Below are 144,179 nucleotides of genomic sequence, written 5' to 3' on the forward strand. Positions count from 1 at the left end.
GTGAACGTGGTTTGAGCTAAATGCGAGAGGCGAGTTAGCAATTTTACACTTGCGGGTGAAAAAGCTAGTTTGGGGTAGTTAGCCTTCCGGCGAGTTACCCGCGATAGCTAAGCCTTACGGCAAGAGCTAATCTTTGTACCATTGCTGTGTAGTACTAGTATGATTAGCTTGCCTTGTGGTGAATGCCAGTCCTTTTTGTTAGTGTTGTTAGCTAGCCTTGCAGCTGGTTGGCTAAAGCCTTGCGGCACCGATGACTAAACAAATACCAATAGCTAGCTAAACGGAGACTGACGAGTAGGGAAATTAATTCTACTCGAAGCAAAACCTTTCAAGTTGAAGTCCTAGGTTTGGCAGTGCTAACCTCACGGTTCTCCTGAGAAAGGTTCAGTAAGAAAAAAGGAAATCCAGTCGAGTTGAAAAGTGCTTTAGTGTATGCAGTCAACTTCCGCAAGGAAGACAGGCGAGAATGACCAGTTGGGCGGGCGAGTGACTCCCTTTATGGAGGAGAGGGCCTCACCTCATTCACCACTCGACCTGTCTGTCTCCATCAGATGCTGTGTGATTGTTTACGTTGAGCTGGAGAGCAAAGCCCAGGTAAAAATGTAGAGGAAAACCATACTCAGTCTTCTGAAAACATAATCCTGGGAGAGATTTTCTGCAGGACAATTACACACCAGAATGTATTTCCAAGAGGTGTTAAGTGTTCCTGAACGGTCCAGTCTCAGTCCTGACTTTAAGCTGCTTAAACAAATCTGAGAAATTTTTTAATATTGCTCTCCAATGATTCCCAACCAAAGTTACTGAACTACGGCAATTGACAAAAACAATGGAAATAAAGGTAATTGCAAAATAAAAGGCAACACTTCAAGTAAATTAGGGATAAAAAGTATATTGAAAGCAGGTGCTTCAACACAGGTGTGGTTCTGGAGTTAAGTACTCACTTAAAATCTCATGCTTAGGGCCTGAGAAAGCATTTTGTGGAAGTATGGCGTCGCATCCCAACAAGAGTTCCAGAGGTGCATTGAAGCTGTTCTGGCAGTTCATGGTGGCCCAACACCCGACTAACATAATTTATGTTGTTATTTTCTTTATTTTGGCAATTACCTGTATGTTGCCCTAAGAGTTGAGCAAGGTTTGTGGAATCTTATTCAAAACGATTCACAGCTGTTCCATTTAAACATTTTCCTTCACTTTGAGAATGTAACATAGAACGGTAAGAAAAATATAAAATATCCTTTTTAGATTTAATTTTAAGGTCGCAAAATGTGAACTGTGCAATGGGTGTGTAGACAGTCACTACGCACTGTAAATATGAAATATACAGTATAGAATTGGGCAAAACGCATTTAAAACATGTTAGTTACTATTGTATTAAATGTGCTTATATTGTGACTCAAAGTTTAATACAATTCTCCAATATTTTTTTTTCTCAAATGGGCTATAATTGTTTTGCTTTAAACTACCACATTTGGAAGGACATTACCAATACATTAATGACAAATGTTTTTTTTTTTTAAAGGAAATCAAAGCTATTTAATCTGAAGGTATAATAATAGGATATCTATTTAACCTGATAACTTTTCACCTCTGTGAAAGCCTTTGATGGAAGTTCACCAGTGACTCAATTACAGAACTATGGGATGGTAGGTTTCGGTGCAACGCTCCATCTCTTGACCACAGTATTTTTCCATGATTCAAATCTTCCAAAAGTATAAATGACATGTTTACTGCTTAGCTACTGATTTTGCAGTGTAAACCCAGTACTACAACCTACACTTTGTCAGAGAGGTTATTGTATTCGGTCTGTCACTATGGAATTGTGTGTGTGGACACTTACATGTAGCATCCCACACGGAGTCATTCAGTAGAACATGTAGTCAAAGCAGACGACATATACACATGTAGGGCAAAATCTCCACTTCATATCAGCATAATTTTGTTTTTTTAATTAATAAAGATCCTAAAATAATATCAACCCATTCCTTACCAATTTGTTATATGTACAATAATAAGACCTATTCATTGAAACAGGTGTCCTCATTTTAAGGCTACAGAGAGAACAATGTTAGCCTGGATGCAAGTCAGAGACTTGCTTCACTTTCTCAGCCTGGTAATTCTGTCAAAGAAATTCTGGGCATTGTATTGTAAATGAGGGCTGTTTCTGTGGTCATATTTTAATGACTTGGTCATTTTGTCATAAGCAACCATGGTCACAGAAGGCCCACTGTCAGGTATTGTTAACCCCACCCACAGACCCAGAGGATGATGCATGGCCAGGTCATATTTGCACCCCATTATTTTTATTTCTACTTTGCACATTCTTCCATTGCAAATCTACCATTAGTGTTTTACTTGCTATAATGTATTTACTTTGCCACCATGGCCTTTTTTTGCCTTTACCTCCCTTCTCACCTCATTTGCTCACATCATATATAGACTTGTTTATACTGTATTATTGACTGTATGTTTGTTTTACTCCGTGTGTAACTCTGTGTCGTTGTGTGTCGAACGGCTTTGCTTTATCTTGGCCAGGTCGCAATTGTAAATGAGAACTTGTTCTCAACTTGCCTACCTGGTTAAATAAAGGTGAAATAAAAAAATAAAAAATATATTCTAACTGTGTAGTGTATTCTTACTGAACAGGCATCATGTAACATGAATAACACCAATTTAGCCAAATCCTGGAGTAGACTTTATTTCATGAATGATAAACATTTTGTTGTGGGGCTTTTTTGCACATCTATACATACTCGTTGATGAAAGATTGAAGATGTACTATTTCTTCCTCCCAGGCTTCTGAACTTTGTTGTCTAGTCCCTGGATGTACTTGCAGGGAATTTGATACTTATCTGCAAAATAAAGTGTAAAAAAGCCTTAGAAATTATGCACATAAACACCTGTTAAATCAAGAGCCGGAATCAAGACATTACAAGACGGAGGTTTCCATATTTGCCAACCTAGTAGCAGTTTGCAGACTTGTTGGACCTGGTTTCCCTGTATTTGGACTAGGACTCGGTCCTTGGAGCCGGGAACCGGGTTCAGGGCTGAGCTGGCCTGGACTCTGTGCTGCAGGGCGACTGACACAGCCATGGGGTCCAGACCATACACCTCCAGGTTCTTTATCATTGTCACCTAAAGAGAAGGGAGAAAGGGAGGGACGGAAGGATATTTTTATTAAAAAACACAAAGATTGAGGAGTGTTGCTTTAAAACATGCGTTTCGTAAACATGCCGTCATGGGTGTACCTTCTTGTTGGAGCCCCTGGAGGCCACAGAGATGTCTATGGGCTCAATGTGGCCCTTCTTTACTATGGGTGGCTGGCCAGGGAACACCAGCTGGTGACAGTGCTGCATTTTGTATAGCGTCCTGTGGACACAAGATGGTGGTGTTAAGTCATAATCCAAGGTCAGTGATGCAGCATGACTTCAGGCCAATGTTTCACTACTCATAGCTGTTTACCTGCTGAAGAGGTCATCCCACTTGAGTGCCTCCACCTCCTGGTACTCTGACTTCTCCAGTAGGCAGTCACATAGGATCGGGTTAATGATGACATAACTGGTGGAGAGTTCACACAGACTGTTAATATAGGATTGTTGATAGCTACCACCTTGAACAGATACTCTCTCGGGCACATTTGCGCTGGCAGTGCATCTCGCAAACACCTGAATATAGAACATCTTAAATCATAAAATCATGTCTCAAATAATGAAAGTGTGAGCTTTGAAACCACGCAATCATCTCACTTTTTATTATTCTCATCCACCAGCTCGTTCCTCTTCACATAATCTGTGATGATTGCCCTCACTTCCGCTGGTTGGAGTACTGTTCCTTTCCTTTGAGAGAGCACACACACAAGTCAGTATAACACAAAATTAAAACAGAAAAAAAAGACTACAAACACACTAACGCTTGTAAGCATGTACCCAGACTCACCTCTTCTTGGCATCTTGAAACAGAGGCTCCAGACGAGAGGACACACTGTAGAGGGTAGTGATCTCAGGGGGATGGTAGGGCTTCTCCCCCTCTGCTCTTCCCACCTCCACTGAGGCCTCCTCTATCCCAGGATCCTTTGGGGTGCGGAAGGAGCGCAGTCTAGATGCAGCAGAAAAGACAGTAGTAAAACACTTCACTATTGCTAATCTCAAGTCCCTTCATAAATGTCGTAGGTGGAAGAGGCTATACTCACTCTGGGTTCTTCCAGTCAACCTCTACAATGCTCTCCACCCCTTTACTCAGCTCCATCACCCTCACCAGGCTGTGCTGCTGCTGCATGCACTGAAGGAACTTGGATAACTGGGGACAAAACATTAGATTTAGGATTTAAAAGGATAATTCAGTGATAATTGATGGAAAGTCAAATTAAAAATGTCTGGGTTTTGCCATCCATTCTCCAAAATTCAAGTTTATTAGAAAAATCATAGCATTATGAAATGTTGAGGACCACTTATTCTAAGAAGGAGGTTACCTTTTTATAGCTTGATTTCTTGATGTCAAGTTGCTTTCCACTTGGACTGTAAAACAACAATTCATACGAGTGTTCAATTCAAAGCTACTTCTTTTAAGCAGAATCCTAACTTGACAGGCCAGATGCACAGAACTCTTTTGTATTTATGCACGGAAGTCAGTGGGAAACTCAATGTCCCCGAGTCGTGTTTACCAGCAGGAGAACATGTGGATGCGCAGGAAGCTACTGGTCAGCAGGGGGAGCTCTGACTTCTTCACTTTGCTCTTGAGCGCCTGGAGGAAACACTGCAGCAGCAGGGCATCCATCTGCTCTGTAAGGACAGGACTATGTTTGTGAGATATCCTGGAACTGTCTCTTTTTTTGGTTTGTCAATTCATGACTCATATGCAATAAGATGCCTGCTTTCAATGAAAGACACTTAATATCAAATATGTTTGCCATCAATCTCTTTGTTTTAAGGATTTTGATTTATTAAGGACAACGTAATTAGGTTGGAATTACATATTGACAGAACTCTTCTCAATTCCCCTAGACCCAAACACATGGACACATATAATAAACTGCCAAACTCTCCTCTCCCTGGATCTCCAGTTGAGCAGTAATAGCTACCTTGTGGGCTTCTCAGGTCCTCTGGGTCTTCTCCTTCCCCTTCCTCCCCGTCAGCCAGGCTGAGCTCCTGGATACCAGAGCAGGGGGCATCTGGGACACGGTTGGGACAGGGTTCCTCTTCACCCCCCTCTGTTGCCTCATCATCCTCCTCCTCTTCTTCTTCTTCTTCATAGGTTGCCTCGACACCCTCAGTGTCCACATCAGGAATGGAGGGAGGACCAGACTTGTCTCCAAATGCCCTAAAAATTAAAAATAAAGTAAAAAGTGTAACACTAACCAGGTTTCCATCCACAGTTATGCGTGTAAAGTCATACCGTATAAAAATCACGACAACTGAAGGAAACAGGAAGTTGCGTTACAATTTTATAAATGTCGACAGATAATCTGTTCGTTCGACATGGTGGGATCTTTTTGTGTCTGTAAAATTAATTATGCAATAAATGGTGGTGGAAATAACTTTATGCACAAATATTGATATACAGTGAGGGAAAAAAGTTTGATCCCCTGCTGATTTTGTACGTTTGGCCACTGACAAAGAAATGATCAGTCTAGAATTTCAAATGGTAGGTTTATTTGAACAGTGAGAGACAAAAAGAACAAAAAAATCCAGAAAAACGCTGGTCAAAAGTGTTATAAATTGATTTGCATTTTAATGTGGGAAATAAGTATTTGACCCCTCTGCAAAACATGACTTAGTACTTGGTGGCAAAGCCCTTGTTGACAATCAGAGGTCAGACGTTTCTTGTAGTTTGCACACATCTCAGGAGGGATTTTGTCACACTCCTCTTTGCAGATCTTCTCCAAGTCATTAAGGTTTCGAGGATGACGTTTGGCAACTCGAACCTTCAGCTCCCTCCAGATTTTCTATGGGATTAAGGTCTGGAGACTGGCTAGGCCACTCCAGAACCTTAATGTGCTTCTTCTTGAGCCACTCCTTTGTTGCCTTGGCCGTGTGTTTTGGGTCATTGTCATGCTGGAATACCCATCCACGACCCATTTTCAATGCCCTGGCTGAGGGGTGGAGGTTCTCACCCAAGATTTGACAGTACATGGCCCCGTCTATCGTCCCTTTGATGCGGTGAAGTTGTCCTGTCCCTTTAGCAGAAAAACACCCCCAAAGCATAATGTTTCCACCTCCATGTTTGACGGTGGGGATGGTGTCCTTTGGGTCATAGGCACTATTCCTCCTCCTCCAAACATGGCGAGTTGAGTTGAGGCCAAAGAGCTCCATTTGTCTCATCTGACCACAACACTTTCCCCCAGTTGTCCTCTGAATCATTCTGATGTTCATTGGCAAACTTCAGATGGGCATGTATGTGCTTTCTTGAGCAGGGGGACCTTGCGGGAGCTGCAGGATTTCAGTCCTTCATGGCGTAGTGTGTTACCAATTGTTTTCTTGGTGACTATGGTCCCAGCTGCCTTGAGATCATTGACAAGATCCTCCTGTGTAGTTCTGGGCTGATTCCTCACCGTTCTCATGATCACTGCAACCCCACGAGGTGAGATCTTGCATGGAGCCCCAGGCCGAGGGGTCACCTTCTCGCCAAGCTGCTTCGCGATGGTCTTGTAGCCCATTCCAGCCTTGTGTAGGTCTACAATCTTGTCCCTGACATCCTTGGAGAGCTCTTTGGTCTTGGCCATGGTGGAGAGTTTGGAATCTGATTGATTGATTCTGTGGACAGGTGTCTTTTATACAGGTAAAAAACTGAGATTAGGAGCACTCCCTTTAAGATTCAGACTGTCCCAAACTGGGTGAAAAACTAGCTATTGACAAAGAAAATGTGTCAGGGTTATAGTAATTGACAGTCTGACCATGCCTCAGTGTGTGTGTTGAGGTTAACCAGGCACTCACCACAGGCTGTCCATGTAGGTGTGGAGGACTGACACCCCTCTGCCCTTCATGCCCAAGCTCCTCATCTCAGCACTGGACATGGTGGCAGTGCCCACTGCCATGGGAGCCCTGGAAACAACCAGGACATTGTGAGAATGACAGGCTTCATATTCTGTGTGTTCATTATAGAAAGCGGTAACAGCCACAAACGGCTTCAGTCGATCAACCTCCTTCTGATGTATGGCTTAGCCCTACCTGTTGCTCACAACTTTAACAGCACAGCAGTCCCCCTTCTTCACCTCTGGGATCCCACTTAGAGGCACCACCACTCCAGGCAGCATGAGATCTGTGGAGGAGCAGTGAGGATAGAGTTTCACAATACATGTTAATGACTGATACATTGATTAATATTAGTCCAGGTTTTACATAAGACAAATAACCGTACCTGCCCCTCCAGCCAGCTTCTGTAGCACTGGAGGCCATGTTGTGAATGTTGGCAAGACATGGGGATAACGCCAAAGCGTATACACTGAAAAACAACAAGACATACTGTACCGTCAAGATTTCACTTTTTTTCCCTGAATTATATGGTCAGTGCATCTGCCACTTGACGGTAACCCTACCTGTGGGATAGAGACATTTATCCAGCTCAAACAACACTGGGTTCTTATGAAGCACGTAGAGGGTCACTGCATCTCCCTTGTGGGCATAAATCTTCACAACATTCAGCTCCTCCTTGTTTGGGACCAACTCGGACAGGTCCTCCACAGACAGAGAGGGAAAGGCTGTGGATATGTCCGCTTTCAGCTTCCTCCTAAGGTGGGTGGAGAGGTGATATGAAATGTTATGCTTTCATTTCCACACGCCTATAATAACTGAATCACAACCACCAGCATCTTAGTTGTGTGAGTAGGAAATGGAACAGGTCAGATATTCAAAACCTAGATTTATCTAATCTCCAGTAGTCCAAAGGCCGGCAGATGGCCATATTTAGTCGCCATCTGCCGGCACAGTAAGTCGTAATTTGATTTAACTTCTGGCTTCCCACCGACAGTTTTTGTGCACCCCAATACAAGAGCGAGCAACCGCTGCAGTGTAAATATGACAGCGTTGCTAATAATAGCAGATAGCTACCCATCTACACTAATCATAGACGCTAACTATCTTTAGCGTCTATTGATGAAGGGGGCTCAATACGCATTTCATGGGAGACTTTTGTTAAGAGCCCCGAGGCGTTCTCTAAATGTGAACAGGCATCCCTTCCAGTATTGTTTTGGAAACATAAGGAACAATCTTTATCAGTGAGAAATCATTTTCAAAAACCAAAATGTTTAATTACTACACACCTTCATAGGGTTACCAGACAGCCATATTTCCATGTTATAGCACTTGTTCACGGAAAAGAGATGGAAGACAGGCATAGCAGCGCTAATTAGATTTCTGCATCTCCAAACCCCTGTGTGTAAACGGAAGACTGACGACACAAACGTGTGGTGTGGTCACTGAAAAATACTTTTGGCTGCAATTGTGTTAAAACCAGTTAAAAAGTGTCCAGTAAGTGTATATTTTGATATTATATGAAAGTAGAGGTCTTTAGGTTTCAAGAACCGTACGTACCGCAATTGAGAAGCAATTTGATTCCCATTAAGACAGTATTCGGCTGTTTTGGCTTCCAGAGCCAATTCATCCCTAAACAGAACATTTAAGGTCCTTTGACTATACAGTGCATCCATGAAGTCTCCAGACCCCTTGACTTTTTCCACATTTAATTAAATTACAGCCTTATTCTAAAATGGATGAAACAAGTGTCCTCAATCTACACACAATACCCCATAATGCCATTAAACATTTCTGCAATTTCTGATGCTGCCACCACCATGCTAGGCATTGAGGCCAAAGAGTTCAATCATAGTTGTCGGACCAGAGAACCTTGTTTCTTATGGTCAGAGTCCTTTGGGTACCTTTTGGTAAACTCCAAGTGGGATGTCGTGTTCCTTTTACTGAAGAGTGGCTTCCATCTGGCCATTCTACCATAAAAGGCCTGATTGGTGGAGTGCTGCAGAGATGGGAGAACTTTCACGAAGGACAACCATCTCCACAGAGGAACTCTGGAGCTCTGTCAGTCACCATCGGGTTCTTGGTCACCTCCCTGACCCAAGACACTTCCCCACCGATTGTTCAGTTTAGCTCGGTAGCCAGCTCTAGGAAGAGTCTTGGTGGTTCCAAACATCTTCCATTTAAGAATGGAGGTCACTGTGTTCTTGGGGAACTTCAATGAAGCAGAAATGTTTTGGTACCCTCCCCAGATCTGTGCCTCGACACAATCCTGTCTCGGAGCTCTACAGGCAATTCCTTTGACCTCATGTCGTGGTTTTTGCTCTGACATGCACAGTCAACTGTAGGACCATATATGACATCCACAAGCCAGTGTGAAATCCTCTGCTTGGACAACGCAAGGCCTTTTGACTTCCCACCGAAGCACAGAAATAGCCGGTCTGACTTCCTGTAGTGCTACGATGTTTCAAAATAGCGTTTGTAGAAACTTATTGGACACAGGAGATTTGCTTGCTCCTCTTCCGCAATCTGGAAGTCACCAGCTCGATGACTTGATTGATATGAAGAGGTGATAAAACCTTATGGCCCAATCAAGCCTTTTTGCCTGAGGTCACGCCTAGATCTTTGCCTTCAATTGTAGGCAGACTGGGCTCATATAAAGCGAGTGGAGCTCACTCACGTTTTGCTGATGAAAAAGCTAAGAGGAAAGCCGTTTTCAGACGGCTTCTACGAATGCTCGAAAGGAGGTTTCGTCAAAGCCTCCAATACTAATGTCGTATCCCAGGATGCCGCACAGATGGTCTTGGGGATGCAGCCGTTGGACACCTTGTAAGAATTAGCAGATGAGGTTGTGGGCCCCTGACGATTTTCCATTGATGCGTAAATGGTTAACTGATATGGCAGAGGCATACAATAAAAAGGTATGCCTCTTAAGGTAGAGCAACCAGAGTCCAATAGTTTTTGAAGGAATCTCAGTAAAAGAGGTACACACAGCAGGACACTGGGTCCTCCGCCCTGGTAGAGCACCATTCAGTAAACCCCTTCCATGGGGCTCTGGCGCTCTGTAACGTCTCGATAATAGCAGGATCGCAACAGATCAGTAGAGGGTTGGGTACTTTAGAGGCCACACCCATAGCTGTAGTTGGTCTGGGATGCCATATTATGTTGTCCAACTGTGTGAGCAGGTCCTGTCTGAGGGAGCTGCAATGGCTCTCTGAGGGAAAACATACAGTAGGCCCTCTGGCCAAGGGGGCTCCTGGACTTTACTAGGGGGAACAGTGGGATGTTTGCTCTGAGGCGAACAGGTCCACATGTGCTGTTCTGAACCGCTGCCAAATCATCTTCACTACTTGTGGGTGAAGTCCCATTCTCCCAGGGGATGGTTTCTGTGGCGACAACAAATATGCCACCCTACTCACCTTTTTCTTTTTAGGAGGTGGATCAGCTTTAATATTGCAGACAGATTGATGGACGCAACAATGTAATTGTCTGCATCCTTTCCAATCCCAAATACATTTGAAGTCGGAAGTTTACATACAGGTTGGAGTCAATAAAACTTGTTTTTCAACCACTCCACAAATTTCTTGTTAACAAACTATAGTTTTGTCAAGTCGGTTAGGACATCTACTTTGAGCCTGACAAGCAAGTTTTCCAAAAATTGTCTACAGACAGATTATTTCACTGTCCCCCGAATTCATATTCGTTATATAAAATATGCCCTTTTAAATTGTCTGGTTTGCCATTCCAAATAAATGTTTATTCATACTATTTAAAATGGCAGGTCAACCATAAACAAATAGTTAAATCAGGGTGAATTTCCACAAATTCTTAGATCTTATCTATTTTTGCTAACTTTCTATAAAAATGAGTGAGATCATTTCTTTCTTTCGGGATATGTATACCGAGTATGTCCACATCCCCGTCAGACTATTTTATTGGTAAACTACACAGTAATGAAAATGTAGCATTTTTTAGTGACCAAATACATAACAGTACACTTAATCCATAAAGGTTAGCAAAAGTATCTAGATCCTCTGTGAGGCTGTGGAGGGATTGTAATTGTGGTTTATAAAGAAAACATGATTCATCAGCAGACAATGACACCTTTGTTTTTACGCTACGGATATCTAAACCCTTAATATTATTGTTGGATCCAATTAACTTTTAACATTGATGGCAATAATAAATAGATACGCCGGAAGTGGACAACCTTGTTTTCCTCCTTTTGACAGTTTAAAAAATGTTCTGATATGTAGCCATTATTTTCTATTTAACACCTAGGGTTACTATAGATAACTTCAACCCATTTTATAAGAGATTCTCCAAAAATTGAAATATTCCAGGCATGTATATATAAACTCCAGTCATACTTTATCAAAAGCCTTTTCAAAGTCAGCTATGAAAACCAGGCCTGGTTTCCAATATGTCATAGTATTCCATTGTTTCCAGTACTTGTCTTATCTGCTCTCCAATGTATCGTCCATGTAAAAAACCTGTCTGATTAGGATGAATAATATCTGACAATACCTTTTTAATTCAGAGCTCCAAGCATTTATCTAGAATTTTTGCATCACAACACTGAAGAGGCCTCCAATTTTAAAAATGGACTGGATCATATTTATTTATAATATATATATATATATTGCTCAAAAAAATAAAAGGGAACACTAAAATAACACATCCTAGATCTCAATGAATGAAATATTCTTATTAAATACTTTTTTCTTCACATAGTTGAATGTGCTGACAACAAAATCACAAAAATTATCAATGGAAATCAAATTTATCAACCCATGGAGGTCTGGATTTGGAGTGGAAAACCAGACTACAGGCTGATCCAACTTTGATGTAATGTCCTTAAAACAAGTAAAAAAAAAAAAATGGGGCTCAGTAGTGTGTGTGGCCTCCACGTGCCTGTATGACCTCCCTACAACGCCTGGGCATGCTCCTGATGAGGTGGCGGATGGTCTCCTGAGTGATCTCCTCCCAGACCTGGACTAAAGCATCCGCCAACTCCTGGACAGTCTGTGGTGTAACGTGGCGTTGGTGGATGAAGCGAGACATGATGTCCCAGATGTGCTCAATTGGATTCAGGTCTGGGGAACGGGCGGGCCAGTCCATAGCATCAATGTCTTCCTCTTGCAGGAACTGCTGACACACTCCAGCCACATGAGGTCTAGCATTGTCTTGCATTAAGAGGAACCCAGGGCCAACCGCACCAGCATATGGTCTCACAAGGGGTCTGAGGATCTCATCTCGGTACCTAATGGCAGTCAGGCTACCTCTGGCGAGCACATGGAGGGTTGTGCGGCCCCCCCAAAGAAATGCCACCCCACACCATGACTGACCCACTGCCAAACCGGTCATGCTGGAGGATGTTGCAGGCAGCAGAACGTTCTCCACGGCATCTCCAGACTGTCACGTCTGTCACATGTGCTCAGTGTGAACCTGCTTTCATCTGTGAAGAGCACAGGGCGCCAGTGGCGAATTTGCCAATCTTGGTGTTCTCTGGCAAATGTCAAACGTCCTGCACGGTGTTGGGCTGTAAGCACAACCCCCACCTCTGGACGTCGGGCCCTCATACCACCCTCATGGAGTCTGTTTCTCACCATTTGAACAGACACATGCACATTTGTGGCCTGCTGGAGGTCATTTTGCAGGGCTCTGGCAGTGCTCCTCCTGCTCCTCCTTGCACAAAGGCCTGCTGCTGGGTTATTTCCCTCCTACTTCCTCCTCCACGTCTCCGGATGTACTGGCCTGTCTCCTGGTAGCGTCTCCATTCTCTGGACACTACGCTGACAGACACAGCAAACCTTTTTGCCACAGCTCGCATTGATGTTCCATCCTGGATGAGCTGCACTACCTGAGCCACTTGTGTGGGTTGTAGACTCTGTCTCATATTAACACTAGAGTGAAAGCACCGACAGCATTCAAAAGTGACCAAAACATCAGCCAGGAAGCATAGGAACTGAGAAGCGGTCTGTGGTTATCACCTGCAGAACCACTCCTTTATTGGGGGTGTCTTGCTAATTGCCTATCATTTCCACCTGTTGTCTATTCCATTTGCACAACAGCATGTGGAATTTATTGTCAATCAGTGTTGCTTCCTAAGTGGACAATTTGATTTCACAGAAGTGTAATTGACTTAGAGTTACATTGTGTTGTTTAAGTGTTCCCTTTATTTTTTTGAGCAGTGTATATCACACACACACACACACAACTTGGATCCTGTTTCAGTAATAATGAAATCAGACCTTGTTGAGTGTCTGATAATCTACTGTTTATATAGGAGTGGTTTAAACATGCTAATAATGGTCCTCTGAGTATATCAAAAAAGTTTGGTATACTTCCACTGGTATGCATTCCAGCCCTCGAGTTAATTGCATCAAGAAGTTCCTCCTCTGTAATTTGGCCTTCACGTGAGTCTTTCTGTACAGATGTTAATTTTACATTATTAATAGAGGGGAAAAAATCCATACAATTAGCATCGGTTGGTGGAGATGGAGACAAACAAAAACATTGAAGTACTTTACTTCCCCTTTCAAAATATTGTTCGGTGAATCATGTGACTCCATCATTTGTAACAAGCTTCAATACAATTTTTTTGTAGCATTTCTATGTTGAGGATTGCACAGTTCTTTTTAATTTTTCCACATATTCCATCCAGTTCACTTTATTTTTTATAATATATTACACTGGATCTTTATTGAATAAGTTCTTCAAATTCTTTGTTTTTCCTGTAACTTATTCTGAGGCTCTATTGTACAGTTTTTATTCCTATATAACTACTGTTAGTCCTTCAATTCCCTTTTTTAATATGGACTCTTGATCTTTGTTTTATCGTTGAGTACTGAATTGCATGGCCTCCAAAAGGCACATTTAAGTGTCCCATACAATAAGGGGATCTGCTGTACCTATGTTATGTCGGAAAAAGTCCATTATAAATTATTCTGTCCTAGTTATAAACAAGTTATCATCCACTAGGCTTTGATTAAATTATCATCCACCTTGCCTGGGAGATGAATGGCTCGTAAGGCCAGATGGGGTAGGGCCCAAATCAAGAGTTGTTAGGCCACCTGTATGGACCATACAGACCTCGTTCCCCCTTGATGGTTGATGTGGAACACTCAATATATTGTCTGATCATATCAGGATATGTTTGTGAAACAGCAGAAAGTGATTCAGGGCTTGGTAACCTGTATGAAGTTCTAGCACAGTGATGTGCTCTTTCCTCCAGCAGGGGGAGCCACTCTCCCCGTACAGGCCCGTGTTTCCACACTGCTCCCCAGCCTGTTAGTGAAGCATCGGTTGTCACTACTTCCCGCCTTGCCGGAATTGATCCGAGGGGGACACCTGTAGTCAGGTAGACTCTTTTCACCCACAACCGTAGAGAAGAGTAGCACACCCTTGTCACCTGTATTTGTTATAGTTTTTACTTAACTCTGCTTGAAAATCTATGGCAAGACATGAAAATTGCAGTCTAGCCATGATCCCCAAAATCTTGAGAGCTTGAAGAATTTTGAAAAGAATAAAGATGGGCAAATATCATACAACCTAGGTGTGCAAAGCTCTTAGACTTACCCAAGAAGACACCTGTGAATCGAAGGCAAAGGTGCGTCTTCTACATGTTGTCCTCTAACTGGTGATGTACATATTATGTGTGGTGTTGGAGGCGTGTTAGTTTTAAAACAGGATGTGCAACCTCATCTCCCCCCTCTCACGCTATTTAATTTAAAGTGATAATCAATGAATAATTGACATGTTGAGTTCCTCTTTATGTTTTGGTGACCCCGTACTTTACAAAACATAGCGATTCTGCGGGTTGTTTTCTAACCAGTGCTGTAAAAATACCTCCAGTTTCAATGTGTTTTTTAGTTGTTGAATTTTTACCCCCTTTTTGTGGTATCTTGTTACTACAATAATATACAACTCCAGTACGGGCTCGGAAGGTCGAAAGCCATGCATCCTCCGAAACACAACCCAACCAAGCCGCACTGCTTCTTAACACATTGCGCATCCAGCCAGCCGCACCAATGTGTCAGAGGAAACACCGTGCACCTGGTGACATGGTTAGCGTGCACTGTGCCCAGCCGGCCACAGGAGTTGCTGGTTGAGACAAGGATATCCCTACCGGCCAAACCCTCCCTGCAGAAAAGGGTCGCAATGTGTTAACCCGGACGGCGTCACCCCATGGACCTCCTGGTTGCGGCCAGCTGCGACAGAGCCTGGGCGCGAACCCAGAGTCTCTGGTGGCACACTGCAATGTAGTGCCCTAGACCACTGCGCCACCCGGGAGGCCCCAATGTGGTTTTTGAGTTGTGGTAGTTTCAACAGCACAGACAAGCCGACAAGTGTATGTCAGAGCAAAAACCAAGCCCTGAGGTTCAAAGGAATTGTCTGTAGAGCTCCGAGACAGGATTGTGTTGCACCACAGATCTGAGGAAGGGTACAGAAAAAAAATTCTGCAGCATTCAAGAACACATTGACCTCCATCATTCTTAAATGGAAGAAATGTGGAACGACCAACCAATCGGGGGAGAAGGGCTTTGGTCAGAGAGGTGACCAAGAACCTGATGATCACTGACAGAGCACCAGAGTTTCTCTGTGGAGATGGGAGAACCCTTTCTGCAGCACTCCACCAATCAGGCCTTTATGGTAGAGTGGCCAGACGGAAGCCACTCCTTAGTAAAAGGCACATGACAGTCCATTTGAGGTTTACCAAAAGGCATCTAAAGGATTGTCAGACCATGAGAAACAAGATTCTCTGGTCTGACGAAACCAAGAATGAACTCTTTGGCCTGAATCCCAAGCATCACACCTGGAGGAAACCTGGCACCATCTCTACAGTTAAACATGGTGGTGGCAGCATCATGCTGTAGGGATGTTTTTCAGCGGCAGGGACTGGGAGACTAGTCAGGATCGAGGCAAAGATGAACAGAGCAAAGTAGAGAGAGATCCTTGATGAAAACCTATTTCAGAGTGGTCAGGACCTTAGACTGGGGAGAAGGTTCACCTTCCAACAAGACAACAACACTAAGCACACAGCTAAAACAACGCAGGAGTGGCTTCTGGACAAGTCAATGTCCTTACATGACCCAGCCGGAGTACTGACTTGAACCCGATCCAACATCTCTGGAGAGACCTAAAAATAGCTGTGCAGCAACACCACCCCTCTCTCTTCCCCCTCCAACCTGACAGAGCTTGAGAGGATCTGCAGAGAATGTGAGAAACTCTCCAAATACAGGTGTGCCAAGCTTGTAGCATCATAGCCAAGAAGAGTAAAGGCTGTAATCACTGCCAAAGGTTCTTCAACAAAGTACTGAGTAAAGGGTCTGAATGCTTATGTAAATGTGATATTTCATTTTTGACATTTGCAAACATTTCTAAAAATGTATTAGTGCTTTGTGATTATGGGGTATTGTGTGTAGATTGATGAGGGAAAAAAATGCTATTTAATCTATTTTAGAATAAGGCTGTAACATAAATGTGGAAAAAGTCAAGGGGTCTGAAAACTATAGAATGCACTTTAAAAGTGATTTTAATGGGGGTGGGGGTAAACATGAATAGCTATTTATATTTCATTGTTATTTGTCTATATTGCATTTGTTTTAGGCATGACAGCAATGAAAAGTACTGATGTTTACGTATAGTTGCAGGTTGCAAGCTTCGGTCACAGGAAAACACAATATTTCTCATGTGGGTCCCAGGCTGAAAAAGTTTAACAACCCCTGGTCTAGATGGTTCCACATTTCTTCCATTTAAAAATGGAGGCCACTGTGTTCTTGTGGACCTTCAATGCTGCAGAATTGTTTTGGTACCCTTTCTCAGAGCTGTGCCTCAACACAACCCTGTCTCAGAGCTCTAAGGACAATTCCTTCGACCTAATGGCTTGGTTTTTGCTCTGACATGCACTGTCAACTGTGGGACCTTATATAGACAGGTGTGCCTTTCCAAGTCATGGCTAAGCAATGGAATTTGCCACAGGTGGACTCCAATCAAGTTGTAGAAACATCTCAAGAATTATCAATGTTAACAGGATGCACCTGAGCTCAATTTCAAGTCTCATCACAAAGGGTCTGAATACTTATGTAAATAAGGTATGTTTATTTTTAATACATTTGCTGGTCTAAACTGGTTTTCACTGTCATTCTGGGGGTATTGTGTATAGATTGAAGAAAATATGTAATTTAATCCATTTTGAAATAAGGCTGTATTGTAACAAAATGTGGAAAAAGTCAAGGGGTCTGAATCATCTCTGAATGCACTGTATATACCGGTGAATTCTCGCCTCTGAGAATGGTATTGACGTATACACTGAATGGGTGACTGGGTTCATCGGGAAGTGAATAGATGATGTTGTTCCAATTAACAACTGGAACGTATTAAAACTAAACCCCGTACAGTTTTGGTGCAGTTAATAAATACAAGTAATACGGTTACTATTTATCCCCATGTATGTGTAGATGGTACATTTTAAGACTTCAATATCACGAACTGTTTCTAAATTATTGGCTACTGATTTGGACACGTAACTGTGCCATTTATCTAAATGTTGTCTCAACTGGAAGCAGTAAAACCATTTAACTTCAGTTTTAGGAATCTGTCAACATTAATTTCCAATGGTATTGTACTTAAATCAGGTAGAAACCGCCGACCGAGTCCAAAAACCTGCTGTGATATACAGAAATAAACCTAAAACGGTTTTGCCCTGCCAGCCTATAACTGGCAAATGGAACAAGGGACTCTCCTCACCTGTCGGATCCTTTGATCACTGTGTTGGACTTGACACGGAACGATTTCGAAAACATCGTAAATGGTACCGTCGTTAATTCAAGCTCTTACTCCTGAGATGTGTTAAAATATTTACTCAGTTTAAATCCGCATTTCGCAAGCTCATTCGTTAAAAAAAATACAGTACTAGAAATGGAAAGCAGCGTGTCCATTTTGGTGCATCATAAAATACGTCCGACAAGACTCTGCCATTGCTGCTAGTTTGTTCCTAGGATATATCCTAAAATCGCTACCTTCTTCGATGGGGTTTATCGGCGGTTGGCATCCAATGCATTACCGCCACCAGCTGGACGGAGTTTTTAATAAGAAACTTAAAAAACGGCATCATACAAAATTAAACACTAAAATTAACAAAACCCATTCCACTTCAATCAGTCAACTTAACAAATAAGTCACGGGGGGGTGTGGTATATGGCCAATATACAACGGTTAACGTTTTTTCTTTTGTACGACGCAACGCAGAGTGCCTGGATACAAGCATTGGCCATATAACACATACATGCTTTATCATACCCATGGTATACGGCTGTCAGCCAATCAGCATCCAGGGCTTGAACCACCCAGTTAATTATCCAAAATAAATCCCTACACAGCCTCAGGGTCCTGTGAAGGGGTAACATCCACGACAGGATTTCTTGCACAGCCTCGGCTGTGAAATGTGTTGGTACCTTTCCCAGATCTGTGCCTCGGCACAATCCTGTCTCGGGGCTCTATGGACAAATCCTTCGACCTCATGGCTTGGTTTTTGCTCTGACATGCACTGTCAACTGTAGAACCTTATATAGACAGGTGTGTGCCTTTTCAAATCATATCCAATCTATTGAATTTACCACAGGTGGACTCCAATCAAGTTGTAGAAACATCTCAAGAATGATGAATGGAAACAGGATGCACCTGAGCTCTATTTCGAGTCTCATGGCAAAGAGTCTGAATACTTATGTAAATAAGGTGTTTGTTTTTGATTTTTTATAAATTTGCTAAAGAAATTAGAAACCTGTTTTCACTTTGTCATTGTGGGGTATTGTGTGTAGATTGATGAGGAAATAATTTAAATTAACCAATTTTAGAATAAGGCTGTAACGTAACAAAAGTGGTTAAAGGGAAGGGGTCTGAATACTTTCCGAATGCACTGTATATAAAAATAAAATAAAAATCTTGATGGTAGCCTCTGTGCAGGAATACAAACACAGCCAGCACAGGCCCATATTTATGGATTAAGGAATTAAAATAATTTTCTTAATGTGATAGATAAATCAAATAATCAAAAAACCCTTTGTTTCTCATATAGTTTTAAACTAAAATTAAATGTTTTATGTAAATACATCTGAAGAATGTGTTCTGGGCAAACAGAGTAAAATCCCTGTATTGTCGATTGAAATTGGTCACAACCAATACCAGTTTATGGTTCCTGACAAAATGAGAAAAGTATTTATGTTGATTAAAACTAAGAAAATTATATATTATATTCACAATTCCTGACATTTAATCCTAGGAAACATTTCCCTGTTTTAGGTCAGATAGGATCACCACTTTATTTTAAGAACATAAAATGTCAGAATAATAGTAGATAGAATGATTCTTTCATCACATTCCCAGTGGGTCAGAAGTTTACATACACTCAATTAGTATTTGGTAGCATTGCCTTTAAATTGTTGACCCATTTGCGACCAAGCTTTAACTTCCTGACTGATGTCTTGAGATTTTGCGTCAATATATCCACATAATTTTCCTCCCACATGATGCCATCTATTTTGTGAAGTGCACCTGTCCCTCCTGCAGCAAAGCACCCCCATGATGCTGCCACCCCCGTGCTTCATAGTTGGGATGGTGTTCTTCGGATTGCAAGTCTCCTCCTTTTCCCTCCAAATATAACAATGGTCATTATGGCCAAACAGTTCTGTTTTGTTTCATCAGACCAGAGGACATTTCTCCAAAAAGTACGATCTTTGTCCCCATGTGCACCGTTGTCTGATTTTTTTTATGGTGATTTAGGAGCAGTGGCTTCTTCCTTCCTGAGCGGCCTTTCAGGTTATTTCAATATAGGACTCGTTTTGCTGTGGATATAGATACTTTTTTTACCTGTTTCTCCAGCGTCTTCACAAGGTCCTTTGCTGTTGTTCTGGGATTGATTTGCACTTTTCGCACCAAAGTACGTTCATCTCTAGGAGACAGAACATGTCTCCTTTCTGAGCGGTATGATGGCTGCGTGGTCCCATGGTGTTTATACTTGTGTATTATTGTTTAGCCTATCAGAAGCTTCTAAAGCCATGACTGTTACGTTCCCCAGTTTCTGTGTTGTGGTTTGTGTATTTGCATGTACAGCTGTATGTGTGTTCTGTTCAGAAGAGAGATCATTGCTGGGAAGTCATTGCTGGGAGGTCATTGCTGGGAGGTCAATGCTGAGAGAAAGCTCATTGCTGAGAGAGGAGGCTGATGGCTATGGGTTATATACTGTGTTGGTTATTCTCAGTGGGACGTCATTGCTGGGAGGTCATTGCTGAAAGATGATTGCTGAAAGATGATTGCTGAGAGAGGAGGTTGATGGCTGAGGGTTATATCATGTTGGTTGTTGCTAACATAGTTAGTATGTACTATGTTAGTTGTTGTTGGGAGCAGCTTTGGTATGTTCTGTGTTTGTTGCTTTGTCAGAGCTTCTTTAATGTCCCGAGTTAGATTTGTCTCAGGTTTTGTTGTGAAGTTTATTATTGTGTTTCATTTGTTCCCAGGGGGGAAGGGGAAGGCACCTAGGGAGTGCTTAGGCAAGAGGCCCACGGGCATACATATACCCATAGTATATTCACTGTCTAGGCACACTAGGTAAGACCTGGGCGGACCACCCTCTGTATTTTGGTTCGGGCACCAGGTGGTGCTAAATTAGGTAAGTAATTGGTAGGCAGGTAAGGTAGGAGAGGGGGCTTTGAGATTTACTTTCTTTGCTTTGGTTCCGTCCAGCCCCTTTTCCCCATATTACCGTGTGACAGAATAAATTCCTTGTACCACTCTCTCTGCCTTTGTCATCCTTACTCATACCTACAGTACCATACCTCTTTCACTTCATGGGGAGTTGAGTTGTAGCAGGGTGTTGCGTTCCCTCTTCACAGAGGCGTGCGTAACAATTACATCATTTTCTGGAATTTTCAAAGCTGTTGAAAGACACAGTCAACTTAGTGTATGTAATCTTCTGACGCACTGGAATTCTGATACAGTGAAATATTCTGTCTGTAAACAATTGTTGGAAAAATTACTTGTGTCATGCACAAAGTAGATGTCCTCACCGACTTGCCAAAACTATAGTTTGTTAACAAGATACTTGTGGAGTGGTTGATAAATCAGTTTTAATGTCTCCAACCTAAGTGTGTGTGTGTGTGTGTGTGTGTGTGTGTGTGTGTGTGTGTGTGTGTGTGTGTGTGTGTGTGTGTGTGTGTGTGTGTGTGTGTGTGTGTGTGTGTGTACATACACATATATGTATGTATGCTTAAAGTGCCCGTAGTTTGGTGATGTGGACACCAAGGAACTTGAAGCTCTCAATATCACCCTTGTATAAAAATTGGCACCAACCGTAATTATCCAAGTGTGTTTGAGGGAAAACTTTGACATGGTTAGGGAATTGTATTGTGATATTTAAATCAGGAAACCTGTCTCCATTGGGGTGTTAGCTGACCAAAGTGGATGATAAGGACTTTATTGACTTGCATTAGGGCAATTCCACAATAATGGAATTACATGGAGACTCCGTTTCTTTTCACTTTAAAATGTATTGATTTCAAAATGTTAAATTTTAACAAAAACACATTTACTGGAAGAACTGTGCAGATGCAAAGTTTGGTCATAGAATTACAGAAAAATCTCCCTAAATTTGTTATGTGACAAATCTCGGCTCCGAATTTAATTTAAAATATATCTGCAGAAAGACTGGGTGTCAGCTATGACATGACACCTTGCGTTTGAAAAAAATCTATTGGTTATTCAACTACAGTAAGTGAAGTGGATTTACACCTGGTAACATAATTATGGTAATGGGTTTACATCATGGGTCCCTGATCTGAATTAAAAAGAAATGCATCATTAGGGATATGAATGTCTTTCTCTTCATGGTAATGTATCCTAAATAGGTATGCCAAGCAGTGATGTAGTGGTAAAAATAATATGTGGGTAAACTGTGTTCTAGTGTACTGTACTATACTTTACGTTACTGTACAGTAGTGAACTGTGCTGTATGTACTGAACTATACTGTACTATTATTTACGTTACTGTACAGTAGTGAATTGTGCTGTCCGGACCAGAACCAAATCTGAACCAATCATGGATGTCTATGTTTGGGCCAAAATAAAGGAGCTCAGTGAGTGAGGATGCTGATTACAGTAAATGGAGAGGGTGGGGCTCATGGGTAGGTGTCAGTAAGAGCTGGGAGAGGGGGCAGAGAGAGGAAATTAGACAATGAGGAGGAGTCAGTGAATGTGTACAAATCTGGAACAGTAATGGTACAGGGAAACCCCAAACAGTTTCAGCTGGACTTTCACATTATCACAGATATAGCTCAGTACGATAAGCTCTCTCTTGAGAAAGATACTCCCACCCCGAGTGTGTCAGACCAGACCTCTTCACTAAACAACCCCACAGACGAGCAAGCCCAAACACCAATCTGCAAAAATATCCTCAGTGTACAATGTAAAACACCAAATAATGCATGCAGAGAAGAATTAGACGGATACGTGCTAATTATCAAAATCCAGAAAAGAGAGGTTAAATTCTACAACCACCTAAAAGGAAACTATTCCCAAACCTTTCATAACAAAGCCATCACCTACAGAAACATGAACCTGGAGAAGAGTCCCCTAAGCAAGCTGGTCCTGGGGCTCTGTTCACAAATACAAACAGACGCCCACAGAGCCCTAGGAAAGCAACACTAGAATGCTACTTGCCCCTAAACAGAGAGTACACAGTGGCAGAATACCTGACCACTGTGACTGACCCAAACTGAAGGAAAGCTTTGACTATGTACAGACTCAGTGAGCATAGCCTTGCTATTGAGAAAAGCCACCGTACGCAGTCCTGGCTCTCAAGAAAAGACAGGCTATGTGCACACTGCCCACAAAATGAGGTGGAAACTGAGCCGCACTTCCTAACCTCCTGCCAAATATATGACAATATTAGAGACACATATTTCCCACAGATTACACAGATCCACAAAGAAAAAAAACAAGTTTGATAAACTCCCATATCTACTGTGACCTGTTGCCACAAGAAAAGGGAAACCAGTGAAGAACAAACACCATTGTAAATACTAAATATGTTTATTTATTTTCCCTTTTGTACTTTCACTGTTTGCACATCATTACAACACTGTACATATACATAAATATGACATTTGAAATGTCTTTTTTCTTTTGGAACTTCTGTGAGTGTAATTTTATTGCAAATTTGTATTGTTTATTATCTACTCACTTGCTTTGGCAATGTTAACATATGTTTCCCGTGGCAATAAAGCCCTTGAATTTAATCGAGAGAGAGAGAAGAGGGCATTGTAACGTAGCTCATACAGTGAGGATTGCTACAATAGAATAAGAAAAGTTAAAGTTTTCATTTTTGGGCTTGAGGTGAAGTGTTGAAGCAATAAAGAAAAGCCCTCTGAGGGACATACTGGACATTGATTGCACTGTACAATCAAGTCAGGTCAAAATGTAATGTCAAACTTTATTCTTCCACTGGGAAATTTACTGTGCAGACATGAACAGGATTAAACCTATATTATTATTTTAAAACAATAAAGATACACTCAACTGTGTGGGTCAGTGGTGATAATACCTCATTTATTGATCATGCACCATTGATCACTACCATTAGATCTGTTGTCTGGCCTTTGATCAGCAATGATCAATCTTCCCATGTTTAAAATATTGGAAGAATTATTACTTTTATCTCTACCAACATGTGCTTTTGTTATTGGGGAAATTAGCTAATTTGCCCACCATGTCCAGAGACCGCTCTCTGATGCCTGCCATTCCATGATTCGAGCCTCACAAGTGTGAGCTCATAGGAAGCGAGAGTCGGGGGGAAATCAACAGACAACCTGGGAAGTCGTGACGTCTGGCCCATTCGATACTGAAGTCAGGGGATTTTTTTAGCAGGGGGAGCTACCCTGTAAAGACAGAGAAGCGACGAAGACATGATAACATCTTGTCAATGACAGGAAAGCGTCTGCAAAGATGTTTTTATAGCTAAAACAAGAGACCACAGCCTGTCGTTTCCAACTGGAACAGATGAGTCATAGTGGGCAGAACAAACAAGGAAGTGGGCAGAGCCAAGCACCAGCTAGCGAGATCCTTTGGCCTATGCACTACTAGTGTGACATAACTCAATTCGCCTTTACACTCCTAGACATCGTGATTTTGTCAAACTTTGTCAAAGGGGAAAGTCTACAAAACTTAGTCCACTCTGTTCATAACATATTCTAGTTTTGGGAAAATAATATTGGATTGAGATCAAATGTTTAATTAATCGATGAGAAGACTTGCATAATCTAGGCCAAACTCCATCTCCTTTCAACTTCTCCCACTGCCGGCCGCTGGGCTTCCTCTCACTACCATATGTGGTAGTGAGAGGAAACACCAAGCGGATGCTTCATATTTATACATCCAGTGAAATGTCTGTCTCATTGTTCTATCTGTGGCGTCCGCTTCACGAAGAATAACCCCTCCTCCTTTCTCTGGTGGTGACTTTATTAATGCAGGTGGCAGTGAGTGAGTCGGAACGAGTCAACGTAGCCAGCTAGCTTCGCCGCCAGATAAGTTGATATGAATATCACTCGACGGTTCATAAGCAAGTAGATTAGCTATCTTGCTCATTGGCTACCTATCTAAAGTAATTATACGGGTACTGTAGCACTGTGAGATATTGCTAGATCGTTAGCATGCTAGTGCAACCACACATCAGCAGGTAGGTAGCTAGCATTAGCGAACTATTAAGGAAGCCACTGTTTCCATCTTAACTGAGGATTTCACGGCGGAAAAAATAGAATTGTTATCAGTGAATCCGCGCTCTCAAACCAAATCAGAAATGTGGTCGAATCCTCAGAACCAGAACCAACCGGCGTTTCCGAACCAGCAACAACAGCAAGTGCCAAATCTGAACTCTGCTCCCTTTCCTCCGTTTTTCGCCAAACCCCACAACCCTCTTCAAATAAAAAAGAATGCCATAACTGACGACTACAAAGTTACAAATCAAGTCCTTGGCATGGGCATCAATGGGAAAGTATTGGAAATATTCCAAAAAGGAAGTGGAGATAAATACGCTCTGAAGGTAAATACATGTGTTTTGTGTATCACTCGACTTGAAACAATGTTGTGTTATTCTTTTTATTTGAGACTACCAAGTGAAACTGTCTAAAGTGGTCAAGAAAGTGGAACCATTTTACATTTTGAGGAAGGGTGCTTCTATAGCCCTGCATACTTGTAAACACAATTGAGTATGAGTATATTTACCATCCCACTGATGAATGATCAATTATGGTAGTGCACTTCCATGTGCAATGGCAGAAATATTATTTTGACAGCAAAAACGCGAATTAATTCCTTTAAGACATACCCACACTTTTCAAAGCACATTCCATTTCCAGACTGGAAGTTGAATAAGTTAATAAATCTCACTTGCAACTTTGTTACCATATAATGTTTTCAATGTGATTTGTACTTGTATTTATTATGGATCCGCATTAGCTGCCGTTTTGCTTCAGTCCCTGCTGTTCCATAAGGTTTTTTAAAATATTTTTTAAATCTGATTTTACTGCTTGCATCAGTTACTTGATGTGGAATCGAGTTCCATATAGCCATGGCTCTATTTAGTACTGTGTGATATGGATGATTTGAAGCACAATAGGTTTCTTTTTTAAATTTGAAATTGGGGTGAAAAATCTGTTTACTCATAAAAGAGTAGACGAGAGTCCCACCAATACCCAGTTAGTCTCTTGTGGGTGCTACTTTCTCTTGGAGGCCCTGACTATACACTATAAATCATATGATTCATATCTAACCATCAGGGTTGTTGATAGAGCAAATCATTGCTTTTCTGATTGCATTACGGTCAGCCTCTCATCTCATTTTAAAGTGGGTGAACTTTCTGATCTTGTTTGAATATGTCTGCATTTAGGCCTCCTCTGTATCTATGCTGACATTGTTTTTTAAATACTCAGAAAAATGAAAGCAATGAGTTTAATACATAATCATATCTATAGGCCTATTTATGTAACAGTTATATTCAAGGCTACAATTAAACTGTTTGTCTCCAAAGATTTTTATAACAGAGGTTTCCAGGAAACATTTTTAGAAAATGTTTTTTTTTTTTTAATCAGAAATTAAGTAACTGATATGCCACTCATTTGTTTGCGTCACTCACTGCGTTGTTGTAAGCGTCCACTAGAACTCCTTTGTTCATAGTCAACCCTAAGATCTTCTAGATCCCTCAAATTCAATCGTGGACCTCGAAGTCAGTTCCACTGCGTTTTTTTTCTCAATTTTTTTTGCCTTCTAATTAGGGGCTGATTTAGACCTGGGACACCAGGTGGGTGCAATAATTATCAGGTAGAACAGAAAACCAGCAGGCTTCAGACCTTGTCGGGGAAGAGTTGAATACCCCTGTTCTAGATCATTGACAGACTTGAAATAGACAATGTCCCATGCTGTTTTCTAGATCTCTCAGATAAGCCTTAACCAATAACAGCATCCCACCCCCTCCTGTCTCCATTCACCTCACACACTCTTCCTCTGATGTCACAGATACACACTCTTCCTCCTTTCATTACTCCTCAGGGCAGTGTTTCTGCCTGCAAGCCCCAGTGTTAGTAGGCAGGCAGAGATCATTGACAATGGATCACTTCCTGATAGTTCCTCAGTCTGCTCCTCTGGGATCTATTAGTCAGCCCTAATGCATGTGTCCTCCTCCTGGACACCTGCTCTATTTGGGGGACCAGGGTTGCAGCTTTGGAATGCTGAGCACAGATTGAATTTGAAGTGGAGATGAGTGTGAGGATGATGTGTATATGCATTTATACCACAGTAGGGCTGGGCAATATGGCCAAAATATTATATCACTGTATTTATTTTTATTTTTTTAAATGGACTGTATGACGGTATAGGTTAGTTTTTGAATGATAAAAGTTCTTCATTTGCTTTGAGTAGTGAGTGATCCTAGGGTGGCAACACATACATTCTAAGTGATTTCAATGACTCTTTCTCCATTCTGATTGGTTTATACTGTTCAATTCAACTTCAACCAAAACAATTTCAGCACTTTCATAATTTGTGTTTCCTGCACTCAATTGCAGTGGTGGAAAAAGTACCCAATTGTCATACTTGAGTAAAAGTAAAGATACGTTAATTGAAAATTACTCAAGTAAAAGTCAGTCACCCAGTAAAATATTACTTCAGTATAGAAATATTTAGCTTTAAATATACTTAAGTGTCAAACATAAAAGTAGAAACCATTTCACCAACACTCAGACATAATTTACAAACAAACCATTTGTGTTTAGTGAGTCCTCCAGATCAGAGGCAGTAGATGACCAGGGATTCACAAGTGCGTAAATTGGACCATTATCCTGTCCTGCTAAGCATTCAACATGTAACGAGTACTTTTAGGTGTCAGAGAAAATGTATGGAGTAAAAAGTACAGTATTGTCTTTAGGAATGTAGTGAAGTAATTAATTTTTTTATTTCACCTTTATTTAACCAGGTAGGCTAGTTGAGAACAAGTTCTCATTTGCAACTGAGACATGGCCAAGATAAAGCATAGAAGTGTGAACAGACAACACAGAGTTACACATGGAGTAAACAATTAACAAGTCAATAATACACTAGAAAAAAGGAGAGTCTATATACATTGTGTGCAAAAGGGATGAGGAGGTAGGCAAAAGATCAGATGGTCATGTACAGGTAGAGATATTGGTGTGCAAAAGAGCAGAAAATAAAATAAATAAAAACAGTATGGGGATGAGGTAGGTAAAAATGGGTGGGCTATTTACCGATAGACTATGTACAGCGGCAGCGATTGGTTAGCTGCTCAGATAGCAGATGTTTGAAGTTGGTGAGGGAGATAATAGTCTCCAACCTCAGCGATTTTTGCAATTTGTTACAGTCACAGGCAGCAGAGAACTGGAACGAAAGGCGGCCAAATGAGGTGTTGGCTTTAGGGATGATCAGTGAGATGCACCTGCTGGAGCGCGTGTTACAGGTGTTGCCATCGTGACCAGTGAACTAAGGCGGATCTTTACCTAGCATGGACTTGTAGATGACCTGGAGCCAGTGGGTCTGGCGACGAATATGTAGTGAGGGCCAGCCGACTAGAGCATACAGGTCGCAGTGGTGGGTGGAATAAGGTGCTTTAGTGACAAAACGGATGGCACTGTGATAAACTGCATCCAGTTTGCTGAGTAGAGTGTTGGAAGCAATTTTGTAGATGACATCGCCGAAGTCGAGGATCGGTAGGATAGTCAGTTTTACTAGGGTAAGTTTGGCGGCGTGAGTGAAGGAGGTTTTGTTGCGGAATAGAAAGCCGACTCTTTATTTAATTTTCGATTGGAGATGTTTGATATGAGTCTGGAAGGAGAGTTTACAGTCTAGCCAGACACCTGGGTACTTATAGATGTCCACATATTCAAGGTCGGAACCATCCAGGGTGGTGATGCTGGTCAGGCGTGCGGGTGCAGGCTGAAAAGCACGGTTGGAAAGCATGCATTTGGTTTTACTAGCGTTTAAGAGCAGTTGGAGGCCACGGAAGGAGTGTTGTATGGCATTGAAGCTCGTTTGGAGGTTAGATAGCAGTGTCCAAGGACGGGCCGGAAGTATATAGAATGGTGTCGTCTGCGTAGAGGTGGATCAGGGAATCGCCCGCAGCAAGAGCAACATCATTGATATATACAGAGAAAAGAGTCGTCCCGAGAATTGAACCCTGTGGCACCCCAATAGACTGCCAGAGGACCGGACAGCATGCCCTCCGATTTGACACACTGAACTCTGTCTGCAAAGTAATTGGTGAACCAGGCAAGGCAGTCATTATCCGAAAAAACCGAGGCTACTGAGTCTGCCGATAAGAATATGGTGATTGACAGAGTCGAAAGCCTTGGCAAAGTCGATGAAGACTGCTGCACAGTACTGTCTTTTATCGACGGCGGTTATGATATAGTTTAGTACCTTGAGCGTGGCTGAGGTGCAGCAGTGACCGGCTCGGAAACCAGATTGCACAGCGGAGAATGTACGGTGGGATTTGAGATGGTCAGTGACCTGTTTGTTGACTTGGCTTTCGAAGACCTTAGATAGGCAGGGCAGGATGGATATAGGTCTGTAACAGTTTGGGTCCAGGGTGTCTCCCCCTTTGAAGAGGGGGATGACTGCGGCAGCTTTCCAATCCTTGGGGATCTCAGACGATAGGAAAGAGAGGTTGAACAGGCTGGTAATAGGGGTTGTGACAATGGCGGCGGATAGTTTCAGAAATAGAGGGTCCAGATTGTCAAGCCCAGCTGATTTGTACGGGTCCAGGTTTTGCAGCTCTTTCAGAACATCTGCTATCTGGATTTGGGTAAAGGAGAACCTGGAGAGGCTTGGGCGAGTAGCTGCGGGGGGGCGGAGCTGTTGGCCGAGGTTGGAGTAGCCAGGCGGAAGGCATGGCCAGCCGTTGAGAAATGCTTGTTGAAGTTTTCGATAATCATGGGTTTATCGGTGGTGACCGTGTTACCTAGCCTCAGTGCAGTGGGCAGCTGGGAGGAGGTGCTCTTGTTCTCCATGGACTTCAGTGTCCCAGAACTTTTTGGAGTTGGAGCTACAGGATGCAAACTTCTGCCTGAAGAAGCTGGCCTTAGCTTTCCTGACTGACTGCGTGTATTGGTCCCTGACTTCCCTGAACAGTTGCATATCGCGGGGACTATTCGATGCTATTGCAGTCCGCCACAGGATGTTTTTGTGCTGGTCGAGGGCAGTCAGGTCTGGAGTGAACCAAGGGCTATATCTGTTCTTAGTTCTGCATTTTTTGAACGGAGCATGCTTATCTAAAATGGTGAGGAAGTTACTTTTAAAGAATGGCCAGGTCGATTAGAAAGGCCTGCTCACAGAAATGTTTTAGGGAGCGTTTGACAGTGATGAGGGGTGGTCGTTTGACTGCGGCTCCGTAGCGGATACAGGCAATGAGGCAGTGATCGCTGAGATCCTGGTTGAAGACAGCGGAGGTGTATTTGGAGGGCCAGTTGGTCAGGATGACATCTATGAGGGTGCGCTTGTTTACAGATTTAGGGTTGTACCTGGTGGGTTCCTTGATGATTTGTGTGAGATTGAGGGCATCTAGCTTAGATTGTAGGACTGCCGGGGTGTTAAGCATATCCAGTTTAGGTCACCTAACAGAACAAACTCTGAAGCTAGATGGGGGGGCGATCAATTCACAAATGGTGTCCAGGGCACAGCTGGGAGCTGAGGGGGGTCGGTAGCAAGCGGCAACAGTGAGAGACTTATTTCTGGAGAGAGTAATTTTTAAAATTAGTAGTTCGAACTGTTTGGGTATGGACCTGGAAAGTATGACATTACTTTGCAGGCTATCTCTGCAGTAGACTGCAACTCCTCCCCCTTTGGCAGTTCTATCTTGACTGAAAATGTTATAGTTGGGTATGGAAATCTCAGAATTTTTGGTGGCCTTCCTGAGCCAGGATTCAGACACGGCAAGGACATCAGGGTTAGCAGAGTGTGCTAAAGCAGTGAGTAAAACAAACTTAGGGAGGAGGCTTCTGATGTTGACATGCATGAAACCAAGGCTTTTTCGATTACAGAAGTCAACAAATGAGGGTGCCTGGGGACATGCAGGGCCTGGGTTTACCTCCACATCACCCGCGGAACAGAGGAGGAGGAGTAGTATGAGGGTGCGGCTAAAAGCTATCAAAAATGGTCGCCTAGAGCGTTGGGGACAGAGAGTAAAAGGAGCAGATTTCAGGTCATGGTAGAATATATTCACGGCATAATGCGCAGACAGGGGTATGGTGGGGTGCGGGTACAGCGGCGATAAGCCCAGGCACTGGGTGATGATGAGAGATTTTATCTCTGGACATGCTGGTTTTAATGGGTGATGTCACCGCATGTGTGGGATGTGGGACAAAGGAGGTATCAGGGGTATGAAGAGTGGAACTAGGGGCTCCATTGTTAACTAAGACAATGATAACTAACCCGAACAACAGTATACAAGGCATATTGACATTTGAGAGAGACATACAGCGAGGCATACAGTAATCACAGGTGTTGAATTGGGAGAGCTAGCTAAACAGTAGGTGAGACAACAACAGCTAATCCTCTAGCACAACAACAGCAGGTAAAATGGCGTTGACTAGGCAGGGAGGGTCGGATTAACTACACACAGAGCCTGAGTGCGGCTGGGGCCGACAGATAAAACATAAACAAGCAGAATGGAGTACCGTGATTAATGGACAGTCCAGCATGCATCAGCTATGTAGCCAAGTGATCAGTGTCCAGGGGGCAGCGGTGGATGGGACTGGCGAGGTATTATCCAGGTAAAAAAAGCTGGCTGGCTGTACAGAAGGTAAAGTCGCTAGCAGTGGCTCACAATGACTAAATAGCTTGTAGCTAGTTAGCTGGTTAGCTTCTGGAGGTTCTTGAATGTGTTCTAAAAATTAAAAATAATAGCGATTTCGTATCACATTGGGTGAGGCAGGTTACCGGAAGGTATAATCGAATTAAAAATCAAAAAGAGATTGAAAGTAAATATGGGTCCAGTGAGTGGTTGGGCTGGCTGGGGATGCGGCGATTCAGACAGTTAGCAGGCCTGTGCTAACAAGCTAACAATTAGTAGGCCGGGGCTGAGCAAGGTAGCAGTTAGCGGACCGGGGCTAAACAAGCTAGCAGTTAGCAGGCTGAATTAGCAAGCAAGCAGATAGCAAGGGCTAGAAAGTTAGCCTTTGGGGGACGTCGCGATGGGGTGAGTCTGTTTATGCCTCTTCATGCGGTGACATCGATAGACCGGTCGTGGGTCCGGATATTGTAGCCCAGGAGTATGCTTCGGTGGTAGCACAGGAGCTCTGGCTGGGCTAGCTTCAAGCTAAGTGGATGGAAACGCTAGCCAGGAGTAATCATCCGGGGTTGCGGTTAGCTAGTTAGCTAGTTGTGAAGATCCAGCTGAAAATGTTCCGTTTGCGGTGGGAATCCGGGGATAAAAAAATAATAATAATAATAATAGGTTATAGGTTAATACGTTATGCTCTGGTTAGAGTTGCGTTGTTCGAACTGGCGAGAGCTTTCTGAGCTAAAGGTTAGCTGATGACCAGTTAGCTGATGACCGCTAGCAATGGTTTGCTGGTAGTTAGCTGGCTAGCTTCAGTTGAGGGGTTCCGGATCCGAAGTAAATAATAAGTACTTTAGAAAAAAAAGCAGATCCGCGTTACATTGGGTGAGACGGGTTGCAGGAGAGTATTTCGTATTTAGCAAATTTTTTAAAAATATATGCGAAGAAAAATATGTAAAAAAAAAAACTATATATACAAGGGACACGACAAGACGTCCGTCTGCTACGCCATCTTGGATTTGTAAAAGTTGTCAATAAAAGTAAAGTACAGATACAAATAACATGTAGCTTACATATTCTTTCTTTGCATATTCCTCTTTGATTTAGAAGATACTGTTGCACAAACAACATGCTGATTTAGGGCTACACCATCACTGGTATTATCAGGCTGTATTAGCTAGCTACGTTTGCTCTTACTCCGTACATTTATTAGCATTAGCAGCTAACAATTAGCATTTCACAAGATTTAGGGCAACTTTCTAAAAAAGAAACTACCTGGTTGCTGATGTAAGAATATTCATTATAGGTCTTGGCTGATATTTCATTATAGATTGCCAGTGGATTTATATTTAGGCATATCAAATACGCTCCTTGAGTGACAGGGGGCGTGGCTAGGTCTGTGTGGAAAGTGGCGCGGAGAGAGATGACTCAAGTAGCAAAGTAAACTATAAAAATGGACATTACACATGGCGTATCATATTTAACAAACCAAACATTCAAATACCGGTATAGAGTATAAAGTAAAAACCCAAACCAGTCCCTGCATCAATAAATCAAAATCAAATCAAATTTATTTATATAGCCCTTCGTACATCAGCTGATATCTCAAAGTGCTGGACAGAAACCCAGCCTAAAACCCCAAACAGCAAGCAATGCAGGTGTAGAAGCACGGTGGCTAGGAAAAACTCCCTAGAAAGGCCAAAACCTAGGAAGAAATCTAGAGAGGAACCAGGCTATGTGGGGTGGCCAGTCCTCTTCTGGCTGTGCCGGGTGGAGATTATAACAGAACATGGCCAAGATGTTCAAATGTTCATAAATGACCAGCATGGTCGAATAATAACAAGGCAGAACAGTTGAAACTGGAGCAGCAGCACAGTCAAGTGGACTGGGGACAGCAAGGAGTCATCATGTCAGGTAGTCCTGGGGCACGGTCCTAGGGCTCAGGTCATCCGAGAGAGAGAAAGAGAGAGAGAATTAGAGAGAGCATATGTGGGGTGGCCCGTCCTCTTCTGGCTGTGCCGGGTGGAGATTATAACAGAACATGGCCAAGATGTTCAAATGTTCATAAATGACCAGCATGGTCGAATAATAGTAAGGCAGAACAGTTGAAACTGGAGCAGCAGCATGGCCAGGTGGACTGGGGACAGGAAGGAGTCATCATGTCAGGTAGTCCTGGGGCATGGTCCTAGGGCTCAGGTCCTCCGAGAGAGAGAGAGAGAGAGAAAGAAAGGAGAGAATTAGAGAACGCACACTTAGATTCATACAGGACACCGAATAGGACAGGAGAAGTACTCCAGATATAACAAACTGACCCTAGCCCCCCGAATTTGTTCTTAACTGACTTGCCTAGTTAAATAAAGGTAAAGTAAATAAATAAATTGTGATGCGCGTGTTGACTCATAATCCACAGTCCCTGTGGTTTATATAAGCAGGGTGGACTGGTTTAGGGTCATTAAATATCATGTGGATAAAGTGAGGGTGGGTTGGATAGAGAACAATACCTTAAATCCATAAATATATTGTTGTGCAATTGTACAGTGCAGTCAGAAAGTATTCAGACAATTAGACATTATCCTTTGATCAATGGAAACAGGATGCTCAGGTGCATCCTGTTTCCATTGATCCTCCTTGATGTTTCTACAACTTGTTTGGAGTCCACCTGTGGTAAATTCAATCGATTGGACATTATTTGGAAAGGGACACACACCTGTCTATATAAAGGTCCTGCAGTGCATATCAGAGAAAAACCAAGCCATGAGGTCGAAGGATTTGTCAGTAGAGCTCAGAGACAGGATTGTGTCGGTGCGTAGATCTGAGGAAGGGTACAAAAACATTGAAGAACCCCAAGAACACAGTGGCCTCCATCATTCTTAAATGGAATAAGTTTGGAACCACTAAGACTCTTCCTAGAGCAGGCTGACCACCCGGCCAAATTGAGAAACTGGAGAGAAGGGTCTTGGTCAGGGAGATGACCAAGATCCCGATGGTCACTGAGACAGAGCTCCTCTGTGGAGATGGTTGTCCTTCTGGAAGGTTCACCCATCTCTGCATTACTCCACCAATCAGGCCTTTATGGTAGAGTGGCCAGATGGAAGCCACTCTTCAGTAAAGGGCACATGACCGCCCTTTAGGAGTTGGTCAAAAGGCACCTAAAGACTCTCTGACCATGAGAAACAAAATTGTCTGGTTTGAAGAAACCAAGACTAAACTCTTTGGACTGAATGCCTAGTGTCACGTCTGGAGGAAACCTGGCACCATCCCTATGGTGAAGCATGGTGATGGCAGCATCATGGATAGAGGGGAAAGATGAACAGGGAAAAGTACAAAGAGATCCTTGAGCTCCAGAGTGCTCAGGACGTCAGACTGGGGCGAAGGTTCACCTTCCATCAGGACAACGACCCTAAGCACACAGCCAGGACAACGCAGGAGTGGCTTCGGGACAAGTCTCAATGTCCTTGAGCTGCCCAGCCAGAGCTCGGACTTGAACCCGATCAAACATCTCTGCAGAGACCTGAAAATAGCTGTGCAGGGATGTTCCCCATCCAACCTGACAGAGGATCTGCAGAGAAGAATGGGAGAAACTCCAAAAATAAAGGTGTGCCAAGCTTGTAGGGAAAGGGAAGAAACTTGAGGATGTAATTTCTGCCAAAGGTTTTTCAACAAAGTACTGAGTAAAGGGTTTGAATACTACATACAGTTGAAGTCGGAAGTTTACATACACTTAGGTTGGAGTCATTAAAACTCATTTTTCAACCACTCCACAAATTTCTTGTTAACAAACTATAGTTTTTAATTTTCCCACAATTGTTTACAGACATATTATTTCACTCATAACTCACTGTATCACAATTCCAGTGGGTCAGAAGTTTACATACACTAAGTTGACTTCCTTTAAACAGCTTGGGAAAATTCCAGAAAATGAAGTCATGGCTTTAGAAGCTTCTGATAGGCTAATAGACATAATTTGAGTCAATTGGAGGTGTACCTGTGGATGTATTTCAAGACCTACCATCAAACTCAGTGCCTCTATGGTTGACATCATGGGAAAATCAAAAGAAATCAGCCAAGACCTCAGAATTTTTTTGTAGACCTCCACAATTATGGTTCATCCTTGGGAGCAATTTCCAAATGTCTGAAGGTACCTTGTTCATCTGTACAAACAATAGTACACAAGTATAAACACCATGGGACCATGCAGCCGTCATACCGCTCAGGAAGGAGATACGTTCTGTCTCCTAGAAATGAACGAACTTTGGTGTGAAAAGTGCAAATCAGTCCCAGAACCAAGCAAAGGACTTTGTGAAGATGCTGGGGGAAACCGGCACAAAAGTATCAATATCCACAGTAAAACGAGTCCTATATCGACATAACCTGAAAGGCCGCTCAGCAAGGGCGAAGCGACTGCTCCAAAACCGCCATTAAAAAAAGCCAGACTACGGTTCGCAACTGCACATGGGGACAAAGACCTTACTTTTTGGAGAAATGCCCTCTGGTCTGATGAAACAAAAATAGAACGGTTTTGCCATAGTGACCATCGTTGTGTTTGGAGGAAAAGGGGGGTAGCTTGCAAGCCGAAGAACACCATCCCAACCGTTAAATACGGGAGTGTCGGCATCATGTTGTGAGGGTGCTTTGCTGCAGGAGGCACTGGTGCACTTTACAAAATAGATGGCACCATAAGGGAGGAAAATTACGTGGATATATTGAAGCAACATATTGAGACGTCAGTCAGGAAGTTAAAGCTTGGTCCTTCCAAATGGACAACGACCCCAAGCATACTTCCAAAGTTGTGGCAAAATGGCTTAAGGACCACAAAGTCAAGGTATTGGAGTGGCCCTCACAAAGCCCTGTCTTCAATCATATAGAAAATGTGTGGGCATAACTGAAAAAGCTCTGTCAGGAGGAATGGGCCAAAATTCCCCCAACTTATTGTGGGAAGCTTGTGGAAGGCTACCCAAAATGTTGAACCCAAGTTAAACAATTTAAAGGCAATGCTACCAAATACTAATTGAGTGTATGTAAACTTCTGACCCACTGGGAATGTGATGAAATAATTAAAAGCTGAAATAAATAATTATCTCTATTCTGATAATTTCACATTCTTAAAATAGTGGTGATCCTAACTGACCTAAGACAGGTAATTTTTACTGGGATAAAATGGCAGGAATTGTGAAAAACTGAGTTTAGATGTATTTGTCTGAGGTGTATGCAATCTTCCTACTTCAACTGTATTTAAATTTGAATTTTCAGTTTTTTATTTTTTTAAATTAATTTCTTAATACATTTGCAAAAATGTCAAAACCTCTTTGCTCTTTCATTATGGGGTGTTTGGAAAAAGTCAAGTGGTCTGAATACTGTACTTTTTTGAATACATTTTTCAATCATTCCCCATCCCAAAAAGTATGAATAAGCAGTCTTTGCTTTCTGGACTAAATCAGGAGTTCTTCAGAGGTATAAAAAAAAAAATGACAAAACACAATGTTGAGGTGAAGACCCCTGCAAACTAATATCAACTTTTTTTTTAACAAATATTTTGTTTTGGATAAATTATTTACCTTCTATAAGTTCAAGAAACATTGCCTTGTGTCTTGTATTTCCTCTACCAAAAATAGTTTTCTCTCCATGAGGAGGGAGGATAATGAAAGTTATCAAATGTGACAAGTAAAGGTAGACCTGCCAATATAAAGGAGGAGGGGGTACCCCAGAGGAGCAGACGGAGGAAATATCAGGGCTGGTTTTCAATGATCTTTGCCTGCCGGCTAACACTTCCTAAAAGAAGGAATAGTCTATTTTGTTTTGTTTTTATGAATTATTAAGTGATTTAAACTCATTCTGTTACCAAATTGGAATTGACTACAATGGGAAAATCATAGTAGTCACAATCCACAGTTGGGGCACCTTCTACTGTCCTCCCTTCCACTGGCATACTGTTATGTTCAGCTAATAACTGTTTTCTTTCTGTCATCTGTTGGTCAAAGCAAGACTGAAAACAGTCTGGACAACCCCTTACTCTCCTCTCTCTGCCGCTCTGTCTCCTCTCTCTCTCTCCAGTTAATGTCACCTCTCCCAGCTCTTACTGACTCCTACCATGATACCTACAACCGACCCTCTTTCAATTTACTGTAACAAGTTAAAAAAGTAACAAGTTAAAAAAAAGTGTTTAGATGAGAAGTTGGGGAATTGCTCATAAATATTCATTTTGGGGGTGGGTGATCACAATACTTTCTCTAAAGTATTTTTACCAGAATTCCAATGGCACTCTGATAATTAAATTATGTGCACCGCAAGCAAATATGGCTCTGGGCCCGGTTTCCCAATAGCACTGAAATGTAGGCTTACAAGTGTTTTTTTATCTTTCTTACCACGGCCAAAGATACTTTTGCTAAGTGTGTCGTTGAGGCATGTGTCGATACTGATTGGTTCAAAAGAATGGCAGCGGTGCTCTCTGGTCAGCTTTCTCCTTTCAAATATTACCTTAACATTTATAATTATTCTGAAATACTGACGACAGATCAGCTCCTGGAGAGAGATTATCACCTATGGCTGTAAATATTGAGCGGCTTATCAAATGCTTACCCTATAATGCACTAAATTAATATTTGGCACATCATTGCGCACATGTTAGGTGTATGACATTCCTTTTGTAAATTGATGTGGCACTGAGTAGCTTCGTTCATCATGAAATAGATTAAGGCCAAAAATTTGACCGTAGCTAAATACAACTCAACTGAATGAACATGACATTTTCCCCCGCTGACGAAATGTAGTCAGTTATCGGTGGTCATGGAGAGACAGATATCACTGTTATTCTTCTATGTTTAGCGGAGATCTTCTCTTTTATAAAGTGATGCGGGTGGGCAAAAAGCTTCTAGCAACATGGCTGTTCTATGAGTGGTCTGAGGCTGGTGTTAGAATATGAGAGTTTAAGTGCAGCATTAATAACATTGGTTTTATTAAGCCGCTCTGATATTTTAACGATGCTCCTATGAAGATTCTAACGATATTTTTATTTTTTATTTAACTAGGCAAGTCAGTTAAGAACACATTTTTTATTTACAATGACGGCCTAACAATGAACTTAGCGTTAAAATGCTTTTGGGAAACTGGGCCCAGGACAGTTGGCTCACAGGGGTAATCTATTTCTACTTGCGGTTTAAGTTTGAATACCCCCAATTGCACACAAAACATTTTTTTGAAATGTGGACCAATGGTGTAAAAATATTTCAAGTACTACTGAAGTAGTTTTTTGGGGTATCTGTACTTTACTATTTTGATTTTGTAACTTTTTTAAAAAACTTTTTACTTTGCTAAAGACAATGTACTTTTTACTTCATACATTTCCCCTGACACCCAAATGTACTTCACACACTTATCAAGAGAACATCCCTGGTCATCCCTATTGCCTCTGATCTGGCAGACTAACTAAACACAAATGCTTAATTCGTGCCCCTGGCTATCCACCTAATAAAAAAAAATGAAAAAACACGGAAGTACAGAAATGTGCCTTACTGGCTTTGGAAAATTGTGTAACGTCAGTAGTCTAGTCAAGGAAACATCATGTAAAATATATTGGCACACTCCATTTACCAGGACTATTGCCAAATAAGGCACGCTGTCACTTGCTTTTATAGTAAGCCTTGAGGTGGCACCACCCAGCACATCTAGAAGGGAGTGTATTTCATACAGTACCCCTCCCTTGAGATTACTTTTAAGGCATTTCCTTTAGATAAATGAATGTAATACTTCTAAGGACCCGTGGACACCCTGACAGTAGTAGAGAAGAGTTCAACACAGTACCTTATACTGTACTCTACAGTACTTTCTGCATACTTTATATCTGGTTTTAGTCATTTAAGTTTACATTGAAAATGTTTTACAATACCGAAATTGTTTTCCCACCCCACAATACAGTAAAGAATGTAGAGTACAGAACAGTACTGTATAATGTATTGTACTGTACTGAACTCTACTCAACTACTGTCAGAGTGTCTGCGGGTCCTTTAAAGTATTACATTAATTTTTATAAATGTTCTTATTCAGTTTTCAAAGGTCTTAAAAAATGTGACCAAGAGCCTCCCAAGTTGTGCAGCGGTCTAAGGCACTACATTGCAGTGCTTAAGGTATCATTACAGATCCGGGCTCGATCCCGGGCTGTGTTGCAGCCAGCCGCAGATATTTAAGAGTTTTTGGAAAATGTGGTCGCATAAAAACTGAAGGAGATTTTACTGTAATTCTGTTACCAAACTTTCCATTTGGACAGTTCATCCAGTAAATGTGTTTTTGTGAACTTGTCTGTCTAAATTGTACAAAGAAGTAATTGTGCATAGTTTGTGTGGTTTGTTCAACTTTTTGAAATCAGTGTTTTCTTGTTTGGCATACATTTTTTTGAAAGTGAAAAATCTGAATCAAATTGTACTTCCGTCCCACTGGAATCACTTTATCATTAAAACTGACTGGGCTAGTAGCGTTATACCTGATAAAAGTTGTGACGATCACATCCTGCTGTCGTGACGATGCTTAGGTGGTCCATAGACGTGTGCCTGTATGTGTGTGTCATGCTGAGGCAATGGTAGTGGCAGCTGTACGGCACCCCTTCCTCCTCTGAATACTGAATGACATCAGGGAGTGACTCATGTTTGCTGATGGGGAAGTGGGTAGGCTACACTCAGTAAGCAGGGTCAGGAGGACATAACATCGCTGACACCTTGCGCCTTAAACCTCTGACATGGATTAAGTGCTATTTATTCATATTAGTGCTTGTTCCCCTGTTCAAATTCAGATGGCCTACTTTTTAGTTGCTCTGGATTTCTGCATGTTTGGTTTAGTGCATTTATTTACATTGAGATGATATCAGGAGTCAACTGTACTGGGTATTTCCAAATGTATACAATACTTTAATGAGGAGAATATCTTATCCGCCTCTGTGTGTTGGGAATTTCCATGTAAATGTACCTATGTACCTATGAGCACCAACGTGAAGTTCATAGGAGCATGTCAAATGAAAGCGAAGAGTCTATATATTTTTTGTTGTTGAAATGAAAGTATATATATATATATATATATATTACATTTTATTACCATTTGCCATCCTAACAATTAGGAATAAGCAAAGAGTTTGATTTCTGGTCAAACAGATGGAAAAGGGATTTTGGACATCTACCAGAAATAGTCTTTTAAAAGCTATACAGTGCCGTGCGAAAGTATTCGGCTCCCTTGAACTTTGCGACCTTTTGCCACATTTCAGGCTTCAAACATAAAGATATAAAACTGTATTTTTTTGTGAAGAATCAACAAATGGGATGACATTTATTGGATATTTCAAACTTTTTTTAACAAATCAAAAATGGAAAAATTGGGCGTGCAAAATGATTCAGCCCCCTTAAGTTAATACTTTGTAGCGCCACCTTTTGCTGCGATTACAGCTGTAAGTTGCATGGGGTATGTCTCTATCAGTTTTGCACATCGAGAGACTGAATTTTTTCCCCCATTCCTCCTTGCAAAACAGCTCGAGCTCAGTGAGGTTGGATGGAGAGCATTTGTGAACAGCAGTTTTCAGTTCTTTCCACAGATTCTCGATTGGATTCAGGTCTGGACTTTGACTTGGCCATTCTAACACCTGGATATGTTTATTTCTGAACCATTCCATTGTAGATTTTGCTTTATGTTTTGGATCATTGTCTTGTTGGAAGACATCTCTGTCCCAGTCTCAGGTCTTTTGCAGACTCCATCAGGTTTTCTTCCAGAATGGTCCTGTATTTGGCTCCATCCATCTTCCCATCAATTTTAACCATCTTCCCTGTCCCTGCTGAAGAAAAGCAGGCCCAAACCATGATGCTGCCACCACCATGTTTGACAGTGGGGATGGAGTCTTCAGGGTGATGAGCTGTGTTGCTTTTACGCCAAACATAACATTTTGCATTGTTGCCAAAAAGTTAAATTTTGGTTTCATCTGAACAGAGCACCTTCTTCCACATGTTTGGTGTGTCTCCCAGGTGGCTTGTGGCAAACTTTAAACAACACTTTTTATGGATATCTTTAAGAAATGGCTTTCTTCTTGCCACTCTTCCATAAAGGCCAGATTTGTGCAATATACGACTGATTGTTGTCCTATGGACAGAGTCTCCACCATCCAGAGTGATCATGGGCCTCTTGGCTGCATCTCTGATCAGTCTTCTCCTTGTATGAGCTGAAAGTTTAGAGGGACGGCCAGGTCTTGGTAGATTTGCAGTGGTCTGATACTCCTTCCATTTCAATATTATCGTTTGCACAGTGCTCCTTTGGATGTTTAAAGCTTGGGAAATCTTTTTGTATCCAAATCCGGCTTTAAACTTCTTCACAACAGTATCTCGGACCTGCCTGGCGTGTTCCTTGTTCTTCATGATGCTCTCTGCGCTTTTAACGGACCTCTGAGACTATCACAGTGCAGGTGCATTTATATGGAGACTTGATTACACACAGGTGGATTGTATTTATCATCATTAGTCATTTAGGTCAACATTGGATCATTCAGAGATCCTCACTGAACTTCTGGAGAGAGTTTGCTGCACTGAAAGTAAAGGGGCTGAATAATTTTGCAAGCCCAATTTTTCAGTTTTTGATTTGTTAAAAAAGTTTGAAATATCCAATAAATGTCGTTCCACTTCATGATTGTGTCCCACTTGTTGTTGATTCTTCACAAAAAAATACAGTTTTATATCTTTATGTTTGAAGCCTGAAATGTGGCAAAAGGTCACAAAGTTCAAGGGGGCAGAATACTTTCGCAAGGCACTGTATATGTAAAAACACAATATTGAAGTAAAGACCCGAATCTCAGCACTTTTATATTTAGGTTGGTAGAAATGATTTACCTTCTCTAAGTTTAAGAAACGTTGCCTTGTGCCTTGTAATTCCGTTACCAAAAACCCACACACAGCACGTTCGTAAAGTATTCAAACCCCTTGACTTTTTTCAAATGTTACGTTACAGCCTTATTCCAAATGTATTAAATCTTCACAATACCCCATAATGACAAGGCAAAAGCAGGTTTTTAGAAATATCACATTTACATAAGTAGTCAGACCCTTAACTCAGTACTTTGTTGAAGCACCTTTGGCAGCAATTATATCCTTGAGTTTTCTTGGGTTTGACTCTATATGCTTGCCACTCCTGTATTTGGGGAGTTTCTCCCATTCTTCTCTGCAGATTCTCTCAAGCTCTGTCAGGTTGGATTGGGAGTGTCACTGCACAGCTATTTTCAGGTTATAGAGGTCCTGAGCACTCTGGAGTAGGTTTTCATCAAGGATCTTTCTGTACTTTGCTTCATTCTTCCAGACGTGACTCTTGGCATTCAGGTCTGATGGTCTGATAGTCCTTTAGTTGCCATTTGGCAAACTCCAAGCGGCTGTCATGTGTATTTTACTGAGGAGTGGCTTCAGTCTGACACTCTACCATAAAGCCCTGATTGGTGGAGTGCTGCAGAGATTGTTGTCCTTCTGGAAGGTCCTCCCATCTCCACAGAGGACAATCGGGTTCTTGGTCACCTCCCTGCCCAAGACTCTTCTCCTCCGATTGCTCAGTTTGACCAAGAGGACAGCTCAAATACATTTTTTTTTATAAATTAGCAAACATTTCTAGAAACCTGTTAGCTTTGTCATTATGGAGTATTGTGTGTAGATTGAGGACTTTTTATTCTATTTTAATCCATTTTTAGAATAAGGCTTTTAATGTGGAAACGGGTAAGTGGTCTGAATACTTTCCGAATGCACTGTATCTTTAAGATGTTGAGGGACAATAATGGAAATTCACAGAAGTAACAAGTAAAAGTAAACGTACCAATTAGTTGTCGTGTTTGTACTGATATTAAATTTGTTTATGAATTATTAAGTTAATAAATCTCGGAATGCTGTTACCAGAATTGCTACAATTGAATTGACTCCAATGGGAAATCATAGTAGTCACAAACCACTTTTGGGTCACCTGCTACTGTCGTTTCATGATCAACAACTCATGGTGTGGTTGTAGGAATGTACAAACCCTTAAGAATTTCTGTTCCCTTGACCTGGAATACTTCGCAATCAAATGCTGACCCCATTATCTCCTAAGACAATTCACAGCTGTTTGTGTCACGTCTGTGTACATTGTCCCACAATCCAACACCACGCTGGCACTCAAGGACTTACACACGGGACTTGGAACAAATTGAAAACAGCATATCCCAAGGCTGCATTCGTTGTACTTTAACAAAGGACGTTTTAGGAAAATTCTCACTAAATTCCACCAACACATCTCTTGCTTCACCCGTTGAACCATTGTTATTCTCCTTACCGAGACAGGTACAAACCCCTCCTTTGCTTTATGAGTAGTGCGTGACCCTACGGAGGCAACACATACATTCTAAGTGATTTCAATGGGTCTTTCTCCATTCTGTTTCATACTGTTCAATTAAAATTCAACCCAAAATAATTTTCTGCATTTCCTGATTTCATTTGAGATAATTGACACACTGCCATGTAGGGCTGCAGGGCTGCAAATAATCAAGGCCTTATTTTTATCCAAATGTTGCAATTGTGGTTTGACTTGCGATTTAGATCAAAACACTTGGGTGAACTGTTGGAATCATGGAAATATAATATTTAGAGTATAAATAATAGCTGATACTTAAATGCCAGGGAGAAGTTATTGTGACAGGGTAGGAACCAAAGTGTTGGTCAGTGTTTCTTAGGGGACCCTGTAATCTTTGGCTACAATAAATGTTTCTTCATTTAGCCAACATATTCATGCTTCGCCTATTCCTCTTTCAGAAGATACTGTTGCATAAACATGCAGATTTAGGGCTACACCATCGTACCCACAGCAACTATTAAAACATTCCCAAACCAGAAACCGTGAATTGATGGCAGCATTCGCATGAAACTGAAAGCGCGAACCACTGCTTTTAACCTGGGCAGGGTGACCGGAAACATGACCGAATACAAACGGTGTAGCTATTCCCTCCGCAAGGAAATCAAACAAGCTAAGCGTCAGTATAGAGACGAAGTAAAGTCGCAATTCAACAGCTCAGACACGAGGTATGTGGCAGGGTCTCCAGTCAATCACGGATTACAAAAAGAAAACCAGCCCAGTCGCAGACCAGGATGTCTTGCTCACATACAGACTAAGCAACTTCTTTGCTCGCTTTGAGGACTACAGCGCCACTGACACGGCCCGCTACCAAAACCTGCAGACTCTCCTTCACTGCAGCCGACGTGAGTAAAACATTTAAACGGGTTAACCCTCACAAAGGCTGCATCCCCAGCCGCGTCCTCAGACCATGCGCAGACCAGCTGGCTGGTGTGTTTACGGACACATTCAATCAATCCTTATCCCAGTCTGCTGTTCCCACATGCTTCAAGAGGGCCACCATTGTTCCTGTTCCCAAGAAAGCTAAGGTAACTGAGCTAAATGACTACCGCCGCGTAGCACTCCCTTCTGTCATCATGAAGTGCTTTGAGAGACTAGTCAAGGACCATATCACCTCCACCCTAGACCCACTCCAATTTGCTTACCGCCTCAATAGGTCCACAGACGACGCAATCGCAACCACACTGCACACTGCCCTAACCCATCTGGACAAGAGGAATACCAATGTGAGAATGCGTTTCATCGACTACAGCTCAGCATTTAACACCATAGTACTCTCCCAACTCGTCATCAAGCTCGAGACCCTGGGTCTCGACCCCCGCCCTGTGCAACTGGGTACTGGACTTCCTGACGGGCCGCCTCCAGGTGGTGAGGGTAGGTAACAACATCTCCACCCCGCTGATCCTCAACATTGGGGCCCCACAAGGGTGCGTTCTGAGCCCTCTCCTGTACTCCCTTTTCACCCACGACTGTGTGGCCACGCACGCCTCCAACTCAATCATCAAGTTTGCAGACGACACTACAGTGGTAGGCTTGATTACCAACAACAACGAGATGGCCTACAGGGAGGAGGTAAGGGCCCTTGGAGTGTGGTGTCAGTAAAATAACCTCACTCAACGTCAACAAAACAAAGGAGATGATCATGGACTTCAGGAAACAGCAGAGGGAGCACCCCCCTATCCACATCGATGGAACAGTAGTGGAGAGGGTAGTACGTTTTTTTTAAGTTCCTCGGCGTACACATCACGGACAAACTGAATTGGTCCACCCACACAGACAGCGTGGTGAAGGCGCAGCGGCGCCTCTTCAAACTCAGGAGTCTGAAGAAATTCGTCACCAAAAGCACTCACAAAGTTTTACAGATGCACAATCGAGAGCATCCTGTTGGGCTGTATCACCGCCTGGTACGGCGACTGCTCCGCCCACAACCATAAGGCTATCATCCAGAAGGCGAGGTCAGTACATGTGCATCAAAGCAGGGACCGAGAGACTGAAAATCAGCTTCTATCTCAAGGCCATCAGACTGTTAAACAGCCACCACTAATATTGAGTGGCTGCTGCCATACATGTAACTAATGTTTCACTATCTACTTTAAACAATGCCACCCTACGTTACTCATCTCATATGTATATACTGTACTCGATACCATCTACTGCATCTTGCCTATGCCGTACTGCATCTTGCCTATGCCGTTCTGTACCATCACTCATTCATAGATCTTTATTCACATATTCTTCATCCCTTTACACTTGTGTGTATAAGGTAGCTGTTGAGAAATTGTTAGGTTAGATTACTCATTGGTTATTACTGCATTGTCGGAACTAGAAGCACAAGCATTTCGCTACACTCGCATTAACATCTGCTAACCATGTGTATGTGACAAATACAATTTGATTTGGTATTGGGCTGTATAGCTAGCTAAGTTTGCTCTAACTCAGTATATTTATTAGCTAGCTAGCCAGCTAACTATCAATTTGCATTAGCTGCGAACAAGATTTAGCTGAACCTTGCTAAGAAAAAACAAACTAGATTTTTGCAGATGTAATAGAAACAAACTAGTAGTGTAATTTTAGAACACATTTGGAGTTATATTAAAAAGCAAAGTGGAAACAACATCATGGTCATCAACATTGTTTCATGTGACCCGATTGACCATGCAGACTGAACGCAAGTGTCGCGAGGTCAAGTAACAAAAAATGCTCTCCTTGATTGACGGGTCGGGGCTAGGTCTGTGTGGAAAGTGGCATGGTGAGAGTGGAGAGGGATGACTCAAGTAGCGGTGTAAACTACACAAATGTACTTTACACACGGCCTGTAACATTTAACAAACCAAACATTTAAATACTGTTATAGAAGGTAAAGTAAAAACCCAAACTGGTTCATGCATCAATACTGGTGTATATAGTAAAATAAGGTATACCGCCCAGCCCTAGACAACACCTTCATTCTCCATCTCCCAGCCTATAGGCAGAAATTCAAACTGGAAGTACCCGTGGTAAGGTCTGTTCAACGCTGGAAACTGGAAACACTGCTGAGTACAAACAGACCACCTATGACCTCCGCAAGACAATTAGAGACACAAAGACCTTACAAGTGGAATCGCAATTCAACGGCTCAGACACGACCCATGTGGACTTCAGACAATCATGGATTACAAAGGGAAAACCAACCTATATGAGAGTAATACGGTGCCTACAGACCCCTTGACTTATTTCACATGTATTTCACATGTTGTTATGTTACAGCCTTATTCTAAAATTGATTAATCTTTTTTCCAAACATCAATCTACACATAATACCCCAAAATGAAAAAAACAAAAACAGGTTTTTAGGAACAAAAATTCACTTACATAAAAAATAACCATACCTTATTTACTTAAGTATTCAGACCCTTTGCTATGAGACTCAAAATTGAGCTCCGGTGCATCCTGTTTCCATTGATCACCCTTGATGTTTCTATAACTTGATTGGAGTTCACCTGTGGTAAATTCAATTGATTAGACATGATTTGGAAAGACACACAGTTGGTCTATATAAAGGTCCCACTGTTGACAGTGCATATCAGAGCAAAAACATAGCCATGAGGTCGAAGGAATTGTCCATAGAGCTCCGAGACAGGATTGTGTCGAGGCACAGATCTGGGGAAGGGTACCAGAAATATTCTACAGCATTGAAGGTCCCCAAGAACACAATGGCCTCCATAATTCTTAAATGGAAGGACTCTTCCTAGAGCTGGCGGTCTGGCCAAACTGAGCAATCGGAGAAGGGCATTGGTCATGGAAGTGACCAAGAACCTGATGGTCACTCTGACAGAGCTCCAAAGTTCCTCTGTCCAGAAGGACAACCATCTCTGCAGCACTCCACCAATCAGGCATTTATGATAGTGACCAGACGGAAGCCACTCCTCAGTAAAAGGCACATGACAGCCTGCTTGGAGTTTGACAAAAGGCACGTAAAGGACTCTCAGACCATGAGAAACAAGATTATCTTATCTGATGAAAGAAATATTGAATTTTTTGGCCTGAATGCCAAGCGTCACATCTGGAGGAAACCTGGCACCATCCCTATGGTGAAGGATGGTGGTGGCAGCATCATGCTGTGGGGATGTTTTTCATTGGCAGGGACTGAGACTAGTCAGGATCGAGGGAAACAGGAATGGATTCAAGTACAGAGATCCTTGAAGAAAACCTGCTCATGAACGCTCAGGACCTCGGACTGATGTGAAGGTTCACCTTCCATCAGAACAACGACTCTAAGCACACAGCCAAGACAACACAGGAGTGGCTTCGGGACAAGTCTCAATGTTCTAGAGTGGCCTAGCCAGATCCCGTAATTGAATCCTGTCATATCTCTGGAGGGACCTGAAAATAGCGGAGCAGCTACGCTCCCCATCCAACCTGACAGCTTGAGAGGATCTGCAGAGAATATCCCCAAGGCTTGTAGCGTCATATCCAAGAAGACACTAGGCTATAACTGGCAACTTCATTAAATAGTACCCCCCCCCCCCAAAAAAAAGTCTCGATGGTGAAGAGGTGACTCTGGGATGCTGGCTTTCTAGGCAGAGTTTCAATAAAAAAGCCATATCTCAGACTGGCCAATAAAAAGAAAAAATGTAGATGGGCAAAAGAACAGACACTGGACAGATGAACTCTGCCTAGAAGGCCAGCATCCCAGAGTCACCTCTTCACCTTTTGATGTTGAGACTGTTGACATTTATTTAAGGAAGCTGCCAGTTGAGGACTTGTGAGGCGTCTGTTTCTCAAACTAGTCACTCTAATATACTTGTCCTCTTGCTCAGTTGTGCACCGGGGCCTCCCACTCCTCTTTCTATTCTGGTTAGAGCCAGTCTGCGCTGTTCTGTGAAGGGAGTAGTACACAGCGTTGTATGAGAATTTCAGTTTCTTGGCAATTTCTCGCATGGAATAGCATTAATTTCTCAGAAGAAGAATCGACTGACGAGTTTCAGAAGAAAAGTCTTTGTTTCTGGCCATTTTGAGCCTATAATCAAACCCACAAATGCTGATGCTCCAGATACCCAACAAGTCTAAAGAAGGCCAGTTGTATTGCTTATTTAATCAGGACAACAGTTTTCAGCTGTGCTAACATAATTGCGAAATGGTTTTCTAATTAGCCTTTTAAAATTATAAACTTGGATTTGCAAACCCAATGCGCCATTAGAACACGAGTGATGGTTTCTGATAATGGGCCTATGTAGATATTCCATAAAAAAATCTGTCATTTCCAACTACAATAGTCATTTACAACAATAGCAATGTCTGCTGGAATTCTGATCAATTTTATGTTATTTTAATGGACAATAAAAATGCTGAAGGCCACCATTGGTGGATTGATTGTCAATGTGTGTTTGCTTACTAGCCACACGTCAGGCAGGCCAAGGGTTAAGCCTTTACCTTTTCAACCAGCTTGGTCTTTTGTGTGGTATTGTTCTTGAACTACCAAATTGATGGGTATTGTCATTAGGTTCCATTAGGCTTGTTCCATCTGGGAAGGAGGGAAATTGTATTATGATGTGTCTGAGACTGCCGTAATCAGATCTGTTGGTCAAAATCTGGGAAGTGACTACCTCTGGATGGCTTTTGCTCCGTCGTGGTTGGAGGCCTCTGAACTTGGAGTGAACTGAGGATGGAAAATCTTCTGCATTGTTTTTCTATTTCAGAAACAATGACAAGTTAGACACTGCATGTTTGAGACCTCTGGCCTGATGTACTATCAACAGCAGAGAAAGTAGGCTGCACTAGACACGTTGGGGAAACCTGTTATCTTTGATATCAGTGGTAATCTTCTTGAACTGCACTTTTGGTTAAGGGCTTGTAAGTAAGCATTTCACGGTAGTCTTAACTTGTTGTATTCTGTGTATGTGACAAAGTTTGATTTGATTTTAATGGTGGTAAGGAGAGGAGGAAAGGAAGCCATGAAGATCTGATTTAGCCTCTGATTCCCTCCTTACTCTTCTCTCTTCTCATCTACTCCGCCCCCTCTCTCCAGATGCTGCAGGATTGTGCGAAGGCTCGTCGGGAGGTAGAGCTCCACTGGAGGGCGTCGCCCTGCTCTCACATCGTACGCATCATGGACGTCTACGAAAACCTCTACCAAAGCAGGAAGTGCTTGCTCATCGTCATGGAGTGGTGGGTGACTGACACACACACACACACACACACACGCACATTTAGCCTATGTTATTCAGTGTTTTCTCTCTCCATTTTAGTATGGATGGAGGTGAGCTATTCAGCCATATTCAAGACCGGGGGAACCAGGCATTCACAGAAAGAGGTAATGAGTAGGGCTGTTAACGGGGACCGTATTACCGTCACACCGGCGGTAACGAGTCATGACAGTCAAATTCCATGTGACCGTTTAGTCACGGTAGTTGGGCTTCTCCAAGCTCTGATGCTGCTGATGGTCATTAGTAGCCTACCAAACTTGCTAACTGCCTGGTCCTCAGCACTCTATTGTCCCTATAATCACTCTGACATCAATGCAAATGTGATCTCAAATCTAATCAAACACTTCATGAGAGCTCATGTTGTGCAACATTTCTAGGCATAGTTGACACCAGGGTTGGGAAGTAACGGATTACATGTAACCTGTTACATGTAAGGGATTACGAAAAACCGGTAACTAATCCTTTACCAGCTAAAATATTGTCATCAGAATACAGATACTTTTGAAAAACTAGAGAATTACATCGAGGATTACTTTTAAATTCAGAAAGGATGTTTGCGTAAGAAAATATTTGACACTTCTCTAATAATCATTGAAGAAAGTTGCAAGTTGTTAAGTTTGTTCCACCGGAGTGAGTCTAATATGATGACATGCCAAATGTGTAGGCTACAGTACAAGCTATGTCTGTCAATGGTGCGACTGCTGTCGCCAGCCAAAGATTACCCAACTTTAATAATAGCTTGTAGGCAAGGATGACAGCAGTGGTGTAGTCTACGGCGATACGGATATCACTTATTAGTGATATCTACGTAGCGCATTGATGTGAATCCCACTGCTGTGCTCTCGTTTAGCTATTTGTGCCCTACGGATTGTGGTTGTTGTGTGGATGGCTGTTCACAAATTTCAATGTGTATTTGAACTCTAATGGTTGAATTCAAGAGGTTTAAGCTGCCTATCAACCATTGTTTTTGAAACCAGTGGAACATGTGCTCTTGCAACAGCAGATCCCAGCCTATGGAATAAAAGTGGGGCTTTTATTGCTCAATCTAATTCATGCAAATAAGGAAAATATTTATCAATAGGCCTAATTTGCAGACTTTTGATATACTTAAAGGGACAATCTGTAGTTGCTACATCCATTTTTGGACTCAATTCAATTATATTTACAAATAATAACATAAATTATATATATTAATGTAGCAGAAAGAGATGGGTTAGAAGAAGCCTACAAAACCAACCCATAAAGTAAAATGTAACATCCATATATGGCCAGCTATGTAAACTTTAACATTGATTTATTTACATTTACATTTAAGTCATTTAGCAGATCCTGCAATAGATGTCGTTCAATTGGTAACATACATTTTTGTCTTCTAATGACTCTTAAGGGGAAAGTAATCTAAAAGTAACTGAATGTAATCAGATTACTGAGTTTGGGTAATCCAAAAGTGACATTAATGATTACAATTTTGGACAGGTATCTCGTAACTGTAACTGATTACCCAATCCTACCCAATCCTGGATGACATATTTTTTTCCGCTGCCCCTGTTTCGAGACAGGTGCATGATAATGGTCCATTCTAAATCAAAACACATTTCACATGTGTATTATTTAGGATATGGAAAGGCAAACTTAAATCAAAAATAGAGTGATGGGTGACAATATTAGCCTATCACTTGTGAATGATGCCTAGATGTTGCGCATGCTTTTTTGACTTTTTCCAAATCATAGTCGCACACCTAATGTAGCCTAGCCCATAGGCCTATATGTTCTGGTAAGGTTTGTATAACAACTAAGGTGGGCAAATAACTTCTTTAAATGAAACGCATTAATCTGCTTTACATCGGGTGTAGAGCCTAACTGCCATGCATACACAGTGCGTGAATTTCAAATTTGGAGAAGATCATTTTCACCATAAACATGCACCTTTTTATAATAAAAGCATTACATGCACTTTTGAGAATGGTGTTTTCCTGCTAATGGAACATTCGCTCGTATAGCCTAATAGTTGATCAACATTTTAAGCTAAACATTCTCATCTGTTGAGTTTGGTTCATTGCTTAAAACAGGTTTTTTGATGCTAGTGGTTGTATTAATTTGGGATCTATTGTAACTCACAGCTGTCCCAGACTATGTTTTGGAATATTTATTTCTCGCAAAGAATGGGGTAGGTCAACCTTCGAACTGTGGGGTATAGTAGATTGACATAGGCTATTGCTTTTGCTTTTTGTTAGGCCTACTCATCTTGTTGGCAGACAAAGTAAATATGGACAGTTCTTACAATATCTTTAATATGCACCTCGGCATTGGATAAGGATGAGCACAGTTGCGTCCCCAATGTTGGTCTTCACTTGTAGCCTGTGAGACAGACTTGATCACATGACGTAGAGCCATGTGAGTGAGCGGTGCTTCGGCACTCAGCCTGGAGAAGGGCATTATAATTATTATATTCAGCACAAGGGCCACTGGCCACAAAATGCATGGATTCTTTTAGGGGGCATCTGTAGCTGGGAAATTCGAGGCATTATCAAGTGCTTGTCATATTGTGAATGAGAGACCGATGCGATGACGTGTGTACAGCCTTCGTAAAAAAACAGCCGAGCACATGCCTTTCATGCAGCCTTAGAATTTATTGAAAATGAAAACATGCAGTTGAAGTCGGAAGTTTAACCTTTTGCGACGAGCAAACCCGTAGCCTCAAACGCATTAGCATAACGCAACGGACATAAATACCCCTATAAACTTTTCCTATTCATGAAAATCGCAAATGAATTGAAATAAATATATTCAAACACAAGCTTAGCCTTTTGTTAACACCACACATCTCAGATTTTCAAAATATGCGTTACAGCCAACGCTAGACAAGCATTTGTGTAAGTTTATCATGGCATAATGCTATGCTAGGGTCTGCTGGCAGCAGGCAACATTTTCACGAAAATAAGAAAAGCAACCAAATTAAATAATTTACCTTTGAAGAACTTCAGATGCTTTCACTTAGGAGACTCCCAGTTAGATAGCAAAAATATTATTTTTGTAGGCGAAATAGCTCCCGTTTGTTCATCATGCTTGGCTGAGAAATCGACCCTAAAATGCTACCACTATTAACGCCAAACTTTTTTCAAAATTTGCTCCATAATATCGACAAACACGGCAAACGTTGTTTAGGATCCATCCTTAAGGTGTTTTTAACAAATATATTCAATAATATATATGTCAAGGCAGTTGGTTTCTCATAAGAAGCGATTGGGAAAAATGGCTACCTCAGTATTTTACGCAAGGTTTTCTGAAAATACGCAAGGTTTTCTGCGGGATGTGACCACATGCTATATATGGTCCCTTAAAGCCATTCTTCAAGGGAAATGTCTAAAAAGACGTCATAATGCTGTAGACACCTTGGGGAAAACGTAAGCTCATTCGTAGCTCATTCACAGCCATATAAGGAGTTATTGGCATGAGGTGGTTTCAAAAAATGTGGCACTTCCTGGTTGGATTTTTATCTGGGTTTCGCCTGTAACATCAGTTCTGTGGCACTCACAGACAATATCTTTGCAGTTTTGGAAACGTCAGTGTCTTCTTTCCAAAGCTGTCAATTATATGCATAGTCGAGCATCTTTTCGTGACAAAATATCTTGTTTAAAACGGGAACGTTTTTCATCCAAAAATAAAATAGCGCCCCCTAAATCCAACTGGTTAACAAATTTCTTGTTAAATTATAGTTTTGGCAAGTCGGTTAGGACATCTACTTTGTGCATAACACAAGTCATTTTTCCAACAATTGTTTACAGACAGATTATTTCACTTATAATTCACCGTATCACAATTCCAGAAGTTTACATACACTAAGTTGACTGTGCGTTTAATCAGTGTGGAAAATTACAGAAAATGATTTCATGGCTTTAGAAGATTCTGATAGGCTAATTGACTTCATTTGAGTTGATTGGAGGTGTACATGTGGATGTATTTCAAGCACTACCTTCAAACTCAGTGCCTCTTTGCTTGACATAATGGGAAAATCAAAAGAAATCAGCCAAGACCTCAGAAAACAAATTGGAGACCTCCACAAGTCTGGTTCATCCTTGGGAGCAATTTCCAAATGCCGTAAGGTACCACGTTCATCTGTACAAACAATAGTACACAAGCATAAACACCATGGGACCACGCAGCCGTCATACCGCTCAGGAAGGAGACGCGTTCTGTCTCCTAGAGATGAACGAACTTTGGTGTGAAAAATGCAAATCAATCCCAGAGTAAAACAAGTCCTATATCAACATAACCTGAAAGGTCACTCAGCAAGGAAGAAGCCACTGCTCCAAAACCTCCATGAAAAAGCCAGACTATGGTTTGCAACCGCACATGGGAACAAAGACCGTACTTTTTGGAGAAATGTCCTCTGGTCTGATGAAACAAAAACAGAACTGTTTGGCCATAATGACCGTCATTATGTTTGGAGGAAAAAGGAGGAGGCTTGCAAGCCGAAGAACACCATCCCAACTGTGAAGCATGTGGGTGGCAGCATCATGTTGTGGGGTGTTTTGCTGCAGGAGGGACTGGTGCACTTCACAAAATAGATGGCATCATGAGGTAGGAAAATTATGTGTATATATTGAAGCAACATCTAAAGACATCAGTCAGGAAGTTGAAGCTTGGTCGCAAATGGGTCTTCCAAATGGACAATGACCCCAAACATACTTCCAAAGTTGTGGCAAAATAGCTTAAGGAAAACAAAGTCAAGGTATTGGAGTGGCCATCACAAAGCCCTAACCTCAATAATATAGAACATTTGTGGGCAGAACTGGAAAAGTCTGTGTGAGCAAGGAGGCCTACAAACCTGACTCAGTTACACCAGCTCTGTCAGGAGGAATGGGCCAAAATTCAAACAATTTATTGTCGGAACCTTGTGGAAGGCTACCCGAAAGTTAAACAATTGACCCAAGTTAAACAATTTAAATGCAATGCTACCAAATACTAATTGAGTGTATGTATACTTCTGACCCACTGGGAATGTGATGAAAGAAATAAAAGCTGAAAAAAATCATTCTCTCTAGTATTATTCTGACATTTCATATTCTTAAAATAAAGTGGTGATCCTAATTTACCTAAAACAGGGAATTTTTACTGGGATTCAATGTCAGGAATAGTGAAAAACTGAGTTTAAACGTATTTGGCTAAGATGTATGTAAACTTCCGACTTCAACTGTAGCCCAACTAAAATTACGTAAATAACTCTACATTAAGAATATAGGAGTACCTATTTCTTTGTTAACCACTCAACACAGAATAGCTGCATGAGTGCACTCCCTCATTGTATTCATCTATGTTCAATTGTGTTCTAGGCAAATGTCTGCTAAATGAACTACTGTTGCCCACAGCCATATGGCATAGGCAGGTCAGGGCCTAACATAAGGACAACTCAAGAGTATGCTATTCTGTTAATCTGAAATATACAATTTTTTTCATATCATGTTTCTTTAGACCTGTCTAAAATAAAGAATGTATTGATTGTGATTGTGTAGGCTATATTACATGGCTTTATTAGACTTTTTAAAAGGTAAATGTTCCAAAGGTCTTAATCAGTGGCTTGTAGGCTATGCATGGAAGCCAGTAGATGCTAAATGTGTATGTTAATTAACGGTCAGTTACCGTGGGATGAGCAGTTATTTGCTTGACAATCACCGGCTGCCAAAATTTCATGACCCCCACTGCCCTAATGATGAATGAAAAATATTCTCTCTAATTTCTGACCATATGAATAATGTATCCCTTCTAGAGGTCGACCGATTAACTAGGGCCGATTTTCAAGTTTTCTTAACAATCATTAATCTGCCTTTTTGGACGCTGATTAAATTGCAATCCACGGAGACTGCGTGGCAGGCTGACCACCTGTTGCGAGTGCAGCATCAAAAGGACCTTGTGGCTACAAGGAGCCAAGGTAAGTTGCTAGCTAGCATTAAACGTAACTATATATAAAAAACGATCAATCTTCACATAATCACAAGTTAACTACACATGGTTGATGTAATTACTAGGTTAACTATCTTGTCCTGTGTTGCATATAATCACTGCGGTGCCTGTTAATTTATCATCGAGTCACAGCCTACTTCAACTTCGCTCAATGGGTGCTGATTTCACAAAAGAGCATCTGTGAAAAAAGCACAATCGTTGCACTAATGTACCTAACCGTCAACATCAATACTTTTTCTTAAAATCAATACACATAAATATATTATTTTAAACCTGCTTATTTAGTTAAAAGCTTCATGTTAGCAGGCAATATTAACTTGTAGTGAAATTGTGTCACTTCTCTTGCGTTCAGTGCAAGCAGAGTCAGGATATATGCAGCAGCTTGGGCCACCTGACTCGTTGCAAACTGTGTGAAGACCATTTCTTCCCAACAAAGACCGTAATTTATTTGCCAGAATTTTACGTACTTATGACATGCATTGCACAACCTTCAATGTTAACAGCAATATTTAGATTTAGGGTTGCACCCGTTTGATAAAATACAGAACGCTTCGGTAATACACTGAAAGAAAAAAAAAACGTTTTGTTTTTTAAATGGTAGTTTCCAGATTTGACCATATTAATGACCAAAGGCTCGTTTTTCTGTGTGTTTTAGTATATTATAATTAAGTCTATGATTTGATAGAGCAGTCTGATTGAGCGGTGGTAGGCAGCAGCAGGCTCGTAAGCATTCATTCAAACAGCACTTTACTGCGTTTGCCAGCAGCTCTTAGCAATGCTTGTTTCATTATTTATTTGAGACAATTGATTTTATTTATGTATTATATTAAGTTAAAATAAAGTGTTCATTGTTCATTCAGTATTTTTGTAATTGTCACGTATGTATGTATGTATGTATGTATGTATGTATGTATGTATGTATGTATGTATGTATGTATGTATGTATGTATGTATGTATGTATGTATGTATGTATGTATGTATGTATGTATGTATGTAAATAAGTAAAATCATCTGGGTTAATCTGTTCTGGCTTATTTCGGTCCTCCAATTTGTATCGGCGTTTAAAAATCTAACTCTGTCTTTCTCTTCTCTCCCACCCCGTCTAGAGGCCTCTGACATCATGAAGAGTATAGGAGAAGCTATCCAGTACCTGCATGCCATTGACATCGCTCACAGAGACATTAAGGTAAAGTCTGTCTGGTGATTCAATGAACAGAATTATACTAAACATCTCTTTGCGTACATGTTAAGTCCAATAAATAATTATGCTATTTTCTCCTCCGTCAGCCAGAAAATCTGTTGTACACTTCCAAAAAACCAGATGCACTCCTTAAACTAACCGATTTTGGGTTTGCCAAAGAAATCACGACACTCAACTCCCTGGCAACGCCATGCTACACCCCCTATTATGTTGGTAAGGGCACGCAACTCAGTCTTACTGACTGGTTTAATAGTACGGCCTAGCCTGTTAGTATAATTATTTGTGAATATTTACATTTACATTTAAGTCATTTAGCAGACGCTCTTATCCAGAGCGACTTACAATACAAAATATTTCAGTGGCATTGATTATTAAGTTCATAAAATATAAGGCTTCAATGTATTTTGAGTCTGTATTTCCTCTCCTTGATCACAGCCCCTGAGGTTCTTGGTCCAGAGAAGTACGACAAATCCTGTGATATGTGGTCTCTGGGTGTTATCATGTATATCCTGTAAGTGATACAAAATAGCTTGACAGCATGAATCAATTCCCAATAACTGCGCTGTACAAGATGTACGACCTTACGTGGTTATTATATATTCTCCTCTCCTCCTACCACCTAGGCTGTGTGGATATCCTCCCTTCTACTCTAACCACGGCCTGGCCATCTCCCCTGGGATGAAAAAGCGCATCAGGAACGGACAGTACGAGTTCCCCAACCCAGAGTGGTCTGACGTGTCAGAAGACGGTAAGAGAGAGAGAAGACAGATATTTACAGTTGAATTTGGAAGTTTACATGCACCTTAGCCAAATACATTTAAAGTCCGTTTTTCACAATTCCTGACATTTATCCCTAGTAAAAATTCCCTGTCTTAGGTCAGGATCACCACTTTATTTTAAGAATGTGAAATTTCAGAATAATAGTAGTGATTTATTTCACTTTTATTTCTTTCATCACATTCCCAGTGGGTCAGAAGTTTACATTCACTCAATTAGTATTTGGTAGCATTGCCTTTAAATTGTTTAACTTGGGTCAAATGTTTTGGCTAGCCTTCCACAGGCTTCCCACAATAAGTTGGGTGAATTTTGGCCCATTCCTCCTGACAGAGTCAGGTTTGTAGGCCTCCTTGCTCGCACATGCTTTTTCAGTTCAACCCACACATTTTCTATAGGATTGAGGTCAGATCTTTGTGATGGCCACTCCAAAACCTTGACTTTGTTGTTCTTAAGCCATTTTTCCAAAACTTTGGAAGTATGCTTGGGGTCATTGTCCATTTGGAAGACCCATTTGCGACCAAGCTTTAACTTCCTGACGGATGTCTTGATGTTGCTTCAATATATCCACATACTTTTCCTACCTCATGATGCCACCTATTTTGTGAAGTGCACCAGTCCCTACTTCAGCAGAGCACCCCCTCAACATGATGCTGCCGCCCCCGTGCTTCACGGTTGGGATGGTGTTCTTCGGCTTGCAAGCGTCCCCCTTTTTCCTCCAAACATAACAATGGTCATTATGGCCAAACAGTTCTATTTTTGTTTCATCAGACCAGAGGACATTTCTCCAAAAAGTACGATCTTTGTCCCCATGTGCAGTTGCAAACCGTAGTCTGGCTTTTTCATGGCGGTTTTAGAGCAGTGGCTTCTTCCTTGCTGAGCGGCCTTTCAGGTTATGTCGATGTAGGACTCATTTTACTGTGGATATAGATACTTTTGTACCTGCTTCCTCCAACATCTTCTCAAGGTCCTTTGCTGATGTTCTAGGATTGGTTTGCACTTTTCGCACCAAAGTATGTTCATCTCTAGGAGACAGAACGTGTCTCCTTCCTGAGCGGTATGATGGCTGCGTGGTCCCATGGTGTTTATACTTGCGTACTATTGTTTGTACAGATGAACGTGGTAACTTCAGGCATTTAGAAATTGCTCCCAAGGATGAACCAGACTTTTTTCTGCGGTCTTGGCTCATTTCTTTTGATTTTCCCATGATGTCAAGCAAAGAGTTTGAAGGTAGTTCTTGAAATACATCCACAGGTACACCTCCAATTGACTCAAATGATGTCAGTTAGCCTATCAGAAGCTTCTAAATCCATGACATCATTTTCTGGAATTTTCCAAGCTCTTTAAAGGCACAGTCAACTTAGTATGTATGAACTTCAGACCCACTGGAATTGTGATAAGTTATATTATCTGTCTGTAAACAATTGTTGGTTAAATTACTTGTGTCATGCACAAAGTAGATGTCCTAACCGACTTGCCAAACTGTTGTTTAACAAGAAATTTGCGGAGTGGTTGAAAAACTAGTTTTAATGACTCCAACCTAAGTGTATGTAATTATCTGACTTCAACTGTATATGGGCTGGATTCAAAATGAATATCTTGACTTTGATGGTAATTACGTGAATTGCTTAACTTTGTTTTCCTGTGTTTTCTCTCTCCCAGCCAAACAGTTGATCCGTCACTTACTGAAGACTGAGCCCACCCAGAGGATGAGCATCACAGAGTTCATGAACCACCCCTGGATCAATGTAATCACAGCACCCTTCTGTTGTCCAGGCAGTTGGACCATGATGCAGTCGTTGTCGATTGTTATGAAGATACATACTGATTATTCACTAGAAACTTTCAATGCAACTAGACCACAAGAAGACAACAGAAGAGTGCAATAAATGGTTGTTTTTTTTCTGAATGGAATTTCACAATTCTCAAAAGTTATCATATTACATTTTTATTTAACCTTAATTTATCTAAGTTAGTCTCTTTGAGTTAAACATATATTTTTCAGAGGGGCCTGGTCCAACCAAGACAGCAGCAGAGGGAAACAATTATTCAGACAAAATATCAAACATAACATATACACTGGGTATAGAAAGTCCCCACCCCCTTTCAAAATCTTCACCTTTTTGTTGCCATACAGCCTGAAATGAAAATGCATTAAGTCAGACCTTTTCTGGCTTTTGCACATTAACCCACAATATCGAGGTGGGGGGAAAAATCTAGAAAATGTATTGACATGAATACAGTAAAATACCCTGTTTGGATATGTGAACACCCCCCTGAGTAAATACTTGGAACCACCTTTTGCTTGAATTACAGCCACGAGTCTCTTTTTGAATATGCCTCTACTTACTTTGTAATATTTGCGCATTCTTCCTTGTAGAGTTGTTCAAACTCAGACAAATTGCATGGTGACCCTTCACAGACTACAATCTTTGAGTCATTCCACAGAGTTTCAATGGGATTTAGGTCGGTGCTCTGTCTAGGACACTCAAGGATATTCACCTTCTTGTCCTTCAGCCACTGTACTGTTACTTTGGCAGTGTGCTTTAGATCACATTTCAACATGACAAATAGCCTATCTTCCGATATTCAATTTCTTGGCGGAGGGCTGCAGGTCTTCCTCAAGAATCTGTCGGTATTTTGTACTGTCCATTTTCCCTTCTATTCTGACAAGTGCTCCAGTCCCTGCTGAAGATAAACACCCCATCAACAGGATGCTGCCACCGCCAAGCTTTACTCTAGGCATGGGGTTCTTTAGGTGGAAAGATGTTGGGTTTTGACCACAGCACCTCTTGCCACTTAGCCTCAGAATCTACAATGTGCTTTTTGGCAAAGCTCAAACAAGACTTGATGTGGCTTTTTTTGAGGAGGTTTTTTTTTCTTGCCACACTCCCATAGAGGCCAGATTTGTGGAGCGCTTGTGATATTGTGGTCATATGCACGCACACGTTGACCATTCTTTGCCGTAAAGACCTGAAAGCTCCTTCAAAGTTGCCATTTGCTTCTTGTTAGCCTCTGATCAGTCTCCTCCTTGCCCGATCATTCAGTTTGGAGGGACAGCCTGAACTATGTAGGGTCTGGGTGATGCCATACGCCTTCCACTTCTTACTAATGGTCTTAACTGTGCTTCGGGGAATAGACCAAGCCTTTGACATTTGTTTTATATCAATCCCGACTTTCCACAATTTTATCTCGTAGATCATTTGAAAGTACCTTTCCGCCCATAGTGGATTCTTTGCTTTGAATTGTACTACTAAGCAGTGGAGTCCTCTATGAACAACTCCTTTTATTCGGAACAAATCAACATCACTACAATTGACCACAGAAGCCAATTAGCTTGATTTGTGATCTGGAAGATGGTTGGTTATACTTCAAGTTTGCAATTGCAATTCTAAGGGGGTGGTGTTCACTTATCCAAATAGGGTATTTGACTGTTTTACTTGTAATTAATTTTCAGAGTAAAAAATATATAAATCACTTGGATTTTGTGGGTTACTGTGTGTAAATAAAGCTGGAAAAAGTCACATTTTGTGTTTTAAATTTCAGGCTGTAAGGCAACAAAAGGTGAACATTTTGAAAGGGGGTGGTGACTTTCTATACCCACTGTTAGCAGTTGATGTTATTCTTCAATAACACATCCCCCAAAGCAAATCAGGGGGAGAAAATCATAGATGTTATGCTGGGAAGTAGATGGTCGATGTTCATTCTTCCCTGTCCTCAATGATTCTCCACAAAACAAAGACACGGGAGGTAATTTATAACCCCTAACCCGAGCCTTTGCTTGACCAATTAGAATTCCTTGCAGTAAAATAAATAAAAAAATTAAAAAGTTATTCTGTTATAGGCTCAATGTATGGACGATTCTGACCAATGAGATCTTGCCACATGAATCCAGAACTGAAACCCCTACACAGATTCTAACCAGATGTTGAATTGAAAATCAACTATTTCCATTGATCGTTAATTTCCTATTGACCTCTAGTCCTCTGTGTGTTATCCTAAAATATTCTTATACCACTGTACATTACAATTGCCAGCAGCATACCACCCTGCATACCATTGCTGGTTTGCTTCTGAAGCTAAGCAGGGTTGGTCCTGGTCAGTTCCTGGATGGGAGACCAGATGCTGCTGGAAGTGGTGTTGTAGGGCCAGTAGGAGGCACTCTTTCATCTGGTCTAAAAAAATACATCTTTCAGATGGGACATTAAACGGGTGTCCTGACTCTCTGAGGTCATTGAAGATCCCATGGCACTTATCGTAAGAGTAGGGGTGTTAACCCCGGTGTCCTGGCTAAATTCCCAACCTGGCCCTCAAAACATCATGGTCACCTAATAATCCCTAGTTTACAATTGGCTCATTCATCCCCCTCCTCTCCACTGTAACTATTCCCCAGGTCGTTGCTGTAAATGAGAACATGTTCTCAGTCAACTTACCTGGTAAAATAACAGATAAATAAATAAAATAAAAGGAAACATACAGGCGTCATGGATGAAGTTAATCATATGTACCACCGCATGAACTCCTAATGACAATCACATTCCTCAGTCAACTAAACTAATCTGGCCATGTGATGTCAACACGACACATTTGCTGTTGTAGCATATTATGTTGCTGCAATCACATCCTTTTCTTGCCTGGTCCAGTCTGTTTGTGCTTAAGCTAACTCCTCTCTGTTTCGCTTCTTTGACATACCAAAGAAACTTGTCTCACAGTAATGGTAACTTGGCAACCATAAAACCACATACGGTATGGGACCGGGATATTCTTTTACAACATGTTTTTTGTAATAATTGACCTCCCTAGAGTTGCTGAATACTTTTCACATTTCCTATTTGATCCTATATTCATGTTCCTTGATTGGACACAATGCTTTTTCCAAAGCAATGCGCTAACCTAAGCTGGTCTCCCTACAGCAGTCTATGGAGGTCCCTCAGACCCCTCTCCACACCAGTCGTGTGCTGCAGGAGGAGCAGGACGTCTGGGAGGAGGTCAAGGTGAGCACTGGCACTGCAGTGATGTGAATGCATTCTTTCTGCATCTAACTTGGATCCACACACCTCTAGCATGCAGAGCACAAAAACAACAATATCCTACTATAGACTGTACAAAAATACAGTGTTTTGGTCTGCTTCTATCTACATAATTGCACATTTGCTCCTTTGGATGTTCTTGGTCCTTTACACATTATGTATAATTGTTTCTATGTGATTTGCTCATGGTGTGATTGTTGTTACTAGGAGGAAATGACAAGTGCCCTGGCAACCATGAGAGTGGACTATGAGCAAATCAAAATCAAGACCATCGAGGATTCGACCAATCCGCTGCTGATTAAGAGAAGGAAGAAAGCAAACAATGCAGCCACTAAACCACCGGGCCTGTGAAACAAAATACACCGCACATACCCTTCCATGCGGTGAAAGAGAGCTGATAGGGCAAACAGGGATTATTAAAGGGTGACAGTCTGAATCTCCAGAAATATTACTTTTCCAGTTCTTTGAACCTCCTTTTTAGTTGTTTTATTCTCATCGTTTTTACCCCATTTTAATGTTTTTTTCCCCCACCTTGCTATTCTAAAGAACCATTTTTTTTTTGTTGCTTTTTTGTCCACATAGAGATCAGATGTTTATCGTCACGTCTCGGTGATGTACTGGGTTTTTCTGTCGTTGTTGCTGATCACTGCAAGCTGACTGCACTGTAACTAATCCAGTATCTTGACCCAGCTCTGTTCTGTGTTTTATCATTGTTGATTCCCCTCGGTATTGGCCACATGTTTTTCTAACTTTATCTGTGGGTCTTCAGATGATACTGCCATGAAAACATTGAATGCTTCTCCAGTTATACTGTGGATCCATAATATTTTTCTGCTATGCAATTGGTTAACTCTACACAATGGAGGAAGCAACACTTTTCTTTATGTTTAATTGGATGTCCTTTAGTTTCTTCCTCCTTTAGTTGTCATTCATTTTATATACTTATTCACACCTCACACCAACAATATACATTGTCTATTTGTTGTGTGGGGTTTTTGTTGCCCTGAACTCTCTGATTTTGTTTTGATTGGACTTCTAAGTTGTATGACTGCAGTTGACTGTGTTTTCATTGTTGGTTGGGTTTGATTTCTTAGCCAACGCACCCATAGCCAAAGTTAGAGTCACCATATTTTTTTAGAGTGGACTGACTGTTTAGAAAGACTGTGCCTTGAGGACATTGGGAAAAATCCTTACTTGATATTTGTGCTCACAGCCCAACTTTTCACACATCTATCTCCCATTGAGGTTATATGCATGATTGACACAAGTTCAAGGTCTGTGCACTAATCTCAAATTAGTTTTTTTCCCGGTGTGATGACAGTGGGGGAATATTCAAGCCACTTTGGCAGTAGCAAATGTACATTGTGTTATCAAATATCCAAACCGTGAGATCACAAAATCACCACATCCCACAGATGTTGTAGCCTACTTCACAATTATCCTGATTGCAATTGTTTAAATATATTTTCAGTGAATTCCCACTAATGAACTATACAACATAAGTGTCACTTAGTTTCCACGCAGCAGCAATAATGTTTTGGGTTTCTGCTGTGTTAGGTGATGGGGAACACTGAGTGTAAGGGCACCATTGTTATGCATAGTGGTATGGCAGTACATATATGACATGTAGCACTGGCTGTCTTTTGGATTAAAACTTGTATAAAATCCCTTATCCGCTCAAATGTGTTAATTGATGTGTGACTGGTGGTGTTGTGCCACAATCCCAAAGTAGCCTTGATGTCAAACTGTGGCAATGCAGGACATTATCCTGTTTGTGCAGCCATGTACCACCATCTGCTGTCATGGAGATGGAAAGACAACCTCTTATACAGTGCCTTCAGAAAGCATTCACAATCCTTGATTTTTTTTTGCTAACACAAAATAATCATGTCAAAGTGCAAGAACAATTCTCACTTGTAAAAAAAAATAAGTCTTTCTGGTTGGGTCTCTTAAGAGGTTTCCAACATTTGCACATTTATTTATTTTTTTAATTCTTCAATCATTGTCAAGTTAGTTGTTGATCAGTGCTTGACGATCATTTTCGGCCACTCGGGACAATCACTGTCTTGGTAAGCAACTCCAGTGTAGATTTGGCCTTGTTTTAGGTTATTGTCCTGCTGAAAGGTGAAGTCATCTCCCAGTGTCTGTTGCAAAGCAGACTGAACCAGGTCTACTTCTGGGATTTTACCTGTGCGTAGCTCCATTCTGTTTTATCCTGAAACTCCCCCGTCCTTAACGATTACAAGCATACCCATAACATGATGCCGCCATCACTATGCTTGAAAATATGGAGAGTGGTACTCGTGGTGTTTGGGGAAAATCCAATACATTAACAACACATTGTATTCGGAACAAAAAGGAAATTGCTTTGCCACATTTTTTGGGGCTTTATAACTTTAGTGCCTTAATGCAAACGGGATGCATGTTTTGGAATATTTATGTTTTGTACATGCTTCCACCTTTACACTAGTATTGTGGAGTAACTACAATGTTGATCCATCCTCAGTTTTATATCACAGCCATTAAACTGTTTTATATTCACCATCTGCCTCATGGTGAAATCCTTGAGCTGTTTCCTTCCTCTCCGGCAACTGAGTTTCTTTCTCGTGGCTGGGTGTATTAATACACCATTCAAGGTGTAATCAAAAACTTCATGCTCAAAGCAATATTCAATGTATGCTTTTTTTTATACCCATCTATTAATAGGTGCCCTTTGCGAGGAATTGGTGAACCTCTCTGGTCTTTGTGGTTGAATCTGTTTGAAATGCACTGCTCAACTGAAGGACCTTACAATTATCTGTATGTGTGAAGTACAGAGATGAGGTAATCATACAAAAATCATGTTTAACACTATTATTGCACACAGAGTCCATGCAATTTATATGACTTTTAAGCCCATTTTTACTCTTGAACTTATTTAGGCTTGCATTACAAAGGGGTTGAATACTTACTGACAATGACAATTCTCAACACATAATTCCACTTTGACATTATGGGGTATTGTGTGAGGGCAAGTGACAACAGGTCAATGTAATCTATTTTAAATTCAGGCTTTAACGCAACATTTTGACATTCAAGGTGTGTGAATCCTTTTGTAATGAAATGCAGTTCAACACTTCAAGGAAGAGGCTTACATAATATGATGTTTGTTGCATTTGGCCATGTCATTATTGCCATGTCCCCTGATGTGTGGTTACATCCAGAAACCCTTTTGTAGGCCTGCGGATCAATAACCCCCTTCTCCCCCAACTTACTGTTGGGAGTTAGAATAGTAGAAATACACCAAGGTGAAATTTGGTTTTGCATCAGCAGTTGTACTCTTGCCAGTCACTGACACTCAATTAACACATCAGCAAAAACTAATTTGATTGGTAAGTTAGTCTATCCAGCTATCTAAACTTGTAATTATGGTCGACGGGGGGCCCGCTGATTTTGTTAGTCACTCACTCTGATATCTCCTTCCAATGGCAAAATGTGTAGAATTGCAGGAAATTACCTGTAAAACTGAAACATGTTTTCTCTTTCCCATGGCAAAATTAGTAGAATTGCATGAAATTTAATCTAAAACTTTATACAGTTGCATCACCACCTTGTATGGCAATTGCTCAGCATCTGACCTGCCATCCAGGACCTAGAGTGCCAGTCAAATGTTGGGACACACCTACTCATTCAAGTGTTTCTCTTTATTTTTACTATTTTCTACATTGTGGAATAATAGTGAAGTTGCACTGCAATTAACTCTACCTCAGCCTAAATAAATGCTTCACAGAGTTCAAGTAACAGACACATCTCAACATCAACTGTTCAGAGGAGACTGTGTGAATCAGGCCTTCATGTTTGAATTTCTGAAAAGAAACCACTGCTAAAGGACATCAATAAGAAGGAGAGACTTGCTTAGGCAAAGAAACACAACCAATGGACATTAGACTGGTGGAAATCTGTCCTTTGGTCTGTTGAGTCCAAATGTCTTTTTGAGACGCAGAGTAGGTGAACGGATGATCTCCGCATGTATGGTTCCCACCGTGAAGCATGGAATAAGAGGTGTGATGGTGTGGGGGTGCTTTGCTGTTGACACTGTCTTAGATTCATTTAGAATACAAGGCACACTTTAACCAGCATGGCTACCACAGCATTCTGCAGCGGTTTGCCATTCCATCTGGTTTACACTTAGTTCCACTATCATTTGTTATTCAACAGGACAATGACCCAAAACGCACCTCCAAGCTGTGTAAGGGCTATTTGACCAAGGAGAATGATGGAGCGCTGCATCAGATGACCTGGCCTCCACAATCACCTAACCTCAACCCAATTGAGATGGTTTGGGATGAGTCGGACCGCAGAGTGAAGGAAAAGCACTTCATCCATTAATATATTTTTTTCTTTGTTATTGATTGAAATTAACACCATTATTTCCCACCAAATACTGTGTTGAAACCAATTGTTTTGAACTGTAGTCTAGAAAGTATCTGTTGGTACTTAATACATAGTGGTATTCACTTGTATATAACAAATTACCTGAGACAGGACTGTAAAATCAAGATTTGATAAAGCTTGAATGTTGACCATTACTCACATTCTGAAAGCCAAATTCTAACTCTCCAAGTATGTTTATCCACAAACAATCACTTTCATTTAAATACATAATTTCATGAATGGAAATAAACATGCATTAACTTACAGTAACCTACCAGCCTGTTATTTATAGGCAGTCCCTCCCTCCCTAGTCTATTTTGCAGTGTCTCTTTCAGACTGAACTGTAGAGTGGTTTTAGAGTTTTTTTTTTTGCATACCTCTCTCGGTCATCCCCCTCTCTCCCTCCCCAGCTGCAGCCCAGCCACTCTCTCATTACAAAAAAACTTTCCACAACCATGTAATACATCATATCACCCCCAGCCAAGACATTATAAATCCCATCTGTGTGTTGGCAGGGCTGCCATCTAGTCTTTAACATCTACGGGATCGGTGTGTGTGTGTGTGTCTGTCCGTCCGTCCCCTGCGTGATGGTTGAGCTAACGTGTGCTAATGTGATTAGCATGACTTTGTAAGTAACAAGAACATATCCCAGGACATAGACATATCTTATATGGGCAGAAATACTAACAAGAATTTAAGCTAACTGCACTGTCCAATTTACAGTAGCTATTATAGTCACAAAATACCATGTTATTGTTTGAGGAGAGTGCACAACAACAAAAAACTGTTATCACGGCAACTGGTTTGATACATTCCCCTCTGAAGGTAAATAATGTACTTACATTCAGTAATCTTGCTCTGATTTGTCATCCTGAGGGTCCCAGAGATAAAATGTAGCATATTTTTGTTTGATTAAATCCATTTTTATTTTCAAATGTAGGAACTCACAGATCACTGCACCTGTACGTAGCCCATCTGTAAATAGCCCATCCAACTACCTCATCCCCTTACTGTATTTATTTATTTATTTATCTTGCTCCTTTGCACCCCAGTATCTCTACTTGCACATTCATCTTCTGCACATCAATCACTCCATTGTTTAATTGGTATATTGTAATTACTTTGCCAACATGGCCTATTTATTGCCTTACCTCCCTTATCTTACCTCATTTGCACACACTATATAGACTTTTTATACTGTATAATTGACTGTATGTTTGTCTATTCCATGTGTTACTCTGTGTTGTGGTATGTGTCGAACTGCTTTGCTTTATCTTGGCCAGGTCGCAGTTGTAAATGAGAATTGCTCTCAACTAGCCTACCTGATTAAATAGAGGTGAAATATATATTTAAAAAATGTGTTCTACAGTTTGAACCCCTGGTATGTCTGGCCAGCCCACCCCATCTAGATGTGCGAAGATTCATCTTTTATGTAGGGAAGTTAATTATCCATAATTGATGACATTCCTGGGAGTGTGTAAACTTAAATGTTGTATTACCTTATCATTTTTTGTGTGTTGTCTATAGTTATGTACTTGAAAATGTATCAATTGACCAATTTGGTACATTTTGGCAGACTTATACAATATTTTGAACAGTAATGCAATGGTTCATTGAATCAGTCTAAAACTTTGCACATATAATGCTGCCATCTAGTGGCCAAAATAGAAATTGTACTTGGACTCCTAAATTATTTAACGGCCTTTCTCTAGCATTTCAAATATTGTTTTTTTATATAGAAAATATATTGTCTTTTACCAGATCTAATCTGTCGTATTCTCCTACATTCATTTCACATTTACACACACGTCCAAAGTGTTTCCGTTCAAATAGTATCAAGAATATGCATATCCTTGTTTTAGGTCCTGAGCTACAGGCGGTTAGATTTGGGCATGTCATTTTAGGCAAAAATTGAAGGCAAAAAAAGGGTCCGATCCATCCTTGTTTCCCCCACTCTGTTGTGCCTTATTTGCTTTAGATCAGCAATGGGCTATGCCATGATGTTTCTACCTGAAGGCTTTCAGGAAAGGGGTGCAGGCAAAGGATGTATGTAACTCACCACCTGGATTTGGTCTTATGTAAAACATTGTCGTAAACAATGAAGCCCTCCGAGGTAAAATATTCCAAAAACGGAGGATTGTTTAAGTACCTTTTAACCCGGTTGACTTTTGATTTCTGATAAAAGAGTGTGAAGTCTAAGACATTTAGACCGCCATCACAAACCCTGTTGGTGATAAACATCTCTTTTTCTTATGTGGCTTGTTTCTAAGGTACAGCAAGTGGATTTGGGAATGTCAATAGATGAAAAAAGATTGAATGCACGAGATAGCCCCTCAGCTTTGGCTAAAAGCCCCTTCCCTAACCACGAGGAAAATATTTTTTTATCAATTCAGTTACAGGATTGAAATTAAGATCATTCACAGTCTTGAGATTTTTGGTGATCTTAACACCGATGTAGGTTACAGTATAAGTTTCAGAGATGTTACAATCAGCTGGATTATTGTCTAATAAAGAGCCCGAGCTGGCGCACACCCAGAGAAACGTATTTAGGGTAGAGTTGCTGACAAATGACGAATAAACTGTAAGATATGAAAACAAAGAGACACACTCTGTATACATATAAACTCAGTGTCACACCCTGACCATAGTTTGCTTTGTATGTTTTGGTTGGTCAGGGTGTGATCTGAGTGGGCATTCTATGTTACATGTCTAGTTTGTCTAGTTCTATGTTTGGCCTGATATGGTTCTAAATCAGAGGCAGGTGTTCGTCATTGTCTCTGATTGGGAACCATATTTAGGTAGCCTATTTGGTGTTGGGTTTTGTGGGTGATTGTCCTTGTTACTGTCTCTGTGTTACTTTGCACCAGTATTAGGCTGTTTCGGTTTTCGTGTTACGTTTTATTGTTTTTGATTCGTGTTTACTTTGTTTCATTAAACATGGATCGCAATAGGTCTGACTCTCTTTCACCTAAGGAAAACCGTGACACTCAGCAAAAGAAGGAATAGCCTCTCACTGTCAAATGCATTTATTTTCATCAAACTTTTTATTAAAATGCGTCAATATTTGTATGAACATAACAAGATTAATCAACTGAGACATACACTGAAAAAGTTCCACTGACATGTGACTAATAAAAATTGAATATTGTCTCCCCGAACTAAGGGGGGGATCAGAATCAAGTGCATCTCCTCCTAAAGGAGGCACCAGATTTGCCAGTTCTTGCTGTGAGATGTTACCCCACTCTTCCACCAAGGCACCTGCACGTTTCCGGACATTTCTGGGGGGAATGGCCCTAGTCCTCACCCTCCATCCAACAGGTCCCATAAGTGCTCAATGGGATTGAGATCCGGGCTCTTCGCAGGCCATGGCAGAACACTGACATTCCTGTTTTGCAGGAAATCACGCACAGAACGAGCAGTATGGCTGGTGGCATTGTCATGCTGGAGGGTCATGTCAGGATGAGCTTGCAGGAAGGGACCACATGAGGGAAAAGGATGTCTTTCTTGTAAACGCACAGCGTTGAGATTGCCTGCAATGACAACAAGCTCAGTCCGATGATTTTTTATTTATTTATTTCACCTTCATTTAACCAGGTAGGCAAGTTGAGAACAAGTTCTCATGTACAATTCCGACCTGATGATGCTGTGACACATCGTCCCAGACCATGACGGACCCTCAACCTCCAAATTCATCCCGCTCCAGAGGACAGGCCTCGGTGTAACGCTCATTCCTTTGAAGATAAAGGCGAATCCGACCATCACCCCTGGTGAGACAAAACCGCAACTCGTCAGTGAAGAGCACTTTTTGCCTGTCCATTCTGGTCCAGCGACGGTGGGTTTGTGCCCATAGGTGACATTGTTGCCGGTGATGTCTGGTGAGGACCTGCCTTACAACAGGCTTACAAGCCCTCAGTCCAGCCTCTCTCAGCCTATTGTGGACAGTCTGAGCACTGATGTAGGGATTGTGCGTTCCTGGTGTAACTCGGGCAGTTGTTGTGCCTGTCCCGCAGGTGTGATGTTCAGATGTACAGATCCTGTACAGATGTTGTTACACGTGGTCTGCCTCTGTGCGGACGATCAGCTGTCCATCCTGTTTCCCAGTAGTGCTGTCTTAGGTGTCTCACTGTACGGACATTGCAATTTATTGCCCTGGCCACATCTGCAGTCCTCACGCCTCCTTGCAGCATGCCTAAGGCACGTTCACGCAGATGATCAGGGACCATGGGCATCTTTCTTTTGGTGTTTTTCGGAGTTGGTAGAAAGGCCTCTTTAGTGTCTTAAGTTTTCATAACTGTGACCTTAATTGCCAACCATCTGAAAGCTGTTAGTGTTAACGACCGTTCCACAAGTGCATGTTCATTAATTGTTTATGCTTCATTGAACAAGCATGGGAAACCGTGTTTAAACCTTTTACAATGAAGATCTGTGAAGTTATTTGGATTTTTACGAATTATCTTTGAAAGACAGGGTCCTGAAAATGGGACGTTTCTTTTTTTGTTGAGGTTAAATATGAACTTCCTGTAATTTATTGGTAAAACACCAACGTTTCGCCATCCCTGTGCCTTCTTCAGAATAATGTCATCAATGCTTGAACCAGCTTATGTAGACAAACCAATGAAAATAGTGAGTGGTGTGTCATAATTATAGGCTCTTGTTAGCATTAGCGTAAGATTAGCATCAGCATACATGATTTGTTAAAATAATTTCACATATTTAATTGTTTGCAATTTCATAACATTTTCGTTACATGTAATCTTTTGGTTCAACCGTAATGCATAATAACCATCATCAATAGGGGGAACATATTGGGTGTACGCTGATAAGCTGTAGAAAGAATGTATTAATTTTTAAGACTTTTTCATAGAAAATATAATTGTTCATAGGAAGGGCCTGAGATCAAAGTCTAATTCCACGTGACTATTTAGTCCAAGCTCTGATGCTGCTGATGGTCATTAGTAGCCTACCAAACTTGCTAACTGCCTGGTACTCAGCTCTTTATTGTCCCTCTGTAAATATGTTTGAAAATCTAATCAAACACTTCATGAGAGCCCATGAGTTGATGTTGGGCAACATTTCTATAGTCTATGCAATTGTGCAAGAAAACAGTGATGGCCTCTACTAAAAAGAGGAAGACCCATCAGCTTTCTATAGGCTAGGCCGACTACTGTATATTTATTTTTCAACTTTCCTAATATGAAGCACATTGCTAATCTTTACAACAGGAATACAGCCTACCTGGTTGGTATGAAAATGAAACACGGGAAAAGTGTCCTCCATTCACTATTTAAGTGCTTAGATGATATGTATTTTTTCATGCTGCCCCTATTTCGAGACAGGTGCATGATAATGGTCCATAATTTCAAAACAAATTTTAGACATATATTATTTAGTATATGTAAAGACAAGATTAATTCAATAGTCTGATGGGGGAAATATTAGCCTATCACTTGTGAATTATATATTGTCACTTGTGAATGATGCCCAGTATAAGACACTGACTTTTTTTTGGTGACTTTTAATCATAGTCGCACACCTCATGATGCCTAGCCTTATATGTTTTGATAAGGTTTGTATCACAACTATAGTGGCCAAATAACTTCTTAAAATTAAGCACATTAATACGCTTTACAATAGGTTTAGAGTGTAACTGGCGTACATAAACACGTTTGGGGAAGATAATTTTCACCATAAAAAATGCACCTTTATAATCAAAGCATTACATGCATAAAGGCATTTGCGGTCACTTTTGATAATTGTGTTTTCCCCCTAATGGAACATTTGCGCTTATAGTGTACTGCCATGTGTGCATTGCTGCGCTTATAATGTGACGAAATAGCCTCAGTGGCTTGGAGGATATGTGTGGAAGCCAGGAGATACTAAATGTGTTTATGTTAATTACCAGACAATTACTGTGAGCTCGACAATTATTTGCTTGACAATCACTGGCTGACAAAATTCCATGACTGCCACAGCCTTATTTGATAGACAAAAAAGGTTGTATTCCTTTGTAAATGTTAAACCTTGAGGATGTTCCATGACAGAGTTTGATACAGCTAGCCACCATTATCTTCTCTAGGGTAGGGGGCAGCATTCTGAATTTTGGATGAAAAGCATGCCCAAATTAAACGGCCTGCTACTCAGGCCCAGAAGATATGATATGCATATAAGATAGATTTGGATAGAAAACAAGTTTCCAAAACTGTTAAAATAGTGTCTGTGAGTATAACATAACTGATTTGGCAGGTGAAAACCTGAGAAAAATCCATTCAGGAAGTAGTTTTTGGTTGTTGTTGTTGTTGTAGTTTTCTATTCAATGCCATTACAGTATCCATTGACGTAGGACTCAAATTGCAGTTCCTATGCCTTCCACTAGATGTAAACAGTCTTTAGACATTGTTTCAGGCGTGTATTCTGATGTTTTATTTATTTTTTATTTCACCTTTATTTAACCAGGTAGGCTAGTTGAGAACAAGTTCTCATTTGCAACTGCGACCTGGCCAAGATAAAGCATAGCAGTGTGAACAGACAACACAGAGTTACACATGGAGTAAACAATTAACAAGTCAAGTAGAAAAAAAGGGGGAGTCTATATACAATGTGTGCAAAAGGCATGAGGTAGGCGAATAATTACAATTTTGCAGATTAACACTGGAGTGATAAATGATCAGATGGTCATGTACAGGTAGAGATATTGGTGTGCAAAAGAGCAGAAAAGTAAATAAATAAAACAGTATGGGGATGAGGTAGGTGAAAATGGGTGGGCTATTTACCAATAGACTATGTACAGCTGCAGCGATCGGTTAGCTGCTCAGATAGCTGAAGTTTGAAGTTGGTGAGGGAGATAAAAGTCTCCAACTTCAGCGATTTTTGCAATTCGTTCCAGTCACAGGCAGCAGAGTACTAGAACGAAAGGCGGCCAAATGAGGTGTTGGCTTTAGGGATGATCAATGAGATACACCTGCTGGAGCGCGTGCTACGGATGGGTGTTGCCATCGTGACCAGTGAACTGAGATAAGGCGGAGCTTTACCTAGCATGGACTTGTAGATGACCTGGAGCCAGTGGGTCTGGCGACGAATATGTAGCGAGGGCCAGCCGACTAGAGCATACAAGTCGCAGTGGTGGGTGGTATAAGGTGCTTTAGTGACAAAACGGATGGCACTGTGATAGACTGCATCCAGTTTGCTGAGTAAAGTGTTGGAAGTTCATTTTGTAGATGACATCGCCGAAGTCGAGGATCGGTAGGATAGTCAGTTTTACTAGGGTAAGCTTGGCGGCGTGAGTGAAGGAGGCTTTGTTGCGGAATAGAAAGCCGACTCTTGATTAGATTTTCGATTGGAGATGTAAGTCGCTCTGGATAAGAGCGTCTGCTAAATGACTTAAATGTAAATGTAATGTAAATGTTTGATATGAGTCTGGAAGGAGAGTTTGCAGTCTAGCAAGACACCTAGGTACTTATAGATGTCCACATATTCAAGGTCGGAACCATACAGGGTGGTGATGCTAGTCGGGCATGCGGGTGCAGGCAGCGAACGGTTGAAAAGCATGCACTTGGTTTTACTAGCGTTTAAGAGCAGTTGGAGGCCACGGAAGGAGTGTTGTATGGCATTGAAGCTCGTTTGGAGGTTAGATAGCAGAGTGTCCAATTAAGGGCCGAAAGTATATAGAATGGTGTCGTCTGCGTAGAGGTGGATCAGGGAATCGCCCGCAGCAAGAGCAACATCATTGATATATACAGAGAAAAGAGTCGGCCCGAGAATTGAACCCTGTGGCACCCCCATAGAGACTGCCAGAGGACCGGACAGCATGCCCTCCAATTTGACACACTGAACTCTGTCTGCAAAGTAATTGGTGAACCAGGCAAGGCAGTCATCCGAAAAACCGAGGCTACTGAGTCTGCCGATAAGAATATGGTGATTGACAGAGTCGAAAGCCTTGGCAAGGTCGATGAAGACGGCTGCACAGTACTGTCTTTTATCGATGATGAATGAGGGAGTAAGACCAGTCTGAATGAGTGGACCCTGACGTGTCATAGAGCTTTTTCATGCGCAATCCCGAGAGAGTGCATTTCTTGTTTACCTTTTATACTGACAACGTTATTGTCTGGTTGAAGTATTATAGATAATTTAGGCTAAAAACAACCTGAGGAAGGAGTATAAACATCGTTTGACATGTTTCTATGAACTTTACGGATACAATTTGGATTTTTTTTGTCTGCCTGTTTTGACTGCGTTTGAGCCTGTGGATTACTGAAGAAAACATGCAAACAAAATTGAGTTTTTTGGATATACAGAGACTTTATTGAACAAAAGGAACATTTATTGAGAAAATGAATGTCTTCTGAGTGCCACCATATGAAGGTCATCAAAGGTAAGGGATTAATTTTATCTCTATTTCTGACTTGTGTAACTCTTCTACTTGGCTGGTTACTGTTTGTAATGATTTGTCTGCTGGGCTATGTTCTCAAATAATCGTAAGGTATGCTTTCAATGTAAAGCATTTTAAAAATCTGACACCGTGGTTGGATTCACAAGAAGTTAATCTTCAAACCTATGTAAAATATGTCTTGTTTTCTGAATTTTTACAATGAGTATTTCTGTATTTGAATTTGTCGCTATGCAATCTCACTGGATGTTGGCCAGGTGGGACATCCCACATACCTTAGAGAGGATTTATAGAGAGTTCTAATAGGATCAACAAAAAAATAAACTTCAAATGCTTAAGACAATCAAAGATAAAATTGTGACTTTCTGAAAATCCAAAAATAAGATAACAGGGAAGGCATGCAATAGATCACAATACTCAACCAAATCTAACACCAGCCTCAGATTATTAGATATATGGCGCCCTTTCATAAACCCTGATTTACATTCATCAATCAGATCATTCAAGCCATTTTGTAGTCGTTATTAGGGAGTGTGATATATCCTTATGTACACATTCTTTATCCCCTTACACTGTGTATAAGACAGTAGTTTAGGAATTGTTAGTTAGATTACTTGTTGGTTATTACTGAATTGTCGGAACCAGAAGCACAAGCATTTCGCTACATTCGCATTAACATCTGCTAACCATGTGTATGTGACAAATACATTTGATTTGATTTGATTTGAACGCAAGTGATCAATAATTCATCCTTGTGTGGTTAGGTATTCAGAGAGGCAGCTCTCTTCTTTATAGCCTCAAAGGTTTCAAGTAAAAATTGTGCTATTTCTGTAAAATTTTGCAAAATTCAGAGGTTAATTCATCACAGCCTGGAGATTTTAAATTTTTGAATTGAGTAATCATGACAGTAATCCCATATTGGATGTCAATAGTGTATAAATCTTGACAGCAAGACCGATTGAATTCTTCACTAATCGAGTTTACTTTCTCTGTAGAATCAAGGAGATCAAGGAGATTTAGAGTCACTCTAAATTGATATCTATGGAGTAAGGATTCTCATAAAAGTTAGTGGTAAAGTCTGATAACAACTCTCTATCCTCAGCGGTTAGCCCAATAATCTTTAGTTCCCGAAGTGTGTTGAGTTCCCCTATGCTCTTTTCCAAATATATTTTTTTTATCTACTGTTCTTTTCTCCTTTTTCAAGCCATTGTTTTCTGGACATTATAAAGGCTCATTTAGCCTTTTCCTCATAAAATGCATCTAGTTGATTCTGTAAATGGTTCAATTTAGGTTTCTCATTAACATCAAGGTGTTCATTCTCTGTGATATCAGCAATTTTCTTAGAGAGCTCAGCTACCTCACATCTCCTTCTTAAAGCAAGCTGTTTCCCATAAGTAATACAGGCTGAGCGGATAAAAAGCTTCAGCAGTTCCCAATATTTCCATATTCTGCATTAGAGGTAGCTAAATTCCATGAAATAGAAATTAGATTCTTTAATCATGTTTTAAATCATCATGCAATAAAAATGAGTTATTCAATTTCCAATAACCACCAGAGTATTTCTTATCATCATTACTTCAAATTCTTACAGTCAGCCATATGACTTTATGATCTGTCAGGACTGCAGGCAGTATTTTAAGGCTAGAGGTTATCACCCACAAGTAAATTTGTGATTGTAGTGAATGATCTCTATTACTCTATTTCTCTCCAGGGATTTTAACACTCCATATGTCAATTATGTCCTGGCTTTGGCAGAAATTCACCAATTTGTTCACACCAATGTAAGGCCTATGGGGCAATCTATCAGTCTTATTATTATAAGCCATATACTATAATCTGAGTGGATGGATATTTTCCCAGAAGATTTTTATATTTTTATTTAACCCTTATTTTACCAGGCAAGTTGACTGAGAACACATTCTCATTTACAGCAATGACCTGGTGAATAGTTACAGGGGAGAGGAGGGGGGATGAATGAGCCAATTGTAAACTGGGAATGATTAAGTGGCCATGATGGTATGAAGGCCAGATTGGGAATTTAGCCAGGACACCGGGGTTAACACCCCTACTCTTACAATAAGTGCCATGGGATCTTTAGTGACCACAGAGAGTCAGGACACCCATTTAACATCCCATCCAAAAGACGGCACCCTACACAGGGCAATGTCCCCAATCACTGCCCTGGGGAATTGGGCTATTTTTTTAGGCCAGAGGAAAGAGTGCCTCCTACTGGCCCTCCAAAAACACTTCCAGCAGCATCTGGTCTCCTATCCAGTGACTGACCAGGACCAAGTAAGTCATTTGGAGGACTAGAACAGTCTCCATATGCATTACACCTGGTTGATGACTGCTACTAGCCAATGTTCATTCGAGTAAACAAACATTTCCCTTTGAAATTGTGTGCTAAAATGTTAACCTCCAGCTGAATGATTTGTCCCGTGGACAAAGAAAATGTCACTGGCCCACTGATTTTCCCCAAAATTATAGTTGTCTTTGCATGGATGCGTTTCTTGAATGAATACAAGCTTTGCATTGCAGTGCTTACAAAACAAAAAAAACTTTCCTCTTCAACAGGTTTCTTATCCCCCTGGCATTGATTGATATAAACTTCAAGTCATATATACAAAATAGAAAGGAAAATCCTAAAGGGGCTTCATAAATGTATAAACAGAAGTCTTAACTTGTAAACCATAACACCACAATTCAAAACTATAGCGCTCAGTTTGTTGTGGGTGAAGGGGCTACCTTTGTAAGCCTACCAGCGGAGGAAATCATCCAGGTTTAAATTATATTCCGTTGGCGAAAAAGGCTCTGATTCCCCTGTAGTATCCACCCTTTACTTGATTTTGGGCCCGTTGGACGAGAGGCCCCAACTTTGCCTTTGCAGCCTTGTCTGCTGCAGTCAGATCCTCAACAAATCTCATGTTAGAAAGGTGATTTCCTTTGCTTTTTTCTAAACTGCATCTCTAGTTGTGCGGAAACCGAACTGGATGAGGATCGAGTTGTCGTGTTCTAGATGGCACGGTGGAATTAACAATGGGACTGAAGTACTATTACTTTTAGCTTTATAACTGAAACATGGTAAGAATTAACACTCTTCCTCTTCTTCTGAGGTTTAATGGCAGTTGGCGTCCAATACATTGTGCATTACCGCTACCTACTAGACTGGTGCTGGAAAAAGATTTTAAAAATAAGTACCATCTAACACGACACATCTAACACTCCCTTTGTACTGGTACAGATCTAAACTTTTTCAGGACCCTGTCTTTCAAAGATAATTTGTAAAAACCCAATTGACTTCAAAGATCTTCATTGTAAAGGGTTTAAACACTGTTACCTATGCTTGTTCAATGAACCATAAACAATTAATGAACATGCACTTGTGGAACGGTCGTTAAGACACTAACAGCTTACAGACAGTTGGCAATTAAGGTCACAGTTATGAAAACTTAAGATACTAAAGAGGCCGTTCTACTGACTCTGAAAAACACCAAAAGAAAGATGCCCAGGGTCCCTGCTCATGTGCAGGAACTTGCCTTAGGCATGCTGCAAGGAGGCATGAGGACTGCAGATGTGGCCAGGGCAAGAAATTGCAATATCCGTACTGTGAGGCGCCTAAGACAGCGCTACAGGGAGACAGGGTGGACAGCTGATCGTCCTCGCAGTGGCAGACCATGTGTAACAACACCTGCACAGGATCGGTACATCCGAACATCACACCTGCGGGACAGGCACAGGATAGCAACAATAACTGCCCGAGTCTCGTTCTGTGCGTGATTTCTTGCAAGACAGGAATGTCAGTGTTCTACCATGGCCAGCGAAGAGCCCGGATCTCAATCCCATTGAGCACGTCTGGGACCTGTTGGATTGGAGGGTGAGGGTGAGGGCCATTCCCCCCAGAAATGTCCAGGAACTTGCAGGTGCCTTGACGGAAGAGTGGGGTAACATCTCACAGCAAGGACTGGCAAATCTGGTGCAGTCCATGAGGAGGAGATGCACTGCAGTACTTAATGCAGCTGGTGTCCACACCAGATACTGACTGTTACTTTTGATTTTGCCCCCCTTTGTTCAGGGACACATTATTCCATTTATTTTCATCACATGTCTGTGGAACATGTTCAGTTTGTCTTACTTGATGATTCTTGTTTTGCTCATACAAATATTTACGCAGTTGACAGTTTACTTCTCACTCCACACCTCTCAGGATCCCTCCCTTTGACCCGTCTTCCGCTACTTTCTTCACTGCCTCAGGATAGGACAACGTCTGCACTACTGTAACGCTGGAAACCTCAACCTGCCTCTCTCGCATGGGCACCCCTTCAATTAACACATTCCACTACTTTCCCCAATGCTACACACTCCCTTGTCTCATGCCCTTCTCATGCCCTTCACACCTAGTAACCTCCCTCCTACACACTGCTGCCACATTCCCATAAGCTTGACACCTGTAACAACATAATGCAGCGTAGCCTAGTGGTTGGAGCGGCAGCGTAGCCTAGTGGTTAGAGCGTTGGACTAGTAACCGGAAGGTTGCAAGTTCAAACCCCTGAGCTGACAAGGTACAAATCTGTTGTTCTGCCCCTGAACAGGCAGTTAACCCACTAGGCCGTCATTGAAAATAAGAATTTGTTCTTAACTGTCTTGCCTAGTTAAATAAAGGTAAAATAAAAATGCATTCGGCACAAAAGTTCATACAGGATAACTTATATATCCTAACAACCATTTGTCGGGCATCAAAACTCAAAAGAAAAGGCAATGACTCTCGCACTAAATGACGAGCATCACAAACACTGGGAATCTTCCCCATCAGTTGGTCAACATTTACATTTTACATTTAAGTCATTTAGCAGGCGCTCTTATCCAGAGCGACTTACAAATAGGTGCATTCACCTTATGGCATCCAGTAGAATAGTCACTTTACAATAGTGCATCTAAATCTTAAAGGGGGGGGGGGTGAGAAGGATTACTTATCCTATCCTAGGTATTCCTTAAAGAGGTGGGGTTTCAGGTGTCTCCGGAAGGTGGTGATTGACTCCGCTGTCCTGGCGTCGTGGGGGAGTTTGTTCCACCATTGGGGGGCCAGAGCAGCGAACAGTTTTGACTGGGCTGAGCGGGAACTGTACTTCCTCAGTGGTAGGGAGGCGAGCAGGCCAGAGGTGGATGAACGCAGTGCCCTTGTTTGGGTGTAGGGCCTGATCAGAGCCTGGAGGTACTGAGGTGCCGTTCCCCTCACAGCTCCGTAGGCAAGCACCATGGTCTTGTAGCGGATGCGAGCTTCAACTGGAAGCCAGTGGAGAGAGCGGAGGAGCGGGGTGACGTGAGAGAACTTGGGAAGGTTGAACACCAGAGGGGCTGCGGCGTTCTGGATGAGTTGTAGGGGTTTAATGGCACAGGCAGGGAGCTCAGCCAACAGCGAGTTGCAGTAGTCCAGACGGGAGATGACAAGTGCCTGGATTAGGACCTGCGCCGCTTCCTGTGTGAGGCAGGGTCGTACTCTGCGGATGTTGTAGAGCATGAACCTACAGGAACGGGCCACCGCCTTGATGTTAGTTGAGAACGACAGGGTGTTTTCCAGGATCACGCCAAGGTTCTTAGCGCTCTGGGAGGAGGACACAATGGAGTTGTCAACCGTGATGGCGAGATCATGGAACGGGCAGTCCTTCCCCGGGAGGAAGAGCAGCTCCGTCTTGCCGAGGTTCAGCTTGAGGTGGTGATCCGTCATCCACACTGATATGTCTGCCAGACATGCAGAGATGCGATTCGCCACCTGGTCATCAGAAGGGGAAAGGAGAAGATTAATTGTGTGTCGTCTGCATAGCAATGATAGGAGAGACCATGTGAGGTTATGACAGAGCCAAGTGACTTGGTGTATAGCGAGAATAGGAGAGGGCCTAGAACAGAGCCCTGGGGGACACCAGTGGTGAGAGCGTGTGGTGAGGAGACAGATTCTCGCCACGCCACCTGGTAGGAGCGACCTGTCAGGTAGGACGCAATCCAAGCGTGGGCCGCGCCAGAGATGCCCAACTCGGAGAGGGTGGAGAGGAGGATCTGATGGTTCACAGTATCGAAGGCAGCCGATAGGTCTAGAAGGATGAGAGCAGAGGAGAGAGAGTTAGCTTTAGCGGTGCGGAGCGCCTCCGTGATACAGAGAAGAGCAGTCTCAGTTGAATGACTAGTCTTGAAACCTGACTGATTTGGATCAAGAAGGTCATTCAGAGAGAGATAGCGGGAGAGCTGGCCAAGGACGGCACGTTCAAGAGTTTTGGAGAGAAAAGAAAGAAGGGATACTGGTCTGTAGTTGTTGACATCGGAGGGATTGAGTGTAGGTTTTTTCAGAAGGGGTGCAACTCTTGCTCTCTTGAGGACGGAAGGGACGTAGCCAGCGGTCAGGGATGAGTTGATGAGCGAGGTGAGGTAAGGGAGAAGGTCTCCGGAAATGGTCTGGAGAAGAGAGGAGGGGATAGGGTCAAGCGGGCAGGTTGTTGGGCGGCCGGCCGTCACAAGACGCGAGATTTCATCTGGAGAGAGAGGGAGAAAGAGGTCAGAGCACAGGGTAGGGCAGTGTGAGCAGAACCAGCGGTGCCGTTTGACTTAGCAAACGAGGATCGGATGTCGTCGACCTTCTTTTCAAAATGGTTGACGAAGTCATCTGCAGAGAGGGAGGAGGGGGGGGAGGGGGAGGAGGATTCAGGAGTGAGGAGAAGGTGGCAAAGAGCTTCCTAGGGTTAGAGGCAGATGCTTGGAATTTAGAGTGGTAGAAAATGGCTTTAGCAGCAGAGACAGAGGAGGAAAATGTAGAGAGGAGGGAGTGAATTGATGCCAGGTCCGCAGGGAGGCGAGTTTTCCTCCATTTCCGCTCAGCTGCCCGGAGCCCTATTCTGTGAGCACGCAATGAGTCGTCGAGCCACGGGGCGGGAGGGGAGGACCGCGCCGGCCTGGAGGATAGGGGACATAGAGAGTCAAAGGATGCAGAAAGGGAGGAGAGGAGGGTTGAGGAGGCAGAATCAGGAGATAGGTTGGAGAAGGTATGAGCAGAGGGAAGAGATGATAGGATGGAAGAGGAGAGAGTAGCGGGGGAGAGAGAGCGAAGGTTGGGACGGCGCGATACCATCCGAGTAGGGGCAGTGTGGGAGGTGTTAGATGAGAGCGAGAGGGAAAAGGATACAAGGTAGTGGTCGGAGACTTGGAGGGGAGTTGCAATGAGGTTAGTGGAAGAACAGCATCTAGTAAAGATGAGGTCGAGCGTATTGCCTGCCTTGTGAGTAGGGGGGAAGGTGAGAGGGTGAGGTCAAAAGAGGAGAGGAGTGGAAAGAAGGAGGCAGAGAGGAATGAGTCAAAGGTAGACGTGGGGAGGTTAAAGTCGCCCAGCACTGTGAGAGGTGAGCCGTCCTCAGGAAAGGAGCTTATCAAGGTATCAAGCTCATTGATGAACTCTCCGAGGGAACCTGGAGGGCGATAAATGATAAGGATGTTAAGCTTGAAAGGGCTGGTAACTGTGACAGCATGGAATTCAAAGGAGGCGATAGACAGATGGGTGAGGGGAGAAAGAGAGAATGACCACTTGGGAGAGATGAGGATCCCGGTGCCACCACCCCGCTGACCAGAAGCTCTCGGGGTGTGCGAGAACACGTGGGTGGACGAAGAGATAGCAGTAGGAGTAGCAGTGTTGTCTGTGGTGATCCATGTTTCCGTCAGTGCCAAGAAGTCGAGGGACTGGACGGAGGCATAGGCTGAGATGAACTCTGCCTTGTTGGCCGCAGATCGGCAGTTCCAGAGGCTACCGGAGACCTGGAACTCCACGTGGGTCGTGCGCGCTGGGACCACCAGATTAGGGTGGCCGCGGCCACGCGGTGTGGAGCGTTTGTATGGTCTGTGCAGAGAGGAGAGAACAGGGATAGACAGACACATAGTTGACAGGCTACAGAAGAGGCTACGCTAATGCAAAGGAGATTGGAATGACAAGTGGACTACACGTCTCGAATGTTCAGAAAGTTAAGCTTACGTAGCAAGAATCTTATTGACTAAAATGATTAAAATGATACAGTACTGCTGAAGTAGGCTAGCTGGCAGTAGCTGCGTTGTTGACACTACACTAATCAAGTCGTTCCGTTGAGTGTAATAGTTTCTGCAGTGCTGCTATTCGGGGGCTAGCTGGCTAGCTAGCAGTGTTGTTTACGTTACATTTACTGCTACCCCAGTAATCACTCCTTTCAATGGCACCCTTTTCTTGAGAGCAAAACAATTTACATGTCTTGCCCCCGTTCGATTAACGCGGAGTGCCTTGACCAGCAGAAACAGTTACCACAAGACCACTTCTGGTTACACTCACAGATTCCACAGCACCTAACTCTGTTTCACTGTCCTTGAAACCAGAAATGGATCAGCCAAAAGGCAAGGGTGGGTCCACTTTTTCCAAAAGCTTCACTCCTACTGTCACAGACTCAACTTCATGAATTAACACTGTGCACACAGGCACACTTCAAACTGCAAGACCTCTCATTTACATATCCCTTGACCCTCAACCTTGAGTGATACTGATTGTCTGTTAAACTCCATATATTACATCCCCTCATTAACTAGAGCTTACAAGAATATAGTATTTTTAATACTGCTGTAGAGTCAAAGGTAGCTGGTGCTCTAGTTTCACTTACAATACCAGGCTTTACCTCTGACTCACTCTAGCACATAGTCCTGTAGGCTCGCTTGTAGTTTAGTACATCTACCTACTCTGGTGCATTGACTGGTGAGAGTCTCTATGACAGACGGTTCTGGTGCTCTGTCATTTGTCAGGATCTGTCTGTGTTCATTTGTGTCTCTTTGCGTCGCCTCTTCAACCTCCTGGCCTGAATCAGTCAGTGATTGTGACTTCTTCGTTGTCCCTGTACCTCGCTGTTTTGCAAGGTCTGAGATGCTTTCTGTTTCTTCTGTAGCGTGCTCCTGTGGATGTGATGATATCGTACCATCTCAGTTCATCTCTGATTCTCACCACTGTTGCCGGCTGCCATCCTTTTGTCGTCCCCATGCACAGTCTCTCTTCCTCCCGAAATGAAGGAAGCGGTGACGCCGTTTTCTCATAGCTTGTCTTCTGCGGCAGCTGTCTGCGTTTCAAGCCAGGCTAGACATTTTTGGGAGTCACTGGCTGAAGGGCTGCTTTACTTGTAGCTAGGTTGGAGCGTAGGACACGTCCCATGAGTAGCTGAGCAGGGGAGTACTGCAGACCCGTGACAGGTCTGTTTCTCAGGTTCAGGAAAGCTGCGTGAAGGTCAACACCTGTCTGTGCTGTCAAATTGAGCATGTTTTTCACTGACTGAATGGTCCTCTCAGCCTTGGACTAGAAGTAATGATTTTGAAACCCCTCTTTTGCAAACTGAGCCATCTCAGCACTTGAAAAGGGTACAATGTCTGCAATCAGTTCAACTGCAGTACAATGCCTAGCAAACACAGCTTTAAACTTTGCTATGACAGTACCTGATGTCTTGTCTGACAGACTCAGCACCTCTGGATATTTGGAGTAGTAGTCCACTATTAGAAGGAATGATAGTGGACTGAAAGATATCAGTGGCAATGTTTTTGTGACATAAAGTTTCATGCACTTTGTGTGGTAGGCGTGGTTCCTTTTTTGTTGCTGGACAGCTTTTCTTGACAGGAAGTGCAAGATTCGACCATCATTCGTACATCATCAGTGAGGCCAATACATGAGAGCTCTGCCATGCGCTAAAGAGCATTGATTGCCCTGATGTGCAATGTGGAGTCTCTTAAGTACCTCAGCTCTAGTCTTTGGGAATGGTAATACGTTTGTTTACCATGAGTAGTCTATCTTCAATGTAAAGAGTATCTGATGTGCCAGTAGAGTTGTGTTTTCAGTGGTGCACTTTTCTTCTTGTCTGGCCATCCATCTTCGAGTAGGTTCCTCAGCAGCTGAATCTCACTGTCTGTGTCAGTGACTGCTCTCAGCTGTTGCGTAACAGCACCCTCCAGTGGCTAATGTGTGGACACTGCATAAATGGCTTTCTCATCACTGAGGTCACACTTCAATCTGTGTGGCAATCTGGGGTATAGCCCTTGATAGCATGTCTGCTATTCATGTCTATACCTGGGGTGTAGATGATGTGAATGTCACGTCTCTGTATTTGAAGCTGCATCCTTTGAAAACAGGCAGGCGCCTTTCCAATGGACTTGGTGATTAAAGCCTCAAGTTGTTTGTGGTCAGATTGAACTTTGAATGAGATATAGACATACTGGTGAAACCTCTTCAGTGCGAAAACGATTGCCAGGATATATTTTTCTATCTGGGCATAATTTTGTTCTGCCCCAGACAGAGCTCTGGATGTAAAGGTTATAGGCTGTTTAGCTTGCATCAGAACAAAGTCCATCTTTGGATGCATCAGCTTGTATTTCAATCTCTTCCTGTGGATTGAAGAATTTCAGCAGCGGTGAAAGTGGGGAAGTCTTTTTCCAGTCTCTCCAGTGCTGCTTGTTGTTCTGGGTGCCACTGCCATGCCATGTCCTTCCTGAGGAGCATTCTGAGTGGTGCAGTGAGTGTGACTTCATCTTGGATATACTGGGATAGGAAACGTGTCATACCCAGTAACCTCTGTAGACCTTTTCTGTCTTCTGGGGTATTGAATGTGCAGAGATCAGCTGATTCTTCATCCAGCTTGATTTGCCAAAACCCCTCCTCATCTAGGAGAGTGAAGATGTTCTTGCCTGCTAGTTTGCATTGCACATCCTCTGAGGTGGGAATGGACAGGTGCTGGTGCTGTATAACCTTGATCGGGCCGTAAATATCCAAACACACCCTACTTTTTTTCCTCTTATGGCTAGGCTGCTCACCCACGCTGTTGGTTTTGTTACTTTGCTGACCACACCCCTCTGCTCTTGATTGTCCAATATCTCTTTCAGCCTGTCAAGCACAGCCTATGGGATTTTCCTACATCCATGAACAACAGGAGGGACTTCTGTATCAATGTACAGTACCAGTCAAAAGTTTGGACACACCTACTCATTCAAGGGTTGTAGAATAATAGTGAAGACATCAAAACTATGAAATAACACATAGGAAATCATGTAGTAACCAAAAAAAAGTGTTAAACAAATCAAATTATATTTAATATTTGAGATACTTCAAAGTTGCCTTGGTGACAGCTTTGTACATTCTTGGCATTCTCTCAACTAGCTTCATGAATGCATTTACATTGACATGTGTGCCTTGTTAAGTTCATTTGTGGAATGTCTTTCCTTCTTAATGCAATTGAGCCAATTAGTTATGTTGTGAAAGGGAAATGGGTGTTATACAGAAGATAGCTCTATTTGTTAAAAGACCAAGTCCATATTATGGCAAGAACAGCTTTTAAGCAAAGAGAAACAACAGTCCATCATTACTTTAAGACATTAAGTTCAGTCAAAGTGGAAAATTTGAAGAACTTTGAAAGTTTCTTCAAGTGCTATAATGAAACTGGCTCTCATGAGGACCACCACAAGAAAGGAAGACCCATAGTTACCTCTGCTGCAGAGGATAAGTTCATTAGAGTTCCCAGCCTCAGAAATTGCAGCTCAAATAAATGGTTTACAGAGTTCAAGTAACAGACACATCTCAACATCAACTGTTCAGAGGAGACTGAGTGAATCAGGCCTTCATGGTTGAATTGCTGCAAAGAAACCACTACAAAAGGCCCCCAATAATAAGAAGAGACTTGTTAGTCTCAGGAAACATGAGCAATGGACATTAGACCAGTGGAAATCTGTCCTTGGGTCTGTTGAGATTTTTAGTTCCAACCACCGTGTCTTTGTGAGACGTAGAGTAGGTGAACAGATGATCTCTCAATGTGTGGTTCCCACCGTGAAGCATGGAGGAGGAGGTGTGGGGGTGCTTTGCTGGTTATTTATTTAGAATTCAAGACACTTAACCAGCACTGCTACAACAGCATTCTGCAGCTACATGCAATTCCATCTGGTTTGCGCTTAGTGGGACTATCATTTGAATTTCAACAGGACAATGACCCAAAACACACAGGCTGTGTAAGAGTTATTTGAACAAGAAGGAGAGTGATGGAGTATTGCATCAGATGATCTGGCCTCCACAATCACCCGACCTCAACCCAATTGAGATGGTTTGGGGCGAGTTTGAATGCATAGTGAAGGAAAAAGCAGCCAACAAGTGCTCAGCAAATGTGGGAACTCCTTCAAGACTGCTGGAAAAGCATTCCTCATGAATCTGATTGAGAGAATGCCAAGAGTGTGCAAAGCTGTAATCAAGGCAATGGGTGGCTACTTTGAAGAATCTCAAATATAAAATATATTTGGATTTGTTTGACACTTTTTGATTACTAGATTATTCCATATGTGTTATTTCATAGTGTTGATGTCTTCACTACTATTCTACAATGTTGAAAAACATTAAAATAAAGATAAACCCTTGAATGAGTAGGTGTGTCCAAACTATATATACAGTTGAAGTCGGAAGTTTACAAACACTTAGATTGGAGTCATTAAAACTAGTTTTTCAACCACTCCACAAATTTCTTGTTAAGAGTCCAAACATTTGACTGGTACTGTAGATGTGGTACTGGCCTGGAAACTCACTGAGTCCTTTATACACAGTTGCATAGCACTTGAGTAGCTCTTCCTTGAAGCATGGCGGAGCATGCAACTGTTGCAACTTTTCTGATGAGGTCTAGCTGCACACAGTCCTTTCTGCCTAGTAGTGGTGTGTCAGTTGCATCTGTAACATAGAACTAAAGATGGGCTTGTTTGTGCCGTGTGTTCACTTGCAATGTCATGATGCCCTTTGGTTTAATTTGGGTGCTATTGTCTGCTATTGCTTGTTGGGAACTGAGCTTCAGTTCCTGTGTCTAACTTAAAGTTGACCATCTGTATCCCTTATACACAAGTTTGTGTGCCAGCCAGCATCTAATTTGTGTGCTTGTGTTACTGCACCTATGAACAACATGTCCACTTCCTTGACATCTTTCAACGGGAGCAACCTCTGTCCCTAACCTACACACAGCTGCAAAGGGATTTCTCTTCACACATTTTTTACACTCAACATTGAATGCAGGACTCAAGTCTTTGTCTGCTGCTCGCTGGTTGAGTCTGTGTCTGCCGCCCGGCCTGCTTTTGTTCTGACTGTGCCCGTGACTGCTAAAAATGGCTGAACTTTTTTTCCATAGCATGCAGAAACTGCTCTGTGCTATTGATAGCTGACTTGGCTTTAGCCTGAGCTGATGTAACTTATTTTGCACAGCAAACATCTATGGCCTTAGCTAGGGTTAAATCTGAAATGGAGAGTAGTTTCTCTCTTAGTCCACTATCTTTATTTATCCGTTATTTTACCAGGTAAGTTGACTGAGAACAGGTTCTCATTTACAGCAACGACCTGGGGAATAGTTACAGTGGAGAGGAGGGGGATGAATGAGCCAATTGTAAACTGGGGATTATTAGGTGACCGTGATGGTTTGAGGGCCAGGTTGGGAATTTAGCCAGGACACCGGGGTTAACACACCTACTCTTACGATAAGTGCCATGGGATCTTTAATGACCTCAGAGAGTCAGGACACCCGTTTAACGTCCCATCTGAAAGATGGCACCCTACACAGGTCAGTGTCCCCAATCACTGCTCTGGGGCATTGGGATAGTTTTTAGACCAGAGGAAAGAGTGCCTCCTACTGGCACTCCAACACCACTTCCAGCAGCATCTGGTCTCCCATTCAGACCCAACCCTGGTTAGCATCAGAAGCAAGCCAGCAGTGGTTTGCAGGGTGGTATGCTGCTGGCTAAATTTGTGACGCTAAACACAATTTTGCCCATTAGCATTAGATCCTCAGTGTCTGAACTCAGAGCTGCACTCAGTCTCAGTTCGGTTACAAACTTGTCAATACCTGCCCATTCATTGAACACAGTATTCCTGCGTGGTGCACAGTCTTTTTCAAAAGTTTTCATCACCTCGGCCAGTGTCTTGTTTTCCGGGTCGGCATATGTGATTTCCATCGTGTTGTATATCTCCAGCATGATTCAGAGAGGTCTCGAGGTCTACAACGTGTGCACATTGATAATAATGGGTTCACCAGATATGCGATGATGGATAATCAGAGACAAAAAACACGTTTGGATCTTAAAGTATGAAACATAATTACATGCTTTTAGCCTGACCAACCAGGGTAATGCAATTAAACAGTGTTTAGTAGAGTCATATAGAAATAAAAAAAAACACTTAATTGCCTGTCACATTGAATTAGATTTCTACCAGCTCATTGTTTGCAGAAATCAAAACCAGCCCCATGTTGCTACTCTGCCTTCTCCTTCATGCTTCCCCTTAAAGCGCTCACTCAGAGGGTGGGCGGCTCTCCAGACAATACTTCTCTTATTCTGGGACCAATTTCCACATATTTGAACTAAATCATATTGGGACATCTGTCAAAGGCTCTTCTTTTCATCTTTAACAGCTGCTTTAAATCTCTAACACAGCAGTGCCATAACAAATTATAGGAATGCTTTCCCACTTCTCATAACGGAGCAGGAATGGAGAGATTATTGACACATCACAAAACTCATACCATGGCATGCACACTGACAATATGTTATACACTTGTTCCACACATTATAATAGGGTTTCCCAAAGTCGGTCCTGGTCCCCAGGTGGGGGGGACTGGACACTGCATTATAGTACAGAACAGAATACTTTTCTATGATAGTGTGTGAAATGCACTCAACCATGTTTTAGTGGGGCATGTAAGCAGCAGGCAATGGAGAAATAAAACATATTTGGCTTCTTGAAAAAGTGTTCAGGGGAAACTAGTGCCAGTAGTACAACAGCACAGCCAGTAGGCCAACAGCACTGCCAGCCTGCAAGCCAATTGTCTACGCCAGTGGCTCACAACTCCAGTCTTTAAGTACCCCAAACAGAACACATTTTTGTTGTAGCACCGGGTAAAAAACACCTGATTCAACTCATTGATGGCTGATGATTATCTGACAAGTTGAATCAGGTGTGCTTGTCCGGGGCTACTAGAAGAATGTGTACTATTGGGGGTATTCAAAAGCTGAAGTTGGGAACCACGAGAAGTGCTGGCTAACAGTCTATTGTTCCGTGGAACTGTTAAGCATAAATCCACTGGGAACCAAACAAACCAAACAGGAGCAAACAGAACGAAATCGGGAGGGACCTACCTGAATTTGCCTAATAGAAACTCGTGGAGTAAATGGTTTCCATTTCAATACGTTTTGAAACTGTTTGCTACGGTCTAGGTCTGAAAGGTGTGTAATGTCTGCCATTGAAAACAATGGTGTGAATGCTTGCCATTGAAAACAATGCATTTTTTTTTTTCTACACACAATTATTAACTGGGGCTTTCTCCTATAGAGCTCCATTTTTATGGAATGGAGACGCAGACTCAGTCTCAACCTTTCAGTCTTTATTGAAGACTAATCTCTTCAGTAGGTCCTATGATTGAGTGTAGTCTGGCCCAGGAGTGTGAAGGTGAACGGAAAGGCTCTGGAGCAACGAACCACCCTTGCTGTCTCTGCCTGGCCGGTCCCCCTCTCTCCACTGGGATTCTCTGCCTCTAACCCTGTTACAGGGGCTGAGTCACTGGCTTACTGGTGCTCTTCCATGCTGTCACTGGGAGGGGTGCGTCACTTGAGTGGGTTGAGTCATTGATGTGATCTTCATGTCTGGGTTGGCACCCCCCTTTGGTTGTGCCGTGGCGGAGATCTTTGTGGGCTATACTCGGCCTTGTCTCAGGATGGTAAGTTGGTGGTTGAAGATATCCCTCTAGTGGTGAGGGGGCTGTGCTTTGGCAAAGTATGTGGGGTTATATCCTGCCTGTTTGGCCCTGTCTGGGGATATTGTCGGATGGGGCCACAGTGTCTCCCAACAACTCCTGTCTCAGCCTCCAGTATTTATGCTGCAGTAGTTTATGTGTCGGGGGGCTAGGGTCAGTCTGTTATATCTGGAGTATTTCTCCTGTCTTATCCTGTGTCCTGTGTGAATTTAAGTATGCTCTTTCTTTCTTTCTTTTTTTTTTCTCTCTCTCGGAGGACCTGAGACAGCAGGAGCGGTAGAGATACTCTGAATGATCGGCTATGTTGCAAAATAACATTTAGTCCTGAGGTGCTGACCTGTTGCACCCTCAACATCCACTGTGATTATTATAATTTGACCCTGCTGGTCACCTATGAACATTTGAACATCTTGGCCATGTTCTGTTATAATCTCTACCCGGCACAGCCAGAAGAGGACTGGCCACCCCTCATAGCCTGGTTCCTCTCTAGGTTTCTTCCTAGGTTCTGGCCTTTCTAGGGAGTTTTTCCTAGCCACCGTGCTTCTACACCTGCATTGCTTGCTGTTTGAGGTTTTAGGCTGGGTTTCTGTACAGCACTTTGAGATATCAGCTGATGTAAGAAGGGCTTTATGAATACATTTGATTTGAAATTTAATTTGATCTTTCCTAACTTTCCATTAGCCTACCTTTTTGAGGCATTTCACAAATTTGTTGATGCAAATTGAGATTGTCACACCTTCCCCATGTTCAAGTCATTTGACATATTTTCGAATTAGCCTTATGAAAATAGAAACTTGGTTGCAGTTTATATCTGTGCTAGATGGTTTAAAAAGGTCATACAATTAAAAACTTTTATATAAGAATTGGTCGTTCTTCCGAAATCCTGATGTTGCTCTCAAGTCAAAATGATTGCCCAACCCTGTTCTATGTGGGGATGCAAAGACCTTTACGAGTCTTTTCAGTTATACAGCAAATTCTCCAGTGTTGACATTTAACACTGATCCAGTGCCTATATTGGTCCACACTTTTCAGTGTTAAATTAACACTGTTTTTTTTATTTTAATTTTTAAAAATTTACCTTTATTTAACCAGTCAAGTCAGTTAAGAACACATTCTTATTTTCAATGACGGCCTGGGTTAACTGCCTGTTCAGGGGCAGAACGACAGATTTGTACCTTGTCAGCTCAGGGGTTTGAACTCGCAACCTTCCGGTTACTAGTCCAACGCTCTAACCACTAGGCTACCCTGCCGCCCCAAGGGTTGAGTTGTTACAATTTGTCAGTGTAAGGAAGGTAACACCTGTAGTGTTACAGTAACTTGTTTTGGGGTGTTGTTTTAAACTGTATGGTGTAAAACCTAATTTACATATTTCCCAGTGTGCCTAGCCTTTTCGAGTGAAGTGTAGATTTACCACCCATGACTGTATTAGTTAGTGACAGAGATATTGGTTATTGAATTTGTTCTTTTTCAGTCCTGTGGCCTTCAACAAGTGAGTTCCTATGTGAATGCTATCATTAAAATTGGGGCCTCCAAATCACTAAGCCTGCCCTTGGTTAGGCTTAAACATTTTTAAATAGGTAACAAAGTGGTGAGAGCAAAAGGATTTAGTGGCTATGAAATGGCTTTTAAAGTGTCAATGAGCTCGTTGATTGGCTGTTTGGAAGCAAGTTCGCAACATTCTGGATGACCTGACATCAATCCCCCCACAATCAAAAAACTGGAAGCAATATAATGGTACAAACCCCAATGAAACTTTTGTACCAGTCTAACTAGATTTATTTAATTGATTTGAAACAACAAATAGTTTTTTTTATATAGTGGACAAAGGCACATCAATCACCATAGACATTATTAGAAAATATGGGTTTTAAGTCAAGTTATATAGACAGTGTATATATATATATATATAGTACCAGTCAAAAGTTTGGACACATCTACTCATTCAAGGGTTTTCTTTGTTTTTACTAATTTCTACATTGTAGAATAATAGTGAAGACATCAAAACTATTAAATAACAGATATGGAATCATGTAGCAACCAAAAGATTGTTACATAAATGCAGTGATACAAGCACACAAATAAGATGCTGGCTGGCATACAAACTTGTGTATAAGGGATACAGACGGTCAACTTTAAGTTAGACACAGGAACTGAAGCTAATGTGTTCCCAACAAGCAATAGCAGACAAATTGCCCAAGCAATTCAAAGTGAGAGACTGAGACTGTACTCATAGCCTATGGAGGCACCCGAATTAAACCAAAGGGCATCATGACATTGCAAGTGCACACAGTGCACAAACAAGCCCATCTTTAGTTCTATGTTACAGATGCAACTGACACACCACTAGTAGGAAGAGAGGCCTGTGTGTAGCTTGATCTCATCAGAAAAGTTGCAACAGTTGCATGCTCCGCCATGCTTCAAGGAAGAGCTACTCAAGTGCTATGCAACTGTGTATAAAGGACTCAGTGAGTTTCCAGGCCAGTACCACATCTACAGTACCAGTCAAACATTTGGACTCCTCATTCAATGGTTTTTCTTTATTTTTTATGTTTTTTGACATTGTAGAATAATAGTGAAGATGAAATAACACATATGGAATAATCTAGTAATCAAAAAAGTGTTAAACAAATCAAAATATATTTTATATTTGAGATTTTTCTAAGTAGCCACCCAATGCCTTGATGACAGCTTTACACACTGGCATTCTCTCAACATCCTTCATTCTCTCAACATCCTTTATGAGGTAGTCACCTTGAATGCATTTCAATTAACAGGTGTGCCTTTTTAAAAGTTTATTTTCTTATTGTGTGTTAGCCAATCAGTTGTGTTGTGACAAGGTAGGGGTGGTATACAGAATATAGCCCTATTATGGTAAAATACCATGTCTATATGTTGGCATGAACAGCTCAAATAAGCAAAGACAAATGACAGTCCATCAGTTCTTTAAGACATGAAGATCAGTCAATGTGGAAAATTTCAAGAACTTTTAAAGTTTCTTCAAGTGCACTCTCAAAAACCATCAAACGCTATGATGAAACTGGCTCTCATGAGGACCACCACAGGAAAGGAAGACCCACTGTTACCTCTGTTGCAGAGGATAAATTCATTAGTTAACTGCACCTCAGATTGCATCCTTAATAAATGCTTCACAGAGTTCAAGTAACAGACACATCTCAACATCAACTGTTTAGAGGAGGCTGTGTGAATCAGGCCTTCATGGCAAATTGCTGAAAAAGAAAACATGACTAAATGACACCAATAAGAAAAAGAGACTTGCTTGGGTCAAGAAACACGAGCAATAGACATTAGACCGGTGGAAATCTGTCCTTGGGTCTGATGAGTCTAAATTGGACATTTTTGGTTAAAACCGCTGTGTTTGTGAGACGCAGAGTAGGTGAACGGATGATCTCTACATGTGTAATTCCAACCGTGAAGAATGGAGGACAGGACAATGACCCAAAACATCTCCAGGCTGTGTAAGGGCTATTGGACAAAAAAGGAGAGTGATGGAGTGCTGCATCAGATGACCTGGCCTCCACAATCACCCGACCTCAATTCAACTGAGATGGTTTGGGATGAGATGGGCCACAGAGCGAAGGAAAAGCTACCAATAAGAGCTCAGCAAATGTGGGAACTCCGTCAAGACTGCTGGAAAAGCATTCCAGGTGAAGCTGGTCCAGAGAATACCAAGAGTGTGCAAAGAATATCATCAAGGGGTGGCTACTTTGAAGAATCTCAAATATATAATATGTTTTGATTTGTTTAAAACTTTTACGGTTACCACATTATTCCATATGTGTTACTTCATTATTATTTATACAATGTAGAAAATAGTAAAAATAAAGAAAAACCCTTGAATGAGTAGGTGTGTCTAAACAATATATACAGTTAAAGTCGGAAGTTTACATACACTTAGATTGGAGTCATTAAAACTCGTTTTTCAACCACTCCACAAACGACTTGTTAACAAACTATAGTTTTGGCAAGTCGTTTAGGACATCTACTTTTTTACAGACAGATTATTTCACTTATAATTCACTGTATTTCAATTCCAGTGGGTCAGAAGTTTACATATTCTAAGTTGACTGTGCCTTTAAACAGCATGGAAAATTCCAGAAAACTATGTCATTGCTTTAGAAGGTTCTGATAGGCTAATTGACATAATTTGAGTCAATTGGAGGTGTACCTGTGGATGTATTTCAAGGCATACCTTCAAACTCAGTGCCTCTTTGTTTGACATCATGGGGAAATCAGAAGAAATCAGCCAAGACCTCAAAAACAATTGTAGACCTCCACATGTCTGGTTCATCTTTGGGATAAATTTCAATTTATTTATTTTACCAGGCAAGTCAGTTAAGAACGACAGCCTAGGAACAGTGGGTTAACTGCCTGTTCAGGGGCAGAACGACAGATTTGTACCTTGTCAGCTCGGGGATTTGAATTTGCAACCTTCCGGTTAGCCCAACACTCTAACCACTAGGCTACACTGCCACCCCAAGGTAGTGAAGGTACCACGTTCATCTGTACAACAATAGTACACAAGTATAAACACCATGGGACCACGCAGCCGTCTAACCTCTCAGGAAGGAGACACGTTCTGTCTCCTAGAGATGAACGTACATTGGTGTGAAAAGCGCAAATCAATCCCAGAAGAACAGCAAAGGACCCTGTGAAGATGCTGGAGGAAACAGGTACAAAAGTATCTATATCCACAGTAAAAAGAGTCCTATATCGACATAACCTGAAAGGCCGCTCAGCAAGGAAGAAGTCACTGCTCCAAAACCACCATAAAAAGCCAGACTACGGTTTGCAACTGCACATGGGGACAAAAATCATACTTTTTGGAGAAATGTCCTCTGGTCTGATGAAACAAAAATAGAACTGTTTGGCCATAACGACCATCGTTATGTTTGGAGGTAAAAGGGGGACGCCATCCCATCCATGAAGCACGGGGGTGGCAGCATCATGCTGTGGGGGTGCCTTGCTGCAGGAGGGACTGGTGCACTTCACAAAATAGATGGCATCATGAGGTAGGAAAATTATGTGGATATATTGAAGCAACATCTCAAGACATCAGTCAGGAAGTTCAAGCTTGGTCGCAAATGGGTCTTCCAAATGGACAATGACCCCAAGCATACTTCCAAAGTTGTTGCAAAATGGCTTAAGGACATCAAAATCAAGGAATTGAAGTGGCCATCACAAAGCCCTGACCACAATCCTATAGAAAACTTGTGGACAGAACTGAAAAAGCATGTGCGAGCAAGGAAGCCTACAAACCTGACTCAGTTACACCAGTTCTGTCAGGAAGAATGGGCCAAAATTCACCCAACTTATTGTGGGAAGCTTGTGGAAGGTTAGCCAAAATGTTTGACCCAAGTTAACTATTTAAAGGAAATGCTACCAAATACTAATTGATTATTTGTATGTAAACTTCTGACCCACTGGGAATGTGATGAAAGTAATAAAAGCTGAAATAAATCATTCTCTCTACTATTATTCTGACATTTCCCATTCTTAAAATAAAGTGGTGATCCTAACTGACCTGACCTAAAACAGGGACATTTTACTCGGATTAAATGTCAGGAATTGTGAAAACTGAGTTTAACCTGTTACTCCTACCCCCTACTTATTCAAAAATTTTGTTAAAAAATCGCGCAACATTTCAGCGCCCTGCTACTCATGCCAGGAATATAGTATATGTATATGATTAGTATGTGTGGATAGAAAACACTCAGACGTTTAGAAAACTGGTTAAATCACGGCTGTGACTATAACAGAACATGCGTTTTATCGAAAAGCGCAGGAAAATGTGATCACTGAAAATGGGAAAATATATCCATGCGCCACTAGAACCCATTGTTGAATGTGATCCACATTAAATGGGGCCGAGGTTGCAATACCTACAGCTTCCACACGATGTCATGGTTGTCCTTCTGGAAGGTTCTCCCATCTCCACAGAGGAACTCTGGAGCTCTGTCAGAGTGACCATCAGGTTCTTGGTCACCTCCCTGACCAAGGCTCTTCTCCCCCGATTACTCAGTTTACCCCCTGGCGGCCAGCTATAGAAGGAGTCTTGTTGGTTCCAAACTTCTTCTATTCAATAATGATGGAGGCCTCTGTGTTCTTTAGGACCTTCAATGCTGCAGACATTTTTTGGTACCCTTCCCCAGATCTGTGCCTCGACACAATCCTGTCTCAGAGCTCTACGGACAATTCCTTTGACCTCATGGCTTGGTTTTTGCTCTGACATGCACTGTCAACTGTGGGACTTTATATAGACAGGTGTTTGCTTTTCCAACCAATTGAATTTACCACAGGTGGACTCCAATCAAGTTGTAGAAACATCTCAAGGATTATCAATGGGAACAGGATGCACCTGAGCTAATTTTAGTGACTCATATCAAAGAGTCTGAATAATAATGCAAGTAAGAAATGTCTAAAAACCTGTGTTCGCTTTGTCGTCATGATGTATTGTGTGTAGATTGATGAGGGGAAAAAATAATTTAATACATTTTAGAATAAGGCTGTAACATAAACATGTGGAATAAGTCAAGGGGTCTGAATACTTTCTGAATGCACTGTATGCACTGTACACACTATTCCCTACTTGAATAGCCTACTTGCATAGCCTTCTCAAAAAGAGAAGGTCCATTCAAATCCATTGATAGTGCTTATGGTGCCTGCAGGCCAGAAAAAGACTGTCTATGGAATGTGTAACACTCTTGGACTGTGTGTATCAGAGATGAGTGCTTCATGTAAATCCTCATCTCCATATGTGCTCCTCCATCTGTAGCAATCTGTATTTTATGGCGTTCTGGCAGAGAAGAGGAGTATTCAGTATTCAGCAAATACTGTACATGGACAGACTGACAGATGATAGATAGACTTAACATAATACTCACTTTATTGCACCTGCATCTCAATGTCCTGAATATCTGTATGCAAACTATAAGTAACAAGTAAAAACTTTGAATTAGAAGTCACGTATATGTGTTGTTTGTCATCATCTTGCATTGTTTCGATTACTCTAGATACTGTGTAACACTTTACCTTGAGTTTTGGTACACTTGTGATGTGTGATGATAAGTACTGTGGAACATCTGTGGTGGAACAAAATCACACAAATAAACAAATGTGTCAATTGCTTTTTATTTTTTATTCCTTTTTTACTGTGATACTCAATTTAAACGCAGCAGGGGTCTTCAATGCTGTTTATTAATTCCTGCAGTCAAATGACCAAATCACATGGGTGGAATGTTATGAATATGAATTCATTAATAAACATGATATAAACATTATATATTTTTCTATGCCGAAAATCTGATGTTTAGGTCAAATGACATAGGTCAAATGGGTGAGTTATATTTCAGTCTTTTGTGATCTACATAAAGTGTAATATGGGGATGCAAACTCAAAATTGAATCAATTTCAACTCTCTATCTGACATGATACAGGTGTCTTCTTTTCTTAAGACCATAAGAATGTGTGTGAGGTGTATACTTTAGTTTCAATGTAGATGTGTTAAGACTACCAAGAAACACTCTGTGACCCTGATTTAGCCCACAGCAGTAAAAGGTTAACTTCAAATCACACGTGGTCCAGTGTGGCTGAGTTGGTAGAGCATGGTGCTTGTAATGCGCAGGTTCAATTCACATGGGGATCAGTATGAAAATGTATGCACTCACTCCTGCAAGTAGCTCTGGATAAGAGTGTCTGCTAAATGACTAAAACACAATGTATATGTAACTTGTAAGTATGTATTATTACCTTGTGTTTGACGAGGCAATAGAGAGTGAATATGAACATCATTCCTCCACAGACTGATGGAGTTATGACCATGAAATGAAACTTAAGGTCTCCAACTTGGGCTCCATCTAGACCAGTCTGTGGGGCTTTCTCTGAGTCCCAAAAAGTGCTGACTGTGGATGACGAGACAGGTCATAACAGCCGAGTTATAATATGGACAAGTAAGGTTAAGATAATCAGATCGCTCGGCTAGTTCAAGCATACAACAACCGAGGACAGTGGGTCTGATTCTGTAAGCTACAGTGCCTTGCGAAAGTATTCGCCCCCCTTGAACTTTGCGACCTTTTGCCACATTTCAGGCTTCAAACATAAAGATATAAAACTGTATTTTTTTGTGAAGAATCACCAACAAGTGGGACACAATCATGAAGTGGAAGGACATTTATTGGATATTTCAAACTTTTTTAACAAATCAAAAACTGAAAAATTGGGCGTGCAAAATTATTCAGCCCCCTTAAGTTAATACTTTGTAGCGCCACCTTTTGCTGCGATTACAGCTGTAAGTCGCTTGGGGTATGTCTCTATCGGTTTTGCACATCGAGAGACTGAAATGTTTTCCCATTCCTCCTTGCAAAACAGCTCGAGCTCAGTGAAGTTGGATGGAGAGCATTTGTGAATAGCAGTTTTCAGTTCTTTCCACAGATTCTCGATTGGATTCAGGTCTGGACTTTGACTTGGCCATTCTAACACCTGGATATGTTTATTTTTGAACCATTCCATTGTAGATTTTGCTTTATGTTTTGGATCATTGTCTTGTTGGAAGACAAATCTCCATCCCAGTCTCAGGTCTTTTGCAGACTCCATCAGGTTTTCTTCCAGAATGGTCCTGTATTTGGCTCCATCCATCTTCCCATCAATTTTAACCATCTTCCCTGTCCCTGCTGAAGAAAAGCAGGCCCAAACCATGATGCTGCCACCACCATGTTTGACAGTGGGGATGGTGTGTTCAGGGTGTTGCTTTTATGCTAAACATAACGTTTTGCATTGTTGCCAAAAAGTTACATTTTGGTTTCATCTGACCAGAGCACCTTCTTCCACATGTTTGGTTCAGTTTTGGATTTGTTAATTCCACTTCATGATTGTGTCCCACTTGTTGTTGATTCTTCACAAAAATATATAGTTTTATATCTTTATGTTTGAAGCCTGAAATGTGGCAAAAGGTCGCAAAGTTCAAGGGGGCCGAATACTTTCGCAAGGCACTGTACTTTTCTAAATTACCATACTGTATTATTATATTCTATAATAATGAAATTCCATGTTTTATGCCTTTGCTAGGGACCCTGTAAAGAACCTTGAGGAAGTTGCCCACCTGTAGTCAGAGAGAAAGCTGTAGGGAGGACTGTGGGGGGCTCTTCTGTGTCTCTGTACTCCCTCTCACAGCTCCAGTCTACCGGGGAGTCCCTGGTGGTCACCAGCTCCCAGTACTCAGACAGGACATCCTGGACCCTCCCCAGGGCCTCTGATGGGGAGCTGCTGAATGACATTCCAAAGCTCACTGGGTCATCCTGGTCAATAGAGTCAGAGAGGAATGTTGGTAAACATGTACATGGGATGCATGTCCTATCAAGTTTTATGAGCTTAGTATTAAGTTCCTTAAATCCTCTTTAAAACACCCGACTTAGGCTGTTATTCAAGAGATATCTTCTGCATCAAACGGCCCTCACCTCTAGCTCCTCGTTGATCTGTGGTACACATCTCTGAGAGTAGATGTTGTGGAGGAGACAGGTCAGAGACAGTACGTAGCTGTGGTTGTCTGAGCCTTGGGTGTATCTAAAGTGGCTGGTCAGGAGCTCCAAGATCCAGGGCAGGGCAGCTTTAACATAACAACATTTACTCTGTCAGGGAATGGAAGAAGAGCAGTCAATATTCATGTTAGTTATGATACGAAGTATGTTTGATATCAGTGACTTTTTCTAGCCTAGCCATAACCTCATCCCCACGTGCAATTGCTACCGCATAGAGCCGGCTGGTGGGTGAGATTAACCTAGCCATAATGCTAATAGGTAATGCTTATTTTTACAGTCCTTTTAGGATAAATTATGTGGTGGACATTGGATACTTTTTAGTACTATTCTAAATTACCTTTTGTATATATTTTTTTTAAAGTAAAAAAATAAATAAAATAAAAAATAAATAAAAAGCATAAACTAATGTTCTTTGTGAATTTGCCTATGATGTCCCATGTTTTCACTGCACATGACGCATAAAAATGACCTTACCAAACTTCTCCGCTCAATGAATGTGTAGGTTATTGAGCATCCACTCTGCAACTGGTTATCTATCTATTTAAAACAGAAACCAAAATATCTGTCAGAAGTCATTAATTAAATATATAAAACTTTCGATATTTTGTATTCATGACAGGAATATGCTATACATTCAACAATCCCAATGAATGCCTAATGGTTCTAGTCATGAGTTTAATATGCTTCTTACAGTGATATACTCCCCACAGTTTTTTCTACTTTGATCAAAAATGTATTTCTGGAAATCTCACCAATAAATCACTCTTGGTTATGTATAATTCTTTTGATATTATAATAGTTTTATACAACTTTAATGTGTTCATGTCTTTTTATATTGTTCATTCCAGCTTTACTACTCACCAGGCGTCTTATGGTCAGCAGGTGATCTCTGGTGATGGAGTGTCTGCACGGACCAGGGTCTCCCATGGTCAAGGAGAGACTCAGGAACACTATCACACACAGACACACCTGAAACCAGTGGTGAAACGTATTATCTTTGTGAACAGAAAAATAAGAGAGTAAAAAATGTGTTGACATCTTTGAATTAAAAAAATATGTTATATGTTAAAGCTAGAATCCTTTGTTGCTACATACATTTTTTGACTTATAATGATAACTGCCCAAATAAAGTATAGAGTAAATGAGGGATACAAAGCATATTGAAAGCAGATGGTTCCACACAGGTGTGGTTCCTGAGTTATTTCAGCAAATATTTGGGCTACCATGGCTAGAAGAAGAGATCTCAGTGACTTTGAAAGAGGGGTCCCTGGAGCGATGACTGAGACAGCTTTTTTACACCATCATAAACAAAACATCACATTATGGAATTTCTTGTGGAAGAATTGTGTTGCGTCCCTCCAATGGAGTTCCAGACAATCAATACCAAGGCGCAATGAAGCTGTTATGGGAGCCCAACTTCCTATTAAGACTTTATTTAGGCAGTTACCTGTATATACCTATTGATTCTTTAAAAATATAACTTCCAAATGCCTCATGAGTTTAGTTCAAGTGTCATACCCCATCAGAACCCAAAATAAGCCCCCCCCCCCTTTTTTATACAACGTAAATGGAAACACTGTATAGTGTCAAAACATGGCACAACTATATTTGTTATATCATGTATGGTCAGTCCTGGTATCCATAGCTCTGTCTATGAATTTGAGAGTGGTTACATTTCTCCAGCACCGTCCCTCAACTTTTTACCAAAACAGAGGCAGGGTGTGCGCTTTGTTATTGTTTCAACTGCAGAATCTAGCTTTAAATAATATATAAAACATAACATTTCCTAGTTCTTAATGGATTTTGTTTCTATGAGTCTTTAGTATTGAACCCATATTTGATTTTTGTTGCACAGTGGATCATTGAATAGACCTTTACTGCACTGTTCTCGGTATCCTATGAGACATAATGTCTTCTCTTTGTTTCTGCATCTTCCCATCTCCTGGGTTTGATTAAAAAAATTGGACTCAGGTTTTGTTTTCCTATTGTATGAGATGGGCCTTTAGTTGAGGGGAATTCTGTAATAATCCAAAATAGAAATCAATGAGCTTCCATAAAGATGATCCACATTCATGCAGTACTGTACATTATAGTCATATGATGTGAAGTTAACCATCTATGCCGTGTTTGATCTTTGTCAACAGTAGTTACATCTATTCATTTTAAACCCATTGGAGACAAATCTGAAAATGTACAGCCTGAAAAGCCAAACTACACCGAGAAAAAAGTGTAAAGTGTTGGTCCCATGTTTTATGAGCTGAAATAAAATATCCCAGAAATTTTCCAAATGCACAAAAAGCTTATTTCTCTGAAATGTTTTGCACAAATTTGTTTACATCCCTGTTAGTGAACATTTCTCATTGCCAAGACAATCCATCCAACTGACAAGCATGTGACAAATAAACATGTATTTGATTGATTTGCATCGGTCAACGCTTCTTATATCAAGAAGCTGATTAAACAGCAGGATCATTACACAGGTGCATCTTGTCACTGTAAAATGTGCAGTTTTGTCACACAACACAATGGCACAGATGTCTAAAGGTTTAAGGGAGAGTACAATTGGCATGCTGACTGCAGGAATGTCCACCAGAGCTGTTGCCAGAGAACTGAATGTTCATTTCTCTGCCATAAGCCACCTCCAATGTTGTTTTTTGGATAATTTGGCAGTACGTCCAACTGGCCTCAAACCGAAGACCATGTGTATGGCGTCATGTGGGCGAGCTGTTTGCTGAGGTGCATGTTGTGAACAGAGTGCCCCATGGTGGCGGTGGGGTTATGGTGTGGGCAGGCATAAGCTACGGAGAACAAAAAAAATTGCATTTCATTGATGGCAATTTGATACCGTGACAAGATCCTGAGGCCCATTGTTGTGCCATTCATCCACTGCCATCTACTCATGTTTCAGCATGATAATGCATGGCCCCATGTTACAAGGATCTGTCAACAATTTCTGGAGCTGAAAATGTCCCAGTTCTTCCATGGCCTGCATAATCAGTAAACATGTAACCCATTGAGCATTTTTGGGATGCTCTGGAACGACGTGTACACCAGTGTGTTCCAGTTCCCGCCAATATCCAGCAACATCGCACAGCCATTGAAGAGGAGTGGGACAACATTCCACAGGCAACAATCAACATCCTGATCACCTCTATGCGAAGGAGATGTGTCACGCTGCATGAGGCAAATGGTGGTCACTGGTTTTTTGATCAACGCCCCTACCTTTTTTAAGGTATCTATGACCAACAGATGCATATCTGTATTCCCATTAGATTAGAGCCTAATTTATTTATTTAAATTGACTGATTTCCATATGTGAACTGTAACTCAGTAAAATCTTTGAAATTGTTAAATGTTCCAACAACAAAAAGTGAAGTGAAGTGAAGATGAGGGGCATACTGTAGATTATTTTATTATTATTTTAATTTGAACTGTAGACGAATTAAACAGAATACCGTCAATGTCAAAGGCAGTTTTGACAACAGATTTCCTTCACAAGAGCATTGTTTCCTGGAGAAGTAACTGCATCTCTTACCTTGGTTTTGCACTGAATGTGGGCTGACACGTGAAGGGTCATCTGGCTCAACTATGAAAATAGAAAAGACCAGACTCCTCTGTCAGGAGCATTGGAGCAGATAGATGATGAGTCTCCCCTCTTCTAGTCCTGATCAATCCCTCTAGTAAGGCATGCACTAAAGAGAAGCTGACATGGATGGAGCCGAGGTTCTCCCGGCATGGAGTGATGTGGTTTTACTCCCCTCCGAAAGGTCTACAGCTCACAGTGTGACTGCCTGCCTTAGCTGTAACTCAGAAACTATTTTAAGACCTCCCTCCATCTGCTCTTTCTCATATGGTCCAAAGGAAACTATGCCCTGTATCTCAGCTTGGTGTTTTCCAATAACCACTGGTGGGTCATGACCTGAGACAAATTATTGGTCTAGCTTTCTAGATAACTAAAAGCTTTTAGGTGGTCTTGGTTCCCTGCACAGAATAAACATTTGGAACCACTGTGCAACTACACTTAGACGCAGTGCTTCACAGATACACAGGTAGAGTATGGCGATAATGCCTTACACATTGTGCCATATATTTTATAGTAAGTTCCTGGACATTGGAAATTCTCTTTAACGTTTCAGCTCTCCCAGTATAGATGGTAACATGCCAAAGAAACTGGCAGAGAAAATAAAGTAAATCCTGGTGAAAGTACATTGACTGAAACATGGTGTTTTTTACGATCCATTTCAGATTGATTTACCATTAAGAATGCCAGTTTGGATTTCTTTGAGTTTGAGGTTGAGCCAAAACGTTTAACCCACTGGGCACACACTGGTTGAATCAACATTGTTTCCATGTCATTTCAATGACGTACATTTAACCAACATGGAATTATTACATTTTTTCCTGCATTTCTTTCTTGAATAAACATACCTCTTTACCTGATCCATTATTCATTTTAATCAGGGTGTCATTCTGACTGTTGTAAATCACACATTTCAATATACTGCATTAACATGCCGAGGATATTACATTGCTATTACAACACAGTGTATGGGATCATAACACACACCATCAATACAGCAACATATCATGGCATCATCATTCATTAACAAATATTATGAAATGATCATAAGGTCCCAGATTACATTTAAACCAAGTATTTTTCTGCATATCCAATCATACCTCTTGAGCTGTCTATTTCCTCCTGACTGGTGTTTATTTTTTTATTTTTTTATAAATCAAATATGCTTCTCTGCATATCTGTTAAAATCTGTGTAAAGAGATTGAAAGGAATGAGTCTCATTCAGTACATTTAGTAATTTCTTGCTTTTCTAAAATCTAGCAACGTTGCCAGCAGGCATGCCAGCTAAGATAGTTAGACAAGCTACTTTAATTTGATTGATAGCCTGAAATGGATTAGCAGCTAGTTATGAGGTTGGGAGATTGGGAACCTATCTAGCTGGCTAGCTAAAGCCAACTTCATAAAATTGTTAGGTGGCTAGTACTACAGAGAAACAACAAAACATCAATAAGTAATCAATAGGCCTCCCAAATGGCGCAGCAGTCTGACACTGCATTGCAGTGCTAGAAGCGTCACTGCAGACCCAGGTTTGATCCCGGGCTGTATCCCAACCGGCAGTGATTGGGAGTCCCATAGGGCGGCACACAATTGGCCCAACATCGTCCGGGTTAGGGGAGGGTTTGCCCGAGGGGGCTATACTTGGCTCACTGCACTCTAGCGACTCCTTGTGTCAGGCCGGATGTCTGCAGGCTGACTGCATTCGTTAGTTGAGCAGTGTTTCCTCCGACACATTGGTGCGGCTGGCTTCCAGCTTAAGGGGACAGGTGTTAAGAAGCGTGGTTTGGCGGGTTAAGTTTTGGAGGACACATGACTCGATCTTCACCTCCTGAGCCCGTTGCAGAGATGAGACAAGATCGAAATTGGGGAGATAAAAGGTGGTAAAATACACAACAAAATATACAAAATAATATGATGTACATACCTTGATCAAATTAATTTGCAAACACACCTCCTACGAGTCCTGCCCATCACCGGCAGCAAAAATCAAATCAAATGCTGTGTTTGTCACTCTACAATCTCTCTCCTCCTCCACTAACTATACTGTCTGCACGCACTAGAGTATCTCGCTTCCTGGTATATCTTTACTTTGTGGTGCACCTTTGAAGGAATCACTTACTAGCTAGATTAGGGGAAGGGGAAGTTATTTTTGCCTGGTGCAATCAGTCTGGCCCCTCCACAAAATACTGTGGTTTAACATTTTTGTTTAGGAATTTATTTAACATCTAAAAAATGTAAAAACATGACAAATCTGAGGGGACACGTGCCCTTCGTGCCACCTATGGGCATGTTAGTTATCTTTCAAATAGAGCTTAGTGCTGTTGCTTCCTTTTGGTCTCCTGCATCCGAGATATCGGACTTAGAACATTTAATGACATATTCTTCAGAAAAATAAGAGCTACTGAGTGAACTCAAAGGTTATTTCCTTTTAAAAAACCTCTCTGGTCACAAAGAAAGGATAACTCATACATCTCTAACACAATCCAATGGAGCTGCTGTGTCTGCCAATGGCACTGTTGTTCATCATCCAAACTTTTGGTCTTGGTCTCTTGAGAGCTTTACTCTCCTTGGATTTCAACTTACAGCTCCTTTAGGCCTCTTTACTAACAGTTATAAAGCACCATCTCCTCTGAGATATCTATGGATTCCTCTATAAATTCAACGTGGCTCATCTTCAAAAATAGAGCAAAATGTATGAACACATGGAGACACTCCAGTAACGATTCAAGTTCATGCTATATAATTTACAAAAGGAAGAGATCATGCAGAATCTTTAGCCATTGTGTGTGCCAGCTTTTGTTCCGGCCACTACATCTGATTCAAATAATCAACGTCTATAATCTAGGCCATGGATTGTTTAATCAGGTGTGTTAAAGCTGCACTGACCACGACATCTTTGCAGCCCGCTGTTCAAATCTGATTGGTTTTGTAGATGCATGGTATCTGTTCCATTGGTTACATACAGTTCCTGTTCTGTCAGGACCCGGTTACGAACCCGGGTCTCCGGAGTGAGAAACAGTCACTAAACCAACTGAGCCACGAATAGTCAGCAGAACCCAGAAGATGAGGCAGACACAGCAGTACTTGAGACGGTGTATTTAATGAAGTAAAAAGTGAAGTTCTTCAGGAAAACATGTAACTCCACAACCTCAAAAGGAATTCCACAAGAACAAAGGCAATCCTCCAAGACAAAAAGGCAAATCCACAAGGTGGAAGGCACAGCACAAAAAGCCTCAAAAGATACTCAAGAACAAACAAGAACAAAAAAACAGAACTCCACAAGAGAGTCCACCGGGATCAACAAGAGCTCACAGAGTACTAGGGCTGGTTGCTAACATACAAACACAGAGCAAAGAACTGAGTAAAACAAAGGGTTTAAATACAATCAGGGGAAACGAGGCACAGGTGCAAATAATAATGGGGATCAAGGGAAAACAAAAGGTCAAAAGGCACAATGGGGGCATCTAGTGACCAAAAACCGGAACAACCCTGGCCAAATCCTGACATGTTCAAGTCCTTATGATGCCACTGTGGGAATTTATGAGATGGAATATGGTTTGTTCTTCTATGTGTAATGCAGACTACAGTACATAAACCCAGCATATTCCAGGTTATACCTGAGTATATTACCTTTGGCAATTTGATTCCTCATTATGTCAAACATAACACGTCTTTCCATTCTAAAGCCACAGATGTAGTGGGAAATGAAATGTCGATGTTTTGTAGTGTCATGCAGAGAATAAGAATAGTTATGCGCCTTATAAAGTAGCAGTGCTAGTATCTTCACCTTAACCGCAAAACTTTTAAAAAAGTTAAACAATGGATGTGCTGGGTTGAGGGCAAGGAAACTGTTGTTTGTATTCCAGTCTAGGTATCTTTATTGTCTCCATACCCTACATCACTGTACATACTTCCACCCTCTGAAAACAACCCCACAATAGTTCTCAATGAATATGACAGCAATGATTGTTTTTATCTCTGCTAGAACTGAGGTTAAAGATACAGGAACAGAGTCTGTCTTCATGTAATTCTGTTTCACTTTCAATGTCATCCTCCAGGGACAGTTTGCTAAGCATGACCTTTCCGACCTGTGATTGATCATGACCTCTGACCGTTGTGGTTGAGATGTACACTGAAATGGCCATCTTTTCCATGAGGATATCATGGGACATCTCCATCTTGTACTGTTTTGCTTCAGAGGAATCACTCTACAATACAGTAGATGTTAAGTTTAGCTGATGTTGAATTACTTCACCCCACTTACCCCCATGAACAGTGGGAAAATAGGGGGGAAAAAAACACATGCTAATATATGTTTTCTGAATAATGACCCAGCCAGCTGGTGCATGGTGAGAGAAAGCACAGGGTCGAGAGAGAGGAAGAGAGAGAAATTAGAGAGAAAATAGAGTGAGAATATGATGACATAAGGATGAACATTCAGACACCACACTGTGAAAGGCATCTTCAGAGGGGCAGGAACAGCAGGAACAAGGATAAATCACTCAACCGGTTTTTACATCCATACAATGTGTGCTATTTTCACGCCATCAGTGCCACATTAGATCAACACATTGTGCAAGACCTGGCTGCCAGAATGTAGAACTAAGACACAGTCTGATATCAATTAATCTCTAGCTCAACTTCAGAAGATCAGACATATTAATAATGGGACTCAAAATAGAATACGTCTGGATTGTTTCTGTACAGACATTATGCTTGTGTTCGTGGCCAGTGGGGTCCAGCGGTTACAGCTGCTGATCCCAGCACACATGTATGCCAGAGTCGGCATGGGTTTGAATCCAGCTCACTGCTCTTTGACTCACCCTCCCCTAACTTCCTCGTCTTTTCAACACTTAATTATCTCAACAAATCAAAAAAATGTAAAAAGTAGTGGGACTTCTCCACGTACAAAAATACTATCCTATGGTAGAAATACTATAGTATTCACTATCAGTAGTGTAGTGCAGAAAAAAAAGTAAATTATGTCATAATTTCCTATCACTATAGAATATGCATAAAATGCATTCTCCAGTTGCAATGTCTGCCTATGCCACACATATTGTCTCAATAATTTGATTTTTAATACACTCAAACACCAAGTTAGGCATAGGCTGCCTAATTTTAAAAAAAATACGCCATCATCACTGTCAATCGTGAATGAACTTTCTTCATGAAATGTCCAAACTGCAACTCCATGCCAATCATTTGATTGTTTTCAATCAGTTTCATGGGAATATGCATTTTTATAATCTTGGATGACTGTTTCGTGAGCGAATTAGAGCAGATGGTGTTAAACTATTAGCCGTTCTTGTACTTTGTTTCAATCAAAGCATATATCCTGCCAAGTCACACGCTCTGTTGAGTTTTGGCAAATGAGATTTTTGGGGGACTATTCAGCTTCAGCTAACCATCCTAAAATCAATTTAGAAATGAGGTGTTTTTGGTGTAACAGTATTGTTAACGGCGTATTACATTATATTCTGATATGTAAAATGCAAATGAATCCTTCTGTGATCTTGCTAGAAATTGATTCAGCTTTGATCGGACTTTACCAAATGAGCACCATAGTGAGAAGTGATATTATTATTATTACAAGAATAAGTATGACTATTAGGCATATGCAACATAAATTGATGAGGTGTTATTTGAGCGCACTTCATGGTGCTGAAAGGATAGCGCCAGGATCGTGCAATGATTCATTAAAGCAGAACCTTGTGGTGCTGATGGATAGCTGAAGGATAGCTCTGACATTCAGCCAGTTCAGGAACAAACAATCATTTGCAGTAGGCCTATAGCCCAGTAGGTCTTCAACTATGTGGTATACAGTGCCTTCAGAAAGTATTCACACACCTTGATTTTCCCACATTTTATTGTTACAACCTGAATTTAATATGGATTAAATTTAGATTGTGTAAAAATTAATACAAAATGAAAATCTGCAATGTCTTGAGTTAAGTATTCAATCCCAAGTTCAAGAGCAATAATAATAATAATAATAATAATATAGGTTGCATGGACTCACTCTGTGCAATAAATGTTTAACCTCTAAAAGTCAGAGCTTTTTAGGTATCCTAAAAATATAAAATATTGAATTTGGCTTTTAGTACTACAGTATAGACCATAGAAAAACATTCATAAAAGGCTAAAAAGACCAAAATAGTATCATAAGGAATAAGGTTTTGAAGTGTCTGTCCTATATCTAGGAGCTCAGGAAATATATATACACTACCGTTCAAAAGTTTGAGGTCACTTAGAAATGTCCTTGTTTTTTAAAGATTTTTTTTTTGTCCATTAAAAAAATATACATTTGATCTGAAACACAGTGTAGACATTGCTAATGTTGGAAATTACTTTTGTAGCTACAAAATGGTGGAATATCTCCATAGGCGTCCATAGGAGTCCCATTATCAGCAACCATCACCCCTGTGTTCCAATGGCCAAGTTGTGTTAGCTTATCCAAGTTTATCATTTTAAAAGGCTATTTGGCTAATTAGAAAATCATTTTGCAATTATGTTAGCACAGCTGAAAACTGTTGTTCTGATTAAAGAAGCAATAAAACTGACCTTCTTTAGACTAGTTGAGTATCTGGAGCATCAGCATTTGTGGGTTTGATTACAGGCTCAAAATGGCCAGAAACAAAGACTTTTCTTCTGAAACTCGTCAGTCTATTCATGTCCTGAGATATGAAGGCTATTCCATGCGAGAAATTGCCACCAAACTGAAGATCTCGTACAGTGCTGTGTACTACTCCCTACACAGAAAAGTGCAAGCTGGCTCTAACCAGAATAGGAGGAGTGGGAGGCCCCTGTGCACAACTGAGCAAGAGGACAAGTACATTAGAGTGTCTAGTTTGAGAAACAGACGCCTCACAAGTCCTCAACTGGCAGCTTCATTAAATAGTGCCCACCCAACACCAGTCTCAACGTCAACAGTGAAGAGGCGACTCCGGGATGCTGGCCTTCTAGGCAGAGTTGCAAAGATAAAGCCATATCTCTGTCCAGTGTCCTTTTGCACATCTTAATCTTTTTTTTTATTGGCCAGTATGAGATATGGCTTTTTCTTTGCAATGAATATCCCTTTGAGCATGCTGAAGTTACACTTTGGATGGTGTACCAATACACCCAGTCACTATGAAGAAATCGGACATCCTTCCAAACTCAGTTCTTGGAGAGATAGGAAACCATTCAGGGCATTCAAAATGAGGCCAATGGTGATTTTAAAACAGTGACAGAGTTGTGATAGGAGAACAGCTGTGATAGGAGAACAGCTGTGATAGGAGAAAACTGAGGAAGGATCAACATTGTAGTTACTACACAATACAAAAAATATTTCAAAGCATGCACCCTGTGTTGAGGAACAATAGTAAATGTTAAGGAACTATAGTAGTGCCACACATGATTGATGGATACTACAGTGTGTAGTACAGTAATCTACAGTTTACTACATAATTATAGTAAGTACTGTAGTATTCTATAGTAAACTATTATTTTTTCATGTGGGTACCAAACTCCCCAAAAATATGCTTGTGTTTCTGTGGTCGATGAATGAGCAACACTTCGTCGTCTGCTGGTTTTTACCTATGATGACAAAGACAGCCATTCTAATAACAGTAACAGAGTGCAAACAGTATTCCTCGACTGCAGACAACAAAAACATAGACTTTCCCATTAAACAAGCTTTATTCGTGTCACGTCATGACAATGCAGATATGAGGTCGGACATGGTGTATTTGTGAGAATTTGTGCTGCAATGTGATACTGTGTGAAGTCAGCATGCCATGTGATACAGTATATAACACAACATAAGTCCAGTGTTGGTATCAGCACGCAATTATCGTCAACTAAAAACAATTATGTAGAAGAGTGCAATTGGCACAGATTGAAATCAAAATTATTACTTGACATGGCAGAATGCAAGAACTGTAAAACATATATGGACAAGAGGGCAGGCTCTGTGATAAAGAGTCAGAGAGAAAGAAAAACTGAATGATATAGTTAGAGAGTAAGGGAGAAATAGAGGCTGATAGAAAGACAGTAAAAGACAAAGCGAGTAAAAAAAAAAAAGTGTAAGAGCAAGCGAGAGTGAAAGCTTGGTGGCTACGGATCCTGTCAGACTGCTGTGGCGAAGCCTATGCGGTTGTTGCGACGGTCAAACTCTGTGTAGTAGCGGGCGATGAAGTTGGCTCCCAGGATCCAGATAGGGCCAGTAGGGGGCGGCACATCCAAACCCCTAAAAGTCACGCTACATATGTCCTCTCCAAACTGAGATTGCTGCAGACACAAATAGAGTTCAAAGCACAAAACATCTTGGTAAAGACTTCCATAAATGTATATGCAGTTGAAGTCGGATGTTTACATACACCTTAGCCAAACACATTTAAACTCCGTTCTTCACAATTCCTGACATTTAATCCGGGTGAGAATTTCCTGTTTTAGGTCAGTTAGGATCACCACTTTATTTTAAGAACGTGAAATGTCAGAATAATAGAGAGAATGTTTAATTTCAGCTTTTATTTCTTTCATCACATTCTCAGTGGGTCAGAAGTTTACATACACTCAATTAGTATTTGTTAGCATTGTCTTTAAATTGTTTAACTTGGGTCAAACATTTTGGGTAGCCTTCCACAAGCTTCCCACAATAAGTTGGGTGAATTTTATGATGGCCACTCCAATAGCTTGACTGTTGTGCTTAAGCCATTTTGCCACAACTTTGGAAGATTTCTTGGGGTCATTGTCCATTTGGAAGACCCATTTGTGACCAAGCTTTAAAATCCTCACTGATGTCTTGAGATGTTGCTTCAATATATCAACATAATTTTCCTACCACATGATGCCATCTATTTTGTGAAGTGCACCAGTCCCTCCTGCAGAAAAGCACCCCCACAACATGATGCTGCCACCCGAGCTTCACGGTTGGGATGGTGTTCTTCGGCTTGCAAGCGTCCCCCTTTTCCCTCCAAACATAACAATAGTCATTATAGCCAAACAGTTCTATTTTTGTTTCATCAGACCAGAGGACATTTCTCCAAAAAGTACGGTCCCCATGTGCAGTTGCAAACCGCAGTCTGGCTTTTTTATGGAGGTTTTGGAGCAGTGGCTTCTTCCTTGCTGAGCGGCCTTTCAGGTTATGTCGATATAGGACTCGTTTTACTGTGGATATAGATACTTTTGTACCCGTTTCCTCCAGCATCTTCACAGGGTCCTTTGCTGTTGTTCCGGGATTGATTTACACTTTTTTGCACCAAAGTACATTCATCTCTAGGAGACAGAACGCGTCTCCTTCCTGAGCATTATGACGGATGCATGATCCCATGGTGTTTATACTTGTGTACTATTGTTTGCACAGATGAATGTGGTACCTTCAGGCATTTGGAAATTGCTCCCAAGGGCGAACTAGACTTGTGGAAGTATACAATTTATTTTCTGGAGGTCTTGGATGATTTCTTTTGGCTTTCCCATGATGCCAAGCAAAGAGGCACTGAGTCTCAAGGTAGGCCTTGAAATACATCCACAGGTGCACCTCCAATTGACTCAAATTATGTTGATTAGCCTATCAGAAGCTTCTAAAGCCTTGACATAATTTTCTGGAATTTTTAAAGCTGTTTAAAGGCACAGTCAACTTAGTGTATGTAAACTTCTGACCCACTGGAATTGTGATACGTGAAATAATCTGTCTGTAAACAATTGTTGGAAAAATGACTTGTGTCATGCACAAAGTAGATCTTCTAACCGACTTGCCAAAACTATAGTTTGTGAACAAGAAATTTGTGGAGTGGTTGAAAAACGAGTTTAATGACTCCAACCTAAGTGTATGTAAACTTCCCGAATTCAACTGTATGCAATTGTCACGGCTGATTTCCTCCTCTTCGTCTGAAGAGGTGTAGCAGGGATCGGACCAAAATGCAGCGTAGTTCGTGTTCAACATGTTTAATGAAAGACGATAACACTACACAAATACAAAATAACTAACGTGGCAAAACCGAAACAGTCCTATCTGGTGCAGAGAACACAAAGGCAGGAAACAATCACCCACAAAGTACCCACAGAATATGGCTGCCTAAATATGGTTCCCAATCAGAGACAACGATAGACAACTGCCTCTAATTGAGAACCAATCTAGGCAACCATAGACATACACTCTACCTAGAAAGGAACAGCCCCATAAACCGCCAAAAAACCCTAGATAAGACAAAAAACACATACATCACCCATGTCACACCCTGACCTAACCAAAATAACAAGGAAAACAAAGAATACTAAGGTCAGGGTGTGACAGTAATGCAATGTCACTGCTATAAGCAAGGGATAATCAACCAGGGGCTATGAATTCCATTTGAAAATAATGAACTACGTGGAAGGTATGTTCCACGACATGCTAGCAAAGTGGAACTAATCTTCCATGGAGTTGCATATTGATTATCCCTTTTATACAATGGCTATAATTGAACACATTTGCCACTAAGATGTGGTCATTTGCAGGTAGAAATGTCCCTTATCTTTAAAAAAAGTTAGAGTGCTGTATAAATGCAGTACACTGTAGTATAACTGTAGTTAGTGTGCAGTAAAGCTGCAGTATGCTGCATCCATGTGTCGTGGGTGTGGAGTCAGACGCAGGAAACAGAAAGTGCAATACGGTGCTCTTTAATGAACTCATGCAACACTGGGTGCTCAAAACCAAATGCCCCAAATACGGGGGCCGAAAATAGTACAGTAGAATACACGACCAGGAACAAACACGTTCCTCTACTACACAATAATTAATCCCGCACAAAGAAACAGGCGGGCCGGCTGTCTAATAAAGCCCCACTAATGACTCCCTAACAGGTGCTAACAATAAACATACAAGGAGGGGGAGGAAAGACAATCAGTGTCAGCTAATAGGCCACCGGGAAGGGGAGCCACCCTCGGTCGGACTCGTAACATCCAAAATATTTTTTTTTTTAGTGCAGTAATTTTGCAGTGTAAGTGCAGTTGCAGTGCAGTATAACTGCAGTTACACTATTCTGCTATTATCGCGTCCAAAATACCACAGTTTACTGCAGTTACTGCACTTTAACTGCCGTTTCAAAACTGCAATAATTTTTTGTAAGCGGTGTTCAACATCTATGAAGTAGCTAGTAAGTTTACTGCAGTAGTTGACTTGGTAACCAAACAAACAGACTTGCGAGTTCATCTAACCCAACCATACGTCCTAGCTTTCTATTATGAAAATAAAATTCAACAATGCAATAACGTTAATGTTTTCAATTCAATTTTTTGCTTTCAAAAGCAGCTCAAATATAGAACATGTGAGAATGAACTAGCCATTGAATTCTGCCGTGCTGATATACCATGCATTATAGGGAAATAATGTACATTCTAGAATGCCCTTTAAGCCAATCAGAAATGATTATTCAACAATGCCATGGTATAAATCCAAAATAAACATGACATAATAGCTGCGAAGGTATCAAAGACAATCACCCTGTACCTGTATCCCAGTCGAGCTCGTTTCCATGTTGCTTACCCATAAGATGTAGTCTCCTTCAGTGAGTGAGTACTCATGGCCTCCCAGGTGGAAGGTGACACTGGGTAAGGACTTTACCAGGTCACAGTTCACAGTATACTGAAAAGGGGACAAAAAACACAGTTTAGTCCACACCAGAGGGGTATTCCAGAAAGCCGGATTAGTGACTTAACTCAAACCAGAATTTACGGCTCCAGAAGGAGTTTGAAAGAGATTCTGATCAGAGACTATAGCAACGAATGCGCTGAAGCGAATCTGCTACCTAATAGGTTACGTGATTTTAGCCTATGCTGGTGAACGAATACGGGATTTATCCGTAAAATCAGATTCCCGTTTGTCACTATGGCCTGTCCTTTCTTTGAAAATCAACTTGACATCGGAGCCTGCATTGTTTGCCGTGCTTTACAAAGTAAATTAATTGTCCCTCAAAATAGATCCTTTAGATCATTCAGAAGAAGTTCTTTGAATATTATCGTTTTTCAGCACAATCACTCATATCTGGTCAATTTACTCAACCCATATATAGCAAATGTAACCCAACGCTGTTTCGCTTTGACTATACAAACTCTTGTGTATTGCGTTGCGATTTTTTCCCACTGGAAGTTTCCGGTACAATGTGGGCGATGCTGAGCTATTTTTTTAATGTATTTGTTGCATTCCCTGGCCATCAAGCTGTCCATATGATCAAGGAGGACTTTTACAGAATTGAAGGTAGGCTGACTGTCAGGGAAGCTTTGCTAATCTCAAAATCAATAAACATAGGCAACATGATAAACAGCCTAATTCATCCTGCAGATTTCCCCAATGTCATTGGTGCTATAGAATCAATGTTACAATAAACGTGCTCTATAAAGTGAAAACATGATCACCCATGTGTGTATGCTAAACTTCTTAGATATTGGAATCGTGCTACTTCTTTTGCGAACTTACCCTGGCTCCAATTTTCTGCTAGGCTCCCTCTGGCTTTTGCTGTGGTGGATATATTACTTTCGTTGGTAAATATGTGATCATATTCATTGCATGTTGTCACATTTGTTTCTTGTTCGAGACTTGTGAAATATTGGACTCTGTCTTTTGACTCCAGTTCTATCGTTTTTTCCTGTCATCGAAATGAGGACCTTTTTGAATGTTGCCTTACTACAACCTGCCAGTTGTCAGATCAACCGAACTGCACTTCGCTTGGCCTAATAACTTAATAGAGAAGCAGCCATTCTGGAACCAAGAAATCCGGGACTCCCTCAGCTGATTAAGACAAGACGGATATGTTCAGGAAATCCTGCATTTGTTAAACAATCTTTCTTGAATACCCCTCTGAAGATAAGATAGTTAAAGGGTCAATCTGCATTTGCTACATACATTTTTTTGTACTTATAAATTAGTAATTTGTAGGTCCTACCCATTGATTCTTGAAACATTTTACTTATAAATGCCTCATGAGCTTAGTTCATGTCATATCCCATCAGAAGTCAAAATATAACCTTGTTTTATTCCAATGTTTGTAAAAAAAAAAAATGTAAACACACACTGTATAGACTAAAAACATGGTTAAAACTTGAGTGGTTATATTTTTGCAGGATAATCCCTTAGCTTTTAATGGAAACAGTGTCAGGGAAATACTTTATTATTGTTTCAACTGCAGATTGCCCCTTTAAGAGACTGGCTGAGGTGATTCAATTAATCTGGGCAGGCCAGGTGCCCCGTTCAAAGCCCACTGAGAAGTTGGCTCTCCGCTCAAAACAGAAGTGACGTAGGAGCACGTGGAGTAACGAGTAGGATTCTGTGTTTTCACATGCAAAGGTGATAGCTTTTGATAGAAAAATAAAAACATATATTTTATGGACGATGCACAATGCTGCCAACATGACCAAGCGGCGCAGATTACTGTTTGATTTGAGGCGGGTACTCCTCACTCACCCTGGGCCATAGACAGGTGACAAGCAGCATAATCAAATCTGCCCAATTTGTGATGTACATACCCCTCCCTCTGCCAGCTCTGTGGCTCCAATGGTCTTCATCAGTACAGACACAGAAGAGGCAGGGCCTGTAATGTAGGAGGAGCCTGTGTCAATCACAGCCATGCAGCCCTCCTTACAGAACAGCATCTCCTCCCCCACAGACACCCTGGTAGAGAAAGATAATTACACATATTTATTTCTACCTTTATTTAACTAGGCAAGTCAGTTAAAGAACAAATTCTTATTTTCACTGATGGCCTAGGAACAGCGGGTTAACTGCCTTGATAAGGAGCAGAACGACAGCTTTTCACCTTGGGGATTTGATCTTGCAACCTTCCGGTTACTAGTCCAACGCTCTAACCACTAGGCTACCTGCCTACACCTATACATACATACATACATACATACATACATACATACATACATGCAAATGCACCTGCACTGACCAACAGACACACAGAGCGACAGACAACATACACACAGACCTATACAACTTTCCCATCTCACCCTTTCATGTTGACCTCCCATTTTCCTGCCTCACGGGTGCCCATGTAGTTGAAGGTACCAGTGTAGTAGTCTGGGTCTGTCCCTCCCAGCACTAGCTCTCCACCTGGTTTGTGCATTGGATCTCTGAGAGAAGAAAAACATATTTTGAACTAATTCACAGATTCTAAAAGTACTTATTTGTGTATGTGGAGGAATAATCTGTATATGAACAGTGATAGTGATATCTCCTACTTGCTGTAATAGACAGAGAAGACGTCGTCCTTGAGGACGTGCTGGGACATAATGCGGTCGAACACGGGGGTGATGCCGTCGATGGCCACAATGGGGTAGCCCATCCCCAGGACCCCATCAAACTTGGCAAAGATGAAGGGGATGGCAGGCAGGGCTGTAACCTCAGCAAATACCTGGACCACTGGGATGCCACCCACCTAGAGGAAGCACAGAGTAAGATGTTGTTCCATAATACCTAGATAAAGGTTTTCCCCCAGTGAGATGATCCTACTGTAGACCACTACTTATGGGCAAGTCTACTATTATTTCCCAAATTTGATCATTAAAAAGGACAATAAAAATAGGTGATAGGAAACAGATTAGGAGAAAGCGAAGGAAGGTTGTTTTCCTGTTGAGGTGTTGCGTTACACTCACCACAACCACATCCTCACTCAGGAACCCTCTGACATTTCCAGAGGCATACTGGATGGAGAAAGCTGTCCCGTTCTCTATGTGTGTTCGGGATTTGGAGGCATCATATCTGTTGTGGGTAACTGAGAGTTCAAAGGTCACTGAGTCATAATCATCCGGGAACATCATCATCTCTGGTGACGCAATCATACAGGTTTTGTGTGTGTGTGTGTGTGTGTGTGTGTGTGTGGGTACTCACAGCAGGCAGTATAGAGAGGGGAACAGTTGTAAGAGGGCACCCACAGGTTGGCTGAGCCTGTATCAAACACCACATTGAATATCTGAGCAGGAGAACCAATACTGATCTCCCCATAATACTGGGCCTGAGAAGAAGAGAGAAGAGGAAGCAATGAATCATTTACACCACTGAGTTGGGCATAGGTTTCGTGTCCTCTCATTTATGTGCTAATCCAATGTCAATTGCATCTAAGTGTTGTCAGTGCAATGTGTGCATGTGGTCTCTCACATCCAGGTAGTTGGTGAGGGGGGTGGGGGTGGTCCCATTGCTGGTGGAGGGGTCATCTTTGCTTTTCTGGGCCAATTCAGCAAAGAACTGGGCTGGGGACACGCCTATCTCATGCAGAGTCTCTCTTATGGAGGGCATCTTCTTCAGACTGATCCTGATCAGAGAGGACAATGGTAAGGAAAGACCATCCAATAGAATTATATATAGGGAGTGACCAGGGGTGGGTTTATACAATCCAGTCTGCAATCTTGGACGATTTGGTGATATAAGACCATGTGTCCTCGTGTCAGTATGACATTGTTGTTTCTACAGCTCTGCCAAAAATACACATTCTTTATTGAGTTAGTTAAGCAAAAGAGGCTGGTTTAAATGGATAAAATACACTCAAGTATCCATTCAACCTCCTTTGTTGTCTATCGTAGGTGACATTACATCGTAGGAACATAACACTGAGGACCATAACACATTGCAGAGTAGACTTCATATAGTGAGACACACAAAAAAAATGGTTACCTTTGTAAGGCATTGGTTGTGGTCATCGTCAGTGACAGAGCAATCACACACACCCAGCAATGCATCAGCATGGCCATGGAGACTCTGAAGAGCGAAGGAGTGTACGGGCCCTGAGAAGACGCACAAGTTCTCCTAGTCAAGTTATCCTAGTATCGTTCCTCCGGGCACACCAGCTGGTTGTATATCCAATCTTCTGAAAGATTGGCCCCTCTCTCTCTTTCTCACTGTCTATCTAATCTTTTTATACCATCTCTCCTTCACTCCTTCAATGAGTTCTGACCCAAAGGCCACTGGCTCGGAGTTTCCCTAGAAGTGTCCACCAAAAACAACCCTCTTCTCCCTCCCTCCCTCCCTCCCTCCCTCCCTCCCTCCCTCCCTCCCTCCCTCCCTCCCTCCCTCCCTCCCTCCCTCCCTCCCTCCCTCCCTCCCTCCCTCCCCCTCAGCCAGCACTCCCTGACAAACGGGTCCCAGAGCGAGGTTTAACCTGTGACCCCTGGGAACATATTGGATACAGAAAGCAGGGACGTAAGGGTTTGAGAGAGAGAGAGAGCTCTCTAGCCATGCTGGGCTTCCATCATCAAAACTGCAAGGGTGAAGGCCTGTGAGAAGAGGAGTGGGTGCCTTGGGTGGGGTGGGGGATAAAGAAGGGAGAAGCTGTAGGGGGGGACAGAGGAGTAGGAGAGGGTGCTGACAGGGATCACCCAGGCTTACAGTAGGAGACAGAAAATTGCCCTGTGAAATCTGGAAAGTAGCTATAAGATCTGAAAGCAATGATTGCCAGATTATGCAGTAATACATTAAGACCTAGTGAAATGGACTGTAAAAACATCACAGACCAGATGTTAACTTAAAGTGCCATCTCTTTCCTTTCTGCTAAAGTATACTGCATCTGCTCCAACTTGACACTGTATGCTGCAATGATTTCCCTTTATCTTCCCTGTCTTAAGTGGAGTTTTCCCATACCCTTCCAGCTCGTATCTGCAGAGTAGAGAGCACTCACACCTGTCTGTTTACACTCTCCTAATACAAAGCTGTACTGCTAGCAACTCAAGTCTACTCTCATTCGGTAGGTTATTGATTATTAGGCACTAAATCCATAGGGACAAGACAACACTTGTCTCTGAAATATTCCAAATCAATATTCCAGATAGGAATACTCAGTAGGAAATGGAGCAAATCCTAAACTTTGTTTGTGGGGGTTGTGCTGTGGACCTCAGACTAGATACTAAGCTAGTATCACGTTTTAAGGTAGGACCCAGGTGCAGACAGTGTTGAGGGATCAAAAGTTTATTCCTCATACAGGGGCAGGCAAATGCCAGTTCAAGGCAGGCAGGGGTCAATAATCAAGAGAGGGTGTAAGGTACAGGACAGCAGGCGGGCTCAGGGTCAGGTCAGGCAGAGATCGGTAATCCAGAGTAGTGGGGCAAAGGTACAGGACGACAGGCAGGCTCAGGGTCAGGTCAGGCAGAGATTGGTAATCCAGAGTAGTGGGGCAAAGGTACAGGACGACAGGCAGGTTCAGGGCAGGCAGAATGGTCAGAACCGGGAAACTAGAAAATGGGAGCAAGGAAACGGCAGGCGCAGGGAAACAAAACGCTGGTAGGTTCTACAAACAAAACGAACTGGCAACAGACAAACAGGGATAAAATACACAGGGGATAATGGTGGGCGACACCTGGAGGGGGTGGAGACAATGACAAAGACAGGTGAAACAGATCAGCGCATGACAGCTAGGCTAGCTAATGTCTATCTGCAGGCTAACCAATAACTGTAAATGTACAGGCCTACATATGTGCGAAGAGTACAGTTTTGGATTTTGCTCATTTTTAGATATATTGTTTAGAACAATATATATTCTTCAAACATGTCAAATTTCCAGGGTGGGCTCTCTGGTACATATTTCCCAAATGAAGCTATGACCCATTTTATACACACCAGCAGAGGGATTCCCTTTGAATCCATTTCCTCATTGACTGTGTTGGTAGTGCTCATAAAATAATAACTTCAAAAGTAGCACAGATCCCATTCTAGAAATTGCATGTGCTTGTAGAGTATATTAAATAAAACAATAAATAAAACAATATGTCTAAAAATGTACAAATAAATAGAAAAAGGGTACTTTTTATTTTTTTTATTTATATGAATATGTTTTATGTTGATAACATTTATGTGAATTTTTTTATTTCAGAATCTAGACATACTCCATATTTTAGCTGACAACATCAGGAAAAGGATTTACGCACCCTTCAATGGGGCAGAAGTCCGTGTGTTGTCGTGATTCTGGGTGGCCAGAGACAGTGTCTTCAGAAAGTATTCACACCCCTTTAGAGTCGGACTTTAATAAAATTCATTACATTTAGATTACAAATTAATTTAAAATGAAATGCTGAAATGTCTTGAGTCAATAAGTATTCAGCCCTTTTGTTATGGCAAGCCTAAATAGGTTTAGGAATAAAAATGTGCTTAACAAGTCACATAAAAAAGTTGAATTGACTCAACTTGTCTACGATAGTTTTTAACATGATTCTTAAATGACTACTGCACCTCTGTGCCCAACACTTACTATTATCTGTAAGGTCCTTAAGATTTGAGCAGTGAATTTCAAGCACAGATTCAACCACAAAGACCATGGAGCTTTTCCTACAAAGAAGTTCACAAAGAAGGGCACCTACTGGTAGATGTGTAAAAAAATTAACAGACATTGAATATCCCTTGCATGGTCCCTTTGAGCATACAGTTATTAATTTTACACTTTGGATGGTGTATCAATACACCCAGTCACTACAAAGATACAGGTGACCTTCTTAAATCAATTGCCGGGAGAGGAAGGAAACGACTCAGGGATTTCACAATGAGGCCAATGGTGATTAAAACAAGTTACAGAGATTAATGGCTGTGATATGAGATACCTGAGGATGGATTAACAACATTGTAGTTACTCCACAAAACTAACATAAAGGACAGAGTGAAGAGAAGGATGGATTCAAAAACATACATCCTGTCTGCAATAAGGCACTAAAGTAATATTGACAAAAATGTGCATATTGTACAATGCAAATATTGTACAATCCTGGTGTGCACAGCTCTTACCCAAAAAGACCCCAAATCGCTGCCAAAGGTTATTCTAACATGTATTGACTGAAGGGGTTGGATACTTACTTATCTAGTCAATATATATTAGTGTTTTATTTTCCATTAATTAAAAAATATATCATTTGACTTCCACTTTGAGTTTACAGAGCATTTTGTGTAGATTGTTGACACAAATGATAATTAGAACCATTTCAATTCCATGAACACAATGACATGTGGATAAAGTGAAAGGGTGTGAATGTTTTCTGAAGGTGCTGTAGCTAGCAACAATGACAAGAATCTGTCATGTGGGGAATTGTAGGTGGCTCGTCAGTTCGTTTTTTTTTATCTTGTTCTTGATACTATGTCTAATTTTGAAATGCTTTGACTGATGTCATGTCAGTGCTAATATGGCACACATTCCCTAACTAACCGACAACTGTAGCGTTGTATTTGAGAGACAACAAGTGCTCATTGTGCACATTTGATATGTTTTCAATAAGCATTGGAGACAAAATATAATTTACATGTTGTCAACAATTTTAAGCTAACTGAGTTTGTTTTGCCCCGTCTTTGCACACCCACCAGTTTAGCTGATAAACAACCAACCCTTCTATAAGGAGTATAAATGACACCAAGATCTTGTCGGCATCATGTATAGTTTACGCATCATAAGGGTCTTAAAGGAGCCATGTATAGGTCTAAAATATCCACTTTCATCCCCCCCAAAATATGTGTTTTTCAAATGTAAAAGGTATGTTAAACATCCTTCCTCTCAATGAAGTTTCTACATGAGAATTGCCACAGCAACCTGAGATACCAAAACTATTTTTGGGCCTTATTGGTGTGGAATTGCCCATATGTACAGTATCTACAGTATATTGTATACTGTAGGCTATAGAACAGTATCTACCCTATAGTGTATACTGTAGGCTATTGGTCAGGGGCTAGCTAAGGTCTATGGCTTGCTGAGGTCTCTCTTGCGCTATCTTTCACTGTTGCCTCAACCAGCAAGATTTGGTTCCCACAGTTTCTGCTCTGTGGGGCTGGGGTCATATTTGTGTACTGTAGTGACCACCCAGCCTAGCAGGAGATCTAGGCGTCCACGTCAGGCATAGACTTGGACAGCCCTAGTAGAGGTCAGGGGTCAGTCCTTCAGCTATTCCATAGGCAGAACTGCCAGGAACCTGGTAACATGGTCAGCCACAGTTTAAGGGGGTAATGACAACTTTCTAGTTGCCAGATAGCATCTCAGTCAAGGGGAAAAGGTGCTTTGGTTTCACAGAGAGGGAAATGTTGGAAATCATGTCAAACATGTTATTGGTCGCATACACATGTTTAGTAGATGTTGTTGCGGGTGTAGCGAAATGCTTGTGTTTCTAGCTTCAAAAGTGCAGTAATACCTAACAGTACACAACAATACACACGTATCTAAAAAGTCAAATATTAGGAAAAGCAATGTCGGAGTTCGGAGAAGAAATATACATATATATATATACACACAGTTGAAGTCGGATGTTTACACACACTTAGGTTGGAGTCATTAGAACGCGTTTTCAACCACTTTTTCAATCACCATACTTAGGACATCTACTTTGTGCATGACACAACACATTTTTCCAACAATTGTTTATATACAGATTATTTCACTTATAATTCACTGTATCACAATTCCAGTGGGTCAGAAGTGTGCATACACTAAGTTGACTGTGCCTTTAAACAACTTGGAAAATTCCAAAAAATGATGTCATGGCTTTAGAAGCTTCTGATAGGAAGGAATTGACATCACTTGAGTAAATTGGAGGTGTACCTGTGGATGTATTTCAAGGCCTACTTTCAAACTCAGTGCCTCTTTGCTTGACATCATGGGAAAATCAAAAGAAATCAGCCAAGACCTCAGACATTTTGGTTCATCCTTGGGAGCAATTTCCAAATGACTGAAGGTACCACGTTCATCTGTACAAACAATAGTACGCAAGTATAAACACCATGGGACCACGCAGCCGTCATACCGCTCAGGAAGGAGACGCATTCTATCTCCTAGAGATGAACGTACTTTGGTGCGAAAAGTGCTAATCAATCCCAGAACAACAGCAATGGACCTTGTGAAGATGCTGGAGGAAACAGGTACAAAAGTATCTATATCCACAGTAAAGCAAGTCCTATATCGACATAACCTGAAAGGCCGCTCAGCAAGGAAGAAGCCACTGCTCCAAAACCGCCATGAAAAAGCCAGACTACGATCTGCAACTGCACATGGGGACAAAGATCGTACTCTTTGGAGAAATGTATTCTGGTCTGACGAAACAAAAATAGAACTGTTTAACCATAATGACCATCGTTATGTTTGGAGGGAAAAGGAGGACGCTTGCAAGAAACAGACAACAAGGGGTTACTTTCAAGCAGAATTTCAGAGACTACAGACAACAGAATGTCAAATCTACAGTAATGTCATAAAGCTAAGCTTTTGGTTGCCTATACGAAGAATCACAGTTTTTGCTTCAAATGTCCTTTCATTCTCTTCTGACCCTGTTACTCTATTTCAGGGCAGCACTGCCTACATTGAGTTGTCCCTATTAGTCTTGGTGACACATTTTGTCAGGCAGCTCTGGGGCACTCTGAGGAACGTCCGAACTTTGACCCCCACAAAATGGATGCCCACTCACTTTCCCACACAGCCCATCAAAATCCATGTGTCTATCGTTGGCCTTCCACCCCCTCCTCCGAACATGGCCTCCACTCTTGGGCATGGGAAAACTATTCACTAATACTTTAACCTCATATTTTATATAACAGCGTATACTTTTACATCGTACTTTTCACACATCAGGTACAACCCCTTTATTGATATAAGCAGAAGACTTGGTGTAAGTGAGTATTTCTAATCAGTTTATTCCAAGAGTATGTTAGATCTATTAATCCTCATATGAGATAATTTTGTATCCAACCCAAACTGAGACTTTAATCCCGACAAAATGAGATCATATTCTTATCGGCAGACTCAGTAGCCTCAGTTTTTCTAATGACTGCCTTGCCTGGTTCACCAACTACTTTGCAGACAGAGTTCAGTGTGTCAAATCGGAGGGCATGTTGTCCGGTCCTCTAGGCAGTTTCTATGGGGGTGCCACAGGGTTCAATTCTCGGGCCGACTCTTTTCTCTGTATATATCAATGATGTTGCTCTTGCTGTGGGCGATTCCCTGATCCACCTCTACGCAGACGACACCATTCTGTATACTTCTGGCCCTTCCTTGGACACTGTGCTATCTAACCTCCAAACGAGCTTCAATGCCATACAACACTCCTTCCGTGGCCTCCAACTGCTCTTAAACGCTAGTAAAACCAAATGCATGCTTTTCAACCGTTCGCTGCCTGCACCCGCACGCCCGACAAGCATCAACACCCTGGATGGTTCCGACCTAGAATATATGGACATCTAGAAGTACCTAGGTGTCTGGCTAGACTGTAAACTCTCCTTACAGACTCATATCAAACATCTCCAATCTAAAATAAAATCTAGAGTCGGCTTTCTATTATGCAACAAAGCCTCCTTCACTCCGCCGCCAAACTTACTCTAGTAAAACTGACTATCCTACCGATCCTCGACTTCGGCGATGTCATCTACAAAATAGCTTCCAATACTCTACTCAGCAAACTGGATGCAGTTTATCACAATGCCATCCGTTTTGTTACTAAAGCACCGTATACCCCCCACCACTGCGACCTGTATGCTCTAGTCGGCTGGTCCTCGCTACATATTCGTTGCCAGACCCACTGGCTCCAGGTCATCTACAAGTCCATGCTAGGTAAAGCTCCACCTTATCTCAGTTCACTGGTCACGATGGAAACACCCACCCATAGCACGCACTCCAGCAGGTGTATCTCAATGATCATCCCTAAAGCCAAAACCTCATTTGGCCACCTTTCCTTCCAGTTCTCTGCTGCCTGTGACTGGAACAAATTGCTAAAATCGCTGAAGTTGGAGACTATTATCTCCCTCACCAACTTTAAACATCTGCTATCTGAGCAGCTAACCAATCGCTGCAGCTGTACATAGTCCATCGGTAAATAGCCCACCAATTTTACCTACCTCATCCCCATACTGTTTTTATTTATTTACTTTTCTGCTCTTTCGCACACCAGTATCTCTACCTAACATGACCATCTGATCATTTATCACTCCAGTGTTAATCTGCTAAATTGTAATTATTCGCCTACCTCCTCATGTATTTTGCACACAATGTATATAGACTCTTTTTTTTCTTTTATTCTACTGTGTTATTGACTTGTTTATTATTTACTTCATGTGTAACTCTGTGTTGTTGTCTGTTCACACTGCTATGATTTATCTTGGCCAGGTCGCAGTTGTAAATGAGAACTTGTTCTCAACTAGCCTACCTGGTAAATAAAGGTTAAATAAAAAAAATAAAAAACTTAAGTCATTAAAAAAGGTTATCAGGATAGCAGAAATTGCAGAAACCCAGAAGTTGGTTTGTGCTGAAATTGCTGTTCAGAGATGAAATCCAGACTTATCCATCAGGATAAGGGAGATATGAGGCAGAGTGAAGGTTGTTCGGAGGAAATGTGGGTTTGATTGGGTTAATCACTAAATAAACCATTCTGCTAAATAAATACTATTATGTTTGTACCTTTATTTTACGGTACCGGAGTCTAGGACCAGAGGCTCCTTAGCAGCTTCTACCCCCAAGCCATAAGACAATTTACATTGACCCCCCCTCCCTCCCCCCCTTCTGTACACTGCTGCTACTTGCTGTTTATTATCTATGCATAGTCACTTCACCCCCACCTACATGTACAAATGACCTCAACTAACCTGTACCCCCGCACAATGACTCTGTACCGGTGACCCCTGTATATAGCAACATTGGTATTTTTGTTAATTTTGGGGGGAGGGGGGGGGGGGTGAATCTACGCAACAAGAGAAGCAGTTCCCTCTAGGTGCAACAGAACCTCACCACGTATAAGGCAATGTGTGTGTGTGTGTATTAAAAAGTGACAGAAAGAAAGAGGCAGAGAGAGAAAGAGAGGGAGAGAAAAATATTTGAGACTTTGGTATGGTCCCCATGTGAGTAGAGTGCCAATCAGTCGGCAGTGGCAAGGTTATTTTCTGCAGAGGCTCATAGTGACAATGCAAACGGACACAACCTCTACGAGGTCTGTGATTCTTCAAGCTGTGTCTCTGTGCCAACCTGCTCTCCCATGGAAGCGGTGCCGCTGTGACTCAGTCTAATGAATTTGAATATTCACAGCTCTTCTCTGTGGACCACTGTCACCTCGCCACATCGTTAAGAGGGGAAAAATATTGTAGCAAAGAATAGTATAACAATGAGGCAGAAGTATTTATTTCATTTGGTATAGTACGAGGACCAGAAAAGTATGTCAAGAGTACTGTAAATGTGCAATATATTTCTTCACCAGCAGGATGTAGCATTGCTCCTACAAATAGTATTTCTTGTTGGAATGAACCAAGCAATCTTGACTGTCTGTCTGACACATCTTTAGAAAACAGAGGATTTCAGTCATCATTGACTCAACATCTGATGCCTGCTCATCAAATAGACATCTGCTGTAATTAATAAACAATGGGTTGAATCTTGGGGGAAGAGGGTCCAGATATCACCTGTTGTTATACCTTTTCCTGTGCACACATTGTAGAGTTCCTCTGATTTCATTACCCGTGACTCTGTTGTATTGACACACCAAGCAAAACACAGGGGAGGCCATGCAGTGTGTGTGTGTGTGTGTGTGTGTGTGTGTGTGTGTGTGTGTGTGTGTGTGTGTGTGACCTGTAGACAATTCTCTCACCTTTTTTTTCAAGCCCAAAGTAATCCTCTCTCTCTCGCTCTCTCTCACCTCAAAGTCAGAGAGACGGCAGTGTGTCGTCCAGCTGACACGGACTGATAGACCTTCAATCCATGTACAGCAACATGGACACCAAAGGCCTCTGTGCTACCAGGTGGATTAAAGGTTTAGACAACAAGTCAGTGTGTCGACCAGAGATAAATATACAATAAGATACTTGGGAAGTAGACATACAGTGGGATGTTATGAAGCTATAGTATTTTCATGAATTGAAAAATGATTTGTGCACCCTCTAGATCCTCATTCATAACCCACAATAATGTAGGTGCATTGCAGGAGTGTACTACATTGTAGTAAACAAGACAAAAAAAGCCATGGTAACAAATCTTGTTTTCCACCATGTAAGCCACACTACAAAGTCACCAGGTCCATCCATCTCTATACAGTCACTTGATATTTCATCACAGCGCTGCTACTGCTGTACTGTAGGTGCACTGTTGTGTCCAAGGTCTAGTTAAATGTGTGGATAGGGCCTATGATGGTTAATCATTGGGTTCATATATCTTGTTGACAAGTCAATTTATTTCCTATTCATTTATGCAGTCCCTGGATAGCGTGCATACATCTATATTGCAAGTGGCTGCTCCACTGGATGTCATAAGGTGTATGCACCAATTTGTAAGTCGCTCTGGATAAGAGCGTCTGCTAAATGACTTAAATGTAAATGTAAATGTATATCTACACTGAGTGCTTGTTTTCATCCCTCTGTGAAAGTGGCCTGTTGGGGATGATTATGTGGAATAAACTAAGTACAGGGGCTACTGTGTGTACACTGTCTGTGTGGGCCAGTCAATGTTAATTGTTGGTATAGTAGATCACTAGCTTTGAAAATGATCAGAAATGCATAATTTAGCATCCATTATATAGTGTACATTATGTACTTTTCATGATGTATGTGAGAATGGTGTATATTTACTGTGTCCGTGTGTGTGTGTGTGTTTGTTTGTGTTTGTGTGTGTGTTCATGCATGCGTGCACACATGCACACGTGTCTGGCCCTGTATGGCTCTGTGCACATCATCACTGTGTCATCACACACAGGGGGATATAAAAATACCCAATTTTTAAATAAACCAGTGAGAAAAGCTCTGGTATAATGCTCCGAGAAGCCACACGTTTTTTACTTTACCAATATGTGACCCCAGTTTCATACATGCAGACAATTAACACCAGCTAAATACATAAAGCAAAATGGACCCTGGACTATTTGGGCCTACTGTATATCAAATGATCAAACAGGTACGAGACGCCCTGTCTGAAGAGTGTGTGAGTGGCGTCCCCTGTGTGAGGAGCATTGGTACTGACCTGCACCAATAAAGACAACAGCACTCTAGCCACACGAGACATTGCATTAAACACCTGTTACCTCTCCCCATGTTCAGCTTCAGCTGCAAACAGAGACATTGGAGAGCTTCAAAGAGCTTGCCGACCAGCCAGAAAACATGATGAGGATGAGAGGAGAGTTTCATATTTGGAGAGAGAGAGCGAGAGAGAGAGAGAGACAGAGGAGAATATCTTAATGTGGTAAATCTATAGGGCTGCTCTGACTGGGTTATATCCAATCCCATAAGAATATTGGCATATGTTTTTCATGTGCCTTCTCAAACTAAATGCATTAAAATAAGCATGTCTGAAATGTATATGTGCCTGAAATATCTTTGTGACTGTCTTGGTGATTGATGTGTGATTTCCTAAATCACATAATGAAGTCTTCAAAGAAAGACAAACCTTGTCTGTCACTTGACATGTTTGTCTACAGGATATCCAAGAATGTACTCATTTCTAATTGGCTTTCTCTGTCTCTTCCTGGACAAAAAAAGCCTCCATATCCTCCCTCCCATCTCTCGCTCTTCACAGGCAGGCCTGCCTCACCATGACAGGTCCTGACACATCATACCAGGTAAAACCTCAAGGAAGAAGACAATGTAAATCTCTGTCACTGTCAGTATTCTTTGTGTAATAGTCATTCGAATGACCAAATCCGTGTGACCAAGGTGTATAGAATGAAGGACAAATTAGATATACAAAATACTCACTAATTACTGTACCCCAGGACAAATGAATTGACTATGTGAGTGATGTATGAATAAAGCACTCACAGATAATATCTGCTCTATGTCTCTCTAACTCTGCTGCCATAAGAATACATTGTTTAAGAAAATGTAGTTGTGTAGTTTGAAAAGATCAGTGCATCAATCATTTTTTAAGTCTACATCAATATGTCTGCATAAAAATAAGGATACAGAATATTGTAGGACGTGGCTTTTCCATCCTTCTATAAACACAATTATCCGCTTAGTAAGGTTTCCTACAACCAGAATCGCCATACTTCCCCAGATTGACAGTTGTCAGGTGGAGGGTGTGTCAGTGTAACAGTGTGAAGAAGCCTTCAGGGCAAATATGCCACTCATTTCAAAACGAGGCCTGCTATTCACACACACGGGGTTCCATAGAAAGGATAAAAATATGAATTGTGGGAGCCTGGGTTCATTATCATATCATTATTGCATATTAGCACACTTTAGCATGCATGAATATTCTGCCCAATTGTCACACCCTGACCATAGTTTGCTTTGTATGTTTCTATGTTTTGGTTGGTCAGGGTGTGAGCTGAGTGGGCATTCTATGTTACATGTCTCGTTTGTCTATTTCTATGGTTGGCCTGATATGGTTCTCAATCAGAGGCAGGTGTTCGTCATTGTCTCTGATTGGGAACCATATTTAGGTAGCCTGTTTGGTGTTGGGTTTTGTGGGTGATTGTCCTTGTTACTGTCTCTGTGTTACTTTGCACCAGTATTAGGCGGTTTCGGTTTTCGTGGCACGTTTATTGTTTTTGTATTTGATTTGTGTTTACTTTGTTTCATTAAACATGGATCGCAATAGCCACGCCGCATTTTGGTCTGACTCTCCTTCACATACAGAAATCCGTTACACCAATGCTTGTAATAGTTTGACCTTTGATCCCAGTGGAGCTATGGGGATATATCCAAAGATGATGGAGTAGAAAACCACATTCGAAAAACACACAAAACACACACACAAAAGGCATTGTGAGCGTTTCGGAACAGAAATATTTCTGATCTGAACACTGATCTGAACAGACTAGCATGTGTATATCCAGAACGAACCATCCAATACCCGAACTCCAAATCCTTATCAGATGTTGACAATTGTTTAACCAGAGTGAGCAATAAGTAAGCTACACACAACAAAGCATACATCTTGAATGAGCCCATTTAGGTCAACCAGTGGATAATAATGTGATCATTAGGCTGAGTTTCTATATAGCACTTTGTGACATCTGCTGATTTAAAAAGGGATTTAGAAATATATTTGATTTATTACGCTTTGGAATTTCAGTGGTCAGCTCTGTCAAACAATCAGTGATTGAAGTGAAACATCAAGCGATGTCTGTGGGTGTTAAAACCAGTTCACATCAAAGCCCCATAGTCCCTCAGAGACTGCTGTGAAAGAAAATAGCCATCATTTGTGGGGAGACTTTGGGAGCACCTCACTGTGTGAGGATTGGACCGCCTTCAGGCATAACAAGAGGTTCAGGCTCCTTAAAGAGTCCTAACTTATTTGGAACAGCAGGATAGGATGAAGGGAGAGAAATAGAGGGAGGAAGAAGAGGTGTAGTATTTATGGACTAAGCATGAGGTCTGAGAGGGACATAAAGCCTCATGGCTAGCAAACAATTAAGCACTGTGTAAATGGGTGTGTGTGTGCATGCACGTGTGTCTGTGGTTGTTCAGAGCATAGAATGGGGTGTGTCTTTAGAAGTGTGTATGTTCCTTGGGCACAGGTAAGTTTATGTCATAGGAGGATGTAGGTGTTTGCATGAAACATCCAAGCCTCCTCTGTAACCAGCTTGCCTGGTAGAACACTCCCTCAACGTGGTGAATGGAACCCAAAGGATCCTTCCTTCCAGTGCTGAGACATTCTCTGTCCCTGAATCATTGAATGTGGCTCACTCTGCTCCTCTTGTGTACCACACGGCTGAGAAGCAGTGAAGGGGAAGGCTGAATGCATAGGGAAAGACCTAGTTTTGTACGCCTGCAGCCAAGTGAACAAGCGGCATACGTAAAGGAGAGGGGTAGTAGAGGAGCATTGTAGAACACCCACCACATGACAACCCATGTTGCTTTGTCATCACGTGCTCTTGCTCTTTCTCCTTTCCCCCGTTCACACATTCTTCCTCTTTCTCTCTCGCTATTTAATCAGTGGGCAGAAACGTACAGCCTCTCTCCATTCCAACACTCTCTCTGTGGCAGCAGTACATGGTAGCAGAACAAAACATGGTACAAACATTATTGGGCACAGACAACAGCACAAAAGGCGAGAGGGGTAGAGACAACAATACATCACACGAAGCAGCCACAAGTGTCAGTAAGGGTGTCCATGTTTTAGTCTTTGAAAGAAGAGATGAAGATTAAACTCTCCAGTTTGAGTTTTTTGCAGCTCGTTCCAGTCGCTAGCTGCAGCGAACTGAAAAGAGGAGTGACCCAGAGATGTGTGTGTGCTTTGGGGACTTTTAACAGAATGTGACAGGCAGAACTGGTGTTGTCTGCCTCTCGCTCTCTCTCTCTCAACAATCAGCTGACACATGTCCAGACAATAAGGATTTAACAGCCAAACTGCAGAAAAGGGTTTTTCTCACATTAGAAAATCGAAGAAAAAAAATGGATCTGAATAGTGAGCATCAATAACAACATTAGGAAGTTGGTGTATTCCTGTACGTACTATGCACTCTTATACAAAAAGGTGCTCTCTAGAACGCTGTCCCCATGGGATAACCCTTTGAAGAACTATTTTTGGTTCCAAGTAGAACCCTATCTACAGAGCGTTCTACATGGAACCCAAAAAGGTTCTACCTGGAATCAAAAAGGGTTCTCCTGTGGGGACAGCCAAATAACCCTTTTGGAACCCTTTTTATTTAAAGAGTGTGGGCCAATATGCAACCACAGAATTCTGAAACTACCTGCCTGTTTTACAGGTTTCACTAAGAATGGGTTAAGAACCTTCAGCTAATTCCTGAAAATTTAGCTAGTGCCTTGTGTATTATTTAAGAGATAATTAAACCCTAAGGTCATTTGATTTCCCTCAGGTATAGAAGACTTATGTTCCTTATTATTTCACACAACACCAATAACATGTCCCTCTAATACAGAATGACAAATGTACTTCTAAAGTACTTAGCAATATAATAAACAGCAACTGCATTGTGCTGAAATCAATAATAGTTCTGCAATGGTAGACTTTGAAGTGTTGAAGTTGTTTTGGTTTCATTGCCATAGTTATAGGAGGACAACAGTACAGTACATTCAGTAAAACCTAATAAAAACACCACTGAAGATACAAACTACCAAACTGACAATGATACATTTGACTCCTGATAAGAGTACTAGATGAGAACAAAGTGTCCATAGATGAAAATGATGACAAAGGACACAGATAACGTCACACACATACAGGCCTTATTGATGATTGAATCTAATGAAACACCTTGATCCGGCCTTGTGTGGTCTCTGTGGTCACCTGGGACAGGTTTCACGCATTCCTTTACTCCGAGGCACCACAGATCGATAGGTGCTGTCTGACTTCCTGTTTAATATCTAATAACTATGCATTGATTGGTGGACACACAGCATTCCAGAGGGTTGACACTCAATTACTGTCAGTCATAAAGCTAAATGGGACGGCTTACACAATACTGTACGCTTTGTAATGCTCTTTTTGTCTTTATTGTACACTGGCCACTTTAAAGTAATGTGTTTGTCATTATTAAACAGAATGTGGGTAATCCAATAATGTGTTTATTTATTTGTTCCCACATTAAGTTGTCCCTGTTGTTTACTCTGGTTGCAAGTAAATAAAACAATAGATTTCTTAGTGAAATTCCACTAACAAAATTAATTATGGATGATGAATCAATTCAGATGTCATTGAGTCAATATTCAATATTGATATAGTGTGGCAAGACAGTTCTAGCTAAGACAATGAGAATGCAATAGCAGATGAAGAGACATTGTCGACCACCGTGTGTATGAAACAGGTCACACACCAGCTGTCACATACCAGCAGTCAGAGGACGTCACTGCCCCATAAACGGGTGATGTGAAGTGGCCAGCAGCAGTTAGCTAGTGGACTCTGACCCCGTCAAAATGTCATGTATCATGGTACTGGCAGTGCCCATACTGCTTGAGAAGGAGAGCGATAGAGATGCTGCCATAGGAAATAAAGGGAATCTGCGTCCCTTGTATATAGAGATGTTGGTACATCACAGAGTACAAACATCTTAGAATCCGGAATGGAACCCAATACCCCCACCAACTCCCAACCCTACATGGGATGCACAGAAAATTAAAAACAAAGGAACACATTTTCTCCTGAGCTAATAAGGGTTAGGGTTAGGGGTCACAAGACCTAAGTTAGAGCCCTTCAAACGATAGCTGAGGCTCTTAAACAGAACATCATCTCAGGCATGTGTAATAAAAGGTGTGAGTTTGTCAAGTCACCGTGCATGCTCACAGGATATGAGAATATGAAAAGGAATGGAAATATTCCTTCCATGCAATACGATCCAGGCCACAGCTCTCACAGCCTGTGGTATTTTGGAATGAGTGACTGTTTTCTGTACTTTAAAGAACATACCTACCCGCTATGAAATGACAAGTTGAGGTGTCATCTTCGTGGAATCCCTTGGAAACCAGTAAGAAATTAGGTCATGAGGTCAGAGGGAGCTTTTTCCATGGTGAACAGTGGGTGCATCCCACCTGATCACAGCTACAGTACAGTAAGTAGTACAGTATGCTCATTTCCTGATGACGGCTCACCGCTCTTCGTACTTTCCGACTTCAACATCCCGATGTCTGCCTTCGATTCATTTCTTTCCAACTCTCTCTTTCCCCTCCTTGCCTCTTTTCACCTCACCCTTTCTCTGTCTCCTCCCACATACAAGGCAGGCAATACACTTGACCTCATCTTTACTAGAGGCTGCTCACCTAGTAATATCTCATCAACCCCCTTCCAGGTCTCTGATCACTACTTTGTTTCTTTTTCTGTCTCCCTTTTGCCATCACAATCCTCGCGCTCTCTCTCCCACTACTCTCTCCTCTTCTATCCTACATAACTAAAAGTATGTGGACACTTCCACATCAAACATCTCATTCCTTTGCTGCTATAACAGCCTCCACTCTTCTGGGAAAGCTTTCCACTAGATGTTGGAACATTGCTGCGGGGACTTGCTTCCATTCAGCCACAAGAACATTACTGAGGTCGGGCACTGATGTTGGGCGATTAGGCCTGGCTCGCAGTCGTGGTTCTAATTCATCCCAAAGCTTGAGGTCAAGGCTATGTGCAGGCCAGTAAAGTTCTTCCACACCGATCTCGACAAACCATTTCTGTATGGACCTCGCTTTGTGCACGAGGGCATTGTCATGCTGAAACTGGAAAGGGCCTTCCCCAAACTGTTGCCACAAAGTTGGAAGCACAGGATCATCTAGAATGTCATTGTATTCTGTAGCGTTAAGATGTCCCTTTATTGGAACAAAGGGGTCTAGCCCAACCATGAAAAACAGCCCCAGACCAATATTCCTCCTCCACCAAACTTTACAGGCACTATACATTTGGGCAGGTAGCGTTCTTCTGGCATCCGCCAAACCCATATTTGCCCGTCGGACTGCCAGATGGTGAAGCATGATTCATCACTCCAGAGAACGCATTTCCACTGTTCCGAGCACCACTCCAGGCAACGCTTGGCATTGTTCATGGTGATCTGAGGCTTGTGTGCAGCGGCTCGGCCATGGAAACCCATTTCATGAATCTCCCGAAGAACAGTTCTTGCCTTATGTTGCTTCCAGAGGCAGTTTGGAACTCGGTATTGGGTGTTGCAACCAAGGACAGACACTTGTTTCTGTGAGCTTGTGTGGACTACCATTTTGCGGCTGAGCCATTGTTGCTCCTACACATTTCCACTTCACAATAACAGCACTTACAGTTGACCGGGGCAGCTCTAGCAGGGCAGAAATTTGACGAACTGACTTGTTGGAAAGGTGGCATCCTATAACGGTGCCACATTGAAAGTCACTGAGCTCTTCAGTGTTGCATGGCTGTGTGCTCGATTTTATACACATGTCAGCAATGGTTGTGGCTTAAATAGCCGAATCCACTAATTTGAAGGGGTGCCCGCATACTTCTGTATATAGTCTATCATCTTTCCCTTCTGCTAAATCCTTCTCCCTCCTGTCTCCTGATTCTTCCTCTTCAACCCTACTCTCCTCCCTTTCCGCGTCCTATGTCTCGCAGTGTCCCCTTTCCTCCCAGTCAGCTCGGCCCTCCCCTCCTGCTCCGTGGCTGAGTGACTCATTGCCAGCTTACAGACCAGGGCTGCAGGCAGCTGAGCGAAAATGGAGAAAAACTACATTTCCGGAGGACCTATAATCCTTCCACTCCCTCCTCTCTATACCTTCTCTTCCTTTGTATCCGCTGCTAAAGCCGTTTTCTATCACTCTAAATTTCAAGCTTCTGCCTCTATCCCTAGGAAACTCTTTTCCACCTTCTCCGCCCAACGACATCCGCTTCTCATTCACTCAGACGGGTCACTCAACCGAGACTGCTCTTCTCTGTGTCACGGAGGATCTCCGCACTGCCAAAGCTAAATCTCTATCCTCTGTTCTCATCCTCTTAGATCTATCTGCTGGCTTCGGCACAGTGAACTATCAGATCCTCCTCTCCACCCTCTCAGGGCTGGGCATCTCAGGCTCTGCACACCTAGTGAACCCAGTGACATCATCAGAGTGTGACGTATGTTTATTGTTGTTGAACGTTGTCGAACGCCGAAACTCAAACCTGTCGAACGCTGAAACCTGAACTAAAGACCTCGGACAGTGTTTTTATATACTTTTATTTTATTTTGAATCCTGCGGCTCTGTTGGGATAAATTGCTGTGAACGCTGCTATCTGTCCCGGGATACTGCCAGATTCTGTATAGGGGGAGAGACACGAAAGCCCAGCTAGCCTAGCTGGCTCAGCTGGCTCAAATGGAGGCCGCTGTTGAACGTTTCCAACGTTGCAGTAGCTGCGATTACTTTGCTTTGTTCCGGGAGAATGTAGACTGCATTGACTTTCAATGTAGCAACTGCTTGCTTGTGGAAGACTACAGAAGCAAAGTAGCTACTCTTAGCAAGCAAGTAGCAAACCTACATAAGCTACTGGGGAACCCACGCCCACCTACTTTTTATTTTTCATCCACCCCAGTAGCCAGACGCCGCTCTGGTCTGGTGGAAGTTTCGCCGCTGTGTCGGCTCTCCACAGCCAACTGGACGGTGCTAGGCAGGGTTCCATCCCCGAAGGGGTCTCCCCCTTCCCTGGAGAATGGAGCTGATCTCAACCCAACCAACCAACCAGCCATGGAGGTACGTCACTCGCCGTGGAAGTCGAAGAAGGTGTCCTCTGGCAATAGGAGTCTCCATGGAGATGTTTAGCCCCGAACTGACACAGACCAGAAACAGCTTTGCCTCCCAGGATCCAGAGGTTCCGGCGCCTTCGTTCGTGGTGGCATCCCAATCAAGATCGGATCCGGAGGTACCTGCGTCTTCATCCTCAGCTCTGTCTCCCTCTCTGGTGGCTTCTATCTCAGGTTCAGTTCCTGGTAGCTCCCAGCCTCACCAGACCGTGAGGCTGCCTGAGAGTCCGGCCCATTTAACATCACCAGCTGTCATCATAGGCAGCTCTATGGTGAGAAACATCTCGGTTCCCAAGGCAAAAACCCTGCGCTACCCAGGAGCAAGAGTACAGGACATAACAAAGCTGCTTCCGACTGTTCTACCACAGATGCCGGGAGTTGACACTGTCATAGTCCATGTGGGGTCCAATGGCATCAGGAGGCTAGCTCGGAACATTTGACATTTTATTTTAAAGAACTGATTTTAGCATTAAAAAACTCAAAAAAACGGCCAATAACTTCAGGTCCAGTACCATCGCGGGTGTGAAAGATTCAGCAGACTGCTGGCATTACACATCTGGCTAAAAGACTGTAGCTCTGCTGGAGTCACTTTTATTGATAACTTTGACACCTTCTGGAAACAGAAGTTGTCCTACAGGCATGACGGAGTCCATCCAAATCATCTTGTCTTCTGGACTCATGCATTTCAAGGCTGCGTTGAATCAATGACTGGTAAATGATCCAAGACCAGCTCAGTTAATCCCTACCATTGTGACAATAACTTGTCATAATGCTCCATCAAATGTACACAATCTTAGGGGCATTGGCAAACACAATGTAAGTAATTGAATTTATGTACCCCTAATTACACCGAATACATCTGTTTATCCTACAGCTATTGTAAGCAGTAATCATGAGCCTATAAACCAGAGTTACACTGTTAGCACTGAGGCGGTGTGCAATAGTAGGAAGACCACTTTATGCAGCTCACCCTGCACTATCAGCATGAGTAAGTCTACCTCTGATAAGTTCCCCAGTATAAAGCATTAAAAACAATCAAGCAACCCCGAAAAGTGCTAAAAATAGCCCATAATAACATATGTAGCCTAAGAAACAAGGTCCATGAAGTCAAAAACTTGCTTGTAACACATGACATTCATATTCTGACTATCTCTGAAACTCACTTAGATAAAACCTTTGATGATACAGTGGTAGCAATACATGGTTATAACATCTACCGAAAAGACGAAAAGGCGGTGTTACGGTCTATATTCAAAGCCTTATTCCTGTAAAGCTTAGAGACGATCTAATGTTATACACTGTTGAAGTAATATGGTGTCACGTCCTGACCATAGAGAGCCTGTTATTCTCTATTTTGGTTACGTCGGGGTGTGACTGGGGTGGGTCATCTAGGTAATTATATATCTATGTTGGCCTGGTATGATTCTCAATCAGAGGCAGCTGTTTATCGTTGTCTCTGATTGGGGATCATATTTAGGCAGCCATTTCCCATGTGTGCTTTGTGGGATCTTGACTACGGAGAGTAGCTTGTTAGCACTATTATCAGCTTCACGTTTAGTTTTTCTTCTGTTTTGTTTGATGAGTTTATTATTAAACGTGGAATTCTACACACGCTGCACCTTGGTCCAATCATTATGGCGATCGTGACATATGGCTACAGGTTCATCTGCCTCACCTAAAGCCCATTCTTGTGGGAAGCTATAGCACCAAGTGCTTACAGTCAGTATCTGGATACTCACACCCTAAAACACATAGATCCCCTGAACGCAGCTCACTCTCCAGATCCCAATCACCTGAATTCTAAACACCTGTTCACACACCTGTATGTCATTATCACACACTATTTAGTTCAGTTCTTTGCACCCCATCACTGTGAGGTATTGTTTGTTTTGCGACACAAGTCCTTCAGCGCTCTGGTTTTCCCCGTCATTTATTCCTCCCGTGTATGATAGTTCTTGCCTGCCTCACTAACGATGCCTAACGACTACGTTACTAGCCTTTTCCCTGCCTGTACTGTTGCAATTTTGGGCCCCCTGTGTATGACCTTCTGCCGACCCTGGACCCAGCTACCTCCTGTGGTCCTCTGTAATAAACAACTGCTGCGCCCTGCGCTTGAAACCAGCTCTCTGTCTCCCCTCATGTTCATTACATATTCACTGAATCAGATGGCTCATTCATCACAAAGCCCACTGATATTGCAAACTTTGTCATTGGCTTCTTCATTGGCAAGATAAGCAAACTTAGGGATGACATGCCAGCAACAAATGCTGACACTACACATCCAAGTATATCTGACCAAACGATGAAAGACAAGAATTGTACTTTAGAATTCCATGAAGTCAGTGTGGAAGAGGTGAAAAAATGATTGTTGTCTATCAGCAATGACAAGTCACCGGGGTCTGACAATTTAGATGGAGTTACTGAGGATAATAGCAGACAATATTGCCACTCCTATTTGCCACATCTTCAATTTAAGCCTACTAGAGAGCATGTGCCCTCAGGCCTGGAGGGAAGCTAAAGTCATTCCACTACCCAGGAATAGTACAGCTCCCTTTACTGGCTCAAATAGCTGACCAATCAGACTGTTACCAACCCTTAGTAAACTTCTCGAAAAAAATGGTGTTTGACCAGATACAATGCTATTTTACAGTAAACAAATTGACAACAGAATTTCAGCATGCTTATAGGGAAGGACACTCAACAAGCACAGCACTCACACAAATGACTGACTATTGGTTGAGAGAAATTGATGATAAAATGATTGTGGGGGCTGTCTTGTTAGACTTCAGTGCAGCTTTTGACATTATTGATCATAGTATGCTGCTGGAAAAACGTATATGTTATGACTTACTTGCTATAATGTGGATAAAGAGTTACTTGTCTCACAGAACACAGAGGGTGTTCTTTAACCTGTTACTCCTACCCCCTACTTTTTTGAACATTCTGTTAAAAATCGCGCAACATTTCAGCGCCCTGCTGCTCATGCCAGGAATATAGTATATGCATATGATTAGTATGTGTGGATAGAAAACACTCAGACGTTTATAAAACTGGTTATCACGGCTGTGACTATAACAGAACGTGCGTTTCATCGAAAAGCACAGGAAAATCTGATCACTGAAAATGGAAAAATATATCCATCCGCCACATCAACCCATTGTTAAAGGCGAACCACATTAAATGGGGCTGAGGTTGCAATACCTACAGCTTCCACACGATGTCAACAGTCTTGTCATTTGCCTAGGCTTTGTTTCTTGGTCAAACGAAGAAGAGACAAGCCATTTCTTCAGGTCTCCGACCGGATATTTTGGTTGAGATTTACCCGGACATTATTTCCAGACATACCCCATATAGAATATACATCGCCTCGTGATCAATTTGATCGCTTATTAACATGTACTAATACCTAAAGTTGCATTACAAAAGTATTTCGAAGTGTTTTGTGAAAGTTTATCGTCGACTTTTTTAATTTAAAAAAATGACGTTACGCTATAAGACGCAATTTTTTTAGTTTATCACACAGTCTTCATAGATCGATATCTAGGCTATATATGGACCGATTTAATCGAAAAGACCCAATAGTGATTATGGGACATCTAGGAGTGCCAACAAAGAAGATGGTCAAAGGTAATGAATGTTTTATATTTTATTTGTGCGGTTTGTGTAGCGACGACTATGCTAATTATTTTGTTTACGTCCCCTGCGGGTCTTTTGGGGTGTTACATGCTATCAGATAATAGCTTCTCATGCTTTCGACGAAAAGCATTTTAAAAATTTGACTTGTTGCCTGGATTCACAACGAGTGTAGCTTTAATTCAATACCCTGCATGTGTATTTTAATGAACGTTTGAGTTTTAACTAGTACTATTAGCATTTAGCGTACTGCATTTGCATTTCCAGATGTCTAGATGGGACGCCTGCGTGTCAGGTTAATGGAATCCTATCAAATATAATCCAGTTAGAATCAGGAATTCCCCAGGGTAGCTATTTAGGCCCCTTGTCTTTTACATTTTTTACTAACAACATGCCACTGACGTTAAGTAAAGCAAGAGTTTCTATGTATGCGGATGACTCAACACTATATATGTAAGCTACTACCGCAACTGAAATGACTGCAACACTCAAAGAGCTGCAGTTAGTTCCAGAGTAGGTGGCAAGGAATAAGTTAGCCCTAAATATTTCAAAAACTAAAAGCATTGTATTTGGAACAAAACACTCATTAAGCCCTAAACATCAACTAAATCTTGTAGTAAATAATGTGGAAATTGAGCAAGTTGAGATGACTAAACTGCTTGGAGTAGCACTAATATTGTAAACTGTCATGGTCAAAACTGTCACGTTCTTTCAAAATCGAACCCAGAAGCAGACCAGGACAAGGAGAGTAGGAAGAAGGTGAGTATTTATTTACAAGTGAATGTGAATGGGTAGATATATCCAGGTGGCGTAGCGGGCAGCGGTGGTGAGTTGATGGGAGTAAATAGGTGGATCCAATGGGGTAGCGGAATCCGCCGACGACCAGGCGGGAATGGGGTAAATGATCCGGGTGAGTAACTGAAGACAGAACAAACGGAGGTAAGTTTAAGGCAGTTTAGTACGTAAAAAACAACAAAACGAATTCTATCTAACTTGAGGCTGATACTATGGCACAACATACTGTTCATGGCTAACGATCCGGCAGGGAATGGATGTCAGGTCCGGGCTTATGAAGAGGAGAGGTGATGATCAGGACCAGGTGTGCAGATAGCTGATGGGATACAGGAACTCCCAAATGGCTACATTGCCCGGCAACCAGACAGGGTGCGTTCCAGGACGCCGGAAAAAACACTCCAGGACAGAACACAGGCAAAAAACAAACTCAGGAAACGGGATTTGTGACAAAAACATATTAATGCAGTAGTAGCTAAGATGTCTATAATAAAGTGATGCTCTGCCTTCTTAACAACACTATCAACAAGGCATGCCCTACAGGCCCTAGTTTTGTCGCACCTTGACTACTGTTCAGTCGTGTGGTTAGGTGCCACAACAAAGGACAATTGGCTCAGGACAGGGCAGCACGGCTGGACCTTGGATGTAAACAGAGAGCTAATATTAATGCATGATAATCTCTCCTGGCTCAAAGTGGAGGAGAGATTGACTTCATCATGACTTTTATTTATGAGAGGTATTGACATGTTGAATGCACCGAGCGGTCTGTCTAAACTACTAGCAAACAACTCGGACACTCATGCATTCCCCACAAGACATGCCACAAGAGGTCTCTTCACAGTCCCCAAATCCAGAACAGACTATGGAAGGCACACAGTACTAGATAGAGCCATGACTACATGGAACTCTATTCCACATCAAGTAACTGACGCAAGCAGTAAAATTTGATTTAAAAAACACCTTATGGAACGGCGGGGACTGTGAAGCAACATTAGCACGCACACACACACACACACACACACACACACACACACACACACACACACACACACACACACACACACACACACACACACACACACACACACACACACACACACACACACACACACACACACACACACACACACACGATAACACACACGATAACACACACACTATACATACACACGATACATACA

The 144,179-nt window shown here is 41.8% G+C and overlaps 4 protein-coding genes across 4 annotated transcripts; 1 reads left to right on the plus strand and 3 right to left on the minus strand.

Moving 5' to 3' along the window:
• Positions 1 to 2,679: 2,679 nt before the first annotated feature.
• eif2d (eukaryotic translation initiation factor 2D) lies at positions 2,680 to 17,956 on the minus strand. The gene is made up of 15 exons (XM_035741374.2): positions 17,712 to 17,956; positions 7,529 to 7,719; positions 7,351 to 7,434; positions 7,161 to 7,251; positions 6,927 to 7,034; positions 5,075 to 5,313; positions 4,658 to 4,775; positions 4,466 to 4,511; positions 4,187 to 4,293; positions 3,934 to 4,092; positions 3,744 to 3,833; positions 3,460 to 3,555; positions 3,246 to 3,366; positions 2,958 to 3,132; positions 2,680 to 2,849 (listed from the first exon to the last, which is right to left on the minus strand). Exons 1-15 carry the CDS (start codon positions 17,765 to 17,767, stop codon positions 2,776 to 2,778), a joined length of 1,755 nt encoding a protein of 584 aa, XP_035597267.1. The 5' UTR covers positions 17,768 to 17,956; the 3' UTR covers positions 2,680 to 2,775.
• Positions 17,957 to 24,434: 6,478 nt separating this feature from the next.
• On the plus strand, positions 24,435 to 65,365 carry LOC118361436 (MAP kinase-activated protein kinase 2-like). The gene is made up of 10 exons (XM_035741373.2): positions 24,435 to 25,050; positions 49,679 to 49,818; positions 49,899 to 49,963; positions 56,925 to 57,004; positions 57,106 to 57,232; positions 57,455 to 57,530; positions 57,643 to 57,767; positions 59,456 to 59,541; positions 62,707 to 62,787; positions 63,031 to 65,365. The coding sequence occupies exons 1-10, from the start codon at positions 24,808 to 24,810 to the stop codon at positions 63,172 to 63,174; spliced, it is 1,167 nt and encodes a 388-aa protein (XP_035597266.1). The 5' UTR covers positions 24,435 to 24,807; the 3' UTR covers positions 63,175 to 65,365.
• Positions 65,366 to 98,301: 32,936 nt separating this feature from the next.
• On the minus strand, positions 98,302 to 104,717 carry LOC118360456 (uncharacterized). The gene is made up of 8 exons (XM_035739705.2): positions 104,485 to 104,717; positions 101,811 to 101,918; positions 101,424 to 101,486; positions 100,869 to 101,039; positions 100,514 to 100,709; positions 99,166 to 99,317; positions 98,449 to 98,498; positions 98,302 to 98,344 (listed from the first exon to the last, which is right to left on the minus strand). Exons 1-8 carry the CDS (start codon positions 104,524 to 104,526, stop codon positions 98,302 to 98,304), a joined length of 825 nt encoding a protein of 274 aa, XP_035595598.1. The 5' UTR covers positions 104,527 to 104,717.
• Positions 104,718 to 112,184: 7,467 nt separating this feature from the next.
• On the minus strand, positions 112,185 to 120,411 carry LOC118360455 (renin-like). The gene is made up of 9 exons (XM_035739704.2): positions 120,155 to 120,411; positions 119,642 to 119,795; positions 119,375 to 119,498; positions 119,140 to 119,258; positions 118,726 to 118,922; positions 118,495 to 118,617; positions 118,009 to 118,153; positions 116,033 to 116,131; positions 112,185 to 112,797 (listed from the first exon to the last, which is right to left on the minus strand). Exons 1-9 carry the CDS (start codon positions 120,229 to 120,231, stop codon positions 112,636 to 112,638), a joined length of 1,200 nt encoding a protein of 399 aa, XP_035595597.1. The 5' UTR covers positions 120,232 to 120,411; the 3' UTR covers positions 112,185 to 112,635.
• Positions 120,412 to 144,179: the final 23,768 nt, after the last annotated feature.

This window comes from Oncorhynchus keta, unplaced genomic scaffold, assembly GCF_023373465.1.
Source record: "Oncorhynchus keta strain PuntledgeMale-10-30-2019 unplaced genomic scaffold, Oket_V2 Un_scaffold_584_pilon_pilon, whole genome shotgun sequence".
Lineage (NCBI taxonomy): Eukaryota > Metazoa > Chordata > Actinopteri > Salmoniformes > Salmonidae > Oncorhynchus > Oncorhynchus keta.

What these genes read in the sequence shown, in the direction of transcription:
- LOC118360455 (XM_035739704.2), bottom strand. Translation starts at nt 120,231, where the DNA reads ATGGCCATGCTGATGCATTGCTGGGTGTGTGTGATTGCTCTGTCACTG. An exon ending in TTCTCTGTCTATTACAGCAA is followed by an intron (nt 118,618 to 118,725) that starts GTAGGAGATATC and finishes TTCTTCTCTCAG; the next exon opens with AGATCCAATGCACAAACCAG. An exon ending in TGGGAGGTCAACATGAAAGG is followed by an intron (nt 118,154 to 118,494) that starts GTGAGATGGGAA and finishes TTTCTCTACCAG; the next exon opens with GGTGTCTGTGGGGGAGGAGA.
- eif2d (XM_035741374.2), bottom strand. Translation starts at nt 17,767, where the DNA reads ATGTTTTCGAAATCGTTCCGTGTCAAGTCCAACACAGTGATCAAAGGA. An exon ending in TTTCAAGATGCCAAGAAGAG is followed by an intron (nt 3,834 to 3,933) that starts GTGAGTCTGGGT and finishes GCTCTCTCAAAG; the next exon opens with GAAAGGAACAGTACTCCAAC. An exon ending in CCAGGGGCTCCAACAAGAAG is followed by an intron (nt 3,133 to 3,245) that starts GTACACCCATGA and finishes CCTTCTCTTTAG; the next exon opens with GTGACAATGATAAAGAACCT.
- LOC118361436 (XM_035741373.2), top strand. Translation starts at nt 24,808, where the DNA reads ATGTGGTCGAATCCTCAGAACCAGAACCAACCGGCGTTTCCGAACCAG. An exon ending in CTACACCCCCTATTATGTTG is followed by an intron (nt 57,233 to 57,454) that starts GTAAGGGCACGC and finishes CCTTGATCACAG; the next exon opens with CCCCTGAGGTTCTTGGTCCA. An exon ending in GGTGTTATCATGTATATCCT is followed by an intron (nt 57,531 to 57,642) that starts GTAAGTGATACA and finishes CCTACCACCTAG; the next exon opens with GCTGTGTGGATATCCTCCCT.
- LOC118360456 (XM_035739705.2), bottom strand. Translation starts at nt 104,526, where the DNA reads ATGACCCTTCACGTGTCAGCCCACATTCAGTGCAAAACCAAG. An exon ending in AGCTTTCTCTCTGACTACAG is followed by an intron (nt 99,318 to 100,513) that starts GTGGGCAACTTC and finishes CGTCATCCACAG; the next exon opens with TCAGCACTTTTTGGGACTCA. An exon ending in CAAGTGTACCAAAACTCAAG is followed by an intron (nt 98,345 to 98,448) that starts GTAAAGTGTTAC and finishes TGTTACTTATAG; the next exon opens with TTTGCATACAGATATTCAGG.